Raw genomic sequence first — 144,179 nt, 5'->3', positions numbered from 1 at the left:
GTGATCCTCCAGGTGCTGCTATAACTCCCAGAGCCCCCAATCAACGTGGCAAACAGTCAGTGGTGCTGGGAGTTGTAGTTCATCAGGAAAGCCAAAAGAGTTCATCTGTGCTTAGAACATTGAACAAGAGCAGGAGCTCAAATACTGTTGTCCATGAGTGACACAGAACCGCCCAGGCCTTCCTTTGCAAACTCCAGTCCAAGGAAGCAGAATTTCTGCCAGCCTATCAGTGTAGATGGGGAGAGGACATGATTTTGGGGGAGGAGTTCAAGTTTTCTAAGAGATGAAATTGGTGCCTTAACTTTTTGGCTTCTTAAATCTCACAAGTCCCCCACTGCATCCCACCAAACTGACTTGTTGGGGGTGGGCGCTGTGATATGTGTTGGAAAGGCCTTTCGGAGGTGGAGCAGCCCCCAATTTTCATTTGGTGTTTGGGACTGAGAGCATTGTATGACACTTCTCAAAGGCTAGACACTCTTTACTTATTGGTATAATCCTGATGTAAAGTCCCTGAGCCTGCAGTATGGTGGGCAGGGCTCAGGACCAACTGCAAACTGACCAGTAAGTTCACCCCTAGCTTTCTCATGCTCAGGAGCGATGTAAAGCTGTGCCATGATTAAAAGGTGAAGCTGTCCAAATAAGTTAATTTTCACCTAGCAGTTAGATATGGTTGCATAGAATGAGAAATGCTAGACTATTGATTCAAGCATGTTTTTCATCTAGATGAAATTCTGACCAGTCTTCTTATCCCAACACCTGAAGATTGGAAAAAGCCAGATCTCCTCCATCCTCCAAAGATTTGGGAGCTCAAAAGAAAGGTTTCCTTCCTGTGATGAGAACTAAGAACTTTTACTGTATAAAAGTTGGGTGGAACAAAGAGGATTCTGAAGCAGGCATCTCAGATTTTCCCTATAGATTGCTGGCCAGCTTCGTAGTAGGGTTTGGTGAGTATGTATGTGTCTATCTGAGTGTTCATGTGTGTGAAATGTGTCAAGCAATTGCATTCTAATAAAGAAAAGTTGATTTGACTTAACCCCTTTCTGACATTTCTGACTTTGGGAGGGCAGTTTTAGTCTTGATGGGCCCCTAAGATGCAAAGTGTAGCCAGAAATCATGGGGGCCACTTTCAAGGGGAAATTGAGAGACATCAACAGCGAGTTATTTTCAAATTCAACAAGAAGCCATTTCACACCTTATCAATTTACTTGAACACAACCAAGGCGCAGAGCATCTAGATTTGATTACTTAATTCAGAATGATTGTATATGCAGAAAAGAAAAAAAGGAGGGAAAGGGAAAAGATTTTAAAAATTATAAAATCTTAAAGCTCTCATGTAGTCATCAAAATGTATCTTACACACACATTTACACATATTCATATTACGCTGTACAGTCAAGTAATTAAAGTTTAAGTGGGGAAATGGGAATTTAAACACGTAAACAAATATATGTATTCCAATTTTTTAAAACAACACTACAGTCAGGACACCTGGAGGTAAAATGCTTCTTCCAATCTAGAAAAACAGGTACATTCTTCCAGCTATTATAACAGATATCCTTCCAATTTTGTTGCATCAGGGTGCTTTCAGTCACAAAAAGCACAAGATCCATTTCCATTCTCCTCCTATGAGTTCATTAAGGCAGCCTACTAATTTTTCACCCATTGTTTGATGTAAGAGGAATTCTGCAGCTGAATGCTTCACCATGGAACTAGTTACCCACACTGACAAAACTAACATATCAGGAAAATATCTTTGCCCTGAGAAAGTCTGTCTTGTCTTTGCTGAAATCACAGCATGAAACTATGAATCAATGCAGCCCACTCATATTAACAAAGTCATCTGTTGTGTACTAGAATCAAAGAAAGAATTAGAAGGTAACAGGCAGGGTTACAGTAGGAAAATGCTGGTAGCATCTTCTTCTACCTCTCCAAATCTAGGTGGAATAATAATAATTCTGGGAAAATATTATTTGAATACATTTCTCACTCCGAAGCCTGTTTTTCACCGAAGCCTGTGACCTTTCTAACAACTTGGCAGAGGAAAACTGAAATGGCTGCCATCGTTTCTGATCAGCTCAAATAGCTCTTTCTGAAGGAAATAATGATGATTTCCTCTAAAATGTCAGAGTCAGTTAAATCAATTTAGTATTGTAAGCTGGAATTGGGATTCCGTTCATCTGTGCCACAGGCCCTATTAAGTGAATACATTTGATGCTGTTTGCCACAAGCAAGGCTAAACGCAGCCTTTTTTCAGGCGTCTTAATGGTGGGGAGGAGGGGAAGAAAGGATGAAAACACTGTAGATTTATTCTGCCTGTCAACTACATTTTTAAGTATCACACATAAAGCTGGTACTTATCAAAATTTTGCACAGAGCTCAATTAATTAAAAAATAAAGTTATTTATTTGATCAATTTGTATAGTTGCCCATCTCAACAACTAGCTCTGGGCAGCGAACAATATTGAAACAAAGTGAAAACCATTACAATCACAGATACAAAAATTAAAATACATAGCAGCCAAGGAAGGGATCACAATTGATAGTCGCCAACACAGCCAGGAGACGGGTCCCTTCACACATTTGAAAGAATGTAAAATAGAATTTTCATTCAGTCAAATTTATTTTGAGAATCACACAGTCTGCTATTCCTGAGAAACCAAAACTCATATTTTCCCTCCAACAGTCACAAAAAATTTCATAAAATTACCAACCTCTGTGAAGAATTTCTTAGCTTAGCTGACATGCTGTGGAGGACATAATGTAACTGGGTGCTGTATTTATGTGTTAAACAATTTTGAGGTAATTGTCTGGCCAAACTTGATCCTGTGGAATATTTTTATGCACCATTGCCTCAGAGCGAATCTTGAATTTAGAGTAGAAAATTGCAGTTAGGGTGAGAGGGAGGAAATGGTGAAACTCACTTATGACTAAACAGAAGTTTTTACTTGACCTGTCCTTCAAAGTTCTCCATGGATAAGAATGTTGGGAGCAAGAATCTTAGAAGAAGAACATGCCCATATAGCAATAAAAGTTGGAAATACCACGAAACAGAAGGTACATTTTACCACATGTGGTGGACATGTAAAAAAACCTAAAAAGTACTGGAAAGATATACATAGCACAATGCAGAAAATTTGGGAAATTAAATTCAAAATGAAATTACATTTTTACTAGGTATAAACCCAGAATATATTAATAAGAAATATCATAACTGAGATGCATACTCAGGGCAACAAGAATAAATTTTGCCCAGCACTGGAAGAAAGATACAGTTCCAGCATTATCTGACTGGGGACTAACTTGGAGAATATGCAGCAATGGCAAAATTAACAACATATATTCACAACAGAAGTTTAACCAAATTCAAGCAAGTATGATTCCCATATATACGATATATTATGCAGCATGGCAACTATAAACACAGTATGGTTTCTAAGGGGGCCTGGATGCTTATAAATACCACAAATTGGTAGATTCACAGAACGGGGAATTTAGAAACTAAATAGCTTTTTAAACTTCTTGTTTTTTTTAATATGCATAAACAACAACAAGAATACAGTGGAGACCTTAGTACTGAATATTAAGCTTAAGTTAGAAACCTTTACTACATAATAAATAATTTAATGTATTTGCAGTTGTTTATCAATGCCACATCCAGCTTTAGATGTAAAATTTAAGCCATTTTCTGTTTATCAATATTAACATTTTAAAAATCATCGTCAATATTGACATAAACTTTCTTTTTCCCTTTATCTTTAAAGGTTAAGTTATCTAAACATCAGTGTTAATGATCTCCAGTTAACATTGTATAAATACCACTGTACTCAAATAATATAACGTACTGCTTGTGTTTTATAATAACACAATAAAAGAATATAAAAAGGATAGCAAAAAAAGAGAATGTCATTTATTTTACAAGACAAGGACAGATTCAGTTCCTCATTCCTGATCTAGAAGGGTAGAAGCCTTTCTCCGTGTCTTTTTTGCCACAGAAAAATAGTCTCCTTTGTCCTACCTAGAATCATAGAATAAAGGAGTTGGAAGGGAATTTAGGGATTATCTCATACAACCCCACGCCCAGCGTAGATATACCCAGATTCTGTTTAAACACCTCCACTGAAAGGGAGTCCACCCCCTCTTGATTTAGTTTGTCCCACTGTTGAACTAAGAAATTCTTAGTTTAGAAATTCTTCCTCGTACCCAATACAAATGTATTTCCTTGTAATTTAAATCCATTGTTTCTTAACTTCTCAAACAGCCATGAACAATTCTGCCCCAGCTTCTACAATTCTCCATGCACAGTTGGAGACAACTATTATGACTTCTTGCAGTCTTTTCTTCTCCAGACTAAACATACATAGTATCTCTAACCATTCCTCATAAATTATTCCTTCATCCTCTTAGTTGTTCTTTGAAGAACTCCAGTTTGTCACTGTTCTTCCTAAAATGCAATGCCCAAAACTAGACACAATATTTTAACTGTGTCTGAACAATGCAGAGCAGAGATTAATGAAATTTCTCTTGATCTTCACTCCATACTTCTCTTGATGCAGCCTAGGGTTGCATTTGTTTGTTTTTTTTGTTTTTTTTACAACTACATCATTAAATCTAAACCTTCACTTTCCTGCATGTCCTGACCACCTTCACCCCCCAAGAGCAGATCTCCTTTATCTGTTACATCTTCTCCCCTTTTAGTTTCACAGACACACAACATGGCTGTTTTATGCTAATTTATTTATACTAACAGCAAATTAATTTTTCTAAGTACTGGTCCTTAAATAACTAAATGGTGCCATCCAATACAAGGAGATATCAACAGGATTGAGAAAAATCGAAGGTCTACAGAAATATTAAAACCATTAAATAACTCTAAAGCACCCCACTCCAGCTTTTTTTTTTCCAGTTGAAAACAACTAAAACAGCCTCTCACAATTTTTTTAAAAACCCTGTTCTCTTTAGTGAAGTCACCATAATATTGCTTAACTCTCAGTGGCCATCTATTTCACCTCAAATAATTAAAAACCTGCAATCCTATGTTACTAAAAGGTTGCCCACTTTTGCATTATTGCTACATGAAAAACAACCATTTACAAATAGTATGTGCATTATGGAACCTGCATAGAAAGATCAATATGTGCTACAGCAACCAAGATAACCAGATCATGACATTACAAGGGTAATGGTATGTTTAGAATGGGAGAGAGAGTCACTTCCTAACCACCTACACATTCCTCTGTTATCAGTTAAGAGAACAGCTTCCTCACCAGTTCAGACAGGACCCTAGAACAAGAGACTGAGAAAGTCCACCTTAGGAACCTGAATTCTTGAATTCTGAAAGGAGAAACTTGAATTCTGAAAGGAGAAAACAATCCAATTGCTAACATTTCTGTACCCTTATCCTATCCTCTTTCAATAAATCTTGATAATAGAAGAGTAAGGTACGGTGGCCATGAATTGGACAGCAAGATTGTCCAGTATACAACAGGCTACAAATCTCAGGAACAATGCCTTGGAAAAGCAGAAAGTTAGTAAAATTCCCTGCCTTAAAATCATTCCCGTGCCTTCGTGTGGGACAATATTAGAGAAATGAGGACTGCAATTCTGCCTCCTACAAAGGGGCAATCTCTTAATAATCTCTTAAAAAGTCCCAATCTGATAAAACATCTAGTACCAATAGATGAGTGTTTATATGTGATTCCAGAACATTTTTCAGGGTTTATGTGAGTGTTAATAGGTGTGACTGGAAGCCGAAGCTCGCAGTCCAAAATTCTGCAAAGAAAAAACTGTGTTGCTAAAAAATGGCTGGTTTGCTACAGAATTTAGTTTTATAGTCCTAAATTGCTTCCACAGAAAGTAACATTAAGAACCATTCACCGGTGTGCTTCTGGGAAATATGCCTATGACTGAATATCTCAAAATATCTATAAATATATTTAGCAAACTAATTTTAGCAAGCTTGCAATATTGCCAGTGGCAGTTATTAAAAATTATCTCTCTGGAAGCAAACTCCTGTTTTAGGAATAACAGTTCTACCTCAGAAATGCTGATCGTGGTTGAATAACCATAATTACATGCATGGAAAAAGTTTATTTATTCCTTTAAAAAAGCTTTATGAATAACTGTGGCAGAAATCTAAACCCAGGAATTTTTTCCCTGTATTTAGAGCAGATATGAATCAAGCAACAATAAAGTTCCTGTGGGGAATCCATTGAGGGGAGAGTCAAAAGTCAAGATGGCAGCCATTGGCCACATGTTTGAAGCCCCACCCATTTTTTACATGCAGTGCACATAAAAAATGGGGGTTCAGTCAGGCAGTCACAGGCCTATCTTGATTTTTTTAATTCCTAAGGACTTGTTAAAGTCCTTGAACAGTTATCATAAGTTATTGGTCCCCAGTTCTTGAATTTCCTTCATGTGATTAAAATTGCATCATTATTTTCTTCATCTGTTGAAAGGTACAGCCCTCGAACAAATTTAGCGGCCTTTAAAAAGAGGTCACCAGAAGTTGCAATATTTTGTAATGTTGACGTTTACTTCCAACTGTGTAAATTAAGCAGATGGAGGAAAGGCTTCGCTGCCCCACTTCTCATCTCCAGAAATAAATTTCCCAGCATCAAAAGATGCTGTTAGCTTTCAGAGCCTCCTGAATTCAAATATTTCAAATTTGCCTCTTTTCCCTGGCTGGAGGGGATGACCAGATGGAAGCATCATCAGTCTGGTTCATACCTTATTTGTTTAGAACCAGTCTAGTAGGTTTTATGAACCCAGGAAACTCTGGTCCATAAACCTATACTATGCAATAGGAACCCAGCCAGCTATGGTTTATTCAGCAATCTAACAAATCATGCTTTAGGACAATATATGAATTTAGTCATCATCTCCAATAAATTCTTTAGCAGTCTTGGACCATTAGCAGTAATTTCTCTAAGGAAGATGCCACTAAAAACACAAGCACATGCTATCAAAACACATTTTCCATCATTCTGGCTCCATTAACTTTCATTGTTGTAATCCCAGTATTACAACAATTACACACTGCACTAAAGCATAATATGGTTTATTTGCTGTTGGCTTAGAGTGTTGCCTAAACCCAGCCATTGTGGTTTATAAGCCATGATTTATATGAAACCAGCCAACTGTGGTTTGAACATCCAACCATGCTGGAGCTACATATTAAACCCAACCAGCATCTGTAGCACCACTTTTGCTCTAACAGGACTTTGTCAAGCAACTTACATAACTTCAGATAAAATATACAGTTGTGTGCTTTCACAATAGGAAGCTTAGAGGGCTTTTTTCCTCCCCAAAGATAATTACCTGTGGGTTGAGAAGGTCCTCCTGGAATTCCTACATAAGAATAAAAGCTGTTGAAAACAAAGAAGTGAGCCAGAGGTCCAAAGGGCTGCAAGCAGAGCTACTGCAAAGCCTGAATGCCTTTGAAGATTAGCTTGACTAGATTGGCTGCTGCTTAGGTGGAGCTGCTCTGCTGCTGAATTTAACCCTTTGTGTAACATATATGTAGGGCTTCTCTCCTTCCCTGTCCAATGACCTCTTCCCCTCCCTTCATCTCCAACCAGTTTTTGGTCCTCATTCCCAGGGCAGTTTTCTCCTTCTTCTCCTTCTCCTTCTCCTTCTCCTTCTCCTTCTCCTTCTCCTTCTCCTTCTCCTTCTCCTTCTCCTAGGGAGGGGAGTATGTGTCTGTCTGTAGACACATTTATATTTCTGTATGGGAGAATGGTTTGCCTATGCAGTGGAGATCAACTAATTCTGGAAGTGGAGTACCTTATTTTACAGGCAATTTTACTTGAAAGTTATTAATCAATTAATACATGTTCTATTCTTTTTGGGAATGTGGCTCCTGGCAGGTTAATATATGCATAAACACAGGGCCAGCACTAGACATTTTGGCATCCTAGGCAAAATCATATTCTGGCACCCCCTATGGTTTGGTTCATCTTCCAATTTTGTTAGGAATTTCAAAAAGGTGCCCTCTTGTTTCTTTTTTTCTTCAAGTTTTCTTCAAGTTTACACTTATGATTTTCAGCCCTGGACATTTTTTTTTTCTTTTCTCAGACATTTTACCCTATTTTCACAGTAAATAATTTTAATTACATCAACCCCCATTGCTGACCTATGGCAACAGTTCTGTGAAATTATGTCTAACCCTTGAACAGGCACACTGGCTCACAGAGTGCACCATTACTGCTTTTTCCTTTTCTATTGTGTTTTTGGGAAGTCTTTTCCATTTCGGTGCCCTCTAAATTTGGTGCCCCTAGGCCGGTGCCTACTCATCCTTAGCCTACACCTGGAACAATATGTGCAAACACATATATGTCACTCATGGACACATCATGGGAGTGGGGAAAATCTCCAGGGCTGGTTTCTGCTGGAGTGGGGGGCAACCCAGGTTGACAAGACAGGGAAACTGGGCATTGCACAGGATGTTTGCCTTCTTTTGTATAAATACAAAATAGGCTTATAAAGCCTAATAAGAAACAGATAATCAAAACAAAACAAGTGTATACTGAAATAACAGAAAGAGAAGGAAGTTCAGCTACATCAAGAAACATAGGCAACACCCCTTGTGAGGGTTTAGGCATTAGGAATGGTAACATCTACTCAGTTCAAGTTGGTATTTATCAGTGTTTTTTGGCGACTTTAAGACGTGTAGAGTTCAACTCCCAGAATTCCCCAGCCAGCATGCTGGTTGAGGAATTCTGGGAGTTGAACTCCACACGTCTTAAAGTTCCCAAGTTTAGAAAACACTGGTATTTATGAGTCTCCTTGATGTACTTTGAGGAAAAAGCTGATTATTTCTCTCCTACTTTGTCATGTTTAGCCCTGTGGCTCAAGAGGGCTAAATTACATGCAAATTACTGCTTGCTTGCTGTCTTGGGAACTCTATCTTGATTTGAGACCATCTGTAAAAATAGAATTCCAGAATCCCTGATGATTCATTGTCTTGACCAGATTGTTCTTTTGCTTTAGATGAACACAGCTATCACTGGATTGGGGTTCCTTGCCCACTTGCTCAGAGTTCAGCATCAGATGCCTTCCTAGATGTAAATGATCACATGCAAAAGCACTCAGAGGCAAAGGAAATGAAATATAGAGCTCTTTGGAAATCTAAAGGAAAAAGTAAGGCTTTGGGCAGTCCCCAAAATGATACTGGTCTGTTTCTCATTTAGAGGCAACTAAAGAGGCTGCAAGTTGTATAAAACAGACAAATAAGCTACTGAGCTTGTACAGAGAAATAAGCACTAGAAACAATAAAGCTTAATTAGCAACACACAGAGAGAAAAATTAAAATTCTAACTTAGTTTTCTGCCTAGACATGGTTATCTATTCCTTAGAGACAAACAAATGTCCAGTGAAAAAACCTTCTTCCTACATCCCTGCATTTTTTTCCCCAGCTTCTTGAGTTGCTTCACTTCATTTCCCAATTCTGGTACCCAGCTTCTGCCTTCATTTCTAAAAATACAAACTTGTTTCACTACAGGAGAGGAAATGCTGAGAGGATATGCCTGTTTGGTATAACAGAAAAAAAAAGTGAATTCAAACCCAAACACTGGCTGGCCATCAGTGAATTGGGGTGTGCATATTTGCCTGCCCCTTCACATACAGAGAAATTACATCTGTGGCCAAAATGTTATTGTCTATGCTATTCAATTAAGGATACAAAGCACAGTCTTAATTTGCCTCTGGTTATTCCGTAGTTTGAGATAATTTGCACCAGAGGGTAATTCTGAGGTTTTGGCTGCATATGTTTCATCGTTTATTACTGGGTTTTTGCAGCAACATCGAGAAAGAATATTATTTAAACCTGGAGGATATGGGTCTACAGAGAGGGGTATGAATAAACCCCAAGTCTATGAATTCCAATAATGTCTCACATCAAAGGAGAAATAATGAGAAAATATCCCAGTCTTAAATTAATTTTCAAGCTGAATGCAATGTTCAGTTTTTAGCATTTTCTTGGTGGTTTCTTTCTGCAGAGTCGGCAGAAAAGGGTCACATGAAGCAATCTGAGCAATGCCTTCTTAGAATGTAAGCCCCAAGACACTGATTATCTTTTGCTAGTATTATCTTTCTTCCTGGACTCTTGCCTTTGCCAGAAAATCTGAAAATTAATTACTTAGTCAGCATTTTCAGGGGAACATGGGTGCGTATTTAAAAGCTTTGTTAAAGAAGGAAATAATTCTATCTGTGGTGGAAGTTTAGCTCAGATACAGACCCTTTGCTAACTTTGATTAGTTTGTTAGTTAAGTGTCAACTCAGGCCTGACCCCTGAAATGTCTCCCAAGGACAACATTCATTAGATTGGGACAACACTTAGATAAGAATGTTTGAACTGAAGAAAGTGAGAGATTCAGGAAGACATGCAATCAGTGTGTCCCTGTGTGGAACAGTGCAGGTATATTTTCCAGAGAGCATGTAAAAGCCATATAGCCAAATCTTGGTTTGGAAGCAAATACAACTGCCTAGTAATGATTCAAGAATATCTTCACCAACCTTGTTCGGTGATGCTCTTAAAATACATACAAGTAATCAGTGTAGTGTAGCGTTTAAGATGTGGAACTAGGATATGGGAGACCTAGATCTGACTTGTGGCTAATACAATTCAAAAGCAACAGCAGAAAGTTAAAAATACAAATTAAATGTAACAGGAAAAAAGGTGCTGAAATTGTTCAAAAGCTGGTGAAAAAGATGTATCCTTATTTTGGCCCCAACTATTCCTGCACTGAGAGCCAGGTGTAGTGGTTTGGCACTAGGCTAGAAACCGGGAGACCTAGTCCTGCCTAGGCACAAAGCCAGCTGGGTGACCTTGGGCCAGTCACCCTTTCTCAGTCCTAGGAAGGCAAGGGCTAGCCACTTCTGAAATCTTGCCATGAAAACTGCAGGGACTTGTCCAGACCATCTCTGAGAATTGGACACGATTGAACAGATTAAAAAAATAATAATAATCCTGCATTAACAGACACAATTTTGAGAGACTGTGTTCTGTAACCTGGGAACAACTCTGAAGAAGGCCCTCTCCTATGTGTCAGGAACATGGACCTCTAGCAGCGGACACATCTTCAATGGGCCCGTTCAGCAGATGTTAACGCCCAGACAAATTCATAACAGGAGAGCCAAACCTTAGGTAGTTGGGTTCTATACCATTTAGTTGGGCTGTGCAAAACCTCAAAGGAGTGCTTCACTTTGATGAATTTCACACAAAGCACATTCTCAAAGCTATTTTGCAGTAGTCCCCTCACTTTTAAGACCAACATGAAATGGACAGGTTGCTTCACTTTGGTCTGCTTTGGCACTCGTTTCAGCTTTCTCTTACAGGTCTCATGTTATGAGGAAGACTAAGAGGAGCTGACTTTGGCCATTCTGATGAAAGGCTCTCCAGGTAGCATGACTTCAGCAAATACTATGGGATTGCCTCCCCTTGTGAATGAATGGTGCCCAACCTGAGCTTTCTTGACACATGCAAAAGCCTGGAGCCCTCTCATATATGTTGGCAGCTGGGGCAAACAGTGTGAGCAATCTCAAAGCTGCCCAGCCTGGAAGCTCAACCTTCTCCTCGCAGCACCTCTAGAGTTGAAGGCATCTATCCTGCTTTGTACAGGCCTACCATTCAGGGATTTAAAGTTACCGAATATTCCATTTTTTGGAAATAAATCACTGGGAGTGATGGCATATATGATCTACGTACATACCAATAGTGAAAAGCTTCACAACATGACCCTTCCAGCAGGTTCCTTTCTTCACCTTTTGGGGAGAACCCATTCTTTCTTGTTTTGCTCATCTCCAAGACAGATGGGATGGTCAGGGTCCATTAATGGCAGGAAGATCCCAGAATTATCTAGACAGAAGAGCAGGAATGCTGAGAATGTAAAAAAAAATGTGAATGTTCAACAAACAAGATGAGCATTGTGAGAAAAGGAATGTCTGGGGATAGCGGGTAAAAGGGCGTGAAGACTTTGAAATATGTTTGACTGGAGGTAAATTCTGTAGCATCTCTCTACCTACTCAGAGCCTATTAAGTATGTGATATGGTGACTATATCCTGTATGTGATAAATAAATATTTTCAATCTGAGTAGCCCTTGTCCCTGGAGGAAGCCTAGCAAAACAGGAGTCATCTCCACTTATCACCAACCATCCCAAATCACTGCGTGGGTCCTTAAAACACAACCATAACTTAAAATTTTGGAAGATATGGATTTTGGAGAGAACTTTATTACATGGGTGAAATCAATATATACTTCATAAAAGGCACAAATAATTGTGAATGGGGAATGACCAAGCCCTGTGAAATACAGAACAGAACGAGGCAGGGGAACCCACCTTCTCTTTCTTATTCATTCTAGCTTTCAGCAGAGACACAAGACAAGATGAGAGAATTGCTGGAGTGAAACTTTATAAAATAAGTTTTTAAACTAAGGGTGTTTGCCAATGATTTGGTTTTAATTTTGGAGAACCTTTAGGAGGGATAGATGCATTAATGGAAAAACTAAGAGAATTTGGTACATTGGCTGGATTTAAAATTAATAAGGAAAAAACAAAGATGCTGACAAAGAATGTAAAGATGGAAGACCAAAAAGAATTGTCTGTGAGAACTGGTTTTCAGAATGAGAAAGAAGTGAAATATTTGGGTATCATTATGAATTCACTAACATGAATTGTATGTTATTTCAAAATAACTATGTTAAAGTATGGGATGAAATTAAGAAAGATTTATTAAGATGAGGAAAATTATAATTGTCATTGTTGGGAAGAATTTCAGTGCTAAAAATGAATGTGTTACTTAGAATGTTGTTCTTATTTCAGACAATACCTATTTTGAGAACTAATGCACCATTTAAAGAGTGGCAAAAAGACATATCCAGATTTATATGGCAGGGGAAAAAACCAAGGGTTAAATATAAGATTCTCCAAGATGCAAAGAAAAGAGGAAGACTAGGATTATCTGTTTTTAAATTGTATTTTGCTGCCTGCTCTTTGGCTTGGAGGAAGCAATGGTTGTTGTTAAGAAATAAGAGACTTTTAGATTTAGAAGCACATGGCCTGAGGTTTGGGTGGCATGGCTACTTATGGTATGATAAAGTTAAACATTCAGTAGATTTTAAAAATCATTATATTAGGAATGACATACTACCAATATGGAATAGATACAATCCCAGGCTTGGCCTCAGTTGAAGAAGCATTTTATAGAAAATTAACAGCAGGCTAAGACAAATGGTTAACATATAAAGGCTTGCTAGCACAGGAAAATGGGGAGCTTAAGATGAAATCAACTGGCTGCAGAGGGATTTAGCTTTCAATGGTTCTCATATGCACAATTAAAATAAAGATTTAATATAGATTTAAAAAGTATATTAGGAATAGAATGTGATAAAATGGAATTCGAAAATGAATTATATACAAATGATGAATGTGGGATTGCTAAAATGTATACACTTTTATTGAGATTTGAAACAGAGGAAGAGCAAGTTAAAGAATGTATGGTAAAATGGGCCAGGAATTTTGGTTACAATATTCAAATGGATCCATGGGAGAAAATGTGATTAAAAGGTCTAAAATTCACACTGTCTTAGAATTTTAAAGAAAACTATTTAAAAATGATGTACCATTGGTATATGACACCAGAGAAATTGTCTAAGATATATAAAGGTACTTCTAATCACTGTTGGACATGTGAAAAAAAAGAAGGGACATTTTATGCATGGTGGACTTGTGAGAAAGCGAGATACTGGACACAAATATATATGGTGATGCAGAAAGTTTTAAAAATTAACATTCAGATGAAACTGGAACTTTTCCTATTAGGACTTAAGGACATTCAACTAGAAAAAGTTCACGGATGATTGGTTTTATACATGGCAACTGCAGCGAGGCTATTATATGCACAAAGATGGAAGGCTACAGAAACACCAATAACAGAGGGACAGATTGTGAAGATGGCTGAGTTTGCAGAAATGGCTAAATTGACTTATTTGATTAAAGAGGGAACTCCAACTACTCTTATAAAGACTGGAAACCCTTTGTAGACTTTTTTGCTGAAAATGGATGAAAATGAACTGCTGATTTGGAGATTTACTGATTAAAAAGGTTTGCTTATGGGAAGAAGGGAACTATGATATGCAATATGGGAGGGTGGAGATGGTCATTGCTATGTTTGTAACTGCTGCAAAGAAGATCAGAAGTTGCTTCTTTACTATAACTTTTATTTTTTTCTTGCTTTTTGTTATTCTTCACTTTTTCTTTGACCCTTTTATAATTTTTTTCTTTTTCTATTTCTTCTTCTATGTTTCTGTAGTTTTTTAATCTTTGTAAAATCTTCTTTTAATAAACAATATTCATAAAAAAAGAAACAGAACCATAGCTATAAGCTACTACTGCTTTCTTGGTTCTTAAGAGGTATTACCTTGGACCTCACTGATCTGCTCAACAAAATCTTATTAGCCAGGATTGTAAGGAATAAAGGGGTCTTGTGGGGTCATTGTTAACCATCTCCAAGCCCATACCATTAAAAGCAAGTGTCAAGCTCTCCTCAGTAATCTCAGATCTGCATTTTTTGAGAAGAACAAGAATGTCCACTGTTATTATTCTGGGTTCAGAGCTTTCCCTTATTTATCCCACAAGCATAATGGTTACAGGCTTCTCTTTTTTTTAAAAAAAAAGCTGACTATTCAAGGAAGAAACTGACCTCAAGAATGCCTGGCCTTCCTTTGGAAATGGGAATTGATTTAAAAATAGGGATCTCACACTTGGTCTCAACCATCCTTTATAATTTCACATTTCATTACCACTAGGGGTTCCTGTACGCTCTTCCAAAATTGATCAACGTAAATAGAAGCTTCTGCCAAATAAAACAGTCCTACCTCTTCCATAAAAATCTGAAACAGCAGCCAGGAGCCCTTCATAGCAAAGTCAAGCACAGTCTTCTCCCTCCTCAGAGCACAAAGATTTCTTGCTTCTATTCAAATCATTTGCCACAAAAAACATTCTGAAATGGGGTGGGGAGAATCCTCCGTTCTGAAAACCAAACTTGCCAATTGAGAATCTACACAGATTTGCATGCAATTTTCTGAAACCAGAACTGGACATTTTGGTTCTGCAGTTTAATGGTCTTATGAATAAGTTTGAATCACTGAAGGCCCCCTTAGAACCTCACCTGTTACCTGCTGCCCAGTTTATCTCATTTTCCACAAAATATCCACAGCCTGACAGCCACGTGGCAACTGTGCTCTCTCTCGCTCTCTCACTCTCTCTCTAACCGGGACTTTATGCAAGCTCCATGCTTCCCAAGCTATTCAAATAAATAGCTTCTAGTTCAGAACAGCAATTGTATTAAAAATGGAAAGTGTTCTAAACAAGCCTGTGCTTAATTTTAATATAAAGATCTAAACATGCAAATATAATCACAGCATCAAAAGATAGCATCTGCTTTGCCATTAACCAGTAATGTGACTTATTCAAGACTATGGCCTGCCTGGAGTACAGTAAGTTTGTCTATGACTGATTATCAGTTAGCACAGCCGTGTTTTCATTATTAATTGAAATATGCTTTCAAGCTGTTAAATCTCATGGTCCAATGATTATGTCTGACCTACATACGGAGACAGGCACAGAATAATACAATTTCCCACTGTCCCTACAGTCCTTTTAATTAGTGGATGTGTCATGCACTTTTGCTCAGTGTAGAATTGTAATTCCTGCATTTTCCCAGTTAACCATTGACATATACAGTCCAATGGGGAAAAAGGAAATAAAAGTGAGACATTGCCAATTAGGGAAAACTCAGTTGCATTCAGTAGCCAGGTTCATCCATGGAACTAAGGTTCAAAGGAGTATCTGTGGTATTCATTTATTGTGATGGATGAATCTAGCCAATATTGTTCGTAAACATAGCTTATGTGTTATGTATGAACCAAACCACTGTGGCTTGTTCAATAAATAATTATTAAACTGTGGTTTAGCATGATATATGGGCCTATGCATTGATAACCCACCCACTTGACGTACTGTCACTTAGTGTCATGGACCTTTTTAAATAGATCCTGTTCCAGTTTATGTCAAGACATAAATAGGACAGCGGTTCTGTGAGACAGTGGGTGCACAGTAAAAGGGCAGATTGTGAAAATATGAGCAAAATGGAGCTGACTTCAAAGATGCATGCGTGTGCAATGCTTACTACAGTCTCAGCAGCAGAAAAGGAATGTTTTCCAGCAATAATATACAAAACACTTCATTTTGCATTGCTGCATCTATATACTGTACTGAATACTAGACTTCGCCAATGTGGGAGAACAAGGCATAGAATGTGCAACGTACAGAACTGGGGAAGGGTTAGAAAGATACATAGAGATTGTAAAAAGAACTAAATTGGGAAAAGCACCAGGACCTGATGGACTATCTGCAATATATTATAAATGCTTTGAAGATGAGAGTCCTTTACCTTTTAAAAGATTGATGAACCCTATTTTGTTCAGTGCGACAATGCCAGATTCATGGAAGGAAGCCAACATTGCACTTTTACCTAAAGAAGGACAGGTTCCTTTCCTAATTAAGAATTACAGACCAATTTCATTGCTGAATAATGATTATAAAATATTTGCTTCAGTGTTGGCAGAAAGGTTAAAAAAAATCTTACAGAAATTTATTCATCATGACCAATGTGGATTTTTGACTAAAAGACAATTAAAAGATAATGACAGAGTTGTGCTGGATATTACAGAATATCTACAATATCATAATGAATGTCAGATGGCTCTTATTTTTTTGGATGCAGAGAAAGCTTTTGACAATTTGAATTGGATGTTTATGTTTAAAGTTTTGGAAAGCATGGACTTTGGAGAACATTTTATACAGGGAATTAAGTCAATTTATACGCCTCAGAAGGTTAGTATTATTGTGAATGAAGAATTAACTGAACCATGTCATATACAAAAAGGAACAAGACAAGGTTGCCCTTTGTCGCCTTGGCTTTTTATCTTGGTTCTTGAAGTTTTTAATAGAGATATTAGCAGGGACAAACAAATAAAGGGCTCAAAGATCAAACAAGAGGTTTTTAAACTGAGGGCTTTTGCTAATGACTTAGTTTTGGTACTACAGGATCCTCTGGAATCTGCCGAGCATCTGATGAAGAAACTGAAGGAATCTGGCTCATTGGCGGGTTTTAAAGTAAATAAACAAAAAACAAAAATGTTAATTAAAAATATGAACCTGCCTAATCAAGATCTGCTGAAGAGTAAGACAGGCTTCAGGATTAAAAAAAAGTGAAATATCTAGGGGTGATTTTGTCAACCAAAAATAGTGTGTTGTTCCAGAATAACTATGGCAAAATTTGGAATGAGGTGAAAAAAGATTTGGTAAGATAGGAAAAATTACAACTGTCTCTCACGGGGAGAATCACTGTGATTGAAATGAATGTTTTGCCTAGGATGTTGTTTCTTTTTCAGACTATACCGATTTTTACCGTTTAAACAGTGGCAGAGAGATATTTCCAAGTTTATTTGGCAAGTCAAAAAACTGAGAATTAAATATAAATTGTTACAAGATGCCAAGGAATGAGGAGGTTTGGGTCTGCCTGATTTAAAACTCTATTTTGATGCTTGCTGTTTGCTTTGGATGAAGGATTGGATAACCTTGGAGAATAAAAAATTATTACAACTTGAAGGTCATGAATTAAGATTCGGGTGGCATGCCTATTTGTGGTATGATAAAGTTAATAAAGATTTTAAAAACCACTATATTAGGAATGCTTTACTGCGGATCTGGAATAAATATAAGGTAAGATTGTCTCCTAATGTACGTTTGTGGTTATCACCTCAGGAAGCATTTACTAGAAGAGAAGATGTGGGAGAAATGAAGTGGTTAAAATATAAAGACTTGTTAAATTTTGAGGAGGGTGAACCAAGTTTTAAAACAAAAGAAAAGTTAGAGTTAGAAGGTTTTATATGTCATTGGTTTACTCATTTGCAATTGTCTGAACGTTTCAAGTTGGACAAAAAGAATTATAGATTTGCTAATGAAACAACTTATTTTGAGATTCAACTTTGTACAAATGATGAACATGTTATTGCTAAAATGTATAAGATGTTGTTACAGATGAATCTAGAAGATGAACAAGTCAAGGAATGCATGATCAAATGGGCTAAAAACTTCAAATACAATATTATCTTGGAACAATGAGAAAATATGTGGAATAAAGGTTTGAAATTTATGTTGAATTATAATTTAAAAGAAAATTTTTATAAAATGATGTATTGTTGGTACTTAACTCCTGATAAGTTTTCAAAAATGTATGCTGGTGTAACAAAAGTTTGTTGGAAATGTTTGCAGGGTGAAGGAACCTTGTATCATCTTTGGTGGACCTGTGAAAAGGCTAAAAAATTCTGGGATCAGATATGTATTGCTATTTAAAAGATTCTTAAAGCAAGTTTTTAAAAAAACAGCTGTTCTTATTGTGAGATTTGCCCCGTTCGACAGAGAAACTCTCGTGACACGTGTGGTTCACAAAGAAGGTTTACTCATGCGTAACGTAGTAGTCACAAGCAAAGCCAGGACTGGCTTGGTACAATTGCATCACTTGTTATATTCCCCCCTTCCCGCGCTTTTTCCCGCCTCGTGATCGCGTTGCGGCTGTGGGCTATTAGGCCCCCCAATGTCCCCCCTGATCGTTCATGATGGCAGGGTCGGTCAGAGTCCATTGTCCTTGATTGCCAGTCCCCCTCCGGCTGGGTTGGCCCCTCCCTGCTACGTGCAGACCACGGGTTCTGTGCTGCGTTGCGATCTTGTTTCGCTGCCCTGCGGCCCCGTTCCTTGCTTGCTCGCGCCGTTATCAGTTCGTAATTAAAAGCTTCCGCTGCGGTTTTTCTGTTTAGCTGGCCGCAGGTGGCTCGTTAATTAGCGGCGCTTTCGGTTCCTCTTTTCCCCGCTAGCTACCGCCGGTGGATTCCGCGTGGTCTGGTTGCGAGCTTCCCTGCAGCCCCGTGCTTCCCTGAACCCTCGTGCTGACCGAACCTGACATGCCGCCCCCCTGACGACAACTCCCCCCCTCGGTCCTATTTCGGCTTCCCGGGGTATTTACTGTAAAAGTCCCGCACTAGGTCCGGCGCCCTTATGTGGGTTTTACTCACCCATTCGCTGTGGGACTTGGGGAAATGTTTCCATTGCACTAGGAGCTGGGTCTGCCCCTTGTGCCTCCGGGCGTCCAGTATCCGGTTGATTTCGAAATGCTGCTCCCCCCCGACCATGATGGGTGGTGGTACTCCCTCCGCCTTGTGCCAGGCGTTCCCCGGCTGGTGCAACTTTAGCAGGCTGCAATGGAACACCGGGTGGATCTTCCCGAGGCTTTTCGGGAGCGTCAGCCTGACGGTCACCGGATTGATGATCTCCGAAATGGGGAACGGCCCCACAAACCTCGGGCTGAGTTTTTTCGATGCCTGGTGCGTCTTTAGGTTTTTGGTTGACAGATACACCTGGTCCCCCACTTTCCACTTTTCCTCGGGGAGCCTCTTGCGGTCCGCGTGCTTCTTGTAGTCGGCTTTGGCTCTTTGCAATGCCGCGTGCGCCGCTCGCCGGGTCTCGTCGATTTGGGCGAACCAGGCGTCCAGGGAGTTGATCTGGGATTCCGGCTGAGGCAGCTCCGGCATGGGGACGAATTCTCTCCCGGTGGCTACTTTGAACGGAGAGAACCCGGTGCTCTTGTGGACGGCGTTGTTGTATGCCACCTCCGCGAATGGTAGTAGCTCCGCCCAATCGTCCTGTTGGTGCCCCACGTAGCAGCGCAGGTACTGTTCGAGCCCCCGTTCAGGCGTTCCGTGGCTCCGTCCGTCTGCGGGTGCGCCGCGGAGGATAGGGCTTGTTTCGTCCCCACCCGCTTCAGGAACTCCCGCCAGAACCGCGCGATGAAGTTGCCGCCCCGATCGCTGACGATACGTCGAGGTGCGCCGTGGAGTCGGTAGACATGTTGCACGAACAGTTTCGCCAGCCCCTCGGCCGTGGGGACTCGCCGGCACGCTACAAAGTGCGCTTGTTTGGAGAATAAGTCCGTGACCACCCAAATGGCGGTCTTCCCCTTACTCTCCGGGAGCTCCACTATGAAGTCCATGGCGACCTCTTGCCAAGGGCCGTCGGGTTCCGCTACCGGCTGGAGTAGGCCTCTAGGTTTGCCTTTGGCTCCTTTCGCTGTTGCGCACACCGGGCAACCCCCGAGTACGCCTCCACGTCCTTCCGGAGCGTGGGCCACCAAAACTGCCGCCGGATTAAGTGGAGTGTCTTTACGAAGCCGTAATGCCCCGCGCTCCGGCTGTCGTGGGCTCTCTCCATGACCTCCCGTCGGCAACCCTCGGGCACGTACAGCTTTCCTTCGTGCCACCACAACCCCTCTTGGCCGGTTAGCGCCTCTCGGTTCTGCTTGAGCCAACCGTCCCGCTCCGCTGCCTCCGCGAACCCTTGCCTTACTTCAGACGCCGCGTCCCGTCGCTCCCCCTTGGTCTGGCTTCGGGTCACCGCCTTTGCAGCCAGCCTGCTGGCGGGGATGACGGAGTCCACGATCTCCTCCCGTAGGCTGGCGTGTTGGGGCATGCGAGACAGTCCATCCGCTAAGAAGTTGCGCTTCCCGGGGATGTGTTTCAGTGTGAACCTGAACCTCCCGAAGTATTGGGACCACCGTGCCTGTTTGGGGGATAGCTTACGCGGGGTCTTCAGGGCCTCGAGGTTCTTATGGTCCGTCCACACCTCGAACGGTTCAGTTGCCCCCTCCAGTAGATGCCTCCACGTGGCCAGCGCCCACTTGACCGCGTACGCCTCTTTCTCCCACACCATCCACCTCCTCTCCGTCTCGGTGAATTTGCGGGAGGCGTAGGCGCACGGGTGGATGGCCCCCTCCGGGCTGGGTTGGAGCAGGACTGCTCCCGTTGCCACGTCCGATGCATCCACTTGGATTATAAACCGCCGGTCTGGGTCGGGATGGCGCAGGATCGGCTCCGCGGTGAACCGCTGTTTTAGTTCCTCAAACGCCCCCTGGCATTCTGCAGTCCACGCGAGTGCCATGCTGGGCTTGGGGGGTTTCCCAGTGCCCTTGGTTTTTAGCAGGTCGGTTAGGGGAAGGGCGATTTGGGCGAAGTTCGGGATGAACTGATAGAAGTTCGCAAACCCTAGGAAGCTTTGGAGTTGCCTCCGGGTTCGCGGCGCTTCCTAGCCCAGGACATCCCTTACTTTCGCCGGGTCCATCTCAATTCCCCGGCTGGATATTCGGTAGCCGAGGTAGTCTAGTTGTTCTCGATGGAACTCGCATTTCGAGAGCTTTGCGTACAGCTGTGCCTTCAGCAGTCTCTGGAGCACCGTGCGCACCAGGCTCACGTGCTCCGCCAGGGTCTCGGTGTAGATGAGGATGTCGTCCAGGTAGACCAGGACGCCCCGGTAGAGTAGGTCGTGCAGCACCTCATTAATTAGCTGCATAAATACCCCCGGGGCCCCTTTTAATCCGAACGGCATCACGGAAAACTGGTAGCTTCCGAGCGGGGTGTTGAACGCCGTCTTCCACTCATCTTTTGCGCGGATCCTAACTCTGAAGTAGGCTTCGCGCAAGTCCAGTTTTGTGAACACCCTCCCCTTCGACAGATGCGACATCAAGTCCTTCATCAGGGGAGGGGGTATTTGTACTCCGTGCTGATTGCGTTCAGCCCCCGGTAGTCTACGCACATACGGAGCGAGCCGTCCTTCTTCTCCCGGAATAACACCGGGGCCGCTAATGGTGACTTCGCGGGTTGGATGAATCCCCGTGCTAGGTTCTTGTCTATGAACTCGCGCAGGGCTCCCATCTCCCTCCTCGACAGGGAGTACATTTTTGGCTTAGGCAGGGTCGCTCCTGGCTCTAGCTCGATGGCGCAATCACTGGGCCGGTGTGGTGGGAGCTGGTCAGACTCCTTCTCCCCGAACGCTGCCGCCAGGTCTCGATACTGCCTCGGGATTCCGCCGCCCGTCGGGGGTTCCCCGGGTCCGGCCCCTCGCTTTGCGGTCGCCTCGCCAGTCGCCGCTGCCTCCCCTCGCCTCGGGATCGTGGCGGGTCTCCGGGGTCCCGGCGCTGCTGCTGCTGCTGCTGCTGTTGCTGTTGCCGCCCGGGTCTCGGGCCCCATCTGCTCTCGCCCCGTCTCCCGGTGTCCCGGACCCTCCGCTTGTCCGCCGGTGGTTGCGGCTGCCTCCGTCTCCACGGCTCGGTCCCCTCTGCTCTCGCCCCTCGCCGGTCTGTCGACCCCGAACCGCACTGCCTCCGCCGTCCAGTCGACTCGTGGGTTCCGCCGCCGCAGCCACGCCAAGCCGAGTACCACCGCGTAGTCGGCCACCGGGACCACCACGAACCTCAGTTCTTCCCGGTGACTCCCGATCGTCATCTGGACCGGCTCGGTGTAATACTGAGCTGCCCCCCCCCCTGCCAGCGTGCCATCTAACTGGCTGAATGAAATGGGCTCCCGGAGGCGCCTCAGCTGTAGCCCGAGCCCCGAGACCACCGCTGGGTGCATCAAGCAGTGGGTGCAGCCCGAGTCCAGTAGCGCCCGTAGCTGCGCCTCCCCTCCGGATCTCACCCCTCGGACGTGTATCCTCACCCGGAACGGTGGGCAGTCCTCGTCTCCTATTGGGTCCGCGCGCCTCGACTCCCCTGCTCGCACTGGGACGCCGTTCAGTGCGAGCGCGCCTCGTTTCCCGCCAGCTCCGAGTCCTCTCCGGAGGATGCTGTCTCCGGGGTCGACCACCCCCCGCGTCCTTTCTCGGTCACCGCCGCCACTGCCCCCTTCCGCGGTCGGTCACCGGTCCTTTTCCCGTTCGCACGCGGGGTTTTGACTTCGGGCCGTGGTGGGGCGCCTTCCCGCTCCGTCGGGCACTGCGCCGCTCGGTGGCCTCTGCCTCCGCATCGGAAACACAGATTCGGGGCTCTGGTCGCCTCTCGCCTCCCGGTGGACTGCCGTCGACCGCTCCGTCTCTCCTCGGGGTCCTCTCCCTCGGCCGGTCCCTCGTCTGGTCCCGTCGTCTTGTGCTCTGTTGGATCTGCCGCCACGCCGATTCCGCCGTTCCGGCCAGCCAGATCCAATCCTTCACTGTGGCCGGGTCGTCCCGCCCCAGTGCCCGTTCCAGGATCTCTGGGTTGAGTCCCCTCTTAAAATACTTCACCTTCAGGGACTCCGGCCAGTCCGCGAGCTTCTCGGCCAACCTCCGGAACTCCAGGGCATATTCCGATACCGATTTGCCCCGCTGCCTGAATTGTAGGATGTCGTCCTCCGCCCGCTTGGCGCTCAATGTGTCCTCGAATCTGTCCCGGAGCGCCTGCATGAAGTCCGGGAAACTCCGTAGTTCCGCCGCGTTGGCATCGTACAGCCCGATCACCCAGCTGGCGGCTTGGCCATCTAGCAGCTCGGCCACGTAGGATACCCTGTCCTCGTCTCTAGCGAATAGGTGACCACCCCTCTGCATGAACCCCCTGACGTGCGTCAGAAAGTGCGGCAGCTGTTCGGGGTCCCCTGAGAACTTCCCAGTGATACCTCGAAGTCTCAGGGCGTCTGCCGCCCGTTGGTCCTCCGACCGGGGCGCCGTGGGTGGTGCCGGCGGGGGTGTCGGACCGCCCCCCTGTCGCTCGCCTCCTCGTTCACCGCCGGTGGCCCCACTCTCTGTAGTAGGGTCTGGAGCATCGCCTCCACGGCGTCTAGGCGTCGCTCGACTCTCTCCTCTAGTCGGGCGAATTTCTCGCTCCACTCACGGTTCCGGAACCCCGAACCCCGGGTCATCGTAACGCCCGAATCGTCTGGTCCTTGATTCACGCCCATCGACCACCGCTCGGATGGAGTGCGCCCGGCCCTGGCCGCTGCCCCGTCGCTCCCGGGCGGCTCCGACCGCCCTTCCGCGAGCCTGGATCCCTCGCGCTCCAGCTGACCCACGGATTCCTCGTCGCTGGTCATGCCTGTATTGAGAAAGAAAACGCTCCTCGGTGGTACCGGGTAGCGCTGACGGTGAGTCCTGGCTTTATGTGAGATTTGCCCCGTTCGACAGAGAAACTCTCGTGACACGTGTGGTTCACAAAGAAGGTTTACTCATGCGTAACGTAGTAGTCACAAGCAAAGCCAGGACTGGCTTGGTACAATTGCATCACTTGTTATATTCCCCCTTCCCGCGCCTTTTCCCGCCTCGTGATCGCGTTGCGGCTGTGGGCTATTAGGCCCCCCAATGTCCCCCCTGATCGTTCATGATGGCAGGGTCGGTCAGAGTCCATTGTCCTTGATTGCCAGTCCCCCTCCGGCTGGGTTGGCCCCTCCCTGCTACGTGCAGACCGCGGGTTCTGTGCTGCGTTGCGATCTTGTTTCGCTGCCCTGCGGCCCCGTTCCTTGCTTGCTCGCGCCGTTATCAGTTCGTAATTAAAAGCTTCCGCTGCGGTTTTTCTGTTTAGCTGGCCGCAGGTGGCTCGTTAATTAGCGGCGCTTTCGGTTCCTCTTTTCCCCGCTAGCTACCGCCGGTGGATTCCGCGTGGTCTGGTTGCGAGCTTCCCTGCAGCCCCGTGCTTCCCTGAACCCTCGTGCTGACCGAACCTGACACTTATTGGGTTTGATGGAGAAAGGACTGGAGAAACTGTGAGATTTGCCCCGTTCGACAGAGAAACTCTCGTGACACGTGTGGTTCACAAAGAAGGTTTACTCATGCGTAACGTAGTAGTCACAAGCAAAGCCAGGACTGGCTTGGTACAATTGCATCACTTGTTATATTCCCCCCTTCCCGCGCTTTTTCCCGCCTCGTGATCGCGTTGCGGCTGTGGGCAATTAGGCCCCCCAATGTCCCCCCTGATCGTTCATGATGGCAGGGTCGGTCAGAGTCCATTGTCCTTGATTGCCAGTCCCCCTCCGGCTGGGTTGGCCCCTCCCTGCTACGTGCAGACCCGCGGGTTCTGTGCTGCGTTGCGATCTTGTTTCGCTGCCCTGCGGCCCCGTTCCTTGCTTGCTCGCGCCGTTATCAGTTTCGTAATTAAATGCTTCCGCTGCGGTTTTCCTGTTTAGCTGGCCGCAGGTGGCTCGTTAATTAGCGGCGCTTTCGGTTCCTCTTTTCCCCGCTAGCTACCGCCGGTGGATTCCGCGTGGTCTGGTTGCGAGCTTCCCTGCAGCCCCGTGCTTCCCTGAAACCTCGTGCTGACCGAACCTGACATGCCGCCCCCCTGACGACAACTCCCCCCCTCGGTCCTATTTCGGCTTCCCGGGGTATTTACTGTAAAAGTCCCGCACTAGGTCCGGCGCCCTTATGTGGGCTTTACTCACCCATTCGCTGTGGGACTTGGGGAAATGTTTCCATTGCACTAGGAGCTGGGTCTGCCCCTTGTGCCTCCGGGCGTCCAGTATCCGGTTGATTTCGAAATGCTGCTCCCCCGACCATGATGGGTGGTGGTGCTCCCTCCGCCTTGTGCCAGGCGTTCCCCGGCTGGTGCAACTTTAGCAGGCTGCAATGGAACACCGGGTGGATCTTCCCGAGGCTTTTCGGGAGCGTCAGCCTGACGGTCACCGGATTGATGATCTCCGAAATGGGGAACGGCCCCACAAACCTCGGGCTGAGTTTTTGCGATGCCTGGTGCGTCTTTAGGTTTTTGGTTGACAGATACACCTGGTCCCCCACTTTCCACTTTTCCTCGGGGAGCCTCTTGCGGTCCGCGTGCTTCTTGTAGTCGGCTTTGGCTCTTTGCAATGCCGCGTGCGCCGCTCGCCGGGTCTCGTCGATTTGGGCGAACCAGGCGTCCAGGGAGTTGATCTGGGATTCCGGCTGAGGCAGCTCCGGCATGGGGACGAATTCTCTCCCGGTGGCTACTTTGAACGGAGAGAACCCGGTGCTCTTGTGGACGGCGTTGTTGTATGCCACCTCCGCGAATGGTAGTAGCTCCGCCCAATCGTCCTGTTGGTGCCCCACGTAGCAGCGCAGGTACTGTTCGAGCCCCCGTTCAGGCGTTCCGTGGCTCCGTCCGTCTGCGGGTGCGCCGCGGAGGATAGGGCTTGTTTCGTCCCCACCCGCTTCAGGAACTCCCGCCAGAACCGCGCGATGAAGTTGCCGCCCCGATCGCTGACGATACGTCGAGGTGCGCCGTGGAGTCGGTAGACATGTTGCACGAACAGTTTCGCCAGCCCCTCGGCCGTGGGGACTCGCCGGCACGCTACAAAGTGCGCTTGTTTGGAGAATAAGTCCGTGACCACCCAAATGGCGGTCTTCCCCTTACTCTCCGGGAGCTCCACTATGAAGTCCATGGCGACCTCTTGCCAAGGGCCGTCGGGTTCCGCTACCGGCTGGAGTAGGCCTCTAGGTTTGCCTTTGGCTCCTTTCGCCGTTGCGCACACCGGGCAACCCCCCGAGTACGCCTCCACGTCCTTCCGGAGCGTGGGCCACCAAAACTGCCTCCGGATTAAGTGGAGCGTCTTTACGAAGCCGTAATGCCCCGCGCTCCGGCTGTCGTGGGCTCTCTCCATGACCTCCCGTCGGCAACCCTCGGGTACGTACAGCTTTCCTTCGTGCCACCACAACCCCTCTCGGCCGATTAGCGCCTCTCGGTTCTGCTTGAGCCAACTGTCCCGCTCCGCTGCCTCCGCGAACCCTTGCCTTACTTCAGACGCCGCGTCCCGTCGCTCCCCCTTGGTCTGGCTTCGGGTCACCGCCTTTGCAGCCAGCCTGCTGGCGGGGATGACGGAGTCCACGATCTCCTCCCGTAGGCTGGCGTGTTGGGGCATGCGAGACAGTCCATCCGCTAAGAAGTTGCGCTTCCCGGGGATGTGTTTCAGTGTGAACCTGAACCTCCCGAAGTATTGGGACCACCGTGCCTGTTTGGGGGATAGCTTACGCGGGGTCTTCAGGGCCTCGAGGTTCTTATGGTCCGTCCACACCTCGAACGGTTCAGTTGCCCCCTCCAGTAGATGCCTCCACGTGGCCAGCGCCCACTTGACCGCGTACGCCTCTTTCTCCCACACCATCCACCTCCTCTCCGTCTCGGTGAATTTGCGGGAGGCGTAGGCGCACGGGTGGATGGCCCCCTCCGGGCTGGGTTGGAGCAGGACTGCTCCCGTTGCCACGTCTGATGCATCCACTTGGATTATAAACCGCTGGTCTGGGTCGGGATGGCGCAGGATCGGCTCCGCGGTGAACCGCTGTTTTAGTTCCTCAAACGCCCCCTGGCATTCTGCAGTCCACGCGAGTGCCATGCTGGGCTTGGGGGTTTCCCAGTGCCCTTGGTTTTTAGCAGGTCGGTTAGGGGAAGGGCGATTTGGGCGAAGTTCGGGATGAACTGACGATAGAAGTTCGCAAACCCTAGGAAGCTTTGGAGTTGCCTCCGGGTTCGCGGCGCTTCCCAGCCCAGGACATCCCTTACTTTCGCCGGGTCCATCTCAATTCCCCGGCTGGATATTCGGTAGCCGAGGTAGTCTAGTTGCTCTCGATGGAACTCGCATTTTGAGAGCTTTGCGTACAGCTGTGCCTTCAGTAGTCTCTGGAGCACCGTGCGCACCAGGCTCACGTGCTCCGCCAGGGTCTCGGTGTAGATGAGGATGTCGTCCAGGTAGACCAGGACGCCCCGGTAGAGTAGGTCGTGCAGCACCTCATTAATTAGCTGCATAAATACCCCGGGGCCCCTTTTAATCCGAACGGCATCACGGAAAACTGGTAGCTTCCGAGCGGGGTGTTGAACGCCGTCTTCCACTCATCTTTTGCGCGGATCCTAACTCTGAAGTAGGCTTCGCGCAAGTCCAGTTTTGTGAACACCCTCCCCTTCGACAGATGCGACATCAAGTCCTTCATCAGGGAGAGGGGGTATTTGTACTCCGTGCTGATTGCGTTCAGCCCCCGGTAGTCTACGCACATACGGAGCGAGCCGTCCTTCTTCTCCCGGAATAACACCGGGGCCGCTAATGGTGACTTCGCGGGTTGGATGAATCCCCGTGCTAGGTTCTTGTCTATGAACTCGCGCAGGGCTCCCATCTCCCTCCTCGACAGGGAGTACATTTTTGGCTTAGGCAGGGTCGCTCCTGGCTCTAGCTCGATGGCGCAATCACTGGGCCGGTGTGGTGGGAGCTGGTCAGACTCCTTCTCCCCGAACGCTGCCGCCAAGTCTCGATACTGCCTCGGGATTCCGCCGCCCGTCGGGGGTTCCCCGGGCCCGGCCCCTCGCTTTGCGGTTGCCTCGCCAGTCGCCGCTGCCTCCCCTCGCCTCGGGATCGTGGCGGGTCTCCGGGGTCCCGGCGCTGCTGCTGCTGCTGCTGCTGCTGCTGTCGCCGCCCGGGTCTCGGGCCCCATCTGCTCTCGTCCCGTCTCCCGGTGTCCCGGACCCTCCGCTTGTCCGCCGGTGGTTGCGGCTGCCTCCGTCTCCACGGCTCGGTCCCCTCTGCTCTCGCCCCTCGCCGGCCTGTCGACCCCGAACCGCACTGCCTCCGCCGTCCAGTCGACTTGTGGGTTCCGCCGCCGCAGCCACGCCAAGCCGAGTACCACCGCGTAGTCGGCCACCGGGACCACCACGAACCTCAGTTCTTCCCGGTGACTCCCGATCGTCATCTGGACCGGCTCGGTGTAATACTGAGCTGGTCCCCCCCCTGCCAGTGTGCCATCTAACTGGCTGAATGAAATGGGCTCCCGGAGGCGCCTCAGCTGTAGCCCGAGCCCCGAGACCACCGCTGGGTGCATCAAGCAGTGGGTGCAGCCCGAGTCCAGTAGCGCCCGTAGCTGCGCCTCCCCTCCGGATCTCACCCCCCGGACGTGTATCCTCACCCGGAACGGTGGGCAGTCCTCGTCTCCTATTGGGTCCGCGCGCCGCGACGCCCCTGCTCGCACTGGGACGCCGTTCAGTGCGAGCGCGCCTCGTTTCCCGCCGGCTCCGAGTCCTCTCCGGAGGATGCTGTCTCCGGGGTCGACCACCCCCCGCGTCCTTTCTCGGTCACCGCCGCCACTGCCCCCTTCCGCGGTCGGTCACCGGTCCTTTTCCCGTTCGCACGCGGGGGTTTGACTTCGGGCCGTGGTGGGGCGCCTTCCCGCTCCGTCGGGCACTGCGCCGCTCGGTGGCCTCTGCCTCCGCACCGGAAACACAGATTCGGGGCTCTGGTCGCCTCTCGCCTCCCGGTGGACTGCCGTCGACCGCTCCGTCTCTCCTCGGGTGTCCTCTCCCTCGGCCGGTCCCTCGTCTGGTCCCGTCGTCTTGTGCTCTGTTGGATCTGCCGCCACGCCGATTCCGCCGTTCCGGCCAGCCAGATCCAATCCTTCACTGTGGCCGGGTCGTCCCGCCCCAGTGCCCGTTCCAGGATCTCTGGGTTGAGTCCCCTCTTAAAATACTTCACCTTCAGGGACTCCGGCCAGTCCGCGAGCTTCTCGGCCAACCTCCGGAACTCCAGGGCATATTCCGATACCGATTTGCCCCGCTGCCTGAATTGTAGGATGTCGTCCTCCGCCCGCTTGGCGCTCAATGTGTCCTCGAATCTGTCCCGGAGCGCCTGCATGAAGTCCGGGAAACTCCGTAGTTCCGCCGCGTTGGCATCGTACAGCCCGATCACCCAGCTGGCGGCTTGGCCATCTAGCAGCTCGGCCACGTAGGATACCCTGTCCTCGTCTCTAGCGAATAGGTGACCACCCCTCTGCATGAACCCCCTGACGTGCGTCAGAAAGTGCGGCAGCTGTTCGGGGTCCCCTGAGAACTTCCCAGTGATACCTCGAAGTCTCAGGGCGTCTGCCGCCCGTTGGTCCTCCGACCGGGGCGCCGTGGGTGGTGCCGGCGGGGGTGTCGGACCGCCCCCCTGTCGCTCGCCTCCTCGTTTACCGCCGGTGGCCCCACCCTCTGCAGTAGGGTCTGGAGCATCGCCTCCACGGCGTCTAGGCGTCGCTCGACTCTCTCCTCTAGTCGGGCGAATTTCTCGCTCCACTCTCGGTTCCGGAACCCCGAACCCCGGTTCATCGTAACGCCCGAATCGTCTGGTCCTTGATTCACGCCCATCGACCACCGCTCGGATGGAGTGCGCCCGGCCCTGGCCGCTGCCCCGTCGCTCCCGGGCGGCTCCGACCGCCCTTCCGCGAGCCTGGATCCCTCGCGCTCCAGCTGACCCACGGATTCCTCGTCGCTGGTCATGCCTGTATTGAGAAAGAAAACGCTCCTCGGTGGTACCGGGTAGCGCTGACGGTGAGTCCTGGCTTTATGTGAGATTTGCCCCGTTCGACAGAGAAACTCTCGTGACACGTGTGGTTCACAAAGAAGGTTTACTCATGCGTAACGTAGTAGTCACAAGCAAAGCCAGGACTGGCTTGGTACAATTGCATCACTTGTTATATTCCCCCTTCCCGCGCTTTTTCCCGCCTCGTGATCGCGTTGCGGCTGTGGGCAATTAGGCCCCCCAATGTCCCCCCTGATCGTTCATGATGGCAGGGTCGGTCAGAGTCCATTGTCCTTGATTGCCAGTCCCCCTCCGGCTGGGTTGGCCCCTCCCTGCTACGTGCAGACCCGCGGGTTCTGTGCTGCGTTGCGATCTTGTTTCGCTGCCCTGCGGCCCCGTTCCTTGCTTGCTCGCGCCGTTATCAGTTTCGTAATTAAATGCTTCCGCTGCGGTTTTCCTGTTTAGCTGGCCGCAGGTGGCTCGTTAATTAGCGGCGCTTTCGGTTCCTCTTTTCCCCGCTAGCTACCGCCGGTGGATTCCGCGTGGTCTGGTTGCGAGCTTCCCTGCAGCCCCGTGCTTCCCTGAAACCTCGTGCTGACCGAACCTGACAGAAACAACATGGAACTTTGCTTTTGTATATGATCACAGCTGCAAGACTGTTATATGTGCAAAGATGGAAGGATCCACAAATACCTACAGTGGAAGAATGGATCATTAAATTAATGGACTTGGCTCAAATGGCGACGTTAACAGCATTAATAAGAGATAATACTGTTTCTAAATTTGTCTCCTCATGGCAAGCCTTCTTAGATTACGTGCTTGTGTGGGAAAAAAATGAGGCTCTGATTGTGGGTTTTATGATTAGATGGTTTGTGTTGATAGAAATAATGAGAATTTGGATTAATTAGTGGTAAGAGATTAATTTTCTTTCAATTTGTATCTATATCTGTATTGGAGATAGTTGGAAGTCACTTTGTGTTTCATTTTTCTATCTATTCTCACTATTTTAGTTTTTGTCTTTTTTTCTTTTAGTTCTATCCTCTTTGCCATACTCTGTTTTGTATTTTAATTGTACTTTCTAAATAATATAATAAAGTTTTTATTAAAAAAAAGGAAGATACTTAGAGCACACTATAAAAATGCTAGTTTGATAACATATTCACACTACACCTTATTTCATTTTCATACTGTTGGTTTTAGTTTTATGAAACATTCATATTTATTTAACATGACTTGCAATTAACAAAGATCTGGTCTTCACCATGGCTAGAAATCTCATAAGGTAGGAATTGGATCACTTCCTAGAACCCTGCATCGTACCTTCACAAACTCAACAGGCAGCAGGAGGTGAGGCATCGGTGGATTTTCTGTTCATCTGCCTTGGAGGACATGCTAGCTGCAAATCTATGGGATAGAGAATAAGGTAAGGAAAGCACACAAAATATGGCTTTTGAATTCTAACACCTAAGGAAGCATGGGAAATTCTTGTATTGTAGGCCATGTCTTCTAACGAATGTTGCCCTGACTGAGAAAACTGAGCAGCCTCTCATGAGCTCCATCAGACGCAGTAAGAAAAATATTTAGAGAAGGAGTTCAATGCTGTATATTGGGTAAAACATGGAGTCAACTAGAATGAGTATGGTCTTCAGGTCATCTGGCTGATTCAGGGACTTGCAGCTCTCATTTCTGGATTTTCTCCATGGCTGTTACAGCAGTAGAATGGAAGTCCAAGGGAAAGGATGGCATTGGTTTAAAAGGAGCTTACTGGAGGGACTCAAGTAAGGTGGCCCAGCACTGCTGCTATCTTGAGAAGCCTACTGCCTTCTTCAATAGTAAGATGTAGATCCAAGGGAAGCATCCAAAAGGAGGGCTTTGGTTTCTTGCCCCTCTTCCCCTGACATTTAGCCTGTGGGGATGGGACTACCCTGGGCCTTCTGGACTGTGTGGAGGCCCTGGGGAGGGGTGTCTCCTGGGCCTTTTCCATCTTTTGGGGGAAGGTTATTTAGAAAGTGGTCAGACTGTGGTGTGTGGGAATGACCTTGGGAGACGGGGAAGACCTGCAGCCAGGGCAACAGTTGGATAAGAGGCAGCTGAGCCTGCAGAAGGGATGGGGATATGGCAAATGTCTCAGAAGGGATCCTCCCTACTTTCTAGGGATGTAAAGACAACGGGGGGGGGGGGGGGATGTACTTTCAGACTTGCAAGATTCTGTTAATGTAACCTTACAATAAACTAGTACTTCTGGGTGTGCTTCTTGTCTGGACTACCTCGTAATGCTGACAGACTGCAATTGCAGAGAACCCTGGAGGAAGCGGATTATCTAGACCTGTTTCAATTAGGTTTCAAGCCAGGATTCAGAATTGAGACAGCCTTGGTCACACATATTGATGACTTGTGCTCCTTGATCTCTCAGCAGCATTCAATACCATCAGCCTTGTTGTCCTTCTGGACCAGTGCCAGGAGTTGGGGATAGGGGGCATCATTTTACAATGCTTCTCTTCCTTCCTCCAGGGCTGATTTCAATCAGTATTGGTGTGAGGGAGAGGTCACTTCCTAGGCCCCTCTTCTGTGGCATGCCACAGGGTTCAACTCTTTCTCCCGTCCTGTTCACCATCTACATGAAACCTCTGGTGAGGTCATTTTCCAGCTTGCTCTCATCAGCACATTGATGATAACCGTATATGTTGACCCCAGGGCAGCTAGGTGAGGCTTTTGAGTTTCTGTCCAGTCCCTGGAGGCTATGCAAGTTTGGATGGGGAAGAACCATCTCTGACTCAATCCTAGCAAGACCATATGGCTGTGGATGTTGGGGCCACCTAGTTTTGGAGATGTTCCACCTTTAAGCTTGGATGGGATAGTACTTCCCCATTTAAGAGTGCTGCACAATTTGAAGGAATTCCTGGACTCACAGTTCCTGTTCAATGAGCGGGTGGCAGCTGTGGCCAGGAAGGCTTTGCACAGCTTCATGTGGTGCACCAGTTTCACCCTTTCCTAGATTAGGAGACACTTCACGGCTCTATTACTGTAACATACTGTACATGGGCTGCCCTTGAAGACCACCCAGAAGCTTCAACTGGTCCAGAGTGCAGCAGCACAGGCTGTGATTAACATGTCTCAGTATGTTTATGTGATACCCCTACATAGGGCCTGGTTACTTGAGGGATCACCTATCTCCCATAGGGTGAACCTAGGCAGTTCATTCTGACAAGATTGGCATGTTCCAGGTTGCTTTGATCAAAAAATGTCATCTATCAGGACTGACGAATTGCACCTTCTCTGTTGCAGCACCTGAAATGAGGTTCCCACTAACATCAGGGTGGGTCCCACACTGGTGGCATTCCAGAGGACCTTAAAAACCTGGCTCTTTTCCAGAGTTTTGGCTAGGAAGGTTGCACCCCCTTGTTGGACATGTGCTACATTGTGTTGACCAGATCTGCCATCTGTTTATTGCTATGCTTTTTACTCTCCCGGAAGGGTAGTGCTGAGCTGAACACGGATGAAACTGACGTCAGGCTCGGGTGACAAACCGGTCAGTAAATTTCTGTCAGAACTAATGGATCAACAGCCATATGCAATTTCAACATTTTGTTGCTCTGTGTTTATGCTGTGAGCTGCCCAGAGTTGATTGGAGTTGGGCAGCATCTAAGTTGAAATAATAAACAAATAAATGAATTTAAAAATGCTACTTCAATCAGAAAGGGGCAAATACAAATAGAACAAAATAGAACAACAAAGAGTAGGCAGCTGGTATGCACACAGGTAAGCAGAGTAATTTCCATCTGGTCTTACTTGTGTACTTGTCAAAAAACATCTGGATGGACACAGTTGAGTGTCTGTAACTTGGCCATGATCCAGTAAAGCTATTAGTTTATTGGCAGTCGAGAGATAAGAAAGATGAGAAATGTGAGATACTAGGGGGAACCAAAAAGATGATCACATCTTTGTCCTTCTTTAGTAGTTGATCTCATAGTTCAGAGGGAACTGCAGTATCGAGTGTGATCACCCCAAATCGTTCCATATAGTTTTAATGTGAATTTTTGCTTCAGAAATCCTGAATGCTTGACAAGCAATTGCTTAAAAATCCTATAGGACTGATTTCTTAATCAAGTGAGAAACCTTGATTAAGATCAATACATACCTCCTTTAAGATAATGGCTACTCTTATATGCAAAAAGAACATTTTCTCCACGACTTACTTTCTCAAAGAAAGAAATAATTATCTTCCCAAACAACTACAAGAACAAAGAAACCAATGCTTTATTTTTATTTTTATTTTTTTACTTCTACCCTGCTGAAATAAGCAGCAATTAAGGGTTCATTATTCTGCTCAATCCTGTATTTGTGTCAAATGAAAGAGAAAACAACTGTGGCTATTTGCTAAGATTGACAAAACGGGGCACCTGGTTGGTTACCATGGTAATTTATATCAAGGAAATCTCAATAAAAATCAATCAAACTGTCAAATTTTGCCTCAGGGATCCACAGCCTAGCATGCTCCAAACTCAAGATTCAAGAACCCGTGCCCTACTCAAAGCAAAGGGATTTGCTGATCTGACCTTTCATTTTCCAAGCAAGCTGTAGTGGCATTCATTGGACATTTCAAGAAAGTTGAGGACTTCTTTCATTTTTGAAAGAATACCCAGGTACCTAAACAAGTGTATTCCCAATAAGAACAAGCGCTTGCACTAATGGAAGTCCTTGAGGGTTACAAAACCAGAGAACCCATTGAACCCAGAGTAAAACATTTTAAAAAACACATTTGCAAGAGGTATGCAGAGTATAAAGAAATGCTTTAGAATACATTGGGGACCTTTAGATTTTACTCCCACTAAAATATTGGGCCCCATGGAAAACATTTTTATAGAAAAAAAGGAGGGGAAAACCAGGTACAGCGTCAGAATGAAGGTCTTTACTGAGTCTATGGCTGAGTTCACATGTAAGCCATAATGATGTTTGTTTGATTATGTGAACCAGGCCCATTGTTACTTATAAGTAATGTTTTATGGCAGTGTTGTCCAAACTTGGCCACTTTAAGATGAGTGGACTTCAACTCCCAGAATTCCCCAGCCAGCCATGCTGGGAGTTGAAGTCCACTCATCTTAAAGTGGCCAAGTTTGGACAACACTGTTTTATGGCATAAGTGGTTATGCAAATCCATTCAATTGTGACTTATTCAATAAAGTCTGCCCTGTAGGAATCCTTGGGGGAAAAGAACATCCATGCAAGTTTTATTGGATATGGCTGATCTGCTTTCTATATTTTGACATTCATTCTGAGCTTTTTGGGGAATGGAACAATGTGTGAAAGGGGGATGTAATGAAACTCAACTTTCTCCTTTTCTCTCACTGAAGATTTCTGCCTATCTCTTCTCATCGGCTGCTAGTAGCATCCAAACTGTGACCTGCCTAGGAAGCAGATGAAGGCTGAAGAAAAAAATGAAAAGAAAAAGGTAGATCCCTGTGGAGCTGCTACAACAGCACTCAACTTTCCTGCTGAGTAAAATATTTAGAAATGACAACTACAGGAAAGTGGAGGGGAGAGACAATAGTGATTCCTTTGTAGGTAAAGAGAAATCATAGCTCTCATTTTTATTTAATTCACATCTCTTCAGGTTGGACTCTGATCGTTTTTCTTTTTCTAGTTTTCTTTTCACCCTTCCTTCCTATCTTCCCACCCCTTAATTCCCTTCCCTTGATCTAAAACCTTCCACAAGCAAACCAGACATTCAGCAAGGATGATCCAGACAAACCTCAGATTATCTCCAAAATATGGGGTTAGATGAATGTCTTTTGGCCAAGAGACAGTGTGTGAAGTTGAGATCCACTCAAACATAATGCAGCTTGGCAGGGCTGATGACATAAAACCTGAGGAATTGGTGTCCTCAAATTCTTCTTATCTCAGTAATTAGGTTTTTCCATTTCTATCAATTAAGACACTTCATCTCATCTCCCACGTACATTTTCAGATTATCACAGCAAGTTGGACTTGAGAATGGCATTGTCAGGTAATTTAAGCAGAATTATGTTTCTGATTATGGAGATTCAGAAATGTCCTTCACTATACATCACTTGAAAAGTAATAGTTTCTCTAGTTGCTGATGGATTTATCTATGGTGACTTGGAGCTCATTAAAAACAAAGGGACTGTGTGATTTTCCTGCAAACAGTATTCTGGATTCTACTAACTCAGATGTTAGATTTCATAGCCCAAACCAAACTATTTCATGTTTTTTCTACCCTTTTCCTAATGTAGCCCTTCTTATCGTGTTTAATAAAATTAAACAGAAATGCTAAAAAGGAAAAGGCTCCCCACTTCACTTTTTTTTACTCAAAACTTTTAGAGATTTTATGCTACTGCCTGTATGATTTTAGTGGGGGGGGGGGGAAGGGGTATTTGTGTTTATATGTGTTGTAAGCGACCACGAATGGGCAGCATACACATTTGTAAATAAGCAAATGCATGTAACTCAAGTGAAACCCAGCTTCATGAGTTTGGAGAACACTTTTGAGATTAACATTCATTAACAAGAATCCCTAAGGATATTGTAAGGGATGTGGGGGGTGGGATATTTACTTAGAGACTTAGCCAGGCCTTGTTGCCCAAGGAATCTTAGGTTCAAGTAAAATACTGTTTGAACCAATTCTATCAGTGTGTTACCTGGCAGTTTGAAAGCTACTGTTTAGCATACTTCAATTTTTTGATAGTTGTGAACTTCCATGCAGGGGCATCTGTGGGATGTTGGTGAAATTTGGCAAGATGATGGGTGTTGTCTTGCAGATTTTGACACACCATGGACACCTGCTTTGTGAGACCTCCATAAACATGTAAGCCATTTATCTGATTGGCCACTAGGGGCATTAGGAGTAGAGATAACTATCAAGGATTCTCTTGTTGCCTCTGCTTTGCTTCTTCTGCTCTGGAAGACTGATTCTCCTAGGTTCCCCCCTTCAGCATGCTTCCTATGGAAAGAACAGAGACCTTTCTTCTTTTTGTCTTCTCCTGTCCCCCAGAAAATTAAGAGATGCAGGCTTTCCATCAAAGCCTGGCATTTCTTTAATGAACTGTAGTTGTTCTATTGGACCTTAAATATCTGCCTTTAGACATTCTTTAAGGAACTGTAGTTGTTCTATTGGACCTTAAATATCTGCCTTTAGGCTCCATTCTACTCTCACACAGCTGTTCTACTAAATACAGACTGTAGAGAAAAAAGTGAAGGACTCCAATTAGAATTTTCTTGAACTTTTCCATGTTTTGATCATGACTGCAATGTTATATTTGCCAGCTTATTAACCACAGCATCCAGTAATACTCTATTATTCTATCTATGAAACTAGATCATGATGTTATATTTCAGCAACATTAACCTGCCTTGAAACATCACAAACAAGGCAACACTTTTGTGTTGCCTCATTTTGCCTATCTTCAATACAGGTAGTCTCAGCCTCATTTTGCCTGTGTTCAGTACAGATAGTCCTCAACTTACAACCATTTTTTAGTGACCGAAGTTACGACGGCATTGGAAAGTGACTTATGACCAGTCCTCACACTTATGACTGTTGCAGCATCTCTGTAGTCACGTGATGAAAATTCAGGTGCTTGGCAACCAGCATGTACTTACAACGGTTGCAGCGTCCCAGGGTCACATGATCACCATACACAACCTTCCCAGCCGGATTCCAACAAGCAAAATCAATGGGGAACCGTGTGATTCATTTAATGATTGTGTGATTCACTTAACGACCACAGCGATTCACTTAATACTTTTGCAAAAAATGTCATGAAATTGAGTGTGGTCACATGCTGTCTCGCTTAATGACTGCACCACTTAACGATGAATTTTACGGTCCCTATTGTGGTCATAAGTCGAGGACTACCTGTAAGTGGGAAAATAAGTACAATGAGTTCACTGAGTTTAGGGGGGAAAAAGGCTTATTTTCAGCCTAATGTTTTGGGCAAACTCAATTATTCTAGTCTGTGCAAAATATAGTTTGTAGAGTCTTTAGTGCTCTATGAGCTTGGTTGTTTGCTTGCAGACGTTTCATTACCCGACTGGGTAACATTTAAATTAAAACCAAGGAACTACCAAGGAGAAAACCACACCCCCACCAACACCGGCAGGGAAATTTACTGTATTTAAACAGGGAGCAAACCCCACACTCACTAGCACTGATGTCACCTCGTCAGGTAATGAAACGTCTGCAAGCAAACAGCCAAGCTCAGAGAGCACCAAGGACTCCACGGTCAACCCTGAGCTATATATATTCTCTTCTGCTGGATATAGTTTGTAGTTTGGCATGTTGTGTAAACGGAGCCAGTTGCGGTTTATTCAATAAGTTATCCTTAAATGAAACATGGTTGGTGTGTGTAAACCCAGCCATCCTGAAATTGTACCTTGTTTCCTCTTTCAGCCTCAAATTTCAGCACAGTTGGAATGGCCTCCAATAAGCCAATTAAAAATAAAGGAGCTCCCAATTCATTCCTTGTTTGTTTCAGGTGTCAGGCCATTGGAAAAAAAGGATATTTCTCAGGTTGAAAACAATAAAATGTCTATGATTGTGGGAAAGAATGCAGAAAACTCAGATATTACAATCTCCTAAGAGGAGAGAATCAGAAAACAGATTCAGATTGGCCAGAGGAAGACAATAGTTTCAACCTGTTTATATATTAAAAGTTCATCTTCATCAATCATTGCTGTTCAGTTATCTTAATAAGCTGCTAATCTGCTTGCTATAAAACTTCATTCTTAACTGTGATGCTTTCAGAAAGCAGTTGCATCTGAGCTCCTTGAAGCATTAGGAATGGAATGCAAGATTTGGTTTGTTTGATAAAATATTCTACTCATGTTACTTTCCTGTGTGTGCCTGAGCAAAGAATCACAGTACAATATTCAGAGATGGCTGGTATCTGATTAGCAGCTCCTTTCCAATCTGCCATTAGCCCAGGAAGTTAAAATCAAATCAGTTTGTACCAGAATTTGCAAGAATGCTCTGGGCCTCACTCGCTTGGGGAAAGGGACCTTTTCCATTCTTAAATTGTGCTCATAATTTGCAACTGGAGTTGGCATTTGCTCAGTATCAACATAGACAGCTGTAATTGGTAGGGCAGTTCTAAAAATAGTCTCTCCAGCCCCCTTTCCCCTAAATGAAACCAGCTGTCAAGGTATTCTACTTCCTTAAAAGCCCTACCCCATATAGCTGGATGTTTTACCAATAACCAAAGTAATTATAGCACTGGACCCAAGGCCCAAGGCAATTTGGTATCAAAACATTAGACATTTCTATCAGCTTTGTCTAAGAAAGAAATACAAAATATGTGATCTGATCCTGGTGGGTGCCACCTTCAGAAAATAAGGCAACCAAAGCCACATTATTTGTGTTTTGAGAAGCCTGTGTTAGATGTTGAACAATCCCACCTCTCAAAAAGTACCCCAACAGGATTTTCTTCATCGGAAAGGTCAGCAGATAAGCAACAGCTAAGAGAAATCATCCGGAACAAAATGGCTAGCAAAATAACATGGCAGGGAAAGCACTGTGATTGCAAACCAGTATCTTGGATGTGATTCAAGCTGTCTCATTCTGAGTTCCTCTGGCAGGAACAATGTGAAGACTCAATGCACCATCGTCATTTCATCCTCCAAAATAATTGTCTGAAGCTCATGTTTCGCCAGTGGCCATGACGTCTCCTTCTCTTCCTTCCTCTTTTAAAATTGTACCTGTGGAGACACTTGGGACACTTTAGTGTCTGCAATTAAAACAGTCCACAGAAATGGGCTGAGGGCACCCAGCATTTCTCTTCCAACAGCTCTTTGCAGTTTTCATACATACCCAGCACACTATTCACCTTTCGTTTAAGTAATGTTATGAACAGCACACAAATTAAGTAAGAGGTAATAAGCTAACAAAATTAAAGGTGTGAGATACGGAAAAAAATATATAGCTAAATCTACCTTAGACTAATAGACTTCATTATACCACTCCATAATTTCTATTCCTGCAAACTACCATTGCACTATACATCAATTCATACATTTTGTTTTTTCTAACTTCTCACCTTTCTTTTTGAGGATTTCATTAGCTCCATCCAAACATGACTTTTTCCAGTCTTCCTTTTCCTCTTCACAGACTCACTCCTCTTTCTTTTGTTTTGCAATTTGATTCATTCTCCCTATATAAAGAATCCACCTCAATGTACTGTCCTTTCTAATAACATTCACTTTTGTATTCAGGCCACATTCATCACCCATTTCTTCTTGATCTTCACTTCCTGTTTTATCATGTCCACTTAAGTGTCTCACTACCTTGGTACTCAATTTTTGTTTCTCCTGACACACCCAAATAAGAAGCCCATTCTAATATATTGTACACCCATTTTCTTTCTTTTGACACAAATACATTCCTCATAGCAGGTCACATCACATCACATCACATTCTTGCATCATTTACACATTTAAATCTGTTTTTCAATCTTCAGTAAACATCCTACCAAGCCACACAAATTCATCTAGTTGTTCTAGTATTTCACCATGTTTCTAGAAAACACTATTTGTTTTCTAGTTTTTCACCATGTATTAACTTGTAATAGTTCACTCCATTTTCCCTGTCAAACGCAACTGGATTTTTTTCCCCTTCCTAGCATTTTTTCCACAGGTGCAGGATCCACTTTTTCGATCAATCAAGATCTTGATCCGTCAGTTGCAACAGGAATTGACCAACCAGCTTGTCGCCTGAGCCTAACGTTGTGGGCTGAGAGAGATTGACTGGCCCAAAGTCACCCAGCTGGTTTTCATGCCTAAGGCTGCACTGATCCTACATATATTAATTTCCAAATGCATACTTCTCATTGCATCATACAATTTATCTAACATTCATTGCAAATCATTTAGGTCTCAGCCAACAATATTACATTGTCTGCATACAAAAGTATACTTTCGTTCATGTTCCCAACCAACAGACTTCTACCATTATCACAACCATTCCTTATATATTGTCCATAAATATATTCTACAACCAATACAACCTCAGAACATTCTTATCATACTCTCTGGTTGGCGTTGAACCAGTTATTAAGCATTCCATTCATTTTGCTGCATGCTTTAATTTCATCATGTTGTGCTTTTATCACCTTCAGCAGTCAACCTTCAACTCCATATCATGCAAATCATTCATAATTCAAGTAAATTCACACTTTATGGAATATTTTATTTATTACAAAGTTTTGTGTACCACCTAAGCCACCAGACCCTAGAAACATAAACTTTCTCACATTGATATCAAAGTGACCTGCTGAAAACCAAAAATCTAGTTTACGCAGCCCTTGCTCTTCCTAAAGCCGTATTGCACTTCCCAAATTTTGTCCTTTCTCTCTTCTCATACGCTTTCAATTTGAATTCAGACAAACAACTTACCAGGCACGGTTAACAAACTAATCCACAACAGTTTTTCATTCACTCATGCTACCTTTCTCTTAATGCAGGAAAACTGCACGGGCATTCTTACAATCTCCAGGCACAGATGCAGCCTTTCCACCCACATTCATGACACCTCCACTCCAGAAGCAAACAACATAGTTTAATGTTTCTCCAGTTACGCCATCTACACCTGCAGTCTTACCATTTTTCAACATTCTCATAGCATTTATGACTTCATCATTTTTTCTTGGACAGTAACATCAACTCCATTCTTTGGACGTATTGCTGGAATTCCCATGCAAATCTCTAAAAACTCCTTCCAGCCTTCATTTCATCGCTGTTATTTTTAATTCTGTTAACTCTCCTGGAGGCGCCTTGTTTAGCTCTCTTTGCCCACCTCTAGAACAACTTTTTATTTCTATCAAAATCACAATGCATTTTCTCTCCTTCTTTTAATCTTAACCATTCCTTGCTCCCCTTGATTATATAAGACCTTTTTCTCTATATACATATTAAACAGCATTTGTCTCTTCCTCTGTTTTGCACATTGTTTTATATCCAATTTTTCCTCATCTAGTCTTACTACATCATTCCGTCAAGCATACTTTTTCATACTTCCCTTTAGTATAACTTCATATACTGTTGTAGCACTCCGTAACAGATTTCTTTTTCACATTTCTGTGCAGTTTCCACATCTCTTTTCCTTATGTGCCCTTTCCATTCATTCTGATGAGAAATTAATGTATCTTCAATACTTTTTAATATAGAACTCATACTCTTCCAATAGTCATTTCATTTCCCTCTAGCTTATTTCACTTTTCCCTCCCTTTCTCTTATGTCTATTTCCCCCCATGATTCATTTTAGCTTCTTCATTCATAATTAAATCTATACCTTCACTTCTCTGCATGAATATCAGCTCCACTGTAGAAAATCTGACCACCCTCATTCAGGTGTTCCACTTTCTCCTAGTGTCACTGAGACACTTTTCTTTCTTTTACTTCACTTAAGTTGTATTCTTTACCACTGAAATTCCAAGTCACAATCTCCCAGATGCTGTGGCCCATGGATAGGCCCAAAGATACTGACCACCACTGCCCATCATGGCTTTGGTCAATCAAAGCTTTCACATATGCTTCTCTGAAAAGGGGCAGTCTAGGTACCACCCTTACCTGTAACCATACCACACGTAGCATTCTCTGCTAAAGACAGCTGGGAGCAAATTGTCTGTTCACAAAATGGCTGCCATGATAGGTGTGACCTATCACAAGAAAGGGAAACTGGTGAGGTCAATCTCTATATCCATTCTAACATCTCCAAGATGCTTCCAACAACCCCAGCTTATCTCCATCTCCCCCTGCAATGCAGCTATGGGGGTATAGCTGCAAACATGAATCTGAGGTCTAGAGACATCATCATACATCATATTTCTCTTAAATAACTAATGAAGGTTGGAAGAACACCATATAGGGCATATGGTTGCCAACCTCTGCAGTGGAATTTTGCAACTGATAAACTGACCTTTGCATGTTTCAGCCTGTATCTGAGAGTCACATTGAATGGACTCAACCACGCCACGCTAATTTCAAATGAAAAACTGTCCTGTCCCCTAAACATATGTACTGATTGTATGACAACTACAAGCAATTTCAGTAGCTTGTCTAATGTTATGTCTTTTATGTAGACATAAAAACATCTGTAATCTCTTTTCAGCAGAGAAGAGCCATATGCTCTCAGAAAACGTAGCAGTAACAACTTCAAAACTAAGCTGCCCTAGCTTTCACACAACACAAAGAACCACTTAAAAATGTCTACTGTTGGCTTCCCTTCAGAAACATATACATACACCCCCAGAACAGAACAATTATTTACTCCTGCTTTTTCAGCACCATTGTAACTTCAATCACTGAATGAACAGTTGGTAAGTGAGGACTACCTATATTTCCTTAAGTGTGGTCAAATTCTGTCATGTAATATATAAGATGAGCAGCAGTTTATCAAGGAATTGTTCAGGTTCATGAGGAGTTTATTTTGCTCATAAAGTGAGCTAGGATTCACTTCGTGAAGCTATAGAAGTTGTGAAATGGCCAGAACTTCTGTGCACTGCACCAACATTTGAGGTTTGCAGTCTCTAAGCATTAGAGAAAGTCCAAAATCTTTATTGTGGTCAATGACCAATCTATAAAACACTTGGATACATAAAATTGATATTGATTAGCTAATTAAGTAACAGATTTATCAATCAAACTGCTGCTCATCTTACATATTACATGACAGAATTTGACCACACTTAAGGAAATATAGGTAGTCCTCACTTACCAACTGTTCATTCAGTGATTGAAGTTACAATGTTGCTGAAAAAGCAGGTTTATGACTGGTGCTCTAAGTTTGGCTGTCGCAGCATCCCTGTGATTGCAATTCAGGTGCTTGGCAGCCGGCACACATTTATGACAGTTGCAGCATCCCATGGTCACGTGATTGTCATTTGTGACCTTCACAGCCAGCTTCCAACAAGCAGAGTCAATGGGGAAGCTGGCAGGAAGTCGGAAGGCCCAATCACGTGACATCGTGCTTAATGACCGTAGGTGATTTGCTTAATGACTGCAGAACTGATGTCATTAAATCAGGTGCGGCCATGTGTTTCACTTAACGACCACATCATTAACGATGGAGTTGCTGGTCCCAATTGCAGTTGGTAAGTGAGGACTACCTGTAGAGATATGACGGAATGGTGTGATGAAGGCTGCACTCGGGGAGATAAGCATTCCCTTGGCCCCCAACAGGAGTGTGGGAAGGTTAAGAAGATGAGACTGGCACCACCCTAAGGAATTCACGGTGTTTTGGCTTGCTGGCTTGGGAAGTTTAGATTCAGTCCGGAGAGATTTCTGTCTTTGAGGTGGAAGCTAATAAACGCAACAGAACTGTATCTGTACTGTCTCGTGGAGTTCTTTGGGCTGAACCTGACAAGAGGCATTTGAATCTGAGAGCAAAAGGTTTAAACAGAACAGATCAGAGAAAGTCCTTTTTTACTCATGAAGTTACCATAAGCAATCTGTCTTCAGACAAAAAGCATTTTCTAGCCAGTTCCCATCTTGCAGCTATGGCTAAGAAAAAGCCATCATGCAGCTACTTCTAAAACAGTTGGCAGAGACCTCCTTTAGGATCAGGCACCATCTCAAAATATCCCAATATCACTGGTGCACATGAAAAAATTTTTACAATTTGCCAGAGTTCATAAGATCTCATCCAAGAATGGAGAGATCTTGAGAGTTTGGACCATTTCATAAGATTCTGACTCTCTTAGATTTTGTTTTTAATTGTTAATACTAAAAAAAATAGAGATCAGTAGGTGCCATCTGGGGACTTTGGGCAAGTACATCACAAGCAAAACTATATAAGACAAGACTTGTTTTTCTGAAAAAGAACAAAAACAGAGAAGCAACCAGCTATTGGGAAGAAGAAATTATTTTATTTTGTATCTGTAAAACAAGGTAACATACCAACATAAATTGACCTACATTTGAGGAGCATTGAACTTAACTGTTCTAATTTTTTTAAAAAATGGTCAAAAACTTGTCAGTATTAAAAGAAAACAAAGTATTGCCAGAAGCAAATATTGTCCCCTTTGAAAATACCATTTTGTCTTGTCATTTGAAAACAGAAACAGAAAATAGCCCTGGAGTGTTAAGACGACACTTTGAGAACACAAGCCATTTCAGTTTCTGATTGTCTTGCACATTTTACTTACACACACACACGTACGCGCGCACACACACAGAGACTTAAAGAAGGCTTGATGCAACTACCTGAGATAATAACTTGGCCTCTCCATCCAAAAACCTTGTGCTCAATTTTAAATCAGCATCTGAATGTTCAGGTCACCGTTAAATGCAACATCCTGTATGAGAAAAACCATTCAGCTTGGAAGCATAGCTTTCTAGACATGCATCATGTTTTTACAAGATTGGCAAGCAAAACTGGCTTCTTGAAGTCCTAATCATCATCATAGTGTAACTAGCCTCAGACCTCTTGCATGAAGCCCTTTAAAATCCTAATATTCAGTTGCTGTGAATTTTATTCACAAAAAAATAATCATGCTTTGAGTCTTTGTGGCTGCAGATGAGATACACTTGGAGGGGATAATTATTTTTAACAGATATGCATGCTCCTAGTCCTGATGGTTGCAGATATGACACATTTGAACACAGCAGCAATTTTTGCTGATACTTTAGATTAGCTATCCCTATTTTAAACCATATTTAAATGGGGCTTTGATGTTTTTACACCGGAGCCTTAAATGGTATATTCACACGGATTTGCAGTCTTGTTCAGTATTGCTCCCCAAGACCTCTCGCCAGTACACCTAAATTTTATCTCAAATAGATTTAAACTGTTCCAATACTTAATCATGTTGAGTGAAGGAGTCCGAAGAAAATCTGAATTGGGTGTCAGGAGCAGATGACTGTGGATTGCCAGACGTTTCTGAAGAGAGTTGCATTTTGGAATGCAGGGACTTTTTTGTTTATCCCCTTTCAGATCTTCAGTGAACGGGGGAGGTAGGTCACATCCTTGTCAGCCCACTCCCTCTGATGCTGTGGATTCCTGCCCTGAGCAAAATCTTGGTCCCTTGTGGCCTCAGCAGCCTCTTCCAGAATTAGGATAACAAAATGGCATGTTGATTCTTCTAGCCAAGCTTGGCAAACTTGAGCAGACATAGATTGGCAGTGGTGAAATTTATTCCGTCCTTCCCCAGGGATTCAGTGATAAGTAACCAATGAAGTTATGGAGTAAGATGCATTCACTCTACAGGAAAGTTCTGGTCAACAACTGGTTTTGCTGGACAATTACTTTGAGATAAGGTGAGACAAGCCATTTTTCAATCAACTGCCGGAATATCCATTCTTTTGCTCCTTTTGAGTAGAGACACCCTTGTGGCACTCTTCAGAAGCTTAACACTTACTGCCACATGCTGTGCCAAGTCCCCCTACTTTAAATCACATTAAAAGATTATAGACAGAGGAAAATAGGGCTTTGCAAAGCACGAAAAAGGCACCCAACTGCCAAGCAGTAAAACAAAAAACAGCACCCACTCATGTAGCCCACTCTAGGAGGATCCAAGTGAGAAGTATAGACAGTTTCTCTTCCCACCCCCCAGGCTCCATGGCTGTCTCATTTGGAGGAAGAGCTATACACATATTACTATGGGATCAGACTGAAAACTAAAGGCTTAAGACATACATGTTGGTGATGTAGTACCAAAGCCTTCTTATAGCCATTATTTGTGTTACCTCAATTCTGGAATTTTTTTTGGAGAGTTTTCCACGTTTTGTTAAAATTCTCTCTGCAGAGCAAGCCAGTGTTCCTCTCTGCTTTCAAATGAAGATTGTCTCCTGAACGTTATTCTGTAGGGATAGTGAATAGTGAAACCAGCAGCAACTCCTAGTCAGTTGTCCTGCTGTAAGGCTAATTCACAGAACATGCTGTGTCCTAAGGGAACACTACAAAATGGGCCCTTTGGGGGATGTTGACTCTTGGAGTTGACAATAGGATAGCTACATTAGGTGAAAAATTCAGAGCTGGTTTCTAGTCCTCTTCTATCTTGATTTGCTAAAAATGTGTCTTCTCTCAGGTCAGTTACTTGGAACGGGGATTTTGCAAACACCAAGATGATGATGGGTGCTACATTGGGAGAAGGAAGCCTTAAATCAAAAGTGAATATAGCAGCAGCATTTGCCATGTTTCCCAACAACAGCAAACCTTTGAAATGTAGGACATTCATGGGTTGGACATGGCAAACAGTTGCAAAACCAATTAAGTGAACCTGCTGCCCTAAGCCACAATGTGGCTGACCTAGCACTGGCTTAGCACAATACATGAATCCAGCCCTTGTAGCTCAGAGAGAGGATGGTTAATTGTTTCTTGTGGTGAGTGAACCCAGGCAACAGTAGCTTAGCAATTCAATGTGCCTCAATCTGAGTAACTTGTTTAGAATTTAACAGGTTTACGAAAACAAATGCAATCCATCTGAAGTTCAACGTGTTTTTATTTGCCCAACTAAAGCCCAACAGCATTGTTAACTTTGCTGGATTGTGCCCAACTTCTCCTTTTTAAAGAGCCAGACTGTTGACTGACATTCAAGTATGCTCAACATATCAGTTTTAACACTTGCAAGGTGGCCCCGTAAGTTCTGCCTAAAAGCAGAAGTAAAAGCTATACTGAAAACCGGGGTGCAGATTGGATTAATTAAATACTGAAGTGCTCATTGCCCATAAAGATTTAGGTTGAATCTAAGATTTTTGGAGGCCTAAATTAGGTGGGAATTCTTATCTTTTCATTTAAGACTAGGGCACAGATAAAATAAATGCTTTGTTTAAATCAGGCATCTATTGAGGGAAGTAGAGCAATTAAACTACTTTTGCTAAAAATGTTCTGCCTAACAGTGACACCTTGCTTATGCATAAGACTTTGGAATCGTTTGTTGTTAGAAGAGCAAAAGAATATAATTCTAAAGTGATGAAACTGAACATTAAACACAACGGAGACTGAGGCCACATGTTCACACCATTGCATATTCCAAGCATGTAATACATTTTTATTAAGTAGTAACTTTGGTTCTAAGAATTCCACCCTCATTTTTGTAACACTTTGTTAAAAACAAGTAGGCAAGAGCAAATACAAAAAATATTAAATTATGAAAACAAATCCCATTAAGGCTCCCTTTTTAATATTTATATATGTACACTGAGAAACAAGTGAAGACATAAAAGAATAGCCTAACCTAAAGAACTGGAAGGCAATGCTAATTTGCCACCTTAACCAGCTAAAAACTCTTTTAAAAGCATTGATCATTTAAAAAGACAACATTTCTAAAAGGAGACAATCACTTTTAAAATAAAATAGCTCAGCTGAAGATATTCAGATTGACACTTCTGAAAAATGGTAAAGTTATAATCACAATCTTGACTGCTTTCGGCTAATAAAAAGAGCTGAACAATGTTAGAATATTTGTCAAAACCTGATTTAATGTTATACTGCTGGTATTGTTGTTGTTATACTGACCCAAAACAAAATTCTGGATTCCTATGCAAAAAAATCTTGCAGAGTTCTTAGATGGGCCAAAGCAGTGTTTCTCAATCTTGGGAACTTTAAGATGTGTGGACTTCAACTCCTAGAATTCCCCAGTCAGCATGGCTGGCTGGAGAATTCTGGGAGTTGAAGTCCCACACATTTTAAAGTTCCCAGGGTTGAGTAACACTGGGCTAAAGGTATTATTTACATTCTGCTAGATAATAGTCTTAGTATTTCCCACCCTAACCCTATGACTACTGTGTACGGTATCTACAAAATAAGTTTTTCAGTTGTTTTCGGAAACATCTATCCTCACCTCACAAATCTGGTTGACCTCATTCATAGCTACATCAGGAGCAGATTTAAGTCCTTTAATGCATTCAGCAGATCTGGTTTTAGTGCGGTGGAAGAGTTCTTCCCTACATTCAAAGGCTTAGGGGTCAAAATTCATTTGAAATGATGATACCAAGTGTTGTGAACTTGTTGATACCCACTGAGCTGGAAGTTGGCTATGGAATTGGAATCCAGAAGCGAATCTAACTCTCTAGAAGACTAAGGGATGAATTAAATGGCACAGCTTGAGAAACACACAGGAGCTAGTGGATCCTTGAAGGCAAATCTTTTCCCAAAAGGAAAACCCAAAGTGTTCTGAGTGTTCCCACCACCTCAAAATTCTTGGTGCAGTGGGCTAGTTAGAGAAGGGGAAAGGTTAGTGGCAAATCCAATGGCAGTGCGGGTGTACGATCTATTTGCCTCCAGTCCAAGAAGAAGAAATGAAAAGTGGAATTGTCACATACCTGTGTCGCAAAAGAGGCCCACTTTCTCAAAAAGCAAGCTCTCCGGTTTCACCTTTAAGTGGCAGTGCAATCCAGAAGCATATTTTCTATCAATGCCTTTGTATGCACAATTCTAAAAAGACATGGCCCTATAAATCCAAGTCAGCGATAAAATAACTTGTGTCAGGATTTAAATTAGAAGTAAATTAAATCTCAGAGAAACCTATTTCTCATTGGCTTGGACTGATAATGTGATTTTATTCTCAAAATCCAGTGCCTGGATCCTGACACCTTGAGAAGCTTCACACCAAGGGAAAGATTGCTTGTTGTCAGACCCAAGACCGGGGCTGAAGTGGTTTTTCTAATTTCCACTGCCTTCAGCAATGACTAAATACATCACTTACTCATATCAACTGATATCGGTATAAACACTGTCAGGATTTTGCTTGGATGTAATTGCAAGAGGAAGATGAAATGGAGACTGTGGATCTGATCCAATTTAAGTAGCTATTGAATGGGATTGTGTATTGCTAACTTTCTATATACATATTCTGATCCCTACTGAAGACTAGCTCTGAGGGTTTACAGCAATCTGCATACCCAAATGCACAAGTGCAAGAAACATTACACACATGTGACAAGCACTCACATAAATGAACTAAAATCAAGGTTAGGCTACACTGATCACACTTGCTAGAAGTTCTCCCTATCCATGTTTGGTTAGCTTTGTTCCCAGAATACATGTGTCCAGACTTCAGTAGTTTTCTGACACTAGGTTAAAAAAATAAAATAAAATAAAATAAAATGCCATCTATGTATCATGTCCCACTGATGACATACAGGCTAACCATTCCCCAATTGTGTTCTCCAGATGGACTGTACTAAAATCCCATCAACTTCCCACCAACCCTAGCCAGCAGAGTAAACAGCTGGAATTCCTGAAGTGACAAAAAATCATAGTGTGGTCCATCTATAGAAAACTATGGCTTGCTCTTTGAACTCCTATAAAGGATCAACTATCAAGAGGTAATTTTACAAGATGGCCAAATCTAGCCAGAAACGCTGGACAAAACATTGGAGCCAATTCAGGGTTGTCCATGGGTGGGGGTGAAAAGTCTTTAAGTCTTGACTTAAAAAGTCAAGATGGCAGCTGCAACTGCATGATCAAAGCTCTGCTCCTTTTGTCACATGTAAAAAAGGGGAGGGGCTTTGGTCAAATGGTCACAGCTGCCATCTTGACTTTTTTGACTCCCCCATTGTAGATGCCACTGGGCAAACTACAGCTTCGGACTGTTGGAAGAAAGTCCCACCCTGAGATTTTTCTTGGAAATACATTGTTTTTGTCCTTGTCTCTCACTGGAATTCTCACTAGTTGAAAAGGGAAACCAGACAAAGAATTGGATAGTGGAACATTCAAAGAAATATCAAGTTAAGCTAGTCTGCAATCTTATATCCATCTGTCCAGAAGTAAGTTCCTCTAACGTTAATGGGGCTTACCTCCAGGTGGAAATGTAACCAGATTTCATGGAGAAGAATGAAAATAAAGAGGATCTCAAGTTTTTAAGTATTCCACTCCACAGTCAAAGGTCTGACAACATTATTCCAAACTTGCTTGGTTTGTTAACTTTAAAAGAAAATAACAAAGCTGCACAGGACATGAAAAATGGTGCGCAGAACTATTCTTAGTGGTTGCTACTTCTTTGACCAGGAGGTTCTCAGGCTGTCCCACAAACTGCAATACAGCTGAGAATCAGAAACCCAGCTATGCAGTTTTTGAAACCCTCATAAAAGTAAATGTCAACTGCAATGCAGACATAGCGACAAAAGCGTTTGTCAGAAGAATCAACGATAAAGCAGAATTCTGCATAGCAAGGTTGGGTGGATAGAGGGGAGGAAAGAGTTTAGTCACCCTGTGAATGTTGCTGGGCAAAACGTCCGTTTCCCTACAACTGCAGAAGTGACAAAGAATACATGTTAGCAACCTACTGACTGAGGCCATTGCATTTCCCACTTTCTTTTTCAGTTTCCCTCATAGCCATGGTGGTACACCCTACACGCTAGTCATAGATGTGATAAATCCAGCTTCAAGTCTAAAGGAATTTCTATTTACACAAAAGATGGAAAAGGGCAGCTCCATTTCTGAAGCCAAGTTTCCACACTGAATGTAACTAAAAAGTGGTTTCAAAGCACTTTGTTTTCCTGCATAGCAGAACTCCACAAAGTAGGAACAAGGAGGAAAGATGCAGACATGCTAGCCTGAGATGCTCATTAAGCATGATCAGGAGTAAATAAGCAATCCAACAACCCAAATGGATTCCCTATCTTATTTTGGATAGGAAAGCTGGTTGCTTGTTTATCCTCTGATCTCCATATTATTACTGGCAAGTTTTGACTTTTAAGCAGTCATCAATTCACACAGGTTCCAGGAATTGACCTTGTATTGACCATGTTTTTCACCAGATCCAGGGCAAATGGGTCAGACATCTTGGAGAAGTCACTCCCCCACTGCCACTGGGGCTGCAGCTTCAAGTCTTAAAGAAGTTCCTCTTCTAGGAGTTTGGAGCTTCTGATGTTTCTTGGGTTGTTCTTCTCAAATTGCCTTTCACTTTGACAAATTCAGGTGCATTTTCTTGCTCCTCCTGGATTTTCTGCTTCTCAAGTTCAAGCTAGAAACAAAAGAGATTTTTTTAAGGAAAGGAAGGGATCAAGGAAATATATTCAAGGAACATCACTGTGTTTCTCAGAAGTTAAATAAAAGCACTGCTTTGATAGCAGCGTACAAAATGCAGGAGTTATTCTTCTCCAATCTACCCAATTTATCATGGTCATCTGAGGAGGGAGACTATTTCTGGAATCACCTCTGCAGAACAGTTGCTGATAACATTATCTTCTGTGACCTCATCCTAATAAAGCTTAAGCCTTCTAGAATTATCTAAAACTGTTCTCTACTACATCTTCCCTTTGGGTTTTGAAAGAATTTCAAGCTATTCTGTGGTCCCTGATTCATACCTTCCTTCTGGAATCAAGGTCAATAGACAAATACCTTCTTTCCTCCCTCTTACTTGTTCTAGTTTCTGTTGTCGCTTGAGCAGCTCTATTTCCAAGTCTGATTTCTTCTTCTGTGCTTCCTCTTCCTTCTGCTTGAAAACCTGGTCTCTTTTTCGTCTTTCCATCACTTTTTGGAGCTCTGGTTTGTTCTGAGGAGCGAGACCCCTTGCAAGAGAAGGGAAAGACAAGAGGTTGAGCTAGAATTTACGTGACATGTTTGCCCCCTATTACCAGAGAACAGAGTTCATCTGATGAAAAGTTAGTTGTATAAAATGCAATTACTTTTACATTTCACACACACACAACACAATACTCTGAGAAGAAAAATGAATGTTTTTCAGTTCCTTCACCTATCTTGGAGGCTTTTCCCCTCATTTTTCACTGGCAAAGGCAGAAGCTTTTTTAAAGATGATGCCATAGGGATGTAGAGGGTTGTTTTTTTTTTTTTGGTTAATACTGTATTAAAATTCATATCCAATATTTTTTCCCCCTAAAACTATATTGTATAGTTTTTCCCCTACTTCAGCGTATATGGCTTTCGTCATTTAGGATATAAATAATCACCACAAGGTTTTCAAATAAGTGCAGTTTTCTGGCATCTTAAAAACTCATCTATTTTTTTATACAAACTTTCCTAGATTTCAGTCCACTTCATCATACAGAGTCCCCAAGAGAAGAACATTTTATACACACACATTTGATGGAAGAGGAAGAGGTCAGTGCATAACTAGGGAAATAAAATCAAGATTTTTCTTATATTAAACTGTTCTTAAATATGAAGGAATCGTTCATAATTTTCACAATTACCCCTCTGCATAATTTAAAGAATGTAATGGTATATTCTTTATTCTTCTGTCTCTGTAAAATATCTCAGGTTATAACAATTTATACAAAATGGTTGTATAATAGCTGCACCTTTTCCTGGCCTGTGAGCCCTTAGAGTCACTCATGCCTTGTCACCTCATAGATGGACTATCACAACATAAGGACATTTTACATGGGACTAGCCTTGAAAACCATTCAGAAGCTATTGCTGGTCCAGAATGTGGTGGCACCAGCAGCAATGGGCAGGCCATGCTATGCCCATATCACACCAATACTTCATGAATTGAACTGGTTACCCATTAGCTTCTGGGTGCAATTCAAGGTGCCGGTTGTCACCTTTAAAGCTCTACATGGCATAGGGCCTGGTTACTTGAGGGACTGTCTCCTATAGCTTCTGCCCATCCTGTAAGATCCGAGAGTTTATTTGCTCCTGGTCCCACTGATCAAGCAAGGCCCAGAAAGCAGGCCTTCTCTTAACTATACCTGCCCTCTGAAATAGCAACCCCTGGAGATCTGCCGGACCCATACCTCACCAGCCTTTAAAGGAGCACAAAAACATGGTTTTTTCCCCAGGCCTTGTGGAGGAGCACAAAAACCTTTTTTCCCCACCAGCCTTTAAAGGAGCACAAAAACCTTTTTTCCCCAGGTTAAGGTGATTGAGGGGACCTTTTGTCTGTTATTATCTTTGCTGATGGAGGAGAGAGTTGGTTGTTATTCTCTGCAGATGATGCTATCTTTGGGTTGTTGTTGTTGTTTTTAACTATGTGTTAAGTAAAGGTTGAGCCTCCCAGAATCATTGCAAGTGCATAGCCTAGAAACCCAATAAGCAAACGTGCATACATGCATGTAGCATCTAAGTACGTGAGTGCATGTCAGACTCAATAAGTGATTATTCATGAAGAAGAATGGAAAGTTTGGAAAACAAACCGATGGTGGTACCCACCAGTTTCCTTCCTTCAGCAGGCAAAGGTTTGCTTTGAGTTCTCTTGTGGGGTGACCTGGGACACATTGACCCTATGGCAGGGCCTTTTTGTTGGACCCCCCCACCGTTTGAAATGGAGCTGGAGCACGCGCAGTCCTCAAGACTGACTCATGGACTTTCTTTTTGCATTCCATCCTCCAGAGAGTCTCATTTAGAAGAACTTTCCCCCAAGGTTGACTTTCTCATCCTGTTTCTAAAACTCTACTTCTACATTATGATTTAAGGTGTAATAAATAGGATCACCGGTGGGGCTTTGGAGTACAAGAAATTATAGCCTTGGCTTGGAAAAAGTGACACTGCTGCAACTGAAAGATATCGATCTACCACTTTTCAAATCCATTTCAGACAAATGCATAAACATTAGACAACTGAGATTTAAAAAAAAGAAAAGAAAAGAAAAGAACAGTACAGATGAACCAAAGGAAATCAATCTGAGAGGCAGCTCACTTCTTGGTTTGGAGTTAGGCCAATTTCAGGTTCAAACCGGGGGATACAATCCATGTATTTGGATACCGACTTCTGAATGCAACGTACGCATTTAGTTACGTTGCATTTTTTTTGCCATATCAGAGGCTGGGTGCTTCGAGTAAATTCAGGCTCTGCTGTCATGTTTCAGGAAAGCCAATGTTGCACAGACACAGCCTGGCTTGCAAATGAAAGATCAAAGAACTTGAGCTCAGAGAGAGAGAAAAATGCAAACTAGAAAGCATCTTCTTAAGATCCCAAGGCTTTAAAAGTCCCATTATGTGAGTATATATAAATCATTACCTTGCTGGACTAGCCCCAGTATTAGTTCACTAGATGGCACTAGAGTGCAACATATAAAGATGGAAAATCAGCAATGCTTTTCATGAAAAGATGACCATTCTTCACCCGCTCAACATTTTTTTTTAATCATGACAAAAGTGGAAAAATAAGCAATGCAAATTTTAATAACTCCAGCCAGACCTCAAATTCACATATACAGTATCTCTGATTATTTTAATTCATACTGCATGTTTATTCAAACCTAAGATCAGGGATGGGTGCAAAGCAGAAGCACATTTATTTTTATTTAGTTAGATTTATGTTTCATCTTTTCCCTCAGGAGCTCAAGTAGTATGTGTAACACTTCCTCCTCCATTTTTTTCAATGAGAACCTTATGAGGTGGGCTGCGGGGGGGGGGGGGGGAAGAGAGAGAAAGCGGGGGGGGGTGTCTATACTTTACTTTGAGAGGTTCATGGCTCAGGCTGGACATTAACCTGAACTTCCCAGTCATAGTCCAACTAACTGAATTCAGATTCTGAATAAGCACACACTCAGAAGCATCCTGTTCTTCCTACTTTTGGGTTGTGGATCTCAAGATTTGGTAAATAACCAAGGAATCCCCAAATTCTAAATTCTACATTCATGTCCATTTAATTAAAGGTGAGATGCCAACATGTATAAAAAGCTCTGTGGAAGCACTGCAACCATCTCTGCATTTGGCATCTTGCTCTGGTGGGCTTTCAACTAAATCTGGAGGGAGACCAGTACCCAAAACCACAGGAAATGGTGGGAGATCCAAGAGGTTCTTGATGCGCCTTGCAAACAACTTCATCATCCAAAGGGCAGAGAACAGAACTAGAAGATCGGCTATATTGGATTTAATACCAACAAGTGGTCCATGCGTATATCTATCTGGAGGGAGATATGCAATGGGGCACCTCAAAGTTCTGTCCTGGGCCCTGTGCTCTTCAACATTACTTCAAATCACTTAGTTGAGAGGGTAGAAGGAATGCTAATCAAATTTGCAGATGACACAAACCTGTGGGGGACAGCTAACATCTCAGGCTCAAGGTTCTAAAACAACTTGACAGATCTGAACATTAGACCTTATCCAACAAAATGTAAGGCTCTGCACTCAGGTAGGAAAAACTGGAAAAACCAGGTGCACAGGTACAAGATAGGTGGTACCTGGCCCAGCAGTAGTACTTGGGAGAAAGATCTGGATGTTCTCATAGACCACAGATTAAGCATGAGACAGCAGCGTGCTGCAGCTGCCCAAACAACCAATGCAACATTGGGCTAGTTCCACCCTATGCTGCACTGGTCAGACTGCACCTGGAATATTGTGACTGGTTTTGGCTGCCCACACACAAGAAGAATGCCAAAGAACTGGAAAGAATGCAGAGGAGAGCAGCACTGACGATGAGGGGTTGGAGGCTAAACCTTATGAAGAACAGTTAAAGGAACTGGGTACAGTAAAACCTTGGACTGCAAGTAACTTGTTCTGCGAGTGTTCTGCAAGACAAGCAAACATTTCTAATAAATTTTAACTTGATAAATGAGCGATGTCTTGCAATACGAGTAGTACGTGACGCCAAACGTCACATGATCACAACTGAGCCAATGGTTGTTCTCTCTCGCGCTGCGGGATTGTGGGTGATTGTCTCCCATGCTAGTGATAGTGAAAGTCGTCCTACACAATAACCCTCCTCTCTCGTCTCCCTCACACCAGCCACGAAGGTTTTCAAAAGTAAGTGCAGGTTAATTTGTTTTATTTTTCTTTATATTTTGTATTTATTAATTTGTATTATATTACAGTATTGTAATCATTTTTATATGAATATTTTTGGGTTGTGGAACGAATCATCTGAGTTTCCATTATTTCTTATGGGGAAATTCGCTTTGATATACAAGTGCTTTGAATTACAAACATGTTTCCAGAACGAACTATGCTCGCAAACCAAGGTTTTACTGTATATTTAACCTTAAAAAAGAAAAGGCTAAGGGGAGACATGATAGCAATCTTCCAATACTAAAAGGGCTATCATAAGGAAGAGGTCTTTATTCTAAGGAGATTTATTCTTTTCAGTACTTGAGAGTAAGACAAGAATCAATGGGTGGAAGCTTTACAAAGAAAATGAGGAATTTCCTGACTGTGACAGCTATTACACAGTGGACCAGAATTCCTCCTGGAGTCATGGGTGCTGCGTCATTGGAGATTTTCAATGGATAGCCATTTGTCTGGGATGGTCTGAGGCTTCCTGCAGGGAGTTGGACTAGAAGACCTTCAAGGTCCATTTCAACCCTATTATTTTGACATACTGACATATTTGGGGGTATGTGTCATCCCTCAAATGGTTAGGTGCATGTGTAGTCCAGGTTGAACAATCCAGATGTTATAAACAGTAACAGGGCTGGCCAATGAGATTGTATATGATTATAAGTGGAGGAAAAGGTTACAGAGGTCCAAGGGTTATCTTCTTAAACATTCCAGCAGGCTTGCATCAGGGGGAGCAGGAAGAGAAGGGAAAGCAATCAACTCAGAAGTTGCTACCTCTTCTAGTCAGAAGCTCAGCCAATCTGAGGCAGGAATTAACATCTTCCATTTTCAAGGGCAGAATCAACTGGTGGTGGTGGTGGCAAACAGGACACTTCTGGAATTTGTTGCAAACTTCAACTGGGAGTTTATCAAGAGGGGAAACATATTGTGTGTCTGTAAGGTCACTGGCACTAGAAGCAAGCTTTCAAATCACCCCCTGTAATTCCCCACTTAAATTTCAACCCTTGCATTTGCCATCTTTCCCATCCCAATACCACCTAAAAAGGATTTTTGCCTCCTACTGTCACTTCTACTTTTCTATAAAACAGGGGAAATACCCAGGGCTGTTGGCAAACTTCAAAAGATTAGAGGCAATGGCCTCGTTTCACATTTAGTTAGCTGCCTGATTTGCATTAAATATTTGATCAGGAAAGAGTCATCACAAATGAATATAAAAGAAGCTTGATTCCAAAAGTTTCTAATATGCTTCTTGAGGCGGTGGTTGTAAATGATATTGAACCATCATTTCCATGAAAATTAGGGACTATGTATGCACTCCTCCATGAATCTGCATAAAATGGTAGCACAGAAGTACTTCTGCATATATGAACACACATGTGGGCAAGAGAGAGCTGGGATATGACAGGGATAAATGAAAAAGGACATTAGACTATTGAGAACACTGTATGCTGCGTAGTGGAAACATTTTAATTTCACCTTACATTAAACATTATGTAAGAATGAGCTGGCTTCTCTCAGTCCCAAATAATTCTTTTCAAAGCAGTCACTGGATTTTCTCATGTACTCTCATTAATTATGGTACGTTTCTCCAACGTTCTTGTGAGCATAGAATATTAAATGTCAATATGCATTTAAAGACTGTCATGCATAGTGAAATAAGGCACTTGGGAGAGTTCTCAGGCAAGGAGAGATTAGAAGAATAATTGCCCATCTTGGGGATTTTTCTGATAGTATAGACCAAACTGCTGTAACTTGATCTTCTACAGTATGAAGTTCAGATTGGAGAAGGCTGGTGTAGAGCTCACCATGATGCCTGGAAGAGCCAAAGAATTATGGGCCCTCCATTGATACTTTTCTGGTCTCACCCGACTTTTGATATATTAAAGGAATAACTAAAAAATGAGAAGTTTTTAGACTGCAAAACAGAACAGCATCACAAATGGCCTCCATAAGCTTCCTTAGAAAACCAAGCAGAAATGTGCAGGTCCAACCCAGTGCAGAGTTTGGAAAAAAAAAAAAAAAAAAAACCTGTCCAGCTAGGACAAAAAAAGACAAAAATAAGCAGTAGTAATTTGGAATGACGATCAGCATTTTGGTGAACTGGTATTTTGTAACTGGTGGCGCCTCTATGGCAGTGAATTAGCCAGGAGACCCCACAGTCCTTCTGCAAGAAACATCACAACATAGTTTCAAAAATGTTCAGGAACTGCAACTGTCAACAGCCTCAGTAAGTGGCTACGTTTAGCTGATCTTGGCAGTTCTAAAAGCTAAGCAGGGTTGATCTTATTTCATACGTGGATGGGGAACATCCAGGAAGTCCACGGCTATAGGCTGATTATAAACTAAGCAACTAAAAAAAAAAAAAAAGACAATGGCAAACCACTTTCATATCACGCCAAGAAAACTGTAGACGTACGTCCATGTAGTCACAGGTCTTGAGCTCGACAAAAAGGCAAGGATGTGCTAAACCTAGGCCCTCCCCCAATTCCAGGATTCACAGGCCCCATTTGAGTCCCTAGCAAGACAGAAGACATCAAAATGAGATGAAAATAGTCGCTACCAATAACATGGCTTCCAGTTTGTTCTAGTAACTAGAAGTAGAAAAAATGCAGGCCCACGGTAGTAAAGGTGATAGACCTACACATTCCATTTCCCACAATGCTCAACCACCATCCTGGCATGCAGAATGAGTTTGGGGATTTTATTCATGCCAGGGTCTCTGTTAAGAGCCAAAGCACCCAAAATGTGCCAAGTTTCCCCTCCCCCTTTCTGAGAATAGACAATATCCCTAATAAGTCAGGAGCAGTGCACAGCTTCACCTAGTTGACTGCAAGTAGAACAGCAAGCACAAAAAATGCTTGGTCTTCCAAATGCTTGGAAGAGCACCTCGGCTCCATGAGCTGCGTTGGCTGCCAGTTCGCTCCTGGGTGCAATTCAAAGCCCGACATGGCATGGGTCCAGATTATTTGAGGGACATCTACCCATCCCATCAGGTCCAGCAGGAATGTTACGTTGCAGGTCCCATCTGCTAAGGAGTGCCATCTGACGGGACTCAGAAGATGTGCTATCAAGATGTGCTCCAGCCTCTGGAACATTGTTCCTCCTGAAGTGAGGTTAGCCCGATCCTGGTTAGCCTTTCAGAAAGCCCTTAAAATGTGATTTTTCCAGCCACCTTAGAAATCCCATGGGGAACCTGCAGGATGGTTGTACTGTGCCAAGATGGTTGCTATTCTCCCACAATCTTAAAAATTTGCTAAATAAACAAACAAACAAACAAACCCTTGTTATGTGCTATGATTGTTTCAGAATGGCCAGGGAGAGAAGGGTGCAGGATGCTCTTGGTTTCTGGTCCCTTTTCTTTCCCCTTGCAAGGGTTAATGTCAGTACCATCAAGACTCCGTATTAATGGGGTTATTATTCTCCTCATCGTGCTAGCTTTTATTTTCAAAGATGTACAGATAGTCCTCACTATCCGACCACAGTAGGGACTGGAATTTATGTTGCTAAGCGATTTGGTCATTAAGCAAATTGGAGCCGATTTTATGACCTTTTTTTACAATGGTAGTTAAATGAATCACCACGGTCATTAAGTGAATCCAGCTTCCCCAATGGATGCTTTTCCTGGAATTCGCTTAATGACCACGTGATTCACTTAACCACCACAGTAATTCACTTAATTACCATCATAAAAAAGGTCACAAATCTTGATCACATGACCGCAGGGGTGGTAAAGCACTTTTCCAAGGCTGTCATAATTCCGGATCATTGTTAAACAAATGGTTGTTAAGCGAGGACTACCTGTATGATAGACAGTTATCATATATTTGGCGGGCAGTAAGTAGAAGCTGTAGCCCTAGAAGGCAGAATTCAGATGTAGTACGTAAAATGGTACTTGACTGCATAGAAATTAAGTATTCACAGCTCAATGTTTGAAGTTTTACTTGTTATTGCTTTAAAGCAAGCAGATGGTTTTAAAGATTTTAAGTCTTGCCATTTCTAGCAGTAGGAACCAGCAACAAAGTTAAATCAGGTTGCTTTTAAGAACAATACAATCTTTGTCCTTATCACAGTACAGAAAGATTAGTTTTCAGTTTGTTCTCTTCGAAAGAAAAAGACAAAAGTAATGTTCCTTCTCTAGTCCAAAGTCAAAATGTTGCTGCTTCTCTCCACAATTAGATATTTTATGGACTCCGCAGCATTCCCAAAAAGGTCATATTATTGATTTTCTCACCATGCCACAATTTTTCTTATCAAGAAACACTTCACTGAGGTCTTATTTACAGGGTTACTGCTCCCATGGAAGATGACAGTTAGACATTTTGGATGCTGCACAGATAAACTTTATTAAGATGAGCTTAACCTTATATAAGGTCATGATATCATCTCAAGGAAATAATTTATAAAAAGAAAAGAGAAAGACAATACAGATTCTATTCTTTTCTTCTGTATTCATCACATTCTTCCTCCCCCCCCCCCAACCTGGAAACCTACATCCTATTTTTATTGCAGAATTGCTTTTTGTATTATAAATAATAAAAACTTGACATTAAACAGGAGAGATTTCTGCCATTCCCACCTCAGAAGAAGTCTTCCATGACATATTTTAAGATAATACTCACTGCACCTTAAAAACCAACAAATGTATTATAGCATTGGAATGTAATTATTATATAACTGTAGGTTACAATCAGATTTTGGTGCAGATGATTAATATTGTGGGTTTAAGATTTGCCTGACTTGAGTCTTGGATTCTGCTAAGAGTTTTAATAGCCTAGGATATTCAACCCACATTTCTCCAAGGAAAATAAGAAGCAAAAGGCTACTTAACACAAGATCACAGTCCAGCTATTGGAAAACTGGGTTAGGGGACCATTTATCTTCCTTTTAATCCAAGAATGAGAGACAGAGAACAGGCCTTGTTTATTCCTTTGAAAATGATAATGGTATTAGTGAAAAAAAGATTTAGCACTTCATTTCTTACCTTTTCTGATTCATACGGAGTTCTCGATGAAGATCCTGATGATTCCGGGATGATTTGACAGGATTAATTAGTTTCTGAGGCTTAATTAGTTCAGGATTGTCTTCATCTATGTAATCTGGTTCAGCCATGATATTTCTTAGTATCTGAGATGACTCTCTGGATTCCCAGATCTCACCTGGCTGATCTAAAACACATAGAAGATGTTCTTGCTCAATTAATTCAGCAACCAGGAAATATTACCAACCTATGTTCAAAAAGGCAGAGTTAAGCACTTAGAGGTTGTTTTATTTATTGCTACTAAATTGATACCCCAGTCTTCTGTTTATACCAACACCCGAAGTGGCTTACAATAACCAACACAGAATATAAAGCATAATAAAATCAAACCAAATAAAATCAAGCCAAAAATTAAAATCAGTATCCTTAAAAGAATTCAGAATTAAAAACTTGACAAATGAGATACACTACTGCCTCTTTCCTGAATAGTGAGAGACTGGGTGCCAGGAGCATCTCCTTGTGCATTTGCGCTGAACAAAGAATAAAGTGTTATGCTGGATCCTTCATCCCCTTGAGTTTTTCAGTCCTAACCCAGTTTAAAAGTGAGGACAGGACTTGTACTAGGTTAGGACTATAATGAGGGAGGTCTCAATCCATTACAAGCCCAGAGAACAATAGAGCCTTGTGTTTTTTCAAGGCAGTAAGTTTTACTGGTACAAGACACTGGCTCTTTTTTCATGGAATATTTGATAGCAAGTTGATCAGAACCTGAAGCATCTAATCAGATGCTTTATCCATTTCTCAGTGCTTTAGACTATCACATGTATTAGTCTTTTGACCCATTGTAAGGATAGCTTTCTCACTAGCAACATCCTCACTAAATCATCTTTGATTCAAACTGAACTCAATGTGTGGTAACTTCACAGACATCATGGTGTAGTTTTTAACAATTTGAAAGTGGTCTGACCGTTTTTCAGGGAGATTAACTTCCCCTGTATAGAGTAAGGAAGATGACCTTGACAGAGATATGCAAGATTTGTTACCAAAGCAATGAGGACTGAAACATATGTTAAGTCCACAACAGACAGAAAATATGAGGAAGAGAAGGAGGTTTAGCACAATCAGACTTACAAGATGGATGTCAGCCCCGCTAGGTAGATCAGACCAGGAAATCAATTCTAATAGGCCAAAACAACTTTTAGTGAGAATGACAATAATAACAGCATCTTACAAGTCTGATTGTGCTGTACCTCCTCCCCCTTCTAGTACTCTTGTGAATTAGGGAGGTGTCTACTTTCCACTTGCAGCTCTGCAACTTTGATCAGGATCTTGCATATCTCCATCAAGGTCATCTTCCTTACTCTCTACACTCAATGAACCTATACCCTGTGCTTTTCCATGTGCACCTAATGTCCAGGTCCAACTCTGCTTAGCTATTTGAGTTTAGCCAAGCATGGTTGCCATAAACTGTAATTAATCTGATCTTTGGTATAACAGAACCCTCTGGCCATTAATGTGGTCAATTCTCCAATCTGAGCATGACTTTTGGCTGCTTAAGAAACTTTAGAGTTTTGTTTTTTCTGATAAAAGCAGTCGTTGTCCAACAGATCTCTACCCCTGCACATTTCCAAATGTTGTGATTAACAGCATTACAAAAGACTCCTTAAGATGACCATGACAACTTGTTTCCATAATGTTGCCAAGAAAATTACTCAGACATGTCCATCAAGTCACAACCAGTCAACCTTGACTTGAGGAAGACACGACCTGACTTAATCCTTTAAGAAGGTTGGTAGTGCGGAATTTGATGACTGCAGAACCCCCCATTTCACGAGCTCTCAATGCCTACTGCACAGCTATTTGTCACCTCAATCTACACAGTAGGAATCAAATAGCTCATAAGTCCTGGTATATTTTCTGAAACTGTAATCCATCTCCAGTACAAAAGCTTTTTATCATTTAGATCTACCAAAATACCCAAACATAGATTCATTTTGAAAGGAAGACTAACAGCTTTCTCAAAACTCTTTTGATCAAATCTTTTCTTTAGCAATTTAAAAACCATCTTACTGATTTGGGTTTAGTGAGACCCACGCTTGACTTGGATGAATGGCAAGAGCGGAGCTGACGTCAGAGAAAGGGCGGGAGTATTGGCCTTGCATGAGTAAAATCTTTAGCAAAAACAAAATCAGATGGCTTCTTATATTCATGATCCCTTCCATCCCACAAACATAAGATTCATAGATCGTTTCTCATACATTGTTAACCACTACTCTGAAGCACCAACAACTTTGGGGGCTGCAGGAGGGGAGCAGAGAGTGAATCAACAGCAATCACGCAAACCAACTCAGATTCTGCAGCCAGGGTTTCTGCTGCATAAAAGCAGCAGCGCACAGAATCAACACAGAGGAAAATGCAACTTACTAAACGCTCCCAGGAGCATCATTCGCATAGAGCTAACAGCAGCTTCCCTGAACAGAAAAATTCTGTTAAGCTGCCATTTTTAATCAATAACAATAAGAAATACATAGCTTTTAATCCTTTTCATATGCCACTTTTTAAATTTTGCTACATGCCTTTTGAAGACAACACACACAAGTCTGTTGACCCATTTCTGAACCATGCTGAGTTGTTCCAATAATCCCATGCCCTCTTTTTCTGCCCTCAAATTCTTCCCCCGAATCACTGAAGTCACAAAGAGAGAAAGTGACCTATCTGCCAGGCCACATGTAGAGAGGCAGCATAACAGAGCAACCGGGCATTCAGAAGCATGCTCATGTAAAATTTGTTTAAAATTTGTTTCCACTTCCAGGAACATTGTTTTTCAGATATTTCAGTATTATAAAGATGGCACTCAGAACAATTTACTCTTCTAGCAAAGGGATTCACATTTAAACCAAACAGGATTTCATCTATGATTATTTAGGGAACATGAACAGAACTGTCACTCCAGTGCAATTATTATGTTGGAAATACACATTTTTCCATGAGAAACAGCTTGGAGAACTTTTTCTTATTGGGCTACTACACCTTTGAGGAGAATGTCCTGGGTAAAGCAGTGTACCAGCAAGAACCTAAGTTGCAAACCTTTTTTAAAATCCCCATTATTCAAATGTGGGCATTTACAGAATGGTGCAAAGATTTTATCTGAATTTTGCTTCTGAATCTGCAGCTGCTGTAAAATGTGGCTGCCAGATTGTCATTTGCTATATGTGTGTGTGTGTGTGTGTGTGTGTGTGTGTGTGTGTATGTATGTATGTATGTATGTATGTATGTATGTATATATATATATATATATATATATATATATATATAAAAAAAAAAAAATAATAACCAACCACAGTGCCCGGTTTCTAGTTTCAGGGCTAGTTCAAATTGCTGGTGGCTATGTCAGTTAGTAGCCAGAGATTCTCAGGACTATGTCAGTTATGTCAACCACCAACTGTTGCTCAGCTTCAAGGCTGAGAAGGATGGGGCAAAAAGCCTTTTAAACCATGGGAAGGATGGGTGAAAGAACTGCCAGAATTAAACTAAAGTGAGAGAGATGCACCTTCATATTGACAGAGGACAATCAAAGGTTTTAGTGGCCTCTTTCTAGTGTGCAGTAAAGCTTTGTAATTAGCTATGCAGAAGTCTTAATCAAGGTCAAGCCCAGAGGCTACTTAAATTGTGCCAAGGCAAGGGTCTGTGAATTTCTGCTGACATCTTGCCAGGGGGCATGACAAGCACTATAGATCTTCAAAACACACAGCCAAGATTTCTCAAAGATCCATTTGCTTTGATATCAACTTGAATGTGGCTTGCTATCATCTTGTGAATCAAATGTCTTAATGCCCTACCACCACAGAAATGTTAGTAGGTAGGAACACAGAACAGAACCTTCTCTATAGCAACCCCAGTTATGACTCCCTCCCTGTGTGATCAGACAGGAAATTTCTAATTACTTTTGGATGGGTGGTAAATCATGTTCATTCTTTCCTTAAATGGTTTTTATAATTCAGCACCACTGGTTGATCTTAAAAGTCTTCATTCCATTTAAGAATTGAGTGGTTACTTTGTTTCACAGGTTCCCTTGGGAAACTTTGTTACAACTTTATTTATTCATTCGTTAGAACAAAGAATGAATAAATAAATATAGGAACTCTGTGGTTTCTCCAAACAATCAAGCTAAGCTAACAATTCAACAGAGTTAATGGTAAAAGTGTCCAGAGCTGTGGACAAAAAAAAATCTCTATGTAGCCTTCATGAAATTAGGGAAGGATGCATCTATGCTTCCAGGAAAACATGTGAAATCAAGATATTCCAGATGTGCATTGCTACACTATGCCAAACTCAGTATTAGCCTTGGTTTGATTATGGTGGGCTAGTGTACTGTTGCATCTCAGTCTATGTGGTTTGTTTATGAGTCAATGTATTGTGAACCCAGAAAATGGATTAATTCAGGAACCAGGTGAAGCAGACAGTCTAAGGTTGCCCTCTGTGTGCTTGATATAAAGACTCATTATGGTAAGTAGAGGTTAGTCTCGCAGCTCAGGCATTATAGAGGTTGTCTACCCACTAAGAACATGAGATTTGCTCATCTTAAAATCAGAAAAAAACCCTCAATGTTTAAAACTTAAAGCCTCCGCACAAATAAAGTAAATACCCTCCTTCAAACTTGGTTCCTGATGATTTCATGGACACAATATGGGCATATTTTGTCACTGTCTTCTTTTGGGATTTTTTTTAAAGCTTCACAGTTTAGGTGGGATTTTATGGCAGTTGCCCATTTAAAAACTACGTCCATCTCCGCTTTGATTTTATTTTTAACTTTGAAATAGCCAAAGGAAGTTTGTTGCTGCCACCTGGTGTGACATCAGTGCAAATGCTTAAAGAATTCTTTCAGCATTGTTGGGGAAGGCCAAGGCGAACATCACAAGCCTGGCCAGCTACGTCCAAATCATAAAATCAAAGGAACATCTCAGAATGCTTTCTTAATTAGACTGTGACAAACCCACAAGCTAGACACTCCTGTTAGAACTAAGAAACAGGTCATTAACTCTTGCAATAAATGGAGTCATTAACAATAAAACCCTATTTTAACAAACTAATCAGGAAAGGTGGTGTTCGTTATTCACAACTGTTCATTAAATATGATAAAGCATCATTGTGGCAATTTATATCACTCGTGTAGTAATCTGATCATCATGCAAACAGCCCAAGTTGAATGCAAATGATGCCATTTTTGTTATTTGTACGATGACATTGTCACATAAACTACATACAGTGAAAGAAATGACATCATTTCTGTAATTACATCATCACACCGGAAATTTGGTCTGTTGCATGGAGATCTTATAAGATATAAAGTGTGAGATCTTGACAGCCCTCCCAGGTAAACCAGACAGGAAACACAACCGGATGAGCTAATTCTACTTTACTGTATGGCTACGTTAACAGAATCTTGCAAGCCTGAAAATACAAATCTCCCACCCTCACTTGTAACAGCCTGATACGTTAGGGCGGATCCTTTTTAAGTTTCTTTCTTTTCCTGTTAAGCAGCTGGGGGCTCCTTCCCCTTTTATCTGATCATTCCCTAAGCAGCATCTCTTCCCCTCATCTCTCAAGGCCATTCCCACATACCATTACAGATCTTTTGCATGTTCTGATGCTAGCTGGAAATGATGATGATGATGATGATGATGATAATAATGAGGAGGAGGAGGAGGAGAAGGAGGCGGCGGCGGCGGCTTTACCTGGAATAGCTTATATCCTGTGACAATACCTTTAACACCATCAAACAGCAACATGTGTTTATCCCAGGTCCTTGGGAAGGACTCGACAGGCGGATAAAAATGCCAAATCCACCTGGCTGACTGTGTGACCAACCATAATAATAATAATTTAATCAGCCTTCGTCAACCAGGGGTGCCACAGATGTGTTGTCTCTTCAATTTCGGCATGGGGCACCAGGTTGAAGAAGGTTGTTCTAAGCAATCCACTGTCTGACTTCATCAAGACGCTACAGGCAACCCATTTCTCAAAGGGTTTGTATATTTGCTGACACCAGACGCTGGTCTTTTTCTGCCCGGTGAGAGACATCCTCTGCTCTCTTCCAAGCACGGAGGGATGGGATGCCGACTGGTTCAGCTGATTCTCTGACATGTGACTAAAGCAACTTCTTGCAGGCTCAAAGGCTACCCTAAGGAGAACACAAACTGTCAGAGTCCTTGTCCATAAACCAGAGGTCAACAATAATGTATTATTATTGGCAGGGGCAGTCAGAAAAAAGAACCAATGAAGTGCACAGATCCCAAATGATTGATGGTCTCTCTTTCTGTGTGACCCCCCACCCCATCCCACATGCCCCTGGTTGCAGCCCTTTTCTCACTTGCAACCTCATTTACAGTTTTGGAGGAAATAATTGCATTTCTGAAGATCATTATCTCTAAAAAGGAAGGTAACAACTAAGGATCCAGTTAATACCTGAATGAGAAACCATCAGCCAATTCCAGGGCTGGAGGCTACACAGGGAAGTAAATAAATAATTAAAATCCAAGAAGATGAGAATGGGAATTCTGCTTCTATACTCCTGCCACAAAAACAATATGGACATGTTTATGAAGCCACCAGGAATGAAACTCAACTCAAGGGAGTCCACCTTTAAAAGCTTATCTTGCATAGGGAGAAGCAACACTATATTTTGATGGTTTAACTGGTCCTAGCAGCTGCTTAAAAATAATAGCAAGAAAATTAAGATAATGTTCATCTCCAAATAAAAGGCTCTGCCTGTTTCTTTTGGCAAGGTGGGGCATGAATGCAGACCCGTGTGTGTAGTGAGAGAGAGGGAAGGAGGAAGATTAACAGTAAGTGAGGAATGGATTTTGCTGAGAATGGGGTTTATGGCTCATAGAAGCTTGAAAATCTTTTGGCCCCAAGAATCAGAATCAAACCAACATATCAAAGCAGTTGCACTGAAAATATAAACTAGTGTTCCTTCCAAGAGTGTTGGAATCATAATTTGCTGATTTCCCGTTGGAAGTCAGTAATTTCAGTATCTCTGAAGATCACCAGGTTGGGGTATTGATAAATTCTAAAATGTACCCCAACCAAATAGCCTACAGCAAACATTAAGGACGGGAGGCATCAGCATGGAAAATGAGAATCACACCACCTCAAATTACTACAGTTTGGGAAATAAACATGACAAGTTAATTTGCATGAATGCTGTGCCAAAAAGTAATCAGAAGTTCATTAATATGCAATTGAATTTTAATCTATCACAAACAGAGTCCAAATTATCTTCTGGTTACAGATGACTTCAGCATTTTGAAGACTGAAAAGAATATTGCAGAAAATTTAGCTAGGGGTTCATTCCAGAAAGTTATAAAACGTAACAAGTGTGGGTGAGATATCAGCCTTCAACACATTAACACCAAATCCAATTTTGACAACAGTTATGATAATAAAGTGGCTATGTTCACTTTATTTTTATTTTTTTAAGCTTCACTTCTGCCAGTCATAAGGCTATTTTAGTCACATACTGTCACCCAGTGGAAGAGGGCTTTGGGAGAACTTCTTTCAGCAAGGAAAAGGAAATGCACAGCAGGATTATAATTTTATATGGATTTGATGAAATGGATGCTGAATCTCTGCACCACTGCAGTTGATACCTGAACATCTGGCAGAGGGGCAAACAGATGTATCCCATTTTTCGTAAGCTTCTCTGTAGCGTGACTTATCTTCTCTACCCCCAAAACTGATGGTGGCTCTGTCACTTGACCCATTCCTTTGGGAATCTCTGCAGGAGCTTATTCTCCAGCACACTACAAACCAAAGAGATAGCTCAAGGCTCTGAGTCCAAAAGCATCTGATCTCCAGGGCCTGAACCAGTGGTGGAACTAACCCATTGCTGGTTCAGTTATCTGCTTTTTACACTGTAATTCTGGGCATGCAACACTGTTAAACCTCCTCCTAAATCATCTTTTTATATTGCATCTCAGCGCTTAACATTTCTGCTATTGCTAAGCATTTAGGAATACACTGAAGAAAACAATCACTGAATTATGGAATTGAAAGGGACCACAAGAACCTTCTAGTCCAACCCCTTCAAATTTGCAGGAAGACCAATTAAGGTCCAAAACTATCTGAACTTTATGAGTTTCCTACAAGTTGTGTTCTGGGTTTCCAATATGAGAGAGTGAAATCCATTGGTGCAGGCAAGCACAGCCTCCCAATAATAGCCTCTACTGCCATTTTTAAAACTGAACACGAGCTTTCAATAATTGTGCAGCAAAAATTCAAGCTTTACCTTTATGATCCTTAATTCTTTTTATGACATCTCCCACCCTGGTTCACAGTTAAAACCAAGTTACTCTCAATACTTACAATTGGTTGAATCATGGATAGTTAACAATTTCCATAGCCTGTATATATGTAGATGACAGGACTAATCCACCAGGGCTGAACAAAGCAAGTAGGGTCAGACACAGGCCTTGGATGGGAAACCACCAAGAAATTCCAGGATCGTAGGCTAGATTAAGTAGTAAACAAAATCCAGACAAAGCAAGGCCCAGGGGCATCCTGGGGGCAAGGGGAACCAAAAAATCAAGTTGGCCCCTCCACAATTAAGGCTCTTCCTCTTTTTTTACATGCATGAAAAAATGTAAAATCATTTCCTCTTCTCTCAGTACAGCCCCAACAGAAAGCATTCGAAACAGAGTCAGAGCAGCTTTCCTCATAGGCTCTCCCCAGTTATCTGGGATTGTGGAAGATTCGGAAGTTGCAACACCAATGTATCTGGGGAACATCAAGTTGGGGAACAGCTGAGAGAAATGTTCAGGTTGGCAGAAAATCACACAGTCAGTATCTATTGGCTTGATAACAATTTAAAAGAAGCATCATTTACCCAAATCGGTCAGAGTGTCTTATACAATAATTGGAAAATAGTAATAAAGCAGCTGCAAATCTAATGCTACCATGGGAAGGGGGTAATCAAAAGTACCAAATAAATTCTTAAATTATATTTACACCTTTCTCAACACGGCTGGGAACTCTTGACGTTGTAGCCCAGCACAGCTGGAAGGTGCCAAGTTGGAGAAGGCCCTTATATCCAACACAAAGCTGGCTTTACTTTTTCAAACCCACACTGAAAAATAGTTTGCCTTACATTTATATCAGACTAGTTACCATAACTAATTGTTCATTTTCTTAAAATCAAAAATAGTCATTAGATGTACCATTTCATTACTGGATTTGCTTCCATAGTTTGGAAAATCCACAGCTTCATAGGTTCCCCTTTAAAATCTTCATGCAGTTTCCTTACAGAAACTCCAAATTAAAGGAAACAAGATATATTTTGCCCCCAAGGCTGGTAGCTATGTTTAGCTCATTAACAGTGCGGTTCAAAATATGTACCATGAATACAAAAGCTTGCTGGGAGAGAGTCAGAAGAATTTTTTTGTTTGCTTAAGTACAGTCAGCCAAGAGGAACTAGGTACAGCAGACACAACCTTTTGTGCGTATTTTAAAGATTAAATTATTGTGTCCAAACCTGATGGGGCTGAGTAACTAGATGAAGCACAGGGATGGGAAAATCCAAATGGAAATAAATATTTGAGAGCTCTGAAATAGCATGGCCTAAACTTCCTTATAATCTTGTAACTCAAAGTTTCAGAAGAAGTTTCAAAAGAACTCTTTTCTCCACTAAAAATCAAGTGTTTTCTCTAGCATATTTGTAAAACACAAATCCTGACATTATTTCCTTCAAATATAATAACCACATCAAAAATTGACTATTTTGAAATTTGTTTCTAATACCATCCTGTCTACAAAACCCACAATGATTCTCCTGAATGCACACGTCAAGCTCTCTTCTAAATTCTCATCTGCTGAAATGGCCAAAACGATTGGGATGAGCAAAATCAACCTAAGTAAATATGGCTATAACCCGTCTCTTTATGCAACATAAGATCAAAGCAGCCTGAACTACCTCCACTTTTATTGGAAAACAAGAGAATTCAGTGATCACAGCCTAGGTCTTAGAACTTGGCTTGATCTTGCAACCTTGGGCGCTACAAACCTGTGTGGTTTTCAAGGTCCTGGGGAAGCTGTCTTCAGACACAGCAGTGGTTGGTTCCTCTCTTGATATAAATAGTGCTTGATCCAGATGCAAAGCTGTGCAACCTACCTAGTATTCTGAGCACTGTGGACCATGAAATAATGGTCTGACAATTATAATACCATCGTCCAAGACTAGTGAAAAGTATGACCAAACAGAGATGAAAAATTAGACAAGCGCATCCTGTTCTGGATACAGGAGTCCAAGAACAGGGTGGAGCTTGGCCTTGCAAGCTACTAGTTAGATAAGTCTCTTGGCAAAGAACCAAGTTCCCCTTTTCTCAGTAAATGTGGAAAAAAACAGCTCACCAGGGGTTTCTTAAATTGCCTTGTGGTTTGTACACACAGAAGGATGGTTCATAATTTCTGGGTTTCTTCACTTCTTGGCTAATAGCACTGCAGGGCAGCAATAAATGAGGCAGATTTGCAAATAGGGTGCTGTCCGGCAAGAAGTGAATGGGGGAGGGAGACCCCCCCCCCCCGTGCGCATACACATCTAACCACAATTAAGTAGGGTAGAGCTGATCCCAATTAGTGGCAGCACCTAGCCAACTTTAGCTGATTTCCAAAAACTCAACAAGATCACACCTGGTTGGTACTTGGATAGTAAACCATCAGGAAAGCTCACAGTTCTAGGCCAAAGAGAGAGGTTGAAAAACATCATGGAAGAAGGTGACAGTAAACTACTTCTGTATTGGAAGAGTGAAATCACCAGGAGCTGGACTCAACTTCAGAGAGTGTTTATCTTTTGGAATAGAAGAGGTGACTTCAACAGCTGATTTCCTATCCTAAAAAGAGATATTTCAAAAAGAGCTTAGGTGGGGAACATTAGAGGAAAATATACATTGGTTTCTAGAACATGTTTACTATCCCTCATTATTCCGATATGCTTCCTCCATGGTCTTGACACTTTCCTTGGAGAAAGAAGATACTGGGGGGCAAAGCTGATACTTAGAATTTTGCTTGGCCCCCATGCTTGAAGCCCAGATATTATCGCATCATTATGCATCTTCCTCCTGCAGTCCAAAAGCTCTTACAATAGAGCTGTGATAGGTTTTCCTCCTTTATTTTTATTGCTGTAATATTCAGAAAAGAAACGCTATCACAGTATACAAGAAACAAAACAAAAAATAGAAAAATGAAAAGAAAAAAGAACACACAAATACGTTGTAATACACATATAAAAGTGACTACTTTTTAAAATTCCTAAATTGAACCTTTCTACAGTATTTTCATCCCATTGATACAGAGCCCTTCAAAGTACAGGGTGAGCATCTCTCTTCAGCCCAGGATTTTAAAGTCAGAGAAGCAGTATCTTTTCAGTAACATCAGTCCAAATAAAGATTAAATAGGCATGTATCTTAGTCCCAAACCATGTGTCAAAATCCCCTCAAATACATTACATTTCTGGATTAAAAAAGTAGACACACAACTCTTCTTGATCTTCTCAGGTGCCCAGGATATATGAGAAAGAATATTTTGATGAATTGGTCCCACTTTAAGATCACAGGAATCATATTTAACATTCATTAAAAGACACTGATTTGTTAAAACAGGGTATTTTAATTCTTATTCCAAAATTCTTGGAAACCATTAATACTTTTTAATTGTTTGTAAAAAAAAAAAAAAAAGATGTTTAGAAACTTACCAAACACCTTCCAATAATGCAAGTAAGCTACGGGTTTTAGAAGATGCTACAGCATCAGGGCAAAATGCTGGACCACAATAAAACCAATGATGTTTTATTAAAAATATTGCCATTCTGCAGTTTTAAATCACTTAGATTCCTTTTGTAATACAACAAATGTTTTGAAAGATTAATTAACAATAAACTGATCTAAGAGTATTGCTACTATTTTCTGCCCAAGTACTCCAGAAAAAGGATTTACTTGTGGTTTTTAAATTAGGGCCATCTGTTTCTATCATGTGAACTTCCAAGTAACTCCTAAAGTGACTTGAGATCTTTATGCTGGAAAAACACCTGAATTTTGGCTAAAAGAAGAACCAAGATACTAAAGTAGACAAACGGTAACTTCCCAGTTGAGCCAATAGTGCTTTTTTTTTTTTTTTAAAGAAAAAATCATTTAAATTCCACAAAGAAACAGAACCTAAAATACAGGCCCAATAATAAAGACAGAAATCAAGAAAATTAAAGCCCTTATGAAAATCCTGGTTTTGATTGCCCATCCCATAACATTTTTCTCAATATATGTCAATATAATCAAAATTAAAAGGTTACATGTGGATCCCTTTTAACGTAAACATGTGTATGTGTAGCTATTCTGTGTGTATACACACAAACACACACATATATACATGCATATCCACAGACATACAGTGGGGCAAAAAAGTATTTAGTCAGCCACCAATTGTGCAAGTTCTCCCACTTAAAAAGATGAGAGAGGCCTGTAATTTTCATCATAGGTATACCTCAACTATGAGAGACAAAATGGGGGGAAAAATCCAGAAAATCACATTGTCTGAGTTTTAAAGAATTTATTTGCAAATCATGGTGGAAAATAAGTATTTGGTCAATATCAAAAGTTCATCTCAATACTTTGTTATATATCCTTTGTTGGCAATGACAGAGGTCAAACGTTTTCTGTAAGTCTTCACAAGGTTTTCACACACTGTTGCTGGTATTTTGGCCCATTCCTCCATGCAGATCTCCTCTAGAGCAGTGATGTTTTGGGGCTGTCGCTGGGCAACACGGACTTTCAACTCCCTCCAAAGGTTTTCCATGGGGTTGAGATCTGGAGACTGGCTAGGCCACTCCAGGACCTTGAAATGCTTCTTACGAAGCCATTCCTTCGTTGCCCGGGCGGTGTGTTTGGGATCATTGTCATGCTGAAAGACCCAGCCACGTTTCATCTTCAATGCCCTTGCTGATGGAAGGAGGTGTTCACTCAAAATCTCACGATACATGGCCCCATTCATTCTTTCCTTTACACGGATCAGTCATCCTGGTCCCTTTGCAGAAAAACAGCCTCAAAGCATGATGTTTCCACCCCCATGCTTCACAGTAGGTTCTTTGGATGCAACTCAGCATTCTCTCTCCTCCAAACACGACGAGTTGAGTTTAGACCAAAACGTTCTACTTTGGTTTCATCTGACCATATGACATTCTCCCAATCCTCTTCTGGATCATCCAAATGCTCTCTAGCAAACTTCAGACGGGCCCAGACATGTACTGGCTTAAGCAGGGGGGCACATCTGGCACTGCAGGATTTGAGTCCCTGGCGGTGTAGTGTGTTACTGATGGTGGCCTTTGTTACTTTGGTCCCAGCTCTCTGCAGGTCATTCACTAGGTCCCCTGTATGGTTCTGGGATTTTTGCTCACCGTTCTTGTGGGTCATTTTGACCCCATGGGGTGAGATCTTGCGTGGAGCCCCAGATCGAGGGAGATTATCAGTGGTCTTGTATGTCTTCCATTTTCTAATTATTGCTCCCACAGTTGATTTCTTCACACCAAGCTGCTTGCCTATTGCAGATTCAGTCTTCCCAGCCTGGCGCAGGTCTACAATTTTGTTTCTGGTGTCCCTCGACAGCTCTTTGGTCTTGGCCATAGTGGAGTTTGGAGTGTGACTGTTTGAGGTTGTGGACAGGTGTCTTTTATACTGATAACAAGGTCAAACAGGTGCCATTACTACAGGTAACGAGTGGAGGACAGAGGAGCCTCTTAAAGAAGTTACAGGTCTGTGAGAGCCAGACATCTTGCTTGTTTGTAGGTGACCAAATACTTATTTTCCACCATGCTTTGCAAATAAATTCTTTAAAAATCAGACAATGTGATTTTCTGGATTTTTTCCCCATTTTGTCTCTCATAGTTGAGGTATACCTATGATGAAAATTACAGGCCTCTCTCATCTTTTTAAGTGGGAGAACTTGCACAATTGGTGGCTGACTAAATACTTTTTCGCCCCACTGTATATGTGGATATGTGTAGAAGTAATATTCCTTTAACAACATTCATTCTTCCCCATAAACTCATGGGAATTTCCAACCATTATTTATATTGGTATTAATCTGAATTAGTTTGAAATCAAAAGCATGTCCTGGAAATTCCAAGTTATGTAAAACCATAGCATAAACAAAATTCCATTATAGTCCACAGAATAAGAAGTATATCAGACTTACTCCTGTTCACTGAATAACCTGACAATGGTTATTACAACAGGGTAGTAGCCATAAATTTTGAGAGAGGAGATTTATCAAGAAGCCCCAAAATATCACAGAATCATACAGCTGAAAAAGACCTTACAGTTTGCCTGGTCTAATTCTTGCTCAGTGCAGCATCTTTGACACATGACCATCCAGCCTGTTTTTGAAGACTTCTAGCAAAGGAGAATGCCCTTTGATTTGCCCTCTGGCAGCTCACACAGTCAGTAAGCTACTCCTAATATCTACCGGGAATCACTTTTCTTGTATGTTCAACTCACAAATTGAAGTGAGATATTGAGCAAGGTCCACAAGGTTCACTCTAGAACTGCTACTCTTCAATGCTTTTTATCAATGACCTAAATTAAGGGGTGGAAGAAATCAGATTTGCAGATGACACAATACTTAGTGGGATCATTAAAACCTAGAAGACAAAAAAAAATAAATTCTGGATTTTTGTAGGTTAGAAATAGAACGAAATTCAGCAGAGACAAAGTTCTTGCAAAAAAAAAAAAAATCCTGGAGCAGTAGCTGATTACAAACTGAATCCAAGTCTGATGGGATGTCGCTACACACACACACAAAAAAAGCAGATGCAATTTTAGGCTGTGTTAATTTCCAAATCACAGGAAGTAGCACTTTCACATTTTTCTTGCTTTGATTAGTCCTCATCTCAAGTCCCAGTTCTGATGACTCAGAGAAACTTAAGTTCAGAGATGGACACAAGGAAGATCACCACAGTAGAAACTAGGGCTATGAAGAGAGATTAATGGAGCTGAGTATATTTTGCCTTGAGATGAGGAGATATAATACTCTCCAATTATCTAAAATATGGCACAGAGGAAGGGCTGGAGGGCAGGACAAAGGAAGTCATGAGAAGGCAGATTTCAATTACAAAAAAACTTTTTAACAGTAAGAGCAGTGAGATCAATGATCCAGATAGGCCTTGTATCCAAGTGGAAGCTAGACAGCCATCACTCTGAGATACTTTAAATTGGGTCCTTGCACAAGGGGCTGGGCTTGATGGCTTCGGTGTTCTCTTTCAACTCTATGATTTTTTGGAAACTCAAGAAGGGACTGGATAGACATATGCACCATGGCAGACTGATAGAAGTATTTAACTGAATTGCTTCACAAAGCAGTATTTTGATGCAAGTCTTTCTAGTAGTGGGTAATTCCACTATATAGCACTTAATTCCACCATTTCACAAATTATCTCAATAGCCCTCATAACAAGCCATTAATATAATTCATCATACTCTCGTTTAATGAAGATGAGGTGGAAAAGCTAAACAGTGGTTTACCAAGGCTCACCCATGAGTTTATAACTGAAAGACGTTAATTATGTGAACTTGTTGACTTGGAACTGAGTTGTTCCAGGAAAAATATAGGGACCACTTTATCAGTGAGCTTTGAATCACAAAATGCTCAGCTCAAATTTCTATTCTAACATGAACTCACTGGGTAGCATTTTTCAGCTGTGGTAATCATACCCTTCCTAGGATTTTTCTCCCGTTCCTTTGGAAAGATACTTTTATTTTAAGATATAATCCAAGTAAAAGAGGACAATCCTCTAAAGATGTAACAGAAGGACAAAAAAAAATAAAAAATAAAAAATAAAAACCAACCCTGGTTTTCTTGCTTAAATTAACACAGTTGACTGCCTCTTTTCTTTGCAGATTCTTTGCAGGTTAGAGGGATAGAAGAACCAATGACAGCTCTTCTCTTTTCAGGGTAATGCTTTGCACACCTGTGTATAAAACTCACTATTTTGGGGACAGAACATTCTGGAATGTCCTGCAGTCTTCTGGAAGGCAGCAAACTGGCCATTTCAAAAATTATTCAGTAGTTTTCTGGAAGTAAACCTAACCAAACCGAAAGTGCTTTATGAATGGTGAGTTTTGCAACTAGTAATAACCTAATTGGGGTCAGAGGTATTTCAAAAGCATTAACCAAAACTACAGATGCAAAACACTATCTTTTCTGCATTCTTAGTCTATGGAGCAAGAAACAATCACAGTTTTTAAAATTATTAATTTATTTTTAAAACTTACATAAAGCTCTCCAAAATGCAAGGAATCTGTAAGCTCTAGTAATAAAAGTCAAGGAGCACAATGAAAAAAGGAGACTAAAATTAAATATAAAGAAGACCAAACTAATGACACAGGTACAACAATCAGCCTTACAACTGGCAATTAAGATATTGAAGTGGTGGATAGCTTCTGCCTTTTAAGATCAACCATCAACAGTAAAGGAATCAACAGATAAGAAATATGCTGCAGACTAGCACTTGTAAGAGCAGCCATGAAGGCCTTGGAAAAGATATTCAGATGCTGTGATGTGTCTATACCTACAAAGATCAGAATAATCCAATCCATGGTATTCCCCAAGACACCCTATAGAAGTGAATGTTGGATTTTAAAAAAGCAGGATAGGAAAAGTATTGACACTTTTGAACTTTGGTGTTGGAGAAGACTCCTGAGAATGCCATTGACAGCCAAGAAAACAAATAAATGGATCATCGAACAAATCAGCCCAGAGTTCTCACAAGAGGCACAAATGACCAGGCTCAAATTATCCAACTTCAGACACCTTATGAGAAGACCTAGCTCTCTGGACAAGGCTCTAATGCTGGGAAAGGTAGAAAGAAAGAAGAGGACAACCAGCAGCAAGGTAGATGAACTCAGTTACAATGGTGATGGGGGCACCATTGGAAGACATGAAGGACCAGATTAGGGCCAGTTCCTCATGGAGAAAATCCATCTATGTGGTAAACACCAACTTAACAGCAAGTAATCAATCAATGAACCAATACTCTTTAAAACCAGAGTTTCTCAAGATGGTTTCACTTAAACGATAAAAGAAATCATAATTACATGAAAGAAACAAAAAAGGGCTGGGAAAAGCTTAAATCCAAGGCAAGTGAATCACATACATTGATTGTCTCATCATCTCAGAATAGCTGAAAACAGGCATAAATAAGTTGATATTTAGAAGGAACTACAGAACAAGGTAAATGTTCTCAGTGTTCTAAGAATGACTGGAAAGAAAAGATGGCAAGGCAAGATGATGGCTCATGTTGAAAGAGCATCCTTTCAGGACATTTCATAAAACAAGCAACACACCATTCTATCATAAGACTTGGTTACATCAGAATGCTTCTCCTTTCAGAACAGAATTTGTATCAAGTATTTGAGAAATGTCTTGCTTAGGAAGATATAGTCTCTCTTTCTAAACATTCATCTTGGTTACAAACTTTATCTATGGAAGGGACAGGAGAGTAAAGAAGCAGATGAACTATCAGATGCTCAGTGTTGGATTAGTTCTCTCTGTGTAATATGGAAGACATGTTCCCTTCCTGTTGCAACAGTTAGCACAAAGACAAACCTAGCAGCACATCTAAATGCAGTCGTACTATAACATTATCTCACAGGTGGAGCCATCCATCCTGGATAGCATTTTCTGGAACTAATTATCAGTTAATTCCATTTCCTCTTAAAAACTAAGGAAACCTCTGTCTAGCGGTGCTGTAATTGGAAACATTATGCAATTACTCTCATAGTAGCAGTTTGCACTGGGTCATTGTTGCTTTTGCATGCTGTGGATTGTAACCTCTCGTATTTAAGCCAGGAGAACATCTTTTGACCCTGGAGAGATTTCCAAGCTAAATTGGAAGGTGGTGAATGGATCCCCTCTCTCTCCTGGAGTTTCCACATAGCTTCTCTCACTTTTTCCTAACTCTCCAGAAACATTGAAAAATGCACTTGCCAGCAGAAAGGCCTCTATGGATCCAGCTTGCTGGCAAGTACATTGGTTTTTTCAACACATGTTAAATGTCCTTGAGGAATAAGATGCCAAGATCACCCTTGTGAGCAAATCAGCATAAAGTAATAAGCCCACAAATATGCAGAGATTCCAAACAGAACCCTACCAGATTTGAAAAAAAAGGGGGCAAGAAGATCACAGCGGGCCAAAGACACCATGCACATTTAGGATAGATGTGCATTTTTAACTCAGACTTTGTGTGCAGGTTGTGACAACACCTAGCCATCCTTAGCTGTTCTCAGAAAGCTAAACAGGATATCTGGTTAGTGCTTGGGAGGGAAACCACTGGAAAATCCCCAAACTGTCCATTTTTCTGAGAAATGTTTTAAAAAATCTTATAATACTGAAACAATTTGTCATTGCCTCCTTATCACCGAGAGCTACATGAACATGGAATCACCTGGATTCCCATATGACTTGAAGAAGATTTTACTTTGTATACTCTTGTTCTGGATTTTCTGTTTCATATTTCAAACATTCTAACAAATAATTTCTTAATCAGAAGTCAGGTTCCTCCCATCCCTTTATAGTGTTTTAACAAATGCATTATTGTTGCATTTGAGTTAAACAAAATGGAATTAAATTGTGTTTTAGCAATCTCTCTGTAACTTGACCATTCTAATGCATTTAGACTCTCTATAATATTTACTGGTGGAGAAAATCTGACTCATCTGGGAACAGATTTGCTTTTTGGGGTTACGATCCTTAACAGCCATGTCATCAGAACAGGAACAAGTATAATGTACAGCATGGAGCATTTCTAATTCCTGTAGCCTTTTATGAACCACTGGCATGTAAAATATCTTTAGAGCTTATTAGGGAGATTTTTTTTCCTGAACCATAATCAGGGGATCCTCAACTGATTATGGGCAGCGTTTTTATACGCTGGCAGTTTTCCAACTTCCATGGTTTAAACTCACTAGCAAAAGAGTTCCCACAGTTGTGCATCTCTCAAAGTTCATGAGCTCTAATGCCTTTTCCTTCCCAGACAATGGTGCCAACATTTATTGCTGCCCTCTGAATGGCACAGTGGGTGTTCCCCATCATTCTCATCCTACTCTAGAGAATAAATCACCAGCGTAATCCTTGTTAATGTGCACAGAAAAGCACACTGGTTTCCTCCTCTAAAGCAAGGAGGAGAGAAACCAGCAAGGCTTTGGTGTCTCTTGCAGATCAGAAGCTGAATACATTAGGGTTTAGGTCCAGTTACGCCCCACATTTTCTTCAGGCTGGGATGTAAATCTATTGGCACTATTACTCTACCTGACTGAGGAAAAAAAACAAAAACAAAGATTTCTACATATCATCTTCCTCATTTTCGACATGCCCAACGTAGCAAAAAGATGTGTGGCTTTGTTCCCATGGTGACAGCCACCATCTTGAGTTTCTGGACCTCTGTCTACAGATGTGTTTGGCTTTAGCTAACTTTCAGACTTAAATTCATAAGAGTTTCACATCACTGTATGTGCTTATGCATATGCACAAAGAGATTTTATATATATATATATATATATATATATATATATATATCCATTCACATGCCAACATTGCACATTTTGGAGAAATGTCTAGACTCTTGATTCATACAAAGGAGACCTCAGATGCTTTACTGTATCACCACTATCTAGTCCAAAACACAATGAGAAAATAATGGACACTTCCATCTGTACATCTTGCCTCTTCATCTCTAACTTTCACTTATACCTCACAACAAATGGCTTTTAAAAATACTTCAAGAAAGTTTGCCTTACGCTTAAAGCCTGATCAAAATACTTATGCAATCTCTCTCTTTGCATTAGATTAAGGAGGATTTGAAAGTCAATTGAACAACATAGGAAAGTCTTTGTCACCATTTTTCAAGGCTACATTTCTTCTCTTCAATCTTTCCTTCCTGGCTGACTGGGGGCAATCCAGGTTTACAGAGTTTCATTTGCTCCACCCACAGTGGCCATAATTGGTAACACTAGCTCTGTGCAAATTCTGCCAGGTCCACCAGCACTGCTGAAGCATTGTCTCAAAGGAGAAGAGCAAACTGAATGTGAATACCACATTTTTATATAGGATATGATTCTACATGCAATTTGCATATTTGATTGTATAGAGATTCCACCTTTTTGCATATGATCCCCAAATGCATGCCTAACATGGCACTAAGATTAGAAGATCAGCTTTCCCAGAATAGAAATATGGTAAACAATACTATTTGCTTGGATCAGGGATAATTTAACTATGGGGCCGCTGCCATTAGCAGCACTGGTCACATAGAGATCCATGTGATGGGAAAGTATTGTAGCTAAGTCGCAAACAGATGGATTGCATGTGATAATCTCTGACTTAGATAGAACCAAGCAAAGGACTGATGATGTAGAACTAAATATGAAATCAAAGCTCCAGGATTTATCAGTGTCTTAGAGAAAGACCGAGAAATTTTCTCAGATTATCTAAGGTCACTTACTCATCATGACTGTCACTAGACCCCATTTCAATGTTTTTCCCATAGTTGTTCTACAGGACAGATTTAAGAATATCCCAGCCATGCAGAGCCTTATGAATTGGATGAGGTTCAGTCAACTGAACACCTCTACTTAAAACAATTGAAAAATCCCTGGCCATGCAGTTGAATTGTATATTTTAATCACCTTTCGGAAGACAAAAACATGAAGGTAACATATGCAGTGGCCAAATTCTGCTTTCCAGCTTCGAGGACTCAAATATTATGTGATCTTTGGCAAGCTTGGATTAATGCATATGACTCTTGTACTTTCTTTTTCAGATGTGTTTTCCTGGGCATTTTTTGGTCTAAGACAGTAATAAAGTTGCTTTTTGCAGTGTTTTATCAGTGTACATCAATTACAACCTCATGTCAAAGAAATAAAAGAAATGATGAAATATGCACGCTTCTATTCCTGAACTGTAATTAGTCAAGTAGTTAACTATCAGAAAATATTCTCTGCTCATGATTCTATTTAGCAGCACGTTGGTGAGCCAACCTATGTAAAAATTCCCTTACCAAGTCCTTCTTTATCATCACTTGGGGGAAGTCCTCTTTTTTGTCACAGCTTCTAGAGAAATGTCATTCATTCATTCATTCATTCATTCATTCATTCATTCATTCATTCATTCATAACATTTGTATAGCTGCCCAACTTGTACCAAACTCTGGGCAGCTCATCACAGCAGAAAAGCAATCAGATTTTTGTGAAGGTCTCTTCCAAATTTTGCTTGAATTCTGTAAGCATTAGAAGTTCCATCTCCATGAAGATGAGACAATCAGTTGATGCTGGAGTTGTTCTTTCTTACCTCCCCCCTAGAAATGAGCATAAAATGACACCATGGTGGGGGAATGGGGGTGGAATTAATTGGCCTCACCTTGACCAAAACAAAAACTGAGCACATGATGCCCGAGAGCTCCTTCTGTGACCTTTTTTTTTAGCTATTTTTTCCAACTGTGTATGCCTATGCTAAGCCAAGAACAAGCAATAATTAGAGCCATGATACATTGTGCATAATAACCCAATATTCCTCCTTTTCAGCCCATCTGCTTTTATTTTATGTGCAACAGCCACACTCCTAGTCTATGCCCATCTACTTCCATATGCTTGCAATTTCTGTGTGTCCTTGTTAATACAGCTTTTGAAGAAACTTACAATTATAGTTACATAAAAATGCAATAAAATGACCATGCTTACACAAAACTGCCAGCAGGCAAGGGGAAAGGAAAAAAACCTGATAAAATCCAGCTAAAAAACTGACCTAGCAATCTCTCTACAGATTAACTTTCCAGAACAATCCTGAACATTTTCCGTGAGTATCTTCCTAGCTGGTACTTGACAGTATAAATAATCTGCTATAAATTAAGGAATTAAAAGTTATTTTAAAAAGTTATAATGACCATGCTGGGATCCAGTCATATTTCTAGCAACATATTCATTCTCCTTCTAGTGTCCTTTAAAAACTGCACTGGAGATGCAGGAAAGATTGTTGATGGCACATCAGATGTATGGGAGGCATGATCTAAGCACAGCTAATGTTTTTAAAAGATCAGCAACTACACTGCAGTCTTATTTATTATAAGAACTCTTAATAAAGAACTCATGTAGTGCCCATTAAGATAATAGATAAGCCCATGGAAAAATTATTCTTATCACATATTAGTAGCCCACTGGATTGTTACCTTTGTGTACAAAATACTATAAAAGGTCCGTGGAATTTTTATGCACCAGGATTATATTTCACCAGCATCCTAAAAATAACTTAATACAGGTAGTCCCTGGGTTAAGAACGCCCAGTTTACAGATGACCCATAGTTAAGAACAGGGCCTACTGTAGCAAAATTTGAGTTAAATACACAATAATTCAAGTTAAATACACAATGGTTCGAGTTCATTACACAATACTACTTATACAGTATCATGCAATAACACTGTCTGGGCTTACATACAAATTCACCTTAAGGACAGACCTTGGGAACGGAACTCGTTCTTAAACTGGGGACTACCTGTACTTAAAAAAAAATAACCAAAGTTTTCAGGCCTTTTAATTTACTTCCATGGTGACCACTTAAAACACAGGGGTTATATTACCAGCTTATACAGAATCTAGCAATGTAGAACTTGAACTTGGAATGTGGTTTTAGGCTGAATGGATAAGAGAAGGCTAAGATTAAAATAAATATCCCAAAATGTCAATTAACTCTGACATGATAAAGAGAATTAAACATTTCTAAAATCCAGTTTCATACTTTGAACCTTTAACACACTTTACATAACAAAAGTTATTGACACAATATATTCCACTTTACTTTATTGTTACTTATAAGCAGCATCATGTGTAGTCTTGCTCCTTATGATTTCCAATTCCTTCAAAGAGATGATAGCTCTATCCTCATCTGTACTTCATCAGTCAGTGAATAAGGAAACCGGGTGAAAAAAATGCTGGAAAATGTTTTTTAAGTTACAAGAGAAGAGACTAGCCCACAGCCCTGGGACACCCTGGAAGTTGCCCATCCAAGTGCTAACAAGGTTTGTCCTAAATGCTAAAGAAAGCTAAAAGAAAGCTTCAGCTATCTTACTATTTCTAGAAAGTTTGTACCCCTTGTTTTTCTAGACTAGTGTTCCTTGCCACAACTTCTTTATACCTATTTGCTATAGTTTCCAGGAAGTTACAGGGTTGAGATAAGAACAAGAGGTTTTTGAAACTAGACCTGGAAACAGAAGGTGATGCTTGTTCTCAGAGGACAGAGATCTTTTGATGTATGGAACAGAGTGTGTTTTATATTGTTCTTCCAATTTTTTTACTAGTGCTCAAGAGAAATATTCCTTAGCTCTACCTTGGAAAGAAAAGCCTTTTTCAACTCATCTTTGACTCCAAAAACTGTTCTGACATAGGGATTAAGGTGGCAGTGGGGAAAACTGATCTTGGGAGAAAACAAGAGCCTTGAACCAATTTTGAACAGGTTGGCATAATGTGCAAGATACAGAAAAGTAGCCAGTTTTTTAACTGGGTTGAACAGAATGACATATTCTATGCATCTTCAACAGCAAGAATGTTCAATACAACAAGGATAAAGGAAACACAGAAGAAAAAGAATTAGGAAGGCTACTACATCCACTATTTACTAATAGGGTGGGAGTTGTGTGAATATTCAGAGGGACACAGTTCCAGAAGGCAGGCACAACAAGAAAGAAGGTGCACTTCCAAGGTCCCACTAGACAACATTGCTCACTGGAAGGGATTCGGAGCATCCCCACTCTGGTTTCTGGGTTAACATAAACCTGACTTGATGCCTTGTAGAAGCCTTTAGTAGAAAGCCACTCTACACTGAGCGAAAATGAAGGCATGCCCAATCGGGTAATGGTACTCTGTAAGCCAGTGTTTCTCAACTAGTGGTAGCTTGCACCAGGATACTGGTGGGATATGACTCCCTGCCCCAATCTATATATGGAAGGAGGCAATGCAGCCAAGTCACCATTCGTGTGTGCTGAGGCAAGTTAACTTGTTCGTCATGGTTGTAGTGGTAGGCAGAACCACAACAGCGCTTTCTGCTCTAGTAGCTTGGAAAAATCTCTCCCCCATTGCCTCCTTCTGACATGTAATGGAGGTGAAGCACTGAGAAGGTGGAGGAACTTGGGAGTGGCCACCAAAGCATAGATACAAATGCTACCACTCTTTGTTTGGATTAGCTTGTAAGAATGTGCAATTATTCCAGCTCATCTGACTTTGTCCATTTTCAGAGGGTTTTTTTTTTTGGTTTTTTTTTAGCAATTTTACAGAAGCAAACCTTCCAAAATGGGACATGGTTTGTGGTGTTTCAGACACTATTCTCAAAATGCCATAGTTTGAGATAAAGATGGAATATTCCAGTGTTTCCGAGGACCTCCTGATTTGCACTTTCCTGGCAGTTAGGTGAGGGCTGTATATGGATTTTCTTTTGGCTAAGAAAAATGCACACTTCATGTATTACGTTCCTCTGGTATACTGAGAGATTTTCTTTTCTTTTGAGAAAGACACTTCAGAGTTACTCTAAAGTAGACAGATTTTAGGATGGGGGGGGTTGGCTGAGATGCTACTTGGTGAAAGACAACCACAAACTTCTTCCTATAAAGCTTGAAATTATTTTCACATTTTTCCTTGAAATTATTTCATAGCTTTGTGTTTTATTTATTCAAAATTACTGCCAACAGTATTTTTTAGATACTTAAAACTAGCAGCAAGCAAGAAATATATCAGAATGCCTGTAAACACATGAATGTTCTTATTTTCTAATATCCTTGTTGATCAAAATCAGCTTTTTCCTTCCGTCTTCATAGATTCCAGGGTTTTTTTTAATAAAGAAACTGGTGGGGCTTCAAAAACAAAGAGGTTGAAACCACTATAGTGACAGCTTGAAAACAGATCTCTATGAGCAACATTTGAAACACATCATTATTAAGACTGAAACATGGATTCAGCCAAGCTAATAATAAGCTCTGTGGGTTTATAACAAACTCAAAAAAGAAATAATGGTAGAAAGATGTTAAGCATCAAACTCAGCAGGGATACTAGAAATGTTTGACCAGAATTTCCTGGTCAAAGGGATTCCAGTGGTTTGAAAGCCAACTCTTTCTACATCTGTAATACCCTGAACTGAAGGAAAGTAGAAATGACCATCACATGCAAAACTCAGTCCAGAAGATTTACTTGAGCGATTAACCTCTGCAAAGAGCAGAGTCATTTGGAGATATGTACTTGTTTTAGAAATTTATCAGAAAGGCATTATTTTAAATCATGTTTCTCCTAAAAGAAATTAAAAACCACAACAACAATCAGGGAGCCATTTTTCCAAGCTCATCATTATTATACAAAAGGTGTGTTCAGGAATTATGACCCAAGATTAACAGTGTTCATATGACTGATCAAGCTTTCAATCACCCATCAGTAATGGAGGAAACTGGATTCACATTCAGTACAGAATGTTTTACATGCTCACTGTGCTGTAAGAGTTAAAGGTTAACATCTCCTCAAGTTTTGGTAAATATACAGACATATCCATTTTATCTTTTGCACCCAATGTAGAAGTGGTTTGTCACTGCCTTCTTTGGTGACCTTTTTTCAATTTCCCAATCCAGTCTATAAAACTATTTACGCAAAAGGCAGCCTGGATTATAAATAAATCACACTCATGCATAACAGATCAGAACAATCCATCTCAATATAACCCAATATGATTAAAAGCTTACTTAGAACAGAAACATCTTTGTTGCTTGACAAAAAACCAACAGAAGCAGACCGTGATGGATTCACCAAGAAAGGTCACACTATTTTGTGACCTAGTAGGAGAGCCATGTTAGTCTCTGGTGGCACGCATCAGGAGGAGTTTCCAACTAACCAATTTTATTAAAAGGCAGAAGCTATCATGAGCTACAGCTCCATTCATCAGATGAAGTTAGTTGGAAAAGGTGCTACCAGACTTCTCCTGACTTTTTGCCACCATAAACTTAAAAAGCTCTACAATACAGATATTTTAAGTTCAAATGTTTATGCTCAAATAGGTTCCCACTCCCTGTTATGCCAGATCCCCCCTGGCTTGGCCAGGAAAAAGTAAAATATGTAGGAACACTTAAAGAGAATCAAAGATGAAGTATCGGTGTGAATAACTGCATGGAAGGAATCTTCAAGACTATAGCATGATAAATGTTTCAATAAATTTCTAGTGCTTTTCTTCATTTATTAGGTGAAAAGATATAAAGCAAATGAGTTAACATATGCTTAGGCCTACCTTACGCTTGATCTGGGGTGTCCACACTAGGAGGAATCTAAAAAGTTAAGATGGAGACCTCAGCACTACAAATAAAAGCCCTGCTCTGAAACACAAAGGGCTTTCTTTGCATTGTCATGGCCAACATCTTAACTTTTTTGACACTACCCCACTTCACATGCTATAATTTCTAGCTACGTTGTCTCTGGAACAACTAAATGCAACATGCTAACTTTGCTATGTTATCTTTATTTGGGGTTTTGTTTTGCATGGGGAAGGGTGGGTTGATCTGAAGTACACAGGAACCCATTTGGTTAGATTATGCATCAATATATTATGCCCTTTCTCATAATTTAATCCTGTAGCCAATAAGGATGTTGTAAGAATGCAAGCTACATGTGACAAGGATGGCTTGGAACTCATCACTTAGTTTCTCTTTCATTTGGGCAGTCAGTCTTCTCTGTCACCAACAAACTCAAGTCTCCACTGAAGCTTTCTCCACCTTCCTCATGGATCTTATAGACCATGAGGAGGCTGAAAGCTCTTCTGGAAAGCACTTTGGTAAAGCAGGGGGCAAAGACACAACTGCTAGAATCTTTCTCACAAAATGTTCCCCCATGAAAAAAAAAATACCTTTGTTTGGCTCAGGTACGTTCATCTATGAAATGCTCATCTCAACAACAGTATGTGGGAATGACCTTGGGAGACAGGGGGAAGAGCTGCAGCCAGGGCAATGGTCAGGTAAGAGGTAGCTGAGCCCACAGAAGGAATGGGGGTGTGGCAAATGTCTCAAAGGGAATCCTCCCTAATTTCTTGAACTGTAAAGGAGACAGGGAAGGAAATCAACCCTGATTGCTCATTAGAAGGATTGATAATGAAGCTCAAGCTCAGATACTTTGGTCACCTAATGCGATGAGAGGACTCTTTGGAAAAGACCCTGATGCTGGGAAAGATTGAAGGCAAAAGGAGAAGAGGATGGCAGAGGATGAGATGGTTAGATACCATCACTGAAGCAATGAGCATGAAACTGAGCAAACTCAGGGAGGCAGTGAAGGACAGGAAGGCCTGGCGCAATATGGTTCATGGGGTCACAAAGAGTCGGACACGACTTAACGACTGAAAAACAACAACAAAGGAGACAGGGAGAGAATTGTACTTTCAGACTTGCAAGATTCTGTTCATGTAACCTTACAATAAAGTAGAATTAGTTCATTTGGGTGTGCTTCCTGTCTGGACTATCTCACAAAGCTGACAACAGACATTTGTTCAGGAGAAAATGATTTTTAAGGTATCTTTGTACTTGACTACTAGGAAATCCCAGGATTGTAGGACTGGGAAGCCCCAGAAGAAGGTGATGGCCAATCACTTCTACACGAGAAAGTGCAGATGTGTCCATCAAGTCACCAGGAGGGAGATTTCATCTATGCCAAAGTTACTAAAAAGAACAACAGAGTCTTAAGTATCAGCAACAGTGGGTCTAGTGCTTGTTTTGGTGTGAATAAGGAGACACGTAATCATTCCCACAATGCACAAAGGAATGTAACAAATACAGTCACAGCCAAAGCTTTCTGAAATACCTCCAGCTAAACAGATTATTAGTTAAGTACAAGTTTCCATCAAGATATCTGAGCTACTTAACTGGATTTCTTTTTACCTATTTTTCAAGGATATTTTGTTTTTTCCATCACCATGATTTTTGTTAAAATGAATCCCAGCTATTTATTTCCTTTTCTTTTTTCATTTATGAAAAGATGGGTTATTATTCAGATTTCTTTGACCAGAGAGTGTAGCACTGATGGTTATCAATGCTACACTATCTGGTCAAAGAAATCCGAATTATGTACGAGCATTACTTCAATATAGTATCTAATGCAGAGCAATGAGATCTTTCTACAGATTTCCCAGAATTTGAATGTTGTACAATGTTGCAATGCTCAATGCAATAGCCCAGGACAGTAAGGCATATGAGAATTACAATTCCTTCAATAATATAGTACTGGAAAACATTTTGTCAGCACTATAATGTGCCATTATCCTGAGAGACAGTAGGGAAGAGCAGAAAACAAAGGAACTGCAAGCCCTGCTAACATTTCTCATGTCAATAAATCACCCCACATTTTGTTTGGTTTTGAAAGCGACATCTAAGAAGGAAGGAAGCCGTGTCAGAGCATGTCACAGCATGAGAGGCAATGATGCCACAGACCTTGTTACTCCAGCCCAGTACCGATGCTTCCTCTGCCAGCTGTACAAACCACCAGAGCAAGGTTGCACACATTCCAGCAATGCAGGTTTCGACTGCCTGCAAATTGTATGCAACAATAATGCTTTGCGTTTTCAGAGCCATGCAAGACTTTAGAACTGGTTCACATCTACAATCTGTTCAATGAAACATCTGCATATGATTCATTGGTTGAAGATAATTTGCAGAAGTCTTGACTGGCCTTCATAAACACCTCATCTCCAGGACTTCAACTTAATCCCAAAGTGCTCTCCAGTGACACAACTATAGTCTTCATGAGCTTGGAGTGGCCAAAAAAAAAGAAAAAAGTTTCTAACCCTAACCCTTGTTCTATTAAGCTTATTTTATTATTAGCCCCCACCCTTTGGAACATCTTGCCCCCGGAGGTGAGACAGGCCCCCTCACTCCCGGCCTTTCGGAGGGATTTGAAGACCTGGCTCTGCCATCTGGCCTGGGGCGGGGAGGGAGGTTGTCAGAAATGGGGTTGGCTAGCCCCCTAGAGACCTGGTGTGGCTTCCATCGGCCTCTTGGATTTTTTTTCTCTTCCTTCCATTTGTGTAAATGTGTTTTTCTTTTAACAAATTTTAATAATGTATTTATTTGTTTTAATTTGATGTAAACCGCCCAGAGTCCCCCATTGCGGGGAGATGGGCAGGGATAAGCCTATGTATGTATGTATGTATAAATAAATAAATAAATATTAGTTAACTTAGTGTGGGAAAATCACTGCTACAAAAATCATCTTGCTGAAGTTCAAACTCAACTGGACAGAGGGGTTTATTGCTCAAATTAATCAGTGCAATTATTAAGTGAAAGTTTTATTCTTATTTGCAGACCATGTCCTACTATCTCACACACACATTTTTCTTTCATATTGCATATGTGCTTGTAATTAATTAAAGGTTTAAAAACATTGCAACACAAGTAGCAATGAAGAAAATAATCAGAATGAATTTTCCCAGTTCCCATCCAAGCTGTGATTTAGAGTTTAATCCCACACAGAGCAGGATGTTGTAAACAAGGAAGTGGTGCCCCTTCTGAAACAACATAATCATTATTTCTTCAAACAAGACAAGCCTTGCCCAAACTTTAGACCTGTTTTATCAGTGGATCTTCATTATTTATCCATAATAGGAAAAAAAACAACCTGGAAGATAGACATGAGGCTATGCAAGGGCACTGGGAGAAAAGATTTTCTTCCTAGCTGTCAGTTTTCTACTTACAGAGAATTATAGCATCCAGATCAAACTAACAGAAATTCAACTGTGGGATTTCCCTTGACACATTTAGGCCCTGAGGATTTTTGGTTCCCTTCTCCTGTTAAAAATCTACTTTCTTTTTTTGCAGCGACCAAGCTATATAAGTTACAAACACATGGACGAAGAAGTATCTTTGTATCATCTCTGACTTTTTTCTATGTTATTTCCTAGTTAAGCATGTTACGTAATGCCCATTTTAAAGAGGTTGCAACAGATAACTTAAGAAAGCACCCCCCCCCCCCCACACACACACACAGATACAAAGGTTTCCGTAATAGGAAGCCACCTGAAATCACCAAAGCGCTTTAGAAAAATAAGTCAAAAGCACTGGCGTGTTAAAAGGAAACACCTATGCCACATCCAGTATACGTTGGGTCGTGCAGATTACATGCATGGACACCATCCTCAAAAATGACTTTCAAGGTGTTTCTGAAACCATCTATCATATGAGTTAAGCTCATTCCAGAAAACAGTTATCAAACATAACTGCACTGAAAGTGGGCCTTTGACAGATTAGGTGCAAATCCAACACCAGAAATATGGCAAAAACATAGCTTTGAATGCAGTTCTGGTTTAGCTATTTCAAGCCTATTACATATTTCGTAGGGAATCCCTGCCCTATCATTACAGGCACGGAATGTCCAAAATTATGACCATAAGTGGGAGATCTTTCCATATCAACTTAATATAGAACAAAAGTTGGCTCTAAATAGTATGCATATATCAAGTGTAATGTGCCAGAAATGTATGAACAACGACAAAGAGTAGAACTAGCTTTCAAAAGCAGAGGTCAAATAATGAAGCTTACCCATTACCAGTGGGGTGGAAGACCCGGTATAAACTTTAGGGAAAAGGGAAAACTTTCAAAATTATTATAGAGATGTTCAACCTAATGTTAGCTTAGGTTTTAAATGGGCTGCAAGGGAGAACATGCAGACACTAAAAGTAGACATATTTGTTGCCTTCTATAAACTGCTACTTGGATCATAGATACTTAGCTGATGCAAGGATATTACTGTTGGAAAATACAAATTTGCACAAATCATGCTGCAGAATGAACAAACCAAGAGTTGCAACAAAGCCTATTGAATATGACATGAAATGACTGAACCAGAAGTAGTTCTGGATGATATGGCCTGAAGCTCCAAGGGATCACATATCTTTCAGGATGAGCAAGAGCAAGTAGCTTCAACTCTAGTGAGCAAGCTAAATCAATCCTCTCCAGAAAGATTTTGCTCCTGTCACAGCAAACATTTCAATGTGTATGGAAGATCACTGAGCACAGCAACAAATTCAGAAACGCCATGTACAAAAATTGCAGAACCTAATAGCAACATACATTTCTGGTCTCTCTGACCATAAGAAACACAGCATTGGGTTACGTTAACAATAGCACACTGATCAAAGCTAATGAGCGAGGAATACAAACTAGGGAGCAAGGGAATAGCACAATTCTCCCATCACATCATACATGAAAAAAAAAAAAAAACATTTGTGTAAATCAATTACTACATAGAACAGGGTTTCTCAACCTTGGCAACTTTAAGACATGTGGAGTTCAACTCCCAGAATTCCCTAGCCAGTTGGCTGGGGAATTCTGGGAGTTGAAGTCCACATGTCTTAAAGTTGCCAAGGTTGAGAAACCCTGACATAGAAGATAAAGAAAATCTGTGGACCAATGTTGATACAAATAGTATCAAGCTCCCAATACCTGAGGCGTCTCCTCTGATATTGCTCTTTGAGGACAGATTAAGACCTACACACCAATCATGGTCTTTCCACTCAATGTGGAGAACTCCTAGTCATATTAGCTGAGAATAATGGGATTTGCAGTCTCAGTATGTCAGAAGGGCTGCTGAATATGCACGTTCCATGACTGGGCAAACCAGTAATTTGAGCCAGTGAGAAATCTCAATAACGCAAACATCTGGCAAGCCTACAAATATATATGGCTTTCAGCATGACACTTCAGTGCCAAATCACCATGATGGGCATCACTTGTTATTGTTACTGCACAGTCTATTCGGTGAATGTTGCATCAGGGTTGAAGCAAATAGAAGTGAATAATTCATGAGAACCCTGATATACAATTAATAATCTGCCTCTAAATTCATCATTGTGCATAAAAATAAAGTTGATCTACCTGACCTACCCTGCATTCTGAATCCATGTTTCCAGAAAATTGGGGTGTTACAGCCCTTAAGGCTCTTCACATCATTTAGGTTGGATACCACAACTCCTCTGAGAGATAAAGTACTGAAAAGCTTGAACCCAACAAAAATTCAAGGAACATGGACTCAGAATGCTGGTTATTACACGCACATGTTGCCCAGCACCTTTCTAATCCTGGCTGATCTCAAAAAGCTAAACTGGATTGGACTAACTAGAACATGGATGGGAAACTGCCAGAAAATCCCAGAGTTTTAAGCTGGACTGGGAAACTGAAAGAACACCCCAGAAGAAATCAGTAGTAAACCACTCCCATGTTGCTGCCGAGAAAATTACAGCACCATATCCATGAAGTTTTGCCCTATGTAGGCAAAGTCATTTAATACCTGCACTGATTCAATGCTCACACAGCTGAAACTGCTTCTCCCAAATAGCTGAAACCAGGCCATGTAGTGACTTTTGAACGTGGGATATAACCTACTTCTGCCACTCTTTGAGCAACGGATCTGTTGCTATTTTGCACACACCTTCATAGTTGTTGCTAATCCAAGAGAGGAAAAAAAAAATTGCCTGGCCTCCTTTTGAAGTCATCTACTCCACCCTCCTTCTAATCTACTTGTTTGTGCTAGACAGCAATAAAAGTTATGTTTTTCTGAACTTAGTAATTACATAACAATACGGAAATGTGAGGAAATATCAGCATCTATACATATTTCTCAAAGGTGTGGCAATTCTCATTTATCTGCCTCCCTGGCTGCCTTCTACATTTCCTTTCTAGCGAGGAGAACATTTCCCTACTGAGGAAAAAGGCCCCATCAGATGCAACAGTTTGCCAAAAAAAGCGGGGGGGGGAGTGATCCACAATTCTAGCTGCCTGATAGCAGCTGTTATCTACAGTACTGGAGAAGACATTGCAAAAGCAATTTATTGGCAAAAGGGCTGAAGTAATCATAAAGCTATGGGGCCCTTGGGACAACCCAGGCTTAGATCAACTTTTGACACCTGCTCTAAAGCATTAAATATTTAAAGACAAACCACATTTCTTTAGAAGCCTTTCCCAGCTCAGGGCTCAATCTAGATTAAAGCATTCCCCCATCTGTCAACAATCTCTACACTCGGTTGGCCCAATCTTCCATTCCTGGACTACTGATTCACCTCTGTTCTTCAGTCCAGCAAAACAGCAAGAAAACAGAACAATCTTAAAATAAAAATATGTGGGTGTATTTCAGCTGTGGTTAATGTTCATATGACACGGCATGAATGAGCATTTCTGTTTAAACAATATTACTGATAGCAGAAAGTTAATATGTGAGTGGCTTCAAGCCAGCACACCTAATCATGACTCTCTGTGTGAGCCATCAGGGGTTAAGGACAGCACAAACCTGTTGTGAGAATATCCTCAATTCTATCCCCCAGCAGAATGACAAAATGAAATGACTGCTCCGGGTTCAACACTGAAGACTCCAAGACCCCTGTGGGCCAGTCTCCCACATAAAATGACAGCTACGTGCACTGCTTTTAAAAACGACCTAGAGAAAAAACTTTGCCTAACTTTAATGCCAATTGAAAGCCCTTTTTGGACTTTTTGCAGGAGACAGAAAAAAATGAAGTTATGGTATATGGATTTGATGATTAAATTAATAGGTTATACAAAATATATATGTTAAGATGCAGTTTCAGAGTAACAGGTTATTATATGATTTATTTATACCTGCTATATAAGAAGTCAGAAGTCATTCTTTATGTAATTTTTCCTTTTTTCCCTTTACTTTCCATCACTTTTGTATTCTTTATTTCTAACTCTTGCTCTCTGCTTCTCTTTGATAATTAATTCTTGTTTGCTTTTATCTTTATGCTTTTTATAACTTAAAGTTCTTATTTTAAAAAATGACCAATAAGAGCCATTCCACTGCAATAGCCCAGAAGAAAGCAAACTTTTAAAGAAATTAATTCAGTGTATTGTCGAAGGCTTTCACGGCCGGCATATGAAGGCTGGTGTGGGTCTTCCGGGCTGTGTGGCCGTGTTCTGGAAGTTTTGTTTCCTAACGTTTCACCAGCATCTGTGACCGGCATCTTCAGAGTGCAGGAGCACAGACAGGAGCAGTTCTCTCTGTGCCCAGGATGATGTGACCCTTTTGTGGGTATTTATAGAGATCTGAGGAGGGGGGATTGGGGATGTGGGGGGGGGGGTTACTGAGTGGCTGCTTGTTTTGGTGTCAGCATCTGTGTGTATCTTCCTGGGGATTAGGCAGGGTTTTTTCTTCTATTGAATTGTTAACGAGGGGCTGCTGGGGGTGATCAGCAAGTTCATTGTGTGAACTGTTCACATGTCCTGGTGGTTGAGCTGAGTTCGTTGACCTTTTGCAGGCTGTATTTTTCAGGATTGGTAGCCAGGTTTTGTTGATTTTTAGACTCTCCTCTTTTTTATTGAAACTGTGCTGGTGTTTGTGAATCTCAATGGCTTCCCGGTATAGCCTGGTATAGTGGCTGTTGGTGTTGTCCAGTATCTCTGTGTTTTCAAATAGGATTTTGTGTCCAGTGTGCTTGAGAGCATGTTCAGCTACTGCAGATTTTTCTGGTTGATGTAGTCTGCAGTGTCTTTCGTGTTCTTTTATCCTGGTATGGATGCTGCGTTTTGTGGTCCCGAACTGAATTAATTCAGTGTTTTTCAAACTTGGCAACTTTAAGATGGGTGGACTTCAACTCTCAGAATTCCCCAGCCAGCACACTGGGGAAGTTCACACTATTGATTAGGAAAGCAGTAACTAGATTCTGCCACTGGCATGGTGTCAATCATTAATTCAATAGCAATAACAGTGATTATCTGGAAGGCTGGTGATGCCAAAGTGTTTCTAAAGTGTTTCTACCTGAGAATATAGACATGGCAGATCATTTTTTTTTTTTTTTAGCAGCAACTTGTTTACCATTGCTTTCTTCTACATTTGGATATTTTTTTACTTCCTGGTTTACAACTCTAAGAATTGCAGATAGCCTCCTATCCAAGTAATAACCAGATCTGACTCTACTTAGCTTTCTGAGACCAGGCAAGGTCAATGGTAGGTACTGGCATCCTGCTGAACCACCAGTTGCTAATTTGGAAAGGAGCAATGAATAGAGTAAAACCATGTTGAAAGATCTCCCATTGGCTTCTACGAAGAAGTAATGATGTTAGTTTCTGTCTCTCCTGGTGTCAGTGAGCCATAGATGTAGGAACTATCTTTTCCTGTATGCCATTCCTGTCATACATTGAATGAAGCAGGGGGAGGGGTGGGATAGGATGAACTCTGGGTAGCCAAGGGGCACAGTTAACATGTTGTCTGGGGCTGAGAACCACAAGGGGGAGCACACTGGGTAAGAACAGCTCTAGCAACACCGCACTGATTCTCTGCTCACTGCAATGGTGGCCAATAGGTTTCAGAGTCCAATCCCAAGTGCTGGTTTGATCTATAAAGCCCTTTATAGCTTGTCTCCAGATTGCCTTAGGGGATGTTTCTGGTCCTGTCCCAAAGAGATCAAAGCAACATGGACCCAAAGGTTAACCTTCTCTGTAATGGCTCCATCACTGTAAGATGTCTTATCCTTGGAGGTAGGCTAGGCTCTTCTTTGCTTTCCAGACATGTATCAACGAAGCTTTAATGCCGTTGTGGTGGGATTTGGGTTGCTTCTCTATAGGACTGATATCTGGGGTTTTCTGATCCATCTAACCATCCACCCACCCATCCTGTCTTAGTCTAGAGTCCCAGGAGCCAGTAAATATATATAAGTGTATGTAAATAAAGAAATAAATAAAATGGCAAAAGCTAGACATTCAAGTTATAGCCATCATCACAAAGAATAATTTGAGAACTGGAAGAAGCAGCCACCAGGTGGAAAAAGTGGTTTGTTTTTCATCATTACCATTATCTCCCCCAGCTGGGCAGAGACCTCATTGCTTCCCAAGCTTAGGAATGCAAGAGGAGTTCCAGTGGGTCAGTCAAGCCAACCACCTCTCTAATCCACCTGTGTGTGTCATACAGTGGTTCAGAGCATCCACAAAGCTCACAGAAATGGCACAATGGCAGTCCTCTTTCACAGTTCACTCCCTAGCAGCTAGTAGTTCTGCTCTTCCTTTCATGATTTTGGATGAAATAAACAGCCTGAAGGCCTGAAGTTGAGGGCCTCAACCTCCATGCATACATCCAGTCCTCTTCAGTGAGCAACTGAGCCACCAGATTCATGTTGTAACAATGTATTTCGCAAAGGTGCTTCCTGTTACTGGTCCTAATCCTCCCTGTATTTAGTTGTAAAGTTATAATATTGTGAAATATGAAGAAAAGCATCCATAGAGAGTTGGATTTATGCATCTCAATTGAGTCTCCCTCCACCTGCCTTCTCTCTACCTGCCTTCTCTCTAAAAGCTTAGGACGCCATACCCTTCTTCAGTGGGAAGCTGCTCTTGATCATTTCGGCTTTGCATCTTCTCTAGCTTTATAATAGTCCAGGAGGCTTTTCAAATCCCCCAGGAAGGTACAGGGAGCAGTTTTACTGTGCACGAAGGTACAGCAGCAAGGACAGTGAAACACCAATGCAAAAACTTTGGAAGAACTTTTCAAGAAATTCTAAAGCATCCTGAGAGAGAGAGAAAGAAAAGCCTATTTCATTTGGAATTTCTTGGGGACACAATATTAGTACAAATATGGGATAGTTTGGCTGAGACACAGCATCATAGAGGGACCACAAGGAACACCTAGTTCAACCCACCCTGAAAATTATTTCAAATAAAAACCTTACTGCAGCTCAAAAAGCAACTACGTCTTTAATTAAAAATATACTGCAGTGCATTACTATGGAAACTTTCTCCTCTGGCTGAGAAAGCTTGGGTGGTACTATTTCTGTAATAGGGACATCTAAAAATTAACCCATCAATGTACTGTAAGTGGATGGCACTTCTGTATTGTATCAGACAGGTGTCAATCTTCTTGTTTATCTCAAATGACTAAACCCTCAAACTGTCAGTCCTCAAAGGAAAAAAAGGTAAAAAGTGAAGATGATCAAACATCTGGACGCTGACAAGGGCAGCCAGAGCTGTCACCATCTGCCAGATGGTGGATGTGAGATCATGACTGAAACTACATATACGAAGAGGCAGGGCTTCAATTGGAAAACCACACCCACTTTCTGGCAGATGTTGACACCCCCCATGGATGGCCCCAGGTACTAACCCAAAGGTCTCCAAAGGGAGACCTGCAGCCCAACAACTTACTTTATGCTGTCACTCTTCAATTCTTACATTGCAATTCTTACATCTATCTCATAACAGCTTTGTAAATCAATACAAATTTGATTGAAACAGTTTTCATCCCATAAATGCAGTACAAAGGCATAATGGGGTTTTCCAGCATGGCCCCAACTCTGCAATATTCTGACCACTGATGTCCTCTGAACATCCTACACTTAATTAAACAGAAGCTTTGGGAGAAAAAAATCTGCAATGCAATTTTAGCTGCCTTAGCCTAATATCTTCCTTGGCTCATAAATTTACTCAGAATAGCAATAAACGTGTTGACCTTTTCCCTTTTGGTCTTATGGCACTTTATTAACCCAACTATTGCCCATCACAAAGATATAATAATGGCTTTAGCTGCTGCACTGTTCTCTATCCTTAGGACAAGCAAGGAAAACAGGATCCTCCATACCTCGATTTATTTTTAGATTTTTAATGACTGCCATATTTCAAATGGTACCGATACTAATCCTGAATCAACAACATAGAACAGACCCTCTTCATCAGATATGGGCATAATTCTATTGGGCTCCTACATTCAACAAGTTGGGAGAGTAATAAGACTCCTAATTTCAAGGCACAAAAAGGTGCGGGAAAGAACTAAAATTACTTAACTTTTTAAAGAAATTCCCCCAAGTATTTTTTCCCCTCTGAAAAGCCCCTACACTCCCAGCTATTGCCCAGACAGCGAAAGAAACATAGTTAGCAATCCCAGTCTTACTCAGACCTAGCGGCCCGCTTAGCAAGACATATTAAAGTCAACTGGTAAGTTTGAAATGAGAATGTGACCTGGCTGCGTCCAACCCTGCAGGGAACAAAATGGAGAGAAAATGCAGATCCATACAGCAAAGAATATGCAAACTGGCTGGCTTGTATGCAAAACTGTCAACTGTGTCACCATGCTGCAGAGCTCAAATCATCATTGTACCCTCAAGTTTCCAGCTTAACCTGCTCTATCTAAAGCACAGGTCAATAGTGCCTGCTCACCAGATAGGAACACATGTTACATTTCCCCAAGCCAAGCATATACATACATATATATTCTTGCCAGAGATCATTCTTATATCTGGGTTCCCATGGAAAAACACATTCCAAAGCATTTTTCCCAGACTCTTGGCCAAATAGTAGCTGGCATGAGATTTCTTGACTGGTAGATATTATTCCAAAGAGAACAACTGATTTATAATGTAAGGTTATCAACTTCTCAGTGTTTTTTAGACTGGGATCTGTGATTTGTACCCTGTTTCCTTCACAGTCCCTCTTTCATGCTGCCATAATTTATGCAATTCTTAAACAACATTATTGATCAGGAAAGCACTGACTAGATGCTTCTACTGAAAAGATGTGGATCTTTAATGTCCTAGCAGTAACTCCGCTTATCTGAATGACTGGTGATACTGAAAGAGTTCTGAAGAAAGTGAAGCTGAGAACAATTAAAAAGATACAGCAGAGTCTCCTTTGATTTGAGATGCTTTTGTGATGACTACAGGGAAATGTTCACACAATATTCTGGGCAGAAATACAGAACTGGTTTGCTGTTTTCCTCATTCAGGATGCTTTTTCAACTTCACAGTCTAACCTACAGCCCTGAGACTTCTTGGTGTTCTCCTATCTAAACCTGCTCCATTCCTGCTTAGCTTTTCAAGATCAGCTAAGATTGGTGAAATGGAACCAACCCCATCTCACCAGGTCTGAGAATTATTCCACTCTGCAACATTTAAGTTCTCAGAAAGCATAATAAAAGATATCCCTAAGCTTTATTATATACAACAAGCAACAGTTGAGTTCCATCCTACTCGACTCTTTAAAAAAAAAAAAAAGTGTAATTTTTCTATCGGCCTGGATTGCAGATGTGGGAAAAGAGAAAAAGGCACATAAAACCTGAGTGGATGCAGGCTACCTATTCTAGTCCTCATTAATCTCCCTGAAAAGAATTCAAAACTTATTTTTATTGTGGATTGCAATCAAACTGATAAGAATTAGTCCCAGGCTTACAAGAATGTGCATCATGTACTACAGCGCAGATAAAATATTTCCATAGGATGTTTATCCCCAAGACCAAGGTCAGGAAGATCATTATCCTGATCTAGCCAGGTTAACAAAGCATGGAAAGTAAATGTATAACTTGATTAGAAATAATATCGGACAATAAAAAAAATGAGTTATGTTGTTAACTTAGAGTAAGAGCTTAGTGTAAGCTGATACTTATATCTGTTGTGAGGAAAGTCAGAAAAAGTACAAAAGATTGACTTTCTTTTTGCACTTTCAACTTTTTTTCTTTTTTCATTCTTTTCCTTTCTCATTCTTTAATATTAGTTTTTGTTAGCTTTTATTGTTCTTAAAATCTAATAGTTATTTTAAAAAAGTGAATGCATAAGTCTTGCCCATGTAAAGCAGTATTTTTGTTGCTTTTATGCTGTTAAAATGAAAGGTTAGCAAGCAAGGAGTAATCTTCCCATTTTTCACCATCTGCTAGTTTCAAATTTTGACCCCGACTACAAGACTTTTTAATGGTGCTTTTGGGCAAGACAATTAGATGAACAACTCTTTTTGCACTTGTGCACAAGCGCATTCACTGCATGAAGTTGACTTCTGCTTCAGAAGAGTGTCCACAGCAGAAGACAAACTCATGCACACAATCCATTCTCGTTCCACAACTGAGCTGACAAATAAGTAAATTGGCAGTATGAATTCAAGCCATCAGCTGCCTCTGAGGAACTCTTCAGCCATCGCCAGAATCTCTGTTCTTGTTCAGCATACACTTTCACAGTAGAAAAGAAACCTTAAGCTCTTTTTTCATCATGTGTCTCATCACTTCCCTTCCAAGATCAACTGTCTCTAAAATCTCAGTGGTTTCTGGTCAAACATCCATTGTTAGTTTCAGCCTCTATACCAGTGTTTCTCAACCTTGGCAACTTTAAGATGAGTGGAGTTGAACTACCAGAATTCCCCAGCCAGCCATGCTGGCTGGAGAATTCTGGGAGTTGAAGTCCACTCATCTTAAAGTTGCCAAGGTTGAGAAACACCACTCTATACAATTGCAACAGTAGTTTACTTCATGTAAGTATATTTCTGTATGAAACTGCTTATTAAATGCTCTAAGTATTTATGGGAAGCAAATTTTAACCATTTTTGCAAAATTAATAGGTCAATGAATAGCAGAGATGCCAGTTAGGCATGTGCAATAACCCTATTGTTTTGGCCTAACACCATTTTTGGAAAACTGCAATGTAACAGGAAAACTGTACTGTAGGCAAAAAAGCAAGTTTGTCTGCAGCAAAAGGATGAACCTGAATGAACTGCAGTGGCAAAGGCAATCTTCATTTGAAAATCTGAGTGGTGATCAAAAAAATAACTGCAAATTTCTAATGCAGGACAACTGCGTGTGGTGCCTAAATGCCTAACTTATTTGTTCGCAACTTACATTAGTCAATGTATTTATCCTAAAATCGTCTGTCAATGTTTAAGTGTTGTGCAAGCTTGGGCATGCAGATGGATACTGCTCAACATATTCAGTGAAGACTTTTACTATCTGTTCCTATTTTCAGGACAAAAGCAATACTGTAAGCAAATACTAAACCACAGTAATATTATACAGAAAGGCACAGTAAAGGCTTCGTGTCATGCATACAGTTTATACCACATTCAGCTGTTCCAGTCAACGGTTATTTTCAAGAATGACTCCCAGGATACTAGGTAGATCTAGTATCTATTCTTCTGTATCAGTTGGTACAGAAGAATAATACATACAACTAACATCATTAGCTAGATAAGAAGCCAACAGTAACTTATCTCTGAACTGTAGTACTTCAGACGTGAAGCTCCAATGACAGAATTCTGCTCCAAGATTATTTGATTTGAAAAACCGAAAATGAAAATAATGAGGGACTTATGAAAAAGCTTGTAGTGTACTGGAATAGTAATTTTTCAAAAGCCATTCCATTTTTTTTGGTCTTTTTCTTTGTAAATAGTTGTGATTCAGTTCAAAGACTCTTAGGTGCTAGGCAACATTTGCATCATATGATAAAGAATAACTTTAAACAACTTGAAGTACAGCTTATTTCTGAAAAAAAACTTTAACTTCTCTTGCAAACTAGCTTCATTCTGTTAGCATTTTTACAACCAGCATTTAAGGAAATTAACTCATTTTTACCTGACTGATGCTGTTTCTTTTCTAGGATGGTTTAGGGAAGCTATACCTCAGGAAATTTCTGTGAAAATGCTAAGTCCAGCAGAGGCCTCTGCAGGTAGATCAAAAAAGTCAACATGGCATCTGCAGTTGCAATCTTGACTTCTTTTTCTCCACCTGCCCCTGGTGGACATCCACGCTTCTGTAATTTGTCTTCTTTCAGATATGTTGGGGCCGCATTTCCCAATTGCATAACATTGTTTGCAACATGTTAGTTGGGTTTTTGCTTCCGGGCAGGATCTGGAGTAAAACTGCTTTTGCACACACAGGCCTTGCAATGAACACTGGAAGAACCTGCTTAGGTATGGACTGTACTCATTGTATGGGAACATAACACACCTTGCATCAAAAACCAAAGACATTGTGAGTTCCCCTTCACTGAAGCTCTCCCCATCTGTTGAGGATGCTTTAACGTGGATTCCTTTCCTGAACTGGAGACTAGATGACTAAAAGATCCCACTTGAGGATTCCATGTAGATTTATGCAATTTTTGGAGGACCACAAGTTGAATATTCCCTAAAGCAGAAATGAGCCTAGGAGGGCTAGGAAAGGCCTCAACTTCAGATCTTGGAGATCTGCTTGTTAGGGTAAAGCAAAGAGAGAAGATCAAGAGTTTCTGACTCTCAGTTGCTTAAGAGATCCTCAACTACATATTAGGTTGTAATAAGGGTACGCCAACTATTTCAGATGTTTTGAAAAGCGTGGACCCCAAGACGGGCTAAGAGAAGAGGGAGATGGGCTAAGGGGGAGCATTTTGGCTCTCAGGAATTCAGAAGAGAAATAAAAGTCTCCCTCCCCCACCTCTTTAACAAAGAGGCCATTCCACCCTCATACAATAGTAGTATGGCTGTGAGTGGTTTTAAAGAAGTCATTTGGTACTTGCATGAACAAGCACCTCTCTCTGCTACTCATTAAAGCAGCTGTATCCTTTCAGGTTTCCACACAAGCCTGAAAAAAATGTGTCTACTTTAATGAGTTGACTAATGCAACTTTTAAAGTAGCTGCATTTTCAGGCTCACACAGAATCCTGGACAAAGGTCATGACTGCTTTGGAGTAGCAGACAAAAGCTGTGCTCACACAAGTTCTGAAGTACTTTTTCTAAAGTATTTTCAAAGTATGCACAACCATAATTAATAATCTCATTCTCAACCATGATAATGCCACCATACTTCAATATTGTTCCAGTTTTATGCATGCACTGGAACATGCTTAAAAGATGACAATTATCAAGGAGATGGCAGTAAAAGAACCAGACATGGAAACAGATGCACTTATAGTTTGTTCTCATTTAGGGGTGGGTGGGTGGGTACGTTGATCTCTATTTTCCCCATGAACAAAGAATCCCACTTAAGGCCTCAGCTCCTTTCTATCACATACCCTCCAACATAATCTTCCCCAAGGGGCTGCATTTCAAATTCCAGAATTCCTAGCTCACCATGGTAATTTTTTCAGCCACCCCAACTGGAAATTATAGGAAGTCCAAAACATCTGGAGAACACTGCTTTGGGCAAGACTGCACTTAAGTTATTCATTAATACAGACCTTCTGCTGCTCAGCAGACCTGCACTGAACCTTGAATCAAGTTCCTTCTATCTAGTATATCTTATATTAGTTCATATTTGGGTCCAGGATAAAGTACCCACTGATTTTAATGTAAGTTTTAACTGCAAGCTTACATAGGAGTACAGCGAGTATGTTTCCACTGGAAGAGATTTTATGCCACACCTTTGATAATGCCAAAAATAATCATTTTCCAACTATAATCACTGTAACAGATCTTCCTGACACTGTGCTTCTCAAGAACTTTCAAAGAAATTCTACATTTAGGTCAAATTATTTATTGTCCCTGTTGAATATCAAATAAGAGTTAGAACAGGAAATGGAATGTTGGACTCAACATCCATTTGTGCAAGCCTAAACTAGGACAAACCTGAGATATCAGCTTTCATTAACCTATACCAATATAGTAAATACATCATTTAACCTGTGATGCATCTCAAGCCCATTTCAGCGAGTTCTGTGGGAGACCTGATTGCATTCCTAAGATGTTCCCTCCAACCTTTGAACACCCTCTTTATACAAGTGGTTTACAATACCCTGTATCCAGCTCTGTAAGACAATGCCACGTTCTAACAAACACTGGATACCTTATATGCATGACACTAAAAATAAAAACATTGCTGATGTTTACCTAAATCAGCCACGCTATGCTCAGGGCAACTGAATTAGATAAAAACCCAATTCATGTATATGTACTTCACACAATATTAGGCTATCAGACTAAATTTCCTTATAATGTGGAGTTCTCAGCATGATCAAAGCACTCCATCCTGCACCTGTCAACAGGCTTTTTTTCTTCTTCTTGTAAAGTATCTGTACATTTTCTGCAGGTTCAGCTCTCTAAAATTAGCCATTCTTGAAGCTGCTAAGATACAAAATGGGCCAAAGTTAACTCCAGTTGAAAGTTAGCACTTCCAATTTAGCGAAGTAAATTAAAGCTGTTACGAAGGAAAGTTTGCCAGCAAAGAGAAGAAGTGAAGTTTCAAAAGAACACAAAACACAATTCAACGGTTTTGTCTCTATAGCTCAGCTTCAGAAGTTCCTGACGGTTTTATGCTTGTATAGTATTCTGCATATGAATTAATTCACTTCCTCTCTGTGCATCTGCTTCCTCTAAGCAATCATGTTTGCAGTTTAAAAAAAAAAAACCCTTGCAAGTAGAGATGACATTCATGAGCAAATCTATGCCTAGCAGTTCTGATTCTTCCATAGATAACCAAGTGTGGCTTTAATACATGAGGGTTTTAGCTGAGTCTTTCCTTTCCTGTGGCTCTCTTCTGGGTCTGTGTGTTGTACGTGTGTGTACACAGCTACAATTCAGATCCTCTCCCATCAAGAACAACCAAGGGATGTGCTGGATAGGGTGAAAGGACATCAAAGATGCAAGCTTTAAAAAAGCAAAATAAAATAGAGTATGAACCTAGAACCATTTTCTCTGCTTCCGTGATTGAAACCAGTAGTTAAAAATACTCCTATATCACTTCTTTAACGCAAACAGGCATAACCTGGAACAAAACCATTGTAACTGTTAATAAAAAAATTCTCCTGAAGGAGAATTTATAACTTTTGCTTTTTAAAGGACAAGTGGACTCTTGTCATTTTGACTTTTGCTAATATAGGCATATTTTACTTGGGTGGGGAACCAGAGGTAGGGATAAAAAAAAATAAGGGTTATTTGTTTAAAGGCGAAAGAGATAAAGAATCATTTTCTTAAGAGAGACTAAGCTGTACCAATGGAGGTCATTCTAAAATGGAAAATTCAATTTCATGCAATGATCAACTAGAGCCACCTTTCAGGTGAACTTGACCCTTGGTGAGTTCATGGCTACAATATGGAAATAGTTTTTTTCCTTCCTCCAGGACAGCATTCCCATAATTCCCCAGCCAGCATTATGGGAGTTGAAGTCCTGACATCTTAAAAGTTACCAAGGTAGAGAAACACTGCTCCTGGAAGTTTATTTTAACTACTCAGTCTAGCCTACTAACAGCTCTAGCATTTTTGAGTAGTCTTCCATCCAAATGCAAGCTAGATCTGTTTCCGCTCAGCTTTCTGAAATGTTAGAAAGTGCAAGAACACATTTAGTCATACAAATCACCATCACCAGACATAATGCTGAACTCCTGCCACAGAAAAAAAAACCTAGATTAGTGGTAGATTACAGCAACTCATGGAGGACAACCCCATTAACAATGAAGCACCATGATCAAACTGTGATTTGAAGTTCAGGGACAATTTAAGTGAGAACACCTGTCAAAGGCAAGGCAATTGCTGAAGTAGTGTTGACCCAGCAAGAGTTTTGGTGTTTACTGATGACATGAGGTTGAAAGTTCTGCGTCCATGCTATTTCAAACCAGAGTTACAAAATAGTTTGACATTTCAAGGGACAATCATTTTCTGGCGCAGATGCCCTGCAAACAGTAACCAATGGAATGTAAAAATCTGCCATAATGGGAATATCAGACAAACAATCCACAATGTATAGACCCAAAGACAAAGGAAAATACAGGCACAGCATTTACTACAGGATGTGAAACAACTGGATTAAGGGACGCTCCTATGCTGTGCTGCGTTCCTGCTGTTAGGGCTGGGTTCCATATGCTGAACACATGCAGCAATTAAACCCTTCATACTTGAAGTCCATATATACACACCCGCAACTCATCACATTGAAGCTCCAAATTAAGTTCAAATGTATTTGATTAAGTGGGGGGAGGGGAATACAGTTCTATTTAAGATTTATGTTTGGAACACAACCCAGAACCACCAACTACAGTTTCCATGCGTGCTTTAAAAAAACCCTCTAATATAGTAATTCAGAGGTTGAAATGCAGAAAAACAGAAGACATTCAGGAGTAAGGAAATAACTAAATGGATGGTCAAAAGGAAAATGGTGTTTATGACCCACATGGTGGGAGAAAGGGAATAGAAGAGTCTGCTCACAGGTGGTCTTTGCCAAAGGCTAGCCTATTACGGACAAAAGGGGGGGAATAACTGTGCCTGGGAAGCAGCCTCTCTCCCCACCCCACCCAAGAGCCTCAAAGGGTCTGCTCCTAGCTACTTGATCTCGCCTATGGTTCTAAGAGGTTCTTTGAGTGCGCAAAAGTGGCGAGGCGCAGTTACAGTATAAAGTTTTTAAAAGGTGGAGGAAGGGGGCAACTCCGGGGGGGGTGTATCTGAGCGCCGGATGGCACCCGAGAAGCTTTTTAAACTGCCAAGGCAGTAGGAGCCACCCAAGGCAAGGAGAAAATGGAACGTAGCCCTGGAGGGCTGAGCAAAAGAGCTCCGGCCGCCGAGGTTGGGGAAAGCCACCGCTTTTCAGACGTTCCCCAAAGCGTGGCTCGGAAACTCCCCACGTTCGGCGCGGCGCCTGCCGGCGAGCAGCCTGAGCCTTCGCCAGGACCTCTCGCCTTTGTCCTGACCTCTTCGGCCACGGCATCTCTCGGGGCACGCGCGAGAGGCGCCCCGATCTCCTGCCCGCCGCGCCCAACGCCGGTGCCAGAGTCACGCCGCCGACAAAGCGCCGAGGGGGGAGATGCCTCCCGAGAGCGCCGGGGGAACGGCTGCCCTCGCCGGAGCGCTCGCACGCCCCCCTCGCCGCGGGTGCGCCTCTGCCATTCATCGGGGCGGCAGGAAAGGCAGCGAGCACCGATCCTCCCCCACCGCCGCCAAGGCTGGCCGTTTCCACATCTGGAGAGCTTCAAGTCCCCTCCGTTCCATTCCCTCCCAGCACCCGCACGTCGCCCTCCCCGTTCCACCCGAGAGCGCGTCTTTGTGCGCAAAGTAATGGAGAAAGACCCCCTGCCTCCTCCCCCCAAGCCCCCACCTTAATTCGCAGCGGCTCAGCCTTACCGGGAAGAAGAAAGGAAGGAGGGGAAAAACTTCCTCCGAAGCGGGCAAGGCCGAGAGGGGCTGTCTTCGCTCCTCCCCTGGTTCAGCAAGAGCCGAGGGGCGCTTCTCCTCGGCCCGGCCGGTGACTCGCTTGCCGGGTGCGCTGGCTTCTCCCCGCTGCCAGAGCGCACGCCCCACCGCCGCCGCGCCAGCCTTCCTACTGCCCGGCCGAGAGGCTCGCCTTGTAAGGGCTGCGGGGCGGAGCCGCGCGCCCGCCTGCTGAGTCACGGGACAGGGCTCCGCCTCTTTCTCCCCCCCCCAAGCGAGCAGCCCCCCGCTCATCCTCGCTGCGCCTCGCTTGGCAGCTCGGGAGCTTTTGTGTCTCGGCCGGTGGGGTTCCTTTGTTTCCCCAGGCGCTGGGAAGAAGCGGGGCTCCTCCGGAGGAGGGGAGCCAGCGACGGGGCTTAATTAACCAGGGCTGGCCAGCTGTGTCTGGTGCGGCCGCCGGCCCGGGGGGACGCCTGGGGAGCCCCCGAGCAGGCTCAGACGGAGGCGCCCTTTCGACGCGCCTCGGCAGGTTCGGCCGCTCGAGAGCCTGGCGAGGCAACTCGGAGCGCTGGAAGGAGGTCCCCATTGAATTCAATGGAGCTTCGCCTACGTGAAGCGCGGGGGGGGGGGCGCTCTGCCCGAACAAAGCCTGGCTTGAATCAGTGGGACAGACTCGGAAAGCGTCCCAGTGCCAGCAGCGGTGATTTACACCATCGCCGGCCGCTGCTGGAGGTAGCCCTACTCCCGAGTAAGCATGCCTGGCCGCGTTTCTCCCGTGCGTGTTCATTGGGAAGCCACGTCTCCTTAAATTCTAATGGGGAATTTAAATTATTGGGGCAGTCAAGAAGCCAACTTTACCCCCACGTGCTTGAATCCTATTCAACTCAGCTGGATTCATGCATTGTCTGCAGCTGGAAAGTGTTTTTTTAATTCAACATGGCGGCTTGATGCAAATTTGGCTTGCTCCAACAAGCCATGGTTAATTCTGGCTTAGCATCCTGTGTGAGCCTAGCCACTAAAGTTGGTTTTTCCCCACAGCATGAATGCCTTTTGGAGAGGAACCCAAATGGTTCCATCAGTTATCCCATCATTAAGGGATGATTTTGACTCTGCATGATCTCATTATTACTTCATTTTTTAAAAAAAGCAAAATGTAACATAGTCATCCTTAAAATCTAATCTAGCTTTTCATCAGCTGATGGAGGTAAGAGAAGGAAAATGGTAACCAGTTTGACATCTTTCCTGGGATCACAATGTGTAACTACAAGTTTCATTTTTTGTTAAATTTACAGTCATTGACCAAAAGAATAGTAACACTATAGATCAGTGTTTCTCAACCCTGGCAGCTTTCAGATGTGTGGACTTCAACTCCCAGAATTCCTCAGCCAGCCCCAGCTGGCTGGGGAATTCTGGGAGTTGAAGTCCACACATTTTAAAGTTGCCAAGGTGAGAAACACTGGCTTAGATACTAAGCCTGCCTTCCTAGCAAAGCCTCATGGTTGCCCATCTAAATACAAACCAGACTACCCCTACTTAGCTTTCATTTTTTTCCTATTTTGCTACTTAGTACTATAAGAACATTCCTTGCCTTTATTCTTTTCTTTAAGGAATCCTACTTTATAACTGATGTTTGGTCTTAGGCAATGAGAGAAGTATTGACTTGTCTAAAGAGCAACGTTGCCCTGCAAATGGTAAGATATACTGGAAATGGGCCCTTTGCACTAGCAGCTGCTTGTTGGCAAGAAAATTATAGACTGGCTTCTTAATTATGATTTATTGATTAATTATGATTGGTTGGTTGACCTATGGAGTAAGGACATTTTCGGTACTGGCACCCATCCTTAGCAGTCCAGTTTGGAGGGAGGCATTGCCAGGGGAGGTCATTATGGACATCATATCATAGCATGCGTATGTACCTTCAAGTCAGTTTTTTGACTCCTGGCAACTGCCTGGACAAGTCCCTGCAGTTTTCTTGGCAAGGTTTTTTGGAAGTGGTTTGCCATTGCCTCCTTGCTAGGGCTGAGAGGGAGGGACTGGCCCAAGGTCACCCAGCTGCCTTTGTGTCTGAGGCAGGACTAGAATTCACAGCCTCCCGGTTTCTAGCTTGGTGCCGTAACTGTTACACCAACCCGGCTCTCACGTCATAGCATAAATAGTGTAAATTATGCGATTGGTGCAATGATGTCACGATGCACGTGATGTTGCGGCTTGCACGGGATCCCTATGGATTGAGCTCTACTAAGCCACTTTCTTACTTCCATTTCAGAGACGGTCAAATACAGATTTCCTCCATCTCTTCCTAATTCCTCGTTTCTGCTATTTTTCTAGTTTATACTTGATTTTTGTTGTGTCTTGTGATGGATTCCTTTCATGTGTACATTGTAAATAAAGCAAACAGAAAGGTGAATTTGGAGATCCCGTCAGACCAGTTATTAGTACAATTGTAGTAGATGTTGACTTTTGAGAAGAAGAAAATGCTATTGTGCAATTAGCAAGTAAAAAATCTTACTATATTTGTTTACTTTCTTCAAAAATTACATCCCACCCGCATCCATGCGACTTTAAACCATTCACAGTCCATAGCATTGAGATAAAAACCACAAGTTAAGCTCTTAAGCTTCCAATACAACTCAAGAGGCTCTAATTAGACCAGTGAAAAATTAGGAAAAGAATTTTTTTGAAAAAATTACACTAAGCTTCTAAATTTTTTTACATTATTATGATTATTTAAAAAGAAAAAAAATACTGATACAAATACCAATTTAAAAGAATATAGAAAATACAGTAAAAAAATATACAAATCAAAATTCAGGTGGATAACCAACAAATCTTGAATAACCAGCAGATCTTAAAATACCTTATGGCTAATGTATTCTACTTTGCTAATAGAATACTATAAGACATTTCATACCCAATTTCTAGTCAAGACACGTCTCTATTAAGCTGTGAAAATATTTGATTAGCACAGATGAAATCAATGAGAGGGAAAAGAAAACTTATAAATAGAAAAAAATTACCTGTTGTAACAAACAAAGAGTTAAGCCCCAAATGTTAGGCAGAAGGCAAGAGTCTTTACCACCTTCCAAAAAATCAAAAGGTGAGGGTTGTCCAGACCTCTGTGATGGGGCAACCACTGAAGATGCCTGTCTCTGGTCTCCTCACTGCACTCCCTTTCGCGGAGAGTGGAGTCCAAAACATCTCCCAGATTGAATTCATAAGTGGTTTAGGTATGAGTTGAAGGTTGTGGAAAGCACCATTTTGATGTCCCTAATTTTTTAAGGCTATTACTTAATTTTCTTCTTTATATTTTCAAAATATAAAGGAATTTCGACCACATTGCAGTGAGCCAAAAAAGCTCTGTGCTCAATCAATGAGCTCTACTTAATCATCTTTAATTTAATCATGCAAAACCCCTTAATCATTTATGGAATACATTTCAGTTATTCTGTACTAGGTTTTTGAAACATATGAGGCAGGGTCCTGCCTTCAACAATGCAGATACAACAAAGTACATATTTATATAAATATAAATAAACAGAAATTACGATGAGGGCAAAGGTTCATTTATTGTAAACTATTCAGATATTCCCTGGCTGGAGAATAGGAAGGGAAGATCTGAGATGGCTCAGATACAAGTAAGAAACCTGCATTAAAATATGGTATGAAATTGGAATATTATTTTTACAAACCATTTATCTTTTAGATGAAAGATGACTGAGCTAACGTGATATGAGTAAATAAATCTCACAATATCTATATATATGTGGATTTTTCATTTTCTTAGCTGCTAGAGGAAACAGTCAGGCTTCTGTGGGACTATAGATGTATGTTTCTGATGGCCCTTCAAAGCTTAGCATCCCATCAAATGTTCTCACCAGAATTCTTTCTCACCTTCCTTGGTGTAAATAACTGACAATCTAGATGAAAGAGTTCACTGTACCTTCAATTTAAAAGCATCTGCTGCTATAGTCTCATTATAAAACCTGATCTAATTTTTCATGCCTCATGCAATTACCTACGATTACAATTGAAAACATGGGCTCCCTAGTGGGCATGAGTAAGATAAAGTAGCTATACATATAGTAAACAGAAATGCTCAGGAGTATGGCAAAATCACATGCATTGCCCACTGATATGATTCATCACTGCAGCTATAATTACCTAACTTTTTTTCATTGTAGCAGAAATCTACTGCAAGTTCTGGACATCACGAATAATTCTCCATGCCAAGAAACAAGCATTCCAAAAATAGATCGATATGTGGATGTAAGCCAAGGGGAGTCCATTAAGAATGTTTCCCTCATTCATGATCCAAGGGTGAGACAATCAAACAGTCAATCAATCAAGCTTTCCGAGGGAAACAAAGTGTTGCTGGACACAGTAAAAATTACAATACATGTTTCATTTACATAGATGGAATACTTTGCAGATGGTTGAAAGAGATTCCCTCTCTTTAACATCATCCTAGTTCAAGCATATGGAATTTATGGATAATGTTGGGTGTCAGGAAGTGGTTCTACTATATTAGTTTAAGAAGAATGTTTACTGGACCCATTTATTACTCGGTCATTAAAAAGGACAAGCAATGTCATTTTATGGTGCTATATATCACTCTGTAAGTCAGACAAAATTTCAAGGTAGTTTTGCATCCATGAAGAAGCAGCATCCACTGTAAATAAAAAGCTTTTACCTATTTAACTAAGATTTTATTTATTGGCTTTATGTCCTGCTTTTTCATCCCAAAGGTGGCACTCCAAACTGTTAGCCACAACAAAGAAAGATAAATCAGAAGCACAATTTAAAATGTAATTTAATCAGGAGACAGCCAATACGTCTCATCAGTAAAATAATTCAGAAAGCTAAGTTGAAGAGACTGATGATTCAGTCATCTATACCAAATGCTACCACTGTTTTATGAGGCATGGCTTAATTTTCTGTATGCACCTACATTTTTGTTTTTAATAAAAACAATACAGGGAGATTTCCTTTTTCCTGGTATAGCAAGAAAACTGCCATAATGAATGCTTTATGAGGATTTAATTACATGATACACTGATGTTATTAAAATGACAAATGTTTACCGAAATGTAAACATGTATATCGATAACATTTCGGGTCAATATCATAATCACTTGTAAATCATTGAAATGAGTTTTGGTCTGGTGAAATGTTTGTATGCTGTTCTGCAGGGTGCTCAGGGCAGCATTTAGACTTCCCCATGAAGTGGTTTGGGCTGGAAGACAATGTCTTACTCAAGGTTTTTTGATGGGCTTCAAAAAAGATTTGAATTCAGATCTCTCCAGTCCAAGGCCAATATTCCACAGTGTCAGTTCTGTCCCAATGAAGTACATAACCGGGAATCCAGAAGACCCGATTGTCTTTTTCATTTAACTTGCTTAGAAAATGATAACCTCCTATCTATAAGAACAGGTCAGCAATGGAAAAAGGTCAACCTCCTCTGACTATTACCTGCTAAGATAAATGGGAGCTGAACGTTGGCAGACCATAATACACAGTAAGTAACAGTGCTATTATTAAAGCTTTATCTTGAACTAAAGGTGCTATAGAATGGCTCTTCCTGGACACACAACTGGAAGTTTAGTCAATCTGTATCCATTCCTTCCAATGTCATGCTTTGTACACTAAGTTAGGCAGCGTGTTCCATGTTTGTATTCTTTTATGATAAAAGTCAGTCATTAGGCTACGCAGTGAACCACACAAAGTGTCTCTAAAAATGTTGCTTTTATGAATGTAATATATACATCTCCATTACTCACAAAGGGAAATGAAAACATTCCTGACTTGCTTTTCCTGGAAAAACTAAAACAATTACTCTGTGAAAGCTCTGTGTGAAAGGGCAAATCTTGTGTTGTGAGGTCACAAAACATGTTCCATGTTCTTGATATCATCCCAATATAAGAGAATATATGTAGGTCAGGGTTGAACTGTGGAGTCCTTGGTGCTCTCTGAGCTTGGTTGTTTGGCTGCAGACATTTCATTACCCGACTAGGTAACATCATCAGTGCCAATGCTATTGCCAGTAGCTATGGATACCTCTGTAACCACATTATACTTAAAATAATATGGTTCTTCTGGCACTCTAAAACTACAGTTCTGAAGCAATCTCTGAAGAGTTTCAGGAGACCACAAATAAAGCTTTTGGCAAATTGTTCCCTTTGTTTACATAAGAAAACAAATGTATTAAAGAGGAATATTAATTACAGTCAAGTCATCTCATCTTAAAAAATAACAGTTATTTCAAGCAACTTGAATGGGGATGAGATGAATGCAACATGGGAATATGGAAGCAAAAGATGTTGCCCAAGCGTGTTTGTGTTGTGATTAGGTGCAAGTGGATAGACAAGGCCCATGGAAGCCATGCAAACCATCTCCTCTGATGTCCAGCAGTTTCCTTGTCCCACCTGACTTTAGGTTTTTCCCGTTTTAAATAATTGAATAGGAAGTGGGGATGCTGTGAAGCAAAACACTAGGTTCCAGTATTATCTTAATTTACCAGAACACTTAACAATTCTGTTTTCTAGGAGCGACAGAAATAGATGGCAGGTAGGTGGCTACAGCTTTGTCCAGAATGTACCTACTTACCCAGAGGAGAATGAGCAAGACCATTCAGAGAGGTGACAGGGAGCAATTTGACCAGGGAGTGGGTGTTCAGTGCCAGCCGTTTTTCTTAAGATAGCCACAATATTCTTACATTCCAGATACAACCACCATCCCCAAAATATTGCTCTCCTTTGTTCAAATGCTATGATTGGCATAATGTTACTCAGAGGAAATCCAACAAATAAATAAAACACCTATTTTGTAGGGAGAGTGAATTCAAACATCATGAGAAACAGCCACTGATTTGTTTCTCAATCAGCACACAAAATTAAACCCAAGTTTGTTGAACTATAAACCGTATAAACATATAAAGCTAGATATATATTTGGGGAGGGGAAATCATATGAGCTTCTTCCCATTTCTAGAGTTTCAAAATAAAACTTGGAGTAATGCCTGGAATAAGACCGGTACTTACTCTTCAGAATATTTACACCAGTTCATCATAGAGACATGATTATACAAATCCCTGCAAACTGGAGAAGGCATCGTCTTGAACTAAGCCGTTCCCAAATACAGTTAGAGGAGATGTTCCTGTTTCTTTCTTTCCTCCGTATTCTTGATCAGAGTATCATTGCATTTGAATGCATGGTTACTGCTTATGTCCAGGTTTTTACAGATCCAGAATAAGAAAACAGCATACCAGATTTGGATACCCTTCCAGCTGATTTAGAGCTTCTTTAATTGTATGTACAATAAAGTTATTAATAAAGATGATTGATTCATTAGGCCTCCTGTACAATAAGGTGAAGACAATTCCACAGGTGAATAAATATTCTCAGGCATCCTTCTCATCTCTCATTTATGGTTGTTGTGCTGACTATTTTCAACAAGCCTAGGTTCCTCTATCCAAACATTTGAAAATGAGGATAATTCTGTTAAAAAGAAAGGAAAGGCTATGCAAAATACCTGAATGCTTTCAACTAACACTTTCAACTGTAAGAAACATTGCTAATAAAATAATAAATATTGCATGGATCTTTTGAAGTCAAGGCAAGAGCTAGAAGACCAAGAAAAATCTCTGCTAGAACTGCCTTGACATGCAAAACAACCCACAGATCACTGCCAAACAACCTGTTGAAAAGTTTTGCTGATGCTTGAATAGTTGTCCACAGATCCATAGTACAGCATTGCTTATACAAGAATGACCTGCATGGGAGAGCTGTCAGAAGGAATCCTTGTCTCCAATCTCATCACAAAAGTTATTATCTAAAGCACATAAGCAAAAGAAAACCTTGATAAGCCTGAAATGTTTTAGAACAAAAGTGCTTTGGACTGATGAAGCAAGATTTGAACTGTTTGGCCACAACCACACAAGATACTTTTGGAAGGGGGGGGGGGCAGAGAGAGAGAGAGAGAGAGAGTGTGCAAAAGTGATACATTTGAAGAGAAGAACACATTGCCAACCCCTAAGCTCGGGGTTGCTGTACTATGAGGCTGTGTGGTAGCCAGCGGCACAGGAAATACTGTGAAGAAGAAAAAGGAAGGGAGGGAGGGAGGGAAAGAAAGAGAGAGAAAGAAAAAAAGAAAAAGAAGGGAGGGAGGAGGGAAGGAAGGAAGGAAGGAAGGAAGGAAGGAAGGAAGGAAGGAAGGAAGGCGGGATTCAACTTAATATTGATATATCCTAGAAGCTCATGTCCCAGTTAATGAAGAAATTGAAGCTGCAAAGTGGTTAGATATTTCAGCAAGGCAACGTTCTAAAATACACCTCCAGATCAACCAGGAAGTACCTACAGGAATGAAAGAGAAGGGGTTTGGAATGGACTTTACAGTCCCCAGACTTGGATATTAAATCTGGGGGGAGGGGGAGAATCTCAAACGTACAATGCATTCAAGGAGACCTAAAATTATTTCTGAGCTAAAAGTCTGCAAGGAAAGGTGGGGGGAAAAATGCCAAAAACAAAAATGGGGACTCCTTGCTCCAAGAAATGTTTATTCTTTTGAATTTGTAAACATTTGCACATAAATAGTATGTGCCTGTTCAAATTTGTAGACAGACGTTGTACCTTTGTGTGTCACTTCTTCAAACTGGTCACAAAATGCAGTCATGTGTCCATGGCAACATGCATAAATGAGCACACATACACATTCATTTTTCAGAAACCACTCATACCATGGACAAACTAAAAATAAAGCATTCTAAATTGACTGATGTGTTCAACAGGAAACAGGGTAACAGCCAAGAGTGTCTGCAGAATATGTTCAAAAAAGTCAGGATGGTGACCGCAACAGTGCAATTGAAGCTCTGTTTTTTTATGTGTAACCCACATAAACAGACAATGCTCCAACCACACCATTGCGGTCACCATCTTGACATTTTGGACCGCCCCCTGCAGACACCCCTCTTAACAATATGAAGGTTTGAGAATTTGTGAGGGTCTCTCAGATCATGGGAATGTGCTGAATTGGAGGAAAAGATTAAGAGGAAGGTGACCAACTATCTAATGTAACATCCAGGACTTCTAGCATGTGGGAGGTGGGGAAAAAAGAGAAATAAATGTTGAAAACTAAAAAAGTTTGAAAAAATTATGCAATAAAATTTGAAGTGGTCTCCCACAGGCATGTGCCAAATAATTAGAAAGGATCTGATTGCATAGAATGCTTTGCAATTACTGGAGAAGGAGCTAAATGCATTTTATAAGCTCAACATTATTTAAATAGTTTAAGAGAAACCATTCACTCCCCTCTTTTCCAACACTATACCTCCTACTGGAAAGGACCCCACAGGGAAGCTTGTAGATGTTGCTTTCCCAGATCCAGAGCACAGTCAAGATTTAGAAAACTCCTGCCACATCTGGATGTGCAAAAGGCCTCCCACACATGAAGGTGGGAGGAATAGAAAACGTTGAGATTTTCAGAGCTGCAATTGTCTCCCAGTTGCTGCAATGGATTAAAAAATTGGCCGTATTTGCAGAAACTTCAGGATCACTGGAACTCAAGTATGAGGCAGACCAAATTCCAGAGGCATCAACCCCCGCCCCCCAGGGCAAATGCCAAAAGCAGAGTCGTGCCATCATGACGCCAGCTCTCCCTTTTGTACCTGCATCGTAATGTTGCATGCACATACAAAAGAGGTGGAGTTTGCACTGAATGTCACAACACTGCTTTTGTCATTTTGATGACAGCTTTGGGTCCTGTGGACCCCTCTGTCAATTTCCCTCTTTCCCTACATGGCTCCTGTTTGTTCTGGCCTTTGGGGACCCAGCTGAAATAGCAAGTCTGGGTTTATGTCTGTTTGGAAGACCTGGTTTCAGCAAAATTCTGATCATCGGGAGGTGGAGACAGGAAGAAATCTCTCCCAGCTCACTTGCCATAGAAAAAAATCAGTTTGCGTTCAAATTAAAAAGAAAAGCAAGAATGTGAAAGAGAACTGATCTCTTCTCTCGAATTCTTATTTCACTTTGTAAGCATTGAGGTATACTTTAAATAGAATCAATTACAGCAAAATAATTGCACTGTTTTGAAAATTTGTTGTACACTGGTCATCATTATCATTCATGACAGGTAGTCCTTGGGTTACTGGAATTTCTGTTGCTAAGCGATGCAGCAGTAAAGTGCGACATCCTGTGACTGCAATCCTTAGCGACAGCAGTCCCAGTGGCTGTCATAAGTCCGGGACTGCACAGGTTGTTAAGTGGAAAGAGGTGGGACTCCCTGGCAAGTAGGTCAGCGGGTGAGAGTTGCAGATGATAACTATGGATGGTCGGGGGTGCTGTGGGCAGGCACTATGGAGTATGGGAGGTGCACAGGGGGGTGGGGGGTGCTACAGGCAGGCACTATGGAGTGTGAGCAGGTGAAAAAGCAGGAGTGGGAGCAACTTCCAACTTCCTGCAGGCTTCCCCATTGACTTTGCTTGTGGAAAGCCAGCAGGGAACATTGGAAATTGCAATCACATGACCACAGTGATGCTGCGATGGCCACAACCTTGCAGACCAGTCATATGTCCCCCTCATTCAACACTGTCCTAACTTTGAATGGTCGCTGAATGTGTGGTCATAACCTGAAGACTACCTGCGCTTCAAGCTGAAGTCTTTTCTTCTATTGTTTCTCCTTCTAAGCTGCATTTTACTTTGGCACTAGCCCATCTTCATAAAAGAATATGGCAAGGAAAATGAAATGCCTATGATTATTGAAGCAAAATGTAATAGTTACTGGCCATATTAAACGAGGTGGTTTGCATGTGATGAAACTGAAATAATTAATGTGAAAGAGGAGTGTCAAAGGACCCAAAGTTACTCAATAAACTGCAGTGTGGAAAAGAGAATGAGAGCATTAAGGAGTTCTGAACAACGAGGGAGGAAGGCGGGTCAGAATCTCTCCCTCTTCCAAGGAAACAGCTGTTTGCCTGCTGTACTCTAGCATGGAAGGGAATCTCTCAGCCTTGCAGCACGCAGGATCCTGAGGGGAAGTCTTCTCAGTTGACAGAAAATTATACTGGCGTGAGATGGGTTGTCCCCCAATCCTGCCTCTGTTGCCTCAGCTTCAAGTCACTGAAGTCATCTGACTTCCCTCTGAAGAAATGGATGACAAGGCCCAATAGATTTGAGAAACCCTGGGGTTGTCTTTAGATGGTGTAGGGGGAAACACTACTTTAACACTTGTGCAGCTGTCTCCCCAGGAATGAGAGGAAGGCAATATCATGAGGACGAGAGATAAGCTGCCCGCCAGGGGTTCTCAGAGCAGAGATGTCCGTTCTGTCAACAACCACCAGCTGCTCAACTTCAAGGCCATAAAGCCCATGGCAAGGAGTCTATTGTGAAGGGGGAAAGGTGTTTCTAATGCCTTGGGTATAAGAGGGCACTCCTCACATTGACAGAGGGCAGTCAGCTCTTCAGTGTAGCTCCATTTGAGGTGGCCATAAAGATTTGTATCTAACTGCATCATGTTGTGTGTCTGGATGACTTCAGTCAGATCTGAGCCTAGCAGCCAAATTAAGCCATCTGAGGTTGGGGGACTGAGATTTACTAGCAAATCTGGTCTCAGACCAGTCTGCCAGAGGGCTCAAGAGGAAAAAAAGATTTTGCCAAGATGTCTTTGTGACATGGCTAAGTGTAAGTGGGGAAAGGCCTTAAGTGACAGTAGTCTCTGGTCATATAAAATGATTTAGCTCTTTAGTCCAGCTGTCTTAAAGAAGCTTCCAGGACCTGACTGGATATACCCATTTCTGCAATCTCACTTTTTTTTTTCATTATTGCTTTGTTATGATCAGTTATTCATCCAGAAAACTTGTTTGTTCTTTTTTTCTTTTGGGGGGGGGTATCTACACATTTGCTGTTAAATTAGGAACACACATTTATTACATCTCACGCAATGTTCATATATCTTAAGGAAAGAAAATATATGGAAGCTGCACTAGGAAAGGGTTGTTTGTTAAAAAAAAGGGGGGGGGGAAATAAACCTGCAATTCATTCTTTCTTCACATTAGAAATCTTTTCTTGGCCTTGGATGGCACTGAATGCCATACAGAACCTTTAGCCCAATTTTGGAAGGTGTTTGAAAGGTAGTTCCCCCCCCCCCAAATAATAATAATTCTTCTCAAGAGTCCTTCTATTACCACTACCTTCTAGCTTTTGCCTGATAAATTTGGGGGAATGGAAGAGGGAGATTAGCAAGGGGAGTGGGAACTATTGATTGGGCTGGAATATTGGTGTAAATGTGCACACACACACACACACACACACACACACACCACCAGTCCTGGTGCCATGCTCACTCAGTGGCCTTATAGTGATTCAGTCTCCTTCAAGTCAAGCTTTGTACCTTTATGTCTACCTTTCCTTGAAGTGCTTGCTCTGAACAGATGTTGAATGAAAGAAATAAATCCTATTCTTGGTGTTATAGCTATACAGCTAAAGGAAACATACTGAATCTAGAATCTAGCAATTAATTATATTGAGCTAAATTAATTATGGACTGCTGATGCAAAGAGTAAGTTTTTGTATTACAAGGTGAAAGTGACCAACAATAGTAACTGACATGGGATTATATCTCAGTTCACAACACAATATCTCTGGCATGAATCCATCCTCAAACATTTTCCTTGGCACCCATCAGGTTACATGCACCACTTGATGACTTTAATTAAAAATAAATGAATTGAAATATGCATTTCCAGAACTGCTTCTGGGATTCTCTTTTCCCTGGATGTGTTATGATAGAGGGCTGCAGTCACAGAAAGTAGATGAGCTCTGTTACAGTGGGTAACAGCTTGAATGGTGTGCTAAGGAACACCAGCCTTTGCATCTTTCAGCTTTGACCCATGCTGTGTGTAAGATACACACAATCAGTTGGTCATTCTTTGTAACAGGAGTGGGGAACACATAGCCCTCTAGAGGGTGGTGCACAGATGCTCTCAGCACTGTCCACTGTAGTGCCTGCTGACTAAGAACCGTAGCTTAGCAACATCCGGAGGATTACAGCTTTCCTATTTCCACCTCATATTATGGGAATTATTTTATGTAAAATATTTAGATCCCTCTTTTTATTTGTATAAATGCCCAAAAGAAATTGGCAAAAAGTCCACATTTTTACAAGCATCTACTCCAAACCCATGGAAGGAAGGAAGGAAGGAAGGAAGGAAGGAAGGAAGGAAGGAAGGAAGGAAGGAAGGAAGGAAGGAAGGAAGGAAGGAAGGGAGGGAGGGAGGGAGGGAGGGAGGGAGGGAGGGAGGGAGGGAGGGAGGAGGTACAAGTAGCAATTTCCAGAAGGTAGTTTTTAAAAAAAAACCTTACCTCAGCAAAACCTTTGATAAGTAAGATATTGTAGCCTGATGCCTAAAAGACAATCTTGAAGAATCCTAGAGGGAGCGTTCTACAGAAAGGCCATACAACTGCAAGGTTTGCGCCAATGAAAAACCTCCTCTTTCCAAGGGCAGAGACTAGGTATTGGGACAAGATTTGGAAATGGGCAAACTCATATAGAAATTCAGGTACTGTTGAAAGGTATCTTAGAAAAAAAATACTATATAAATTATTTTACTCCTGTCTGATTTTGGTTTAGAGGCTGTCATACACCAGAATGTTATGAAAAGTAAAGTCAAGGATCTTAAGTTGCTCTAATTGCAGTACCTTTTCGTGCCCTTAACTTTGATGCACTACAGAATTTTTGATAGAGGAAACCAGCCCACCAATCTCATTCACGTAGAGCCTCCATAAATCATTTTCTTTCTCTTAAATCAACAGAGTGGACCTTTGACTGTGATAAGGTAAATAGTAGACTCAACTTTGCCCTGCTTGAATTCATTCCTGGAGAGCAATATTTCCATGTAGACCACACTGAGTTTCTAAAACTAGGGAGCCAAAATAGACAAGATGTTGGAGCTCTATTACATTTCTATAAAAAACAACCTCAGCAGAACAACAACTGGTCAGAAATGTAGTATTTGAGGAGTTGTGAATTCTTTGTGCAGGACTACTTTCCCCAGGAAAATTCCACCTAGTGGTCTAAACTTTTAAAAACAACTTGTTCAGTTACATGGAAAAAACACGGCCCGAGAGGATTACCATGGGTGTTTGTTTTAAAGAAATTGAAAATGCATAGTTAATTGATAGAATTCACTAACACAACATTGACAGCCATCCCAGAATTAAAAAGGAATCAGACAAATTTGTGGGGAATTAGTAGCTAGTAATAGCAATCATAGCTATTTAATACCCTCAGTTTTGGTAGCAATATGTCTAACATAGAATTTTTGGAAATTTTTTTTTTTTTTGCAACAATATGGACATGGGATTTTTTTTTTCAAATTTCTAGTTTAACCTACAACGCTGGGGTTTCCTGGTGCTCCCATTCAGATACTAAGGACATGTCACTCTGCTTAATATTTTAAGATCAGCTAAAGTGACACACAAATGCCATTAGCCAATAAATGATAACAAAATGAGGGCCTGCAATATATGAAAAGCATGTTGGTGAAAAAATGAATAAAAATGAAAAATTCAGGTTTTTTTCTGTCCATGTCCAGTTTTTTTGTCCCTTATTTTGTAGCTTGAAAGCTCTTATTGTCTCCCTTATATACTTTATTACTCAGTTACAGGATGTATTTTTTTGTGAATATAATATTGAGTCGCACTTGAATCTCCGAAGGCTTTCCAACCCATTTCAATTAATGACCTTCAAACACCCACTTTGATCCCCCAGCCCCTAAAAATCTTTAAGAAAAGCTATTTAAATGGAATTGGCTTAGCTTGTTTACAGATGAGGCTGTAATTGAAGGTTGATGGTTGGAAGCTTGATATTCATTTGATTTAAATCTACCCAGACTGTGAATGTCTCAAATAAATAGAGCTCACCAGTTATGGCTCACCAAACTCTTGATAATCCATTTGCAGCATAATTGTAACCATGTAAAAACTGCTCTTTCAACCGAAGAAGGGTATGACAAAAAGAAGCACTTGTCATCCAAACCTTCTTTCTTCCAACATCCCAAGATTAGGTGGCCTTTGTCTATGATGGACCCCATGCTAGTCTTCATTCTCCAATCTATTAATTACATTTTCAGTGCATCTGTGCTGTCTAGTTTTCAAGATGATAAGAATGGAACATCAGGGGTAGGGGGGAGAATGATGAAAAAAGGTGGAGGTTCCTTGACCATATATATTTAGTTCCTTTTTAGTCAAAATGTTAGTCAAACTTTTTAAAGGAAATGAAATTGATTAATTTATAGTTACATAACAATATAAAGTCTGAATAAAGTACTTTTCGATTTGATCTACCAAACTCACTGCTAAGATACAACCAAACCAAGTTATAGAAAATATATTTTATGAAAGGATAAAATGATTTTATACTTGCAAAATATGCTTAAAAAAGTATTGCATATGTTTAGTCCTCTCAATATTCTATTTTTTCCTGAACTCTCCACCAATGATTTTCCCTCATTGATTGAAAACTTCCAAATATTTTATCTCTCTGTTTTAGAAGCCCAGAAGGTATTTGCAAATAAAGAAAACAATATGGGCATATCCATGCAGTCTCCATGTTAACTTTTACTTAGTTAATCTTAGCTAATTGACTTAGCTAATCTACTAGTGCTGAAATTTACATTCTGTATGTTAATCAAAAGATGAAACATACTGCAAGAGAGGAAAAAGAACAGCCAGGGATGTCCTGTACATTTGTTAGGGACCAAACAAAGGGAGAAAGAAGGAAATATACATCTATATTGGTTTTACCCAACCCATTGTACTGCCCTAGGCCCATCCACCTGAATGTTCCACAAAGAATTTCAGCCTCATTAACCCTGCCCACCTCTGCTCCGTACTGTATTTCAGTGGAACAAGTGACATCTCCAGAATTCAGCATTAAAGAATGGCTACTGCACACATTTTTTCTTTTACAGTGGGACAATATCCATTACTGAAGCCTTGGTGAACCTTGAAGTTGAGAAGGATTCATTATATTCCGAAATTCCAGCCCAGTTCTCCAATACTTCCAGATTACAATATTAATTCCAACACAGATTCCAACTAAAATTCTCCAGGATTCTAAACACATTGGTTTATCAATAGAGGTGTTACCTAGCCAGGTAATGAAACATTTGCAAGAAAAGAACCAAGCTCAGAGAACCCTAAGGGCTCCACATTGGTTTATTTAACAATACAAGCCCCTGTTGTGAATATATGAAGAATAATCAACCATTGAATGTAGCAACCAGGGATGACCTATATGTATAAACTGAGTCATTATTACTCATTGATAATCACAGGCCATGCCCATTCCAGTACTCTGCTTTGCATCAGAGACAAGTTCCTATGGGCATCTAGATGCCATTAAAAATAATTATGCGATAAGCGAATTCAGTATACTTAAGCACACAGCCACCCTGATTATGTTTAGAAATGTAGGATAAATATTCTGGTATCACAGCCAATTTTTCTCATGGAGGCCAACTACACCCCCCAGTTTGTTTGATTTTCAAGCTCTCAAACCCTTCACTTTATCCTCACCATCTGCAGAGTGGTTCACTATTGTCAAAAGAGAGACGATAAATACAAACTGGAATAGATAGGAGAGTGGGTACAGTCCATGTCTCCAGTGCAAAGAAGAAACAGGAGAAATATGCCAGAATGCACATTCTTCCCAATGCAGGGGTGTGGGAGGGGGAAAAAACTGTTTTCCCAGCATCCAGAGATTTTTTGGAGGCAACATGCCATTGTTGGTTTTCAGCCAGCATCATACAATTGATGGGGCCTCAGAGGGTTTGTCATGCAGTGAAAGCAAAGTATGATCCTCATAGGGCAGATTTCATGAAGTCAGGCTGAGAGATCCAGCTGCCTCTTCAATGAAATGAACGATAAGCCCACAGTGTCCTCATAACGAACCCAACCTCCGAAAAACCTTTTTTCCAACTCAGTGTCTATGATACTATCTATGGTTGGTTAGCACTAACTTGAATAAAGAAACTATTGAAGTTGAGAAAAGTTTACCCACCTATAATCATCCTTTACTCCTTGGTAAACTCTTTGGTTTAATTCCCAATAACCCAAATGGGGGGAGGGGAAGAGGAATCAAGATCACTGAACAGAATCAGGATAGACGTATTGTTTTAACCTCAGACCCATAACACAATGTAACACGGAATAATCATGAGGCTTTAAATGCAGATCAAAAGGACATTTAGTTAAAACAAAATAGATAAAATTATGAACATCAGAAATACTTACCTGAAATCACAGCACGAGTGAATTCTATAAATAATATAAGTGAATTCTAAAACTACAACTTAGTCAAATCCAGAAAATCTAGCAGACAGTGTCCTCTTTTTAAGTATAAAATAAGACAAAGGGATAGCTGGAATAAGGACATTAATCAGCAAAAACCTTGTGGACTCAGTTTCTGAACCCATGAATTTATCAATAATCTGAACTAGCATTTTTGGTTTTTTATCATTTGAGGGGGCGGGTCACGTGTTATCCGATAGAAAGAGCAGTGTAGGACATGAGGTTTAAGGTCTTTCATTTGTCCCTGACCAGAAGGGAAAAAATATTGGTCTGTGGGAACTTTACAAAACCTGTCTTCCAGATATATTTAGAACATGTTTGGGAAGTGTAAGCTAGTAAATACCTTCCTTACTACTAAAATTGACTAACTTTACTTTATAGAATCCTAGAGTTGGTATTAAGTAATATTAAGTAACAATACAATGGAGACATAAGTACTCCATAGTACTTACTTTAACGCTAAGTAATCAGCTTAAGATCGAAAGCTTTATCATACAACAAATACTTCAATGCAATTTGCAGTGGTTCTTTTTTCCATGCTGTATTCAACTTTGGATGCAAAAATCAAATAATGTTATGCTTGTAATATTGACATCCTAAATTGTCATTAATATTGATAGGGTACTTTCCCCCCTCTTCTCTGTTTCCAACATTCTAAGTTATCTAATTAACAGAATGTCAACAATCTTCAATTAAAATTCTATAAACATCACTGCATTGAAACAATACAATGTATCAAGAATTATAACAACATAATAAAAAGAAAAAAAAAGAATCCTAAAGTTGGAAAGGACCATCTAGACCAGTATTTTTCAAACTTGGCAACTTTAAGATGTGTGGACTTCAACTCCCAGAATTGAACTGAACATCTTAAAGTTGTCAAGTTTGAAAAACACTAGTCTAGACCATTAAAGCATTCCTCTGCTCAGTGAATTAGTCAGGGAGACCAAAAAAGAGGGCAGCCATGATCGCAGAATTGAAGCTCTGCCCCTTCCATATGCAATGCAGGTAAAAAGGGGTGGGATTTTGATCACACAGGTGTACCACCATCGTGATACTTTTGATGCCCCGGCAGACACTCCCGGCAGCAGTCCCAGGACAGATGCTGTCTAGCTTCTACTGGAACCCATCTATCAGTCCTCTGAGTAATTGGTTCCAATGCCAAACTGGAAGCAAATTACATGAGGATAAGAAAATGCGTGGAATACAGGATATTCTCTATGAGGAACCCATATGGAAAATTTTGAACATTGGATCCATCTAGTGCCTCACTAGCTTTCCACTGAAGAGCCATTGGGTCACAATATAGCAGTCATGGTGATCTTAAACACATGCCTGCTCATGTGCACGCGCACGCACACACACACACACACACACACGATGGATGTTTGTAGTTTGATCATTTTGGGGTTTGCAAAAGGGCCTGATGCTGCTGATTCATTTAATGAAAATGGTTCCTAAAAGTTGTTCATTCAGCTGAAGCATTACATAATAAAAACAATGGTCCTTGATTTTTAAGGAAACTTAAGTGGGGTAGTATATAGGCTTGTCCATTTGCATCTGGACACACTCAATGCAGTGAAACTCTCCGGCTTACATAAGCCAGCTGCGCTAGCAATTGTTCATAAACCTTACAGAAGATCATCAGCATCTTTCAGGGACTGAGAACAGGCCCCGCACAGATTAGTTTTTGCGCATGATATAATTGCCAAGCAATAAATATTTAATGGATCATACCTGTGAAAAGATCATTGTCAGGGGGTGGCAAATCTGAAAGCATGAATGCTTCAGCTTGTTTTCTGTCTTGCATTTCCTCTCATGTAATTCCCAATGGTAACAAGAAAAAGTGAGAGAGAGAAAGAGAATAAAAAAAGGAAAAAGCAGCACGTTAACAAAATTGTTGAACCAGAAGGAAGGCGAACAACATTATTCCTGCTGTCAGAAATTGATATAATTTCAACATAACCTTTCAAAATCTTTTCCCCTTTTAAGCTTGAAGAAGATATAAAAATATTGAACTTTTTAAAGTTTTAAACCTCAGGGGTATATACTTTTTTTCTCTTTCTGTTGTGGGCTGAATTTCTTCAGCGGCAATCTATTGAGGACTAAAACAATCCAAGTCCAAAGTGGAGAGATATGCCCCTTTTTTCTTGCAGTTTTCTTTTTCACTTTCTCTTTATTCCACCAAACAGGCTGAATGTCACACCCCTATCAGCCAAACCCAACCAAAGAAATAAGATTTACATGGAGTTTCATTAATCAGGTTTAATGTCGAGAAATCAAAGGTTAGGGTATCTTGGAAAGTGAATAATCGAAAACCCCAGCCTCATTGATGAGAGAATTCTTTAAGACAGAGTCTCTATGAGTTTTTGAACCTCTTTCTCCCAAAATGTAAAACTGAAGGACTAACTCCCCTTTTTTCAGAAAACCCTGACACTCAAACATGTTCCTTGTTAGAGATATTTTGAAATGTTCCCTTTCCTTTTTCAACCTCAGTGAGTTCTCTCACACTGTAGGGAAGCTACTACCAGATGGCTGAATTGCTGTCTTGCATCAGACTTGTGATATTAGCAAAAGCATTGCCTGAATTAGGCTGATAGGCTGTAGGCTGCTGGCCACTGCTCTAAAAATATAGCCTGTATGTTTCAGAAAAGGGTCAGAAACACCAAGAGGTGAGTTAATCGGAGATGTGGGGTTTTTTACAAGAGAAATGAAAATTGTACTGTGGGAATATCCACCTCAGATTTTTTCTCCCATGAGTTGGCTTTATGTAAAGCTAACGAAAGACACTTTTACGATTTAATCATGTCTAGACTGAGACACGGGACCATTTAAAAAAAAAAAAAAAGCCAGAGGTGGGTCGGACTACACACAATACTCTGAACTATAATTAGCCAAGGCTAAAACCGATCACTCTCATGTTAGATACATGCAGTTTCTATGATTTAATTATGACTTGACTAAGTAAGTTCTGTGAATCAAACCTGTAAGGAAAACAGTGTCCCCAAAATGTTTCTCAACACTGAAAGCAACTTTAGGAAGTGTCGGTGTATGAACTAGTTACTTTTGTTGGAAGATTTTATAATTCAAATGTATAAGGCAAATCAGTAATGTGCTCTAAACATAACGGGGAAAACTGATAAAAGAGTTTTTGTTTCATCCGCGAAAATAGAGAATTTAGCTTGCACCATTTAATTGTCTATTATTTTTAGAAGAGTTGTTATATTTTTGCTCTCTTTCATTGTACAAAGGTTTTGTTCAGGTTTGCCACCTGCATAATATCAGAAGGTCTACTTATATACAATGCTATTGTTTTGCACAAGGCAATAAAAAGAATAAATTCTATGTGATTACTGTAGACAGGAGCCCTTGAAATCAGTGGGACAAGGTGGGTGTGATTAAGCATGGAATTTGCTGTTCAAAATTATCTATTTTACTATGTCATTTATATTGTAATATGAATGCTATGGCACGGGAGTCTTGACCTGCTCCATCTCTGACCTGGGCCAGTTCACCCCTCCTTAGGCCCTCTGGTAGCCCCCAGCTCCCCGGACATCACCATATTGATGCCAAACTTGGTGCGGACAGCAACTTGGTCTTAGAATGTAAATAAAATAAAATATGGTGAACACTGACTTGAATTAATTCAGTCTTTCAGATCTAGATTTATTATTTATCTTCTGATCTCTTTTCTAGAACCTACCGAGACAATAATATGACCCAAAAATATAAAAGCACTCCTCCTTTGTTGCATTCAGTTTCCATATAAGCACCGTTTCAGTTTTCTAAATGTTATGTAATTGATAAGCACATGCTAGTGATATAATAAAGATCACAATATATTATACTCACTAAGTAGTTTGGAATATTTGAAACATTCATGCCTGCATTTTTACCTATTAGTCATCCTGCTCTGAATAAAATATTTCTTAGCGTTTTCACCACTTTGATCTCTTCCATGCTTAAACAAAGGAAGAATGAAATATGTACCTTCTACTTGATTTTCTTGAATATTTCTCAAGTATCCATTGTTCTGAAACCTGGGGTTTTGCTGAAAAGTGAAATGTCTCTGATAGTTTGATCAGTCTTCAGGGAGGTGTAGAATTCTAAGATCTTAGGTAGGATGTGTCTTATTATAATACTGTACAGATATAAGGGTTTTCCCTTCCTCTTTCCTTTATTCTATTAAAAAAGGAGAAAAATGCTTCTTCTTTCATGCAACAGCCTGGCATCCACAATATGAATCCTTCTCCGGGGAGAAGGGATGATATTGGAATGATCCTGCATCACAGTAACATGGTGTTATTCCAAGCGGTATTGCTGGGAGAAAGATGTCCAACCATTCCTAAAAATTATTTCAACTTTGACCATGGCCCCAAAGATGGATATCTACAGGCTGTGAGTGGTCAAGATGGTGGCTGCCACTGCGTGATGAAAACTCCATTCCTTTTTTACATGCATCAGGTCACCCCATATTTTTTTTCATGGTTTTCCCATATCACGTGATAAGAAACAAAAGCAAAGGGGATTCTTGTTCCTCCTACCTCCAGTCTTCATGGTAGCATAGGAAGAAGAGGAAGGGCAACTTCTTTGTACTTTCTGGTTTGGTGCTTCACCATAAAGGTAAGATTCCCACAACAGAATCACCCAGAGTACATTTCGCCTCTATGTCATTTAGCATGTTGTGCAAACTCACCCACCATAGTTTCTGGCTTAGCATATTCCTTAAAAAGACTTGATTATGGCTAACTTGAAAAATGGAGGTTAAGCAAATTTTGTCTTAACAGTTGTAGAATGGAGATGACCATGGAGATGGTCTTGAGGGAAATATTCAGAAGCTGTCACAAAACAAAGGGGGCAGAGTCATACCTTGAGCCCTGGGAAAGGAGATAGTGGTAGGAAGAGACCGAGGCTGGCTCTTCCCTGATTCCAACAGAGGTGAATATGTGTAGCTCAGGGTTGAACTGTGGAGCCCTTCATCTGGCAAGATTCTGTTAATATAGCCTATCTCAATAAACCTAAGTTCTAGTCTCCTTGTGGAGGCTGTTTCCTTATCTGGACAACCTCAAAGGGCTGAAATGGAACCAGATTTAGGGCACATCTACACAGCCTGTTGAACTCAGTGGGTTCTATATTAACCATGGCTAAGCTAACTTAAATCCCATGAATTTCAAAGAGTTCATTTTACACATTTTCAAGGCTTGTTTCACACATTACACAAAGTCATAATGTGGCTTATTATTTTGGTTTAGTGTTCTGTTTGAAACCAGCCATTGCAGTTTATTTGTAGCACATTCTGGTGTACAGCTTCTCATTGTTAACTAAGGATAAACATGAAAACATTGAGATGTACAAACCCACATTAAGCCTGAATCTAACCTGATGCCTAAAATTTAGTACCTAAAGCAATTTTCACCCAACCTAGTAGCCTCCAGATATATTTAAAACCACTATTAACATTCCAAGCTAGATGAGAGTTGGAGAAAACTGCAGAAAACTGGCACAGAAGGGGGGAAAATTATTTATTTTAAACTGGGAAATATTCCTCAGCTTGAAGAACAACCTAATAGCACTGGGTTCTAATAAATCCCTAACAGTTTAAGTTCCCTTGTGACAGTTCTGCAGAGAAGTAAAATTAATACCAGAGATTGACAAAAAGTGGAGTTAGCACTGCTGTTTTTAGTTCAAGTCACCAGGAAAAGAAAAGAAAAAAAGCTCCATCTTCCGCCACAGAAAGCCAGGCACATCTTTGTATATTTAGCATTTTTCAAGTTTATTTCACGTGTCGTTCATTTCCTGCCTTCAGGGGGAAATATGATGTCAGTGGAAATCTTTGTATGGCTGAAGAAAAGAATAGTCAAACTGAAGTCTGACAGAGTGTTCCAAGGATTCTAAAGAGATCGCTGGATTTCCACCTCTTCTTTTTAAATGGATAATGTTCTATGCAGATAAAGAGAGACAGAGAGAGAGTATATATGTATAATTACGTATCCTTGCTTGCACAAAGATTTCCTGAATGTAACAACCTTCCAAGGCCAGTTAATCCAGCGTTATCATGGCAGTGGTGCTGGTCAAAAAAAGCCTATGTGTCTCACTGTGAAGGTCGTGCGGAGTTTCAAAGTGGCATTTCATTTGACAAAGCTTTGCTTGAAGCCCACATCTAAAAGAAAGGGCTGAACTGGTAGGAACCCAGGACTGAAGTATTTCTTCAGTCCCTGAAATGAAAAGAGCTCATCCACATTTGTGTGTAAAAAGCACAAATGTACAAAACAGCTGGCTAAATTGAAGAGGCGGGGTTCGATCCTTCAAATATGTACTTTGATCTGGATCAAAGCAATGCTTCAGACTGGACTGCAGCCAATCCATTGGCCTGTACTGGCTCTCAGTCAGGATGGTTTCCCTTGTAGGAAGAGCCTTGTTACTCCATGGTAGCCATGCTCCATGCATCAGATGAAGTGAGATAGTGCACAGAAGCTTATGTCTTTTAATAACATCTATTAATGTGAAAAGGTGCTACCAGACTCATGATTGCTTCCAGTAACAGAGACAGTAATCCACCAGGCTGTGATGCTGGGAAAGTGGAAGGAAAGAGAAGAAGAGGACAATCAGCAGCAAGAGGGATGGATTCAGTTACAGTGGTGATGGGGGCACTATTGGAAGTCCCGAAGGACCAGGTTAGGGATGGATTGTCATGGAGAAAATCTATCTACTGTATGTGGTTGCTAGGAGTCGAAAATGACTCAATGGCACATAATCAATCAATCAATTAATCATCCACCAGGAAGAGATAGATCTTGTCTGGGGCTAAATTAATCTCTCCCCCCCCCCCGAGTCAACAAGTATTAATTGATTATCCAGAACTCAGATGACATCCCAGAGAGGATGACAGGAGAGCTCTAGGAACTCCTGTCTCTGTCTTGGCCACACAAGGGGTGGTAGTTGTCAGTCTTACTAAGTAGACCAGACAGGAAACACAACCAAATGAGCTAATTTTACTTTATTGTAAGGTTACATTAACAGAATCTTGCAAGTCTGAAAGTACAATTCTCCCCCCATCTTCTTTATAGCCCGAGAAATTAGGGAGGGTCACTCCTGAGCTTCTTGCCCTGCCCACTGTCCAGCTGCAGGCTGTGCTGCCTTTTATCTGACCATTCCCTTGGCAGCGTCTCTTGGCCCAGTCTCCCAAGATCTTTCCTACATACCATTACACTGGAGTAAGTCACAGCTGTTTTGAGTGTGTGACGGTACTGACTATACTAACCACTCTACAGAGTTTGCTTCCCCCCCCCCACAAAGAGAAAAAAAGGTAAATGGGGGAAGGAAGTAATACCTGGGCGGATTGAAAAATGCCCCCCGCATAACAGATCCAGCTTTCCTGTGCCATGTGCTGCTAGCGCATGAGATTAAAGCCACCAACTGCAAGAGAGAATGGCTGCACCAAAGCTAATGTGATAAGGCATAATGTGGTTTTTGCTTTGTTTTGTTTTTGAATGAACAGCAGGGGGTCCACAGGGAACAGTTCACAAAATCGGTGATGTGGATAAAAAATGGGCAGAGGTTTCATCACAACGTCATGGTTGTCTTCTTAACTTTTGGGGCATCTCTGAATACCTGTTTTTAGGAATAAAGTGGAACTGTATTATTCCCAGCCTGTTGTAGACTTCCCATTGCGTCTCACTAACCACAGTGGGAAACAAAATACAAGACAAGACAAGACAAAATCAACACACTGATCCAGTGCTTTTGGTGTCTAAGTGTGGTAGAAACTACTATTCAAACTGACACACTCTCACAGCACAAATGGATTTTCACTGAATAGTGTTTTCCTCACAAATATAGTATCATTTGAAATCATACCATACTTGACAGATTTACAGTACATTTCTTTTCCAGTGTATGCAGAAGGAATCCTGGTAGATCTTATTTCCAGAAAAGCTTAGGCAATAGTGACATTTAATAAGAGTTTTATAAATGGTTTTTCTGCCTGGAGCACAAATAAATTTGGGATGGGAAGGGATTAGAACAGATTGTGGAACAGAAATTCCTGCTTCTTGGAATTGTTCCAGGCCACACACCCTACTGAGGTTCTTTTCTACCAATATTTTGATACTCTGCAAGGACATTGTTGCCCTTTTGCTATTCTTGATCTGAAAAAAAGGAAACACAAACTAACAAAGCTGCTATAAAAATATTGTACAGCATTTCTATACGCTGCACATCCGCCTTATTTCTTCATCAGAATGTGTGTGTTTCTCAAAATGGATGCAGCTGTAGTTAATCTCCCAACTTGTCAGTAAGTGTAAGGATACTTGAGAATCTAAAAATTATTGAGTTCTGACTTCTGCAGATGCTGAAGAACATCTTTCATACTTGTCAAACACAAATACTTCTGCAATGAAATGGGTTCATAAGTGTGTTCCTACATCAGTTCACACAATGCTTTTCTAGTCTATCTCCTATTCTGAAGTCCCCAGATAATATATTTGCATGGAAAACATAAAGTACAAACTAAGCAAAATAGCTGGTAGTTTCAGCCATGTTGCACTAACTAGTTGGGTGCCACCAAGTTGTCTCCTAGTGACAGTTTGGACAACTGCTTATAATCTTGAGCCTGGCCTACAGTTCCCCCAAGGACATTCCAATAATCTTTTTGAACCTGTCCATTCACTTTAACTATCGTCTTTTCCTTTCTTTACTTCCTTCATTGTTTCCAAACAAACATTGTTCTGGTCCATCATCATAACACACCCAAAGGATGTAAGTTTCTGTTTGTTGTTCATCACCTTAAGGGAACAATCAAACTTCATCTGGCTCAAGATGGATTGACAGTCCCTGGCACTTTTAATAAATCTCTCCCAGTTCATCATTCAAAGTCATCTTCTTTCCCATGCTTCTTCTCAGTGTCCAACTTTCACAGTGGTACATTGCCACTAGAAATACATTGCTTCAACTATTCTGATCTCCATTGTCATTGAAATGTCTTTATCCTTATCATGACTTTATCTAAGGTCCTTCATTTCCTGATTCATTGCATCTTCTAGAGTCATCAACCATCATTGGCAAAAATAACATAACGAGGACAGGCTTTACTTTACTTTCATGATGGTTGGGTGATGCTATGAAGGTGTTGTAAGTTACGAGTGGGGAAATGGCTTAAAGTTCTCATTACTTTAACTTCTCCAGCACACAAGCCACCTTTTTCTGTTCTTGAGCCTAAGAAAGCAAAATTATCTATCACATTTACTTCTTTGCAATCACTATTCACTAATGCTGACATTACCACTGTCTTCTTAACTATTAACATTAACTCGGGTTTCTAGCTTTGCATTTTTTACTTTATAACAAGTTCTTCTTTTGGCTACTAAACTGGAATTGTCTCCATATCCTAAATTGGGGTGGTGGTGGAAAAATATAGATGGCAGCCCCCACTGTGCAATTGGAGCCCTGCTCCTTTTACACACAGAAAAAAGAGCAGAGCTTCAATTGTACAACTTTCATCTTATCTTTTTTGAGAAATGCAATAGAAGGGAAACCAAAGAAACCATGTTATCACTTAGTGGCCAGAATCTCTCCTTCTATCATTGTATGTTCTTCTTTCCTGTGATCCAAACTGATGCAACGTTTCCATGTCATACTAAGGCATCATCTGATGGGTTCCATTTTGTCCTAATGTAGATGTAATGGGCTGTGAGAATAATCTTGAGAGACAGGAGGAAGAGCCACAACCTAAACAACAGTCTAATAAATGAAATCCAAGCCCAAACAGAAATGTAATTTGAGAAAGCATCTCAGAATTGACCCTCCCTAGTTCTCTGGAATGTAAAGGCAGGGGAGGGGGAAAGCACTTTCAGACTTGCAAGATTCTGTTACTGTAACCTTACCATAAAATTAGTATTCATGATTTTGGTTTCCTGGTCTGGACTACCTCAAAGGGTTGACATCAGCTCAGGTGTCCAGCTTTGTGGTTTGAGAATTACAGTTTCTTCAGTGCAACAAACTATGGCTGAATGTAATGAAATAACTCATTCTCAGTGTGTTATCTAGATGAGCCTTCTCAGCTTCTGCCCTCCAGATATGTTGAACTACTCTGATAGTTTCTACTAAGCACAGCCTAAGATCTTTGTTCTTGTAACAAATTAGCCTGGTCTCAAAAGCAAATAGCTCCAAACTGTCAAAGTTTTAGCCAACTGCATTGCATGGGCAGGAGAAAGAAGTACAATACAAAGATTAAACTTTGAATTACTATAAATGGGGCTTATATTTAATTCTTGGCAAATCCTAGAATTCTTTCTTAAGGGCTTTCCTAGTTCTTGGAATAAAACTTCTTATCAGGGTCCTGTGTCCTTGAGTCAATGTCTGGATGGATTCCAGTTCTAATATCAGTCCTGATACCAATCCATCTGAGGAACACCAGGTTGGGGAACAATATCCTTCTTTTTATCCATCTTTGTCCACATGTCCAGAATTCTGAATATTAAAAATGGACAGGTTCACCCAACATGTTTAACTGGCAGTTGAATCAATCCAGTTTCCAGGTTGGTACCAGAAATAAACCACATGGGCAGGATTCACACAATAACATACACACGCACACACGCACACACACACACGCATGGTTAATAGTAAGGTAGGCTTCACATATCATGTACAAATGTTTTGCTAGATCTTTAACTGACCAGGTTAAGCAGGTTATCTGAATGCAGCCAGTCATTTGAGACCAAGTATTTGTTTCCTGTGTAAGAAGGGATTCACATCCTTAGATTTTTCAGAAGTATCTCAGAAGGGCTTGAGATAAGCAATAACTACTCTCAGGTCAGTGGAAGCTAAGGAAAATAAACTGCTCAAACACTGCCTCTGCCTTTCAAGAACTAGCAAATGTTCTTACCAACGTCTCTTGCGTGCTGAAACCATTGCTGCTGGCCTCATGAATGTAAAAACACTTGGTGGGAAGGAGGGAGGAAATGTTTAAAGAATGACAAGAAATGCTAGGGTTGGAGAACACACACATCCTTTAATTTTGGATCATTTCCTTTGATGAAAGCTCCTGGAGGCAGAGAGACCACCTAGTTAATCCATGGGGATTTCATCTCCAGTTATTCGCTGAGCATCCACCGTGACTTGTTAGGGTTTCTATTAAAAAATAAAAAGCAATCAGAGAAAGTACAATGTGGTTCCTAGAGATATTTCAACTTCGCCACCTGTTTTCCGCTATTTTGAATGGTGCTGCCAACAATTTATCTCCCAAGTAGCCAAAGGCCTTTGACTTATATGTGTTTGGGTGTAATTATAGCAGGTGCCAGAGAAGAGAAATCCGGATGAACCACGGAGATTTCTTTCCTGACAGGCTTATTGCAGGAAAGCAATTAATCTGCACCTTGTATCTTATCCTGTTTGGGCAGCCCTAAAGCTAAGCAAAACTGCCAGAAATAGAAAATATTGCAGGACTATGAGTTGGAAGCTGGAAGAAGAAATCAGCATCAAGAATTCTACAGATTTTAGGACCAACCTCCTTCCTTCCTTCCTTCCTTCCTTCCTTCCTTCCTTCCTTCCTTCCTTCCTTCCTTCCTTCCTTCCTTCCTTCCTCTTTTGTTATCATTTAGGAAGTAGCTAAGCTTTCCTTGGCTCTATACAATTTTTTTTCTTTAAAAAAAAAAGGCCACTTTTATCCAGAACCTTACAGTTGGATAGATACAATACAAAAGGGGCTGGTGGGGAAGGGTGGTGGGAGGGGAAACAAAGAAACAAGGAGGAAACAAATGTGCCCTGTAGGTTTCTTAACCATGCAAGAGGTATTCTCAAGACCCCCCAAAATCCCAGACCAATTTAAAACATACAGATACGCAGGAAACCATAACATTTGATCACCAAAACAGAAGTTTAAACATAAAGTTTAAACCCTGTAACTTTAGAGGATGAACACAACAAAGTACATCAAATGTATAACCTTAGCTTAATAAGTCACTACTGGTTATTTGCACATGAAAATGCCTTCCAAAATACACAGTGGTAAATATTGTGGCTGTATCATCCTGGACATGACACAAGCTCATTTTGTTTGTTTAACTCAGTGTTTCTCAACCTTGGCAACTTTAAGTTGTGTGGACTTCAACTCCCAGAATTCCCTAGTCAGCCATGCTGCCTGGGGAATTCTGGGAGCTGAAGTCCACACATCTTCAAGTTGCTAAGGTTGAGAAACGCTGGTTTAACTCATTGAAATTGCTCCATTCCTTATTGTTACCATATGCAAGTGATCGGGAGGGTTTTTAAAAAATATTTTCTTCATCTTTTATATAATTTCCCACTAACAATATCCAAAGCCCTGTCCTCCCTGTATTCCTTCTGGAAGCACCAGGTTCTTTTGTTCAACTCGTGTACCCAGATCTTACAACAAGTTAGGCCATCTTCTCCGCCTGTTCCATCTGCAAATTATTCCCACTGCAATTTAAACCCAATCCACATTTTTCTGATTTTGCCCTCACCATTAGCAAATTGAAGATGCATTCAGCATGGTGCTGGTTATATGCATGGAGGCCTGGGACTCACAAACAGAACCCACACTAGCTCAGAAAATGCAAACCAGAGGTTGTCCTCTCCACTTGAAATGTGCCAATTCCTGAGATCACTTTGTTCTAGCTTTACTTCTACATGAAATAACAAGTAATCCTTCCCACTTTCTTCACTAAAAAAAAAAAGAAGATATGCAAACAAACTGCAGGCCTTTGTCCATAAGGTTTTATAGGTCCTTGCCTGTGGTTTATAGGTCCTTGTCTGCATTCCTTCTTATAGGCTGCATTTATCTACCCAGTGTTTCTCAACCTTGGCAACTTGAAGATGGGTGGGCTTCAACTCCCAGAATTCCTCAGCCAGCATTCCTCCCAGATGGGAGTCGAAGTCCACCCATCTTCAAGTTGCCAAGGTTGAGAAACATTGATTTAGCCAATGTAGTCCAGTTCCTGTGAGCCACAGGTTAATTTTGATTTCCTACCCAATTTGGAGGTGCTAGATTAGGGCCAGTAATCACCCAGCAGCCATGATGAGCTGCCCACCTCATCTCTCTCACCACCACATGCCACAAACCTGTTTTGCTTCTCCATCCCTGGTTTCCCAGAAACCATGCCACTGGGGCAGTTCCAGCTTTGCCACCCCAGGGATCCCTTGGTGCTCTGGGCTCAATATATATGTGCAAGAGCAAGAGACCAATGGGTGCTTCTGGAAAAAAACGACAGCACATCTCCCCTTCTCCCCAGGATTAAAATTCAGAGTAAATTAAGTAATGCTTTAGACAATCAGTAAAGGCATGCTTAGCACTGTCCAGGGGTGTCCACAAGTGTGGTAAAAAAGGTCAAGATGGTGGCTGTGATGATATAGTCAAAGCATTTTTATCATACCCTATGGATACCTCTGGCATTGCCACTTTTTTGGGACCAAAGGATATCTTTGAATAGCATGCTATTTAAAAAGGTGTTTGAGTAGCACACCATTTAAAAAGAATAATTAGCATTGGCTCTTTTAATTAATACACAACTTTCTTCCAGCTTTAATGCATACTTAGCCCCCAATCAAAGCTATTAGCATGGAGTCCTGAAAAGGATTTATCCAAATCTCAAGTACATTTTCTTGAAAGAATGAGATACAGAGAAACTCTTAAAAAAAAAAAAAAGGAGTATGGAAATAAGAAAGCATGTATCTGATATCCTTTAAGCCATATTTTAATGAATATGACTTTGTTCAGACAACAGGGCAGCAGACATTACTATTCAGGCATTCCAACAGAAGAGAATATCTGTAGCTCAGGGTTGAACTATGGAGTCCTTGGTTTTAATGAAACGTTTCATTAACCGACTAGGTAACATCATCATCGGCACTGATGATGGTACCTAGTCGGGTAATGAAACATCTGCAAGCAAGCCACCAAGCTCAGAGAGCACCAAGGACTCCACTATTCAGGCATTATTGCCCAAATAGTTAATATCTGGCATTATTATTATTATTATTATTATTATTATTATTATTACACATCACGTTACACTTAGAAAGATTTATCTATATTTTTTCTCACATAGCCTCCAGAACGAAGACCGGATGTTCTTCTCACAGCTGTGAGATCAGACGCTTAAGGTTGTCCATCTGTTAAGGAAGAAGTCGTGCACAGAATCTATGCAGAGGCAATGCTTTTGGAATTCTTCCATATTACTTCATCCACGTTGGCCCTTTCTCTCTTTCTCTCTCTCTCTCTCTCTCTCTTAATTTACAAGCAAAAGTATCAGTATCAATATTATCTATGGGTAGCCTGCTTCACTTCCAAACTGATAGCCAGCCAAAATCTCTCTTAGGCAATGCTAGAAGAAGAATGTGGGAAAAAGCAGGAGGGAAATCATTTCAGGTTTAGCTAAAACAATTTGGCTTGGGGTTCAGAGTCATCCACAATCACAGTGGAAGCCCTGCCCCTTTTTTTCTTTTGTATGTGATGTGTAAAAGTCAAGATAGTACATGCAGTGCACATTAAAAAGGGGTGGAGCTTCCATCACAAGGTCACAACCACCACTTTGAGTTTTTTGACACCCCTTCCCAGAGATGTCCCTGCTGTGGCTTATTCACCATCTTCATAACTGGGCAAGCTATCTGTGAAATAACTTAAATTTAACTTAAAATTTGTACATTCGTTTTTTTCTTGTTCTAACAACTTTATACATATACAATGAACAGAACAATTTCTAAGCTTTAAAAAAACTTTTAAAAAATAGAAAAGAGACAACTTCAAACAAACTAAAAATACAAACTAAGAAAGAAAAGAAAAGAAATCTAACTTATATTTTATATTTATCAATAGTCACTGGTTTACTAATGAATACACTATTGTAATATGATCAGTACAAAATATTATTGTAAAATATCACAACCTCTCTGCCATAGTAACACATACTGCTGCATCCTTTGATTAGTGGAAAATATCTCCTTTTCCAAAACAGATAAATCACACATTTCTGACAACCATTCTTTGACATCTGGAATAATGTTACATTTTCAATTTCTCGTTATGATTCATTTAGCCACCACCCCTGCTTGAAACAACCATAATTCCCAATAAAGTCAGGTTCCAAAGCTTTGGAATATAGTTCAACCTTGCATTAACACCTTTAACATTTAAATATTTGTACATTCATACTTTGAAATACTTCCATTGGTTTCACTATAATTGCCATTGGAAGAATAGTTCTTCTAAGTTAAGTCAAAGAGGTCAGAAGGCTAAAAGGGTGGGGACCTGCTGGATCACCAGAGAAGGGTGTTCCACAGGCTAGGAGCTGCTATGGAAAAGGATTTGGAATGCAGGGCAAGGAGCAAGAGAGATCTGGAGCAGGATGTCACAAGAGTGCAATTTTCTAACAACAGGGAAAGAGCATGGGGATTGTTCTTATATAGTCCCAGTTGACGCAGTGGCATAATTAGGAGAATTGCCACTCTCCTCTTGAGGAGATGAGCTGACTGCCTCTGCTCTGTCCTTCATAGCTCCTGGGGTGTTCTTGGGCTAGGCACCCTATCAGGATTGGACTTATCATTATCTGATCTAGCCCCCACCGGCTCAAATTCATTGACCCCAGGAGCTGCCTCTCAGCCTTACGAGGTAGACCAGACAGGAAACACGACCAGACGAACTAATTCTACTTTATTGTAAATCTACATTGACAGAATCTTGCAAGTCTGAAAGTACAAATCTCCCCTCCATTGCCTTTACAGCTCAAGAAACTAGGGAGGGTCTCTTCTAAGCCTCTTGCCCCACCCCCTATGCAGCTGTGGGCTATGCTGTCTCTTATCTGACTGTTCTTTTGGCAGCATCTCTTGACCCAGTCTCTCAAGGTCTTTCCCACATACCATTACACTGCCCCAGCTCTCTCCAGGCCACCATTTCCATCTGGCCTGATCCTTCAGCCTTGGCCTCAGATTCAGCATAGCCCATAAGATAATTTTGCTATCAACTGGACTTGCGTTTGAAACACAGCAATTGGGAGAATTCTTTTGTAATGGTTTCATTAGCTTTTCCATAGTAAATCTAATTATCTGAAACTCTTATGTCCTTGGATGCCTGTTTCCAGTCCAGCTTGTTGAGAGAAACTTGACAATCAGAGTTGGATGACTGTATTTTAAAAGGCGACAACAAGAACAATTCTTATTCGCACATGGAGGACACATTTCTCTGCTTAAGAAAATGTTGATTGGAGAGAAGTAAGTGGTCCCCATGAACATCATGCTTTAAGATTATTGGCCACAAGGAGAAAATAAGAAAACCTAATACTTACTCACTGGGCTATTCCATATTCAGCTAGCTGCATTCCCATGTAATAATAGACCAGAATTTGTGATGGTGCACATGAGTAGGAATGAGCTCATGCAAAAAGGCTGGATTGCCCCAACAAATGTTTCTGATAGGGAGGTGAAGAGTCAGAGGGTGGAGTTTGGAAGAAAGGAAAATATGTTCTTTTTCCCAATAATGTGTTATTTCTCAATTTAAATCAGAAAAAAAGCAATGGTCATCTTAACTATGCACTTTTTTCCTTTGTTGATACCTGACAGATTTAATATCTGTGGCCATGGCAGGAACTATTGTAAGTAGGAATGTGGGTCTTAAAAAAAGGATTATTATTTCTAAGCATAGATCAAGCACGCCCTTGATCAGGGCTGGAAAAATAAAATATTTTTAACTCCAAGGAACCAATATCACATGTATACATTCCAGGCCTGTTAAAACTCTTCAGATTCTAAGGCACTGAAATCAAGTTTATCCTCAATCAACAAGCCCATGGAGTGACTTTGGGCCAATCACTTTTTGCTCAGCTTAATTGTGTTGGGGAAAATAGGAAGAGGGAGTGCTTTGAATGTCACCTCGAGGTCCTGGAAGAAAGATGGAATATAAATATAACACATTGATATTAATCATCTGAGGTGAATCTGCAACTGCCCTTTACATGACCAACAGAAGATCTTCAGAGACAGACTGCCACAGGAAAAAGTTGAGCTACAATTCATCAAGAAGTTCAACTCTCTCTCCTGTGGTTTGAACAGAGACAAAAGTTCTAAGTCTGCTTTATGAATGGCCATGATAGCAATTTTATTATCCCTGTCCATACGTTCTACATTTTGTTTCCAACTGTAGTTAGCGCACAGATTTTTTAAGTTGAGAAAGACCAGGAGTTCTGCTGGGCTGATATCATATGACAAATATTATAACCTGAACTGGAATATTCAGTCTGGGAATATTGAAGAATCCTTTCAAATTCTAAAACATTTCTCTAATTTGGAATTCATTATTATTTTATTACCTTATCATTCAGATTAGGAATTCATAATATTTTATACCGTAGGTTTAATTATATGCTAATATACTTGCAGGTTTATTTTTATGCTGTATGCATTTTTCCAGCAGCAGAACTATTTTCACCACTGCAAGTACATAGGGGGAGGAGAATACCACTCCCCACAGCTTCTTAGATTATCTGGCAGTATATCCATAATTTGCTGTGGAAGATTATGGATATATTTGGCAAGAACAAGCCCCTGCATGGGAGGTACCATCGACAGATAGCTGATGTGGCTGACATTCAGAAATCTTACCAGTGGCTGGAAAGGGCTGGACTAAAGGACAGCACTGAGGCACTAATCATAGAGCACAAGAACAGACACTAAGCACCAGATCTATAGAAGCCCGGGTCTATCACACTAGACAGAACCCAAGGTGCAGACTGTGCAGAGAGGCCTCAGAGACAGTCCAACACATAGTGGCAGGGTGTAAGATGCAGGCAGGAACAGCATACCCTAAATGGCGCAACCAAGTAGTTGACATTCTGTACAGAAACATCTGCACAATGTATGGGCTAGACCCTCCCAAGTCCAGATGGGAGATTCCACAGAAGATCGTGGAGAATAACAGCCTAAGATCCTGTGGGACTTCCAGATCCAGATGGACAGGCAGGTACTGGTCAATCAACCACACATCATGGTAGTAGACAAGAATCAGAAGACAGCGGTGGTGATAGATATAGCGGTGCGAAGAGAGGACTCCTTGGAAAAGACCCTGATGCTGGGAAAGATTGAAGGTAAAAGGAGAAGAGGACGACAGAGGATGAGATGGTTAGATAGCATCACTGAAGCAATGAGCATGAAACTGAGCAAACTCAGGGAGGCAGTGAAGGACAGGAAGGCCTGGTGCGATATGGTTCATGGGGTCATGAAGA

At 41.4% G+C, this 144,179-nt stretch overlaps 1 protein-coding gene, 1 long non-coding RNA gene and 1 other non-coding gene across 3 annotated transcripts; 1 reads left to right on the top strand and 2 right to left on the bottom strand.

The window, feature by feature from the left end:
* Window positions 1-44,966: 44,966 nt before the first annotated feature.
* FAM107B (family with sequence similarity 107 member B) lies at window positions 44,967-108,806 on the bottom strand. Its single transcript, XM_088134835.1, has 4 exons — window positions 108,587-108,806; window positions 61,743-61,926; window positions 52,441-52,591; window positions 44,967-52,044 (listed from the first exon to the last, which is right to left on the bottom strand). The coding sequence occupies exons 2-4, from the start codon at window positions 61,868-61,870 to the stop codon at window positions 51,928-51,930; spliced, it is 396 nt and encodes a 131-aa protein (XP_087990961.1). The 5' UTR covers window positions 61,871-61,926; window positions 108,587-108,806; the 3' UTR covers window positions 44,967-51,927.
* An 88-nt stretch (window positions 108,807-108,894) lies between these two features.
* LOC112541985 (uncharacterized) lies at window positions 108,895-113,543 on the top strand. Its single transcript, XR_003085901.2, has 3 exons — window positions 108,895-109,361; window positions 110,221-110,304; window positions 112,795-113,543. It is a non-coding gene; the product is annotated as an uncharacterized LOC112541985 (long non-coding RNA).
* Window positions 113,544-129,417: 15,874 nt separating this feature from the next.
* LOC148216591 (signal recognition particle RNA) lies at window positions 129,418-129,526 on the bottom strand. The gene has a single exon (XR_015795123.1).
* Window positions 129,527-144,179: the final 14,653 nt, after the last annotated feature.

This window comes from Python bivittatus, unplaced genomic scaffold, assembly GCF_059951505.1.
Source record: "Python bivittatus isolate LINGU-HERP-01145 unplaced genomic scaffold, Pbiv_v1 ctg000120_np1212, whole genome shotgun sequence".
NCBI classification, from domain to species: Eukaryota; Metazoa; Chordata; class Lepidosauria; order Squamata; family Pythonidae; genus Python; species Python bivittatus.
The sequence above is the reverse complement of the archived record's forward strand: the minus strand, read 5'-3'. Positions and strand labels throughout refer to the sequence as shown.

Excerpts from the sequence above, each read along its gene's own strand:
- FAM107B (XM_088134835.1), bottom strand. The coding sequence starts at position 61,870 with ATGGCTGAACCAGATTACATAGATGAAGACAATCCTGAACTAATTAAG. Across the intron at positions 52,592-61,742 it reads CTCCGTATGAATCAGAAAAG|GGGTCTCGCTCCTCAGAACA; the intron begins GTAAGAAATGAA and ends TTCTCTTGCAAG. Across the intron at positions 52,045-52,440 it reads GACAACAGAAACTAGAACAA|CTTGAACTTGAGAAGCAGAA; the intron begins GTAAGAGGGAGG and ends TTTTGTTTCTAG.